At 48.9% G+C, this 126,559-nt stretch overlaps 4 protein-coding genes and 1 long non-coding RNA gene across 12 annotated transcripts; 4 read left to right on the top strand and 1 right to left on the bottom strand.

Annotated features, from left to right (window-relative positions):
• Window positions 1–26,992: 26,992 nt before the first annotated feature.
• Window positions 26,993–42,587, top strand: NCBP3 (nuclear cap binding subunit 3). Its single transcript, XM_083714524.1, has 13 exons — window positions 26,993–27,353; window positions 27,958–28,023; window positions 29,659–29,764; window positions 31,010–31,135; window positions 31,389–31,520; window positions 32,768–32,841; window positions 33,740–33,848; window positions 34,186–34,285; window positions 34,416–34,522; window positions 36,012–36,306; window positions 36,803–36,960; window positions 37,648–37,815; window positions 40,097–42,587. Exons 1-13 carry the CDS (start codon window positions 27,105–27,107, stop codon window positions 40,330–40,332), a joined length of 1,926 nt encoding a protein of 641 aa, XP_083570650.1. The 5' UTR covers window positions 26,993–27,104; the 3' UTR covers window positions 40,333–42,587.
• Window positions 42,588–44,674: 2,087 nt separating this feature from the next.
• TMEM248 (transmembrane protein 248) lies at window positions 44,675–55,222 on the top strand. 8 transcript variants are annotated; one of them, XM_083714800.1, is made up of 8 exons: window positions 44,742–44,929; window positions 48,014–48,123; window positions 48,868–49,044; window positions 50,035–50,320; window positions 50,788–50,938; window positions 51,512–51,695; window positions 51,899–52,042; window positions 53,033–55,222. In XM_083714800.1, the coding sequence occupies exons 3-8, from the start codon at window positions 48,886–48,888 to the stop codon at window positions 53,051–53,053; spliced, it is 945 nt and encodes a 314-aa protein (XP_083570926.1). In that variant the 5' UTR covers window positions 44,742–44,929; window positions 48,014–48,123; window positions 48,868–48,885; the 3' UTR covers window positions 53,054–55,222. The 8 variants fall into 8 exon arrangements, with proteins under 8 accessions (XP_083570925.1, XP_083570926.1, XP_083570931.1 ...); XM_083714804.1 differs by having other exon boundaries at window positions 44,762–44,929; window positions 48,872–49,044; XM_083714803.1 differs by lacking the exon at window positions 44,742–44,929 and adding an exon at window positions 45,277–45,418.
• A 2,918-nt stretch (window positions 55,223–58,140) lies between these two features.
• LRRC75A (leucine rich repeat containing 75A) lies at window positions 58,141–88,911 on the top strand. Its single transcript, XM_083714727.1, has 4 exons — window positions 58,141–58,942; window positions 71,257–71,385; window positions 78,971–79,083; window positions 86,700–88,911. The coding sequence occupies exons 1-4, from the start codon at window positions 58,655–58,657 to the stop codon at window positions 87,316–87,318; spliced, it is 1,149 nt and encodes a 382-aa protein (XP_083570853.1). The 5' UTR covers window positions 58,141–58,654; the 3' UTR covers window positions 87,319–88,911.
• Window positions 88,912–90,646: 1,735 nt separating this feature from the next.
• Window positions 90,647–93,381, bottom strand: LOC310832453. The gene is made up of 5 exons (XR_014558310.1): window positions 93,259–93,381; window positions 92,469–92,560; window positions 92,188–92,250; window positions 91,479–91,590; window positions 90,647–90,924 (listed from the first exon to the last, which is right to left on the bottom strand). It is a non-coding gene; the product is annotated as an uncharacterized lncRNA (long non-coding RNA).
• A 7,521-nt stretch (window positions 93,382–100,902) lies between these two features.
• Window positions 100,903–122,832, top strand: LOC310832550 (relaxin receptor 1-like). Its single transcript, XM_083714522.1, has 18 exons — window positions 100,903–101,589; window positions 105,851–105,997; window positions 106,770–106,877; window positions 107,117–107,222; window positions 108,317–108,388; window positions 108,851–108,922; window positions 110,323–110,394; window positions 110,594–110,665; window positions 111,605–111,679; window positions 112,389–112,460; window positions 115,758–115,829; window positions 117,018–117,089; window positions 117,593–117,664; window positions 117,780–117,851; window positions 119,036–119,265; window positions 119,424–119,834; window positions 120,432–120,647; window positions 121,293–122,832. Exons 1-18 carry the CDS (start codon window positions 101,535–101,537, stop codon window positions 121,478–121,480), a joined length of 2,184 nt encoding a protein of 727 aa, XP_083570648.1. The 5' UTR covers window positions 100,903–101,534; the 3' UTR covers window positions 121,481–122,832.
• Window positions 122,833–126,559: the final 3,727 nt, after the last annotated feature.

The raw sequence follows: 126,559 nt of genomic DNA, 5'->3' as shown, positions 1-126,559 counted from the left end.
TTTCATTGAACTTGTGTATTGTTAATAGATACCTATAAAAAGTAAATGCTGGCTTTTTATTTTTGAATGAGTGGTCCATTGCTCCAATTTTCAAGTCACTGGCTTTCCTTGGGAGGGGGGGCTCTGCTCACCATCACCCAGTGAGGCCCATTTGCCTGGCGTTCTTCTGCAATGTTCAACTGGTAGTGGCTGAGGAGGGGAAAAATGAGGTCACTGCCACTGGATTTGGCTCGCTCCTTCCTCTTGAGCAACACTCTGCTCTGCCTGCCCGTCTTCCTTATCTTGTTCCTGCCAGAGCCTTGCAGAGAGCAGCCAAGAATGGGGAGGAGGACGAGGCACTGTGGGCGCCAAGATAACCACTCTAGGTGCGCTGGACATTCCTCGACAACAGAAAGGAACGACAAGGATGTGTTTTGCGGGAAAGTGAGGGGGAGATTTGTCCCAAGGGAGAAAGCTGCAGCTGCTCCTTTCCTCCTCTGTACTCACCTGCTTTCCTCCCTCCTTTCTTTGCCCTTCCCTCCAACCCAGGGAGGCATCCCGAGAATCATAGAATTGTAAGGTTGGAAGGGACCCCGTGGGTGTATATACACAAAGTACCAAACGTGGTGACAGTAATACTAATACAACAAAACAACACCACCACAAACTGGCTTATACAGTAAATATAAAACCAAATTTACTAGAATAATAACTGGAATACAGTGGTACCTCAGGTTACATACACTTCAGGTTACATATGCTTCAGGTTACAGACTCCGCTAACCCAGAAATAGTGCTTCAGGTTAAGAACTTTGCTTCAGGATGAGAACAGAAATCGTGCTCCGGCGGCACGGCGGCAGCAGGAGGCCCCGTTAGCTAAGTGCTTCAGGTTAAGAACAGTTTCAGGTTAAGAACGGACCTTCGGAACGAATTAAGTTCTTAACCCGAGGTACCACTGTAGAGATAAACTTGTAACCATTCAAGCAACAAACCTACTAAGGTGCCATGTGCAAAACAAAGCCGGGAGATACTGTAAACATGGAGTGGATAATTGTACAACTCTATCTTAACAAGTTACATGTGCAATAAACATTATACAGACTGGATGAATGAACCGTTCAACAAGTAGCGTAAGTCCAATCACGGAACGGCAACCCCATGCTGCCACAATGGCAAGGGGAGCACACTGGAAAATATGAAAAACTTTTTCAAACCTGTTTGAAACTGGATGAGATGTTCTTCAATAGGTCTTGAGTTGGAAACACAAAGCTGTATGCATGGATCAATCACGGGAAGGCAAATCAAAGCCACCACCCTGATGAGAATAACTCAAGTGGGCAAAAGGAGACCTGTTCTCCGGATATATTACAGGTTTCGCTATACGCTTGGGGCCATCAGGCCCACCCCCTGCAGTGCAGGAATCGCAGACAAAGCATCTGTGATCAATGGCCACCCGACCTCTGTTGAAAAACCTCCAATGAGTCAGAGAATGTGAGAGTTGGGGCCCCAAGGGTCATCTAGTCCAACCCCTTGTAATGCTGAAATCACAGTGCAGATGACCATCCAACCTCTCCATACAAACCTCCAATGAAGGAGAGTCCGCCACCTTCTGAGCAAACAGCTCTTCCCATCAGAAATTTGAATGGGAAGCATACAAAGCATATATTCGTGGTCGAATAATTGCATACTCATCACAAACGAAAGAATAAAAGGGGGAAATGGTCGAAAGAAGAACCTAAGGACCTCTGGGCTCAAATGGTCAGGGATCCAACCACTATGATATATAAGGAAGTACAAAAAAGGAAATTTGAATTAAATAATGTACTGTCTCAGCAAACAGAATTTATGCTCACTTGTGTATGACACAGATATTGGGGGAATGGTGAAAGACCAGGGATTTTTTTGGCAATTCGCTTAAAACAAAAGAAGGAAAAGGCACTTATCCCATGTATTAAAGGTGATAAAGGTGAAGTCTACAAAAAGCCAAGGGATATCAATAACCATTTTAAAAAAATTATTCATTAAATTTTATCTATTTTCACATGTTAAACTTACTCTGGGGGGAAACACCACAGTAAAAATTGCAAAAAAGATGGTGATATGGAAAAATTGGATGGAAGCAAGGGGGCCAACTGATAGACGAGGAAGATGAATTTTACACTTTTGCTATTTTAAGACAAAAATATCATCTATCAGACACAGCCCAATGACAATATCTTCCAATTGCAACATCTCCCAACAAGTGTTTTTGGGCCGTCAGTCCTTTCAGCTTCCGAGACACCTGAGATATTGGAGCAATTGGACAACTCATTCAAAAATAAAAAGCCAGCAATTACGGTACTTTTTATAGATATCTATTAACAATACACAAGTTCAATATGCAGATGATAAGAGATAATTGGAATAAAGAACTGGAATGTTCATTATTGCCCAGACAGTGGGAAAATGTATTAGCTTCAATACATAAGGGGTCATTAGATTTAAAATTAAGACTAATACAACAGAAAATAATATTTAGAGTTTATTGGATTCCTTTATGGTTGTATAAAAAGGGGTTAGCTAAGATAGCTCAGTGTTGGAGATGAGGCAAGGACAACACTTCTCTGAAACACATGTTTTTACAGTATTCTTTACTTAAGTTTTGGGAGAAAGTGTTCTGTAACTATGACTGCGGGAAAGGTTAAATCTTTCAGTGGAGAATATTTTACTGAACTATATACCTGCAGTATAGAAATTATCAACGGGACAACAGAAATGGATTTTCCGTGCCCTGATGGTGGCCAAGAGATTGATATTGAGGAATTGGTAAAATAAATATATGATACCCTTCAATCAATGGACTGAGGATATGACATCACTGGCAATTTATGAATGGACTGCTTACAGGCACAGACTCTGTGTGGATAAATACAATAACATTTGGAATGAGTTTATACAAAACGTACAACAGTGGTACCTCAGGTTAAGAACTTAATTCGTTCTGGAGGTCTGTTCTTAACCTGAAACTGATATTAACTTGAGGTACCACTTTAGCTAATGGGGCCTCCCGCTACCGCCGTGGTGCAATTTCTATTCTCATCCTGAAGTAAAGTTCTTAACCTGAGGTATTATTTCTGGGTTAGCGGTGTTTGTAACCTGAAGTGTCTGTAACCTGAGGTACCACTGTAGGCTATTAGCATTTACATAAGCACTAGGACAACAACACTATACCAATTTATACAAGAATGCATGGGACTATCGTATATTGTTGGGGTTTTTTTGCATATTTTTGCTTTTATATGTATCTTTGTTGTTTTTCTCCCTCTCACTTTTCCTGTTTCACTTTAACTGAAATCGCCTTAATAAAATATAAATATCAAAAGAAAGTTCTTCCCTAATCCAAGTTGAGCCCACATCCCCCGGATTATCAGCTGCATGGAAGGCAGTTGCAAAGATCAGCCCCCAGGGATCAGCTCCTTGGCCAATAGTTTTTAAAAAACAAACCCAGGAGGGAGGAGGGAACTCCATGCAGGTTGGGCTGCCTGTTTCCCTGCGCATATTGGCAGGTGGGCTTATTTGTCCAATGGTTGGGCTGGGAAACATGGAAACTGGGGGCTGCCACCAGCCGGCCTGCATTGTTCCATTGTTGCTAAAGGGAAGCCCAGCTTCCCTGGTGGAGGCAGAGAGGGAAGCTCTTCAGCTGGCAGAGGAAACTGAGCCAGCAATCCCCTGCCTGGACCAGCTGGAGGCTGCCTGGCCCGTGGCCTGGATGATGGGCCAGGGCTCATCCAGATATACCTTGTGCTTAACCTAGACAGCAGCCAGAAGGAGGAGGAGGAGGCATGTTCCTGGCTCAAAGAGCTCCTATTTTTAGCCTCCTGGCTGGCAGGACAAGCAAAGACAGTCACGGAAGAAGCGCAAGCAGAAGAAACCATGTTTGCAGTGCTCCCAGCAGACCCTCCAAGTGTCCCTGTTTTCCAGGGACAGTCCCAGATTTACAGAAGCCGTCCCAGTTTCTGATTTAGTCCCGGAATGTCCCGCTTTCCCTGAGGACGTCCCTATTTTCATCGGAGGAATGTTGGAGGGTATGCGGCCTGGCAGACTCTCCTTCAGTGGAAGTTTTTGGACAGAGGTTGGGTGGCCACCTGTCAGGGATCCTTTAGCTGTGATCCCTGCATTGCAAGGGGTTGGACTATTCTGTGGTTCTGATTGTGCCTCCTTAATGCAGGTTCTGTTGCCAGAGAGCAACGCCAAAGAAGCCCAAGTGGTCAAGTGTTGCAAATTGTGCAGTTCATGGCTTCTCGTTCTTCCATGGAATTCATAATTCCGCTGCCTTCTGTCACTCCCACACCCTCCGCTTTCCTCCAGCTTTGGAAAGTGAAAATCACTAAGGGAGAAGGAAAGACCTGCCAGCTGGGAAGCCAAATCCGCATCCTAGGGTCCTGAACAAGGTTCCACAAAAGGGCCCCAAATTAAGGAAAAAATTACATACACACAAATAGATACACGCAGGGACGTGGGTGGCACTGTGGTCTACCACTGAGCCTCTTGGGCTTGCCAATCGGAAGCTAAGCGGTTGCTCTGTCCCAGCTCCTGCCAACCTAACAGTTCGAATGCACGCCAGTGCAAGTAGATAAATAGGTACCGCTGTGGCGGGAAGGCAAATGGCATTTCTGTGAACTCTCTGGTTTTCGTCACGGTGTCCTATTGCGCCAGAAGCGGTTTAGTCATGCTAGCCACATGACCTGGAAAGCTGTCTGTGGACAAACGCCAGCTCCCTTGGCCTGAAAGCAAGATGAGCGGCACAACCCCGTAGTTGCCTTTGACTCGACTTAACCGTCCAGACCCCTTTACCTTTAGCTTTTATATACAGCAGTACCTTGGGTTAAGAACTTAATTCGTTCCGGAGGTCCGTTCTTAACCTGAAACTGTTCTTAACTTGAAACACCACTTTAGCTAATGGGGCCTCCCACTGCCGCTGCGCTGCCGCCGCACGATTTCTGTTCTTATCCTGAAGCAAAGTTCTTAACCCGAGGTACTATTTCTGGGTTAGCGGAGTTTGTAACCTGAAGCGTCTGTAACCCGAGGTACCACTGTATACACACAACACTAATAATATTAGAGATTAACAATGTATGGTTTATTTTTGTTTATATTTTCAATTCGATATATAAGGGGGCACCAAAATCTTTTTAAGTGCTTGCAGTGGCGTAGCGTGGGTTGTCAGCACCCGGGGCAAGGCAAGTAATTTGCGCCCCCTAACCCGTGGATTTGCATCCCCTAACCCGTGGATTTGCGCCCCCTAACCCTAACCCCCAGATGTTGCGTCCGGTGCGGCCGGCCCCCCCTGCACCCCCCACACTACGCCACTGAGTGCTTGGGGCCTCTAAAGGTCTTAATCTGGCCCTGTCCATATCTGAGGTGGGAACCCGGATGATGTCAGTCTGACCCGAGCCAAAGGTCCTTCCTTCTGGTGCTGTCGTGTGAGAGGAGACCCCTGGCTGCTCCTCCTTTGCTCCCCCCCCCTCAAATCATGTGCTCATATCTTCCACCTCTCCCATCGGCTTTCCGGCCTTCCCATGAGTCTTTCCTTGGCAAGATTGCTTCACTGGGAGGACAGGGTCTTATCTTCCATGGGAAGGAGAGATTGGGGAAGCTGCCTCCCAGGTCTAGGCTCCGCTTTGCACGCCTGTCATGGAAACAAACACTTTGCTATCCCCGAGGGAGGGGTTTCCTCCGGAAGGTTGCCAACTTTTTTTTAAAAAAGCCCTGCTCCTGTACCATTAAAAAGAGTTGAGACAGCAGCAGATCTCCTTGCCAGGAGATCAAGTAATGGGAAAAAGCTCCAAATGGGAGGTGGGATTGTGGGGGGGGGGGGGCCTCTGGGCGGGGAATATGAAATCTTACAGTGAATGAATCAAAAATTGGGTAAAGCTTCATCCGTTGAATTTCTGCACAGGAGCAAGGACAGACAAGGAACTGGCAATAACAGAATCACGGAATGGTTGGAGTTGGAAGGGATCCCCAAAGGTCATCTAGCCCAACCCCCTGTCCTGCAGGAATCACAGCTAGTTTATCCTCTGTGTCAGGGTTTTATTTTGAGCCTGGACTGAGTCTCCCTGTCCCCAATCCATTCTGCTGTCATGACTCATCTCTGAAACGTGTGATGCAGCAATCAAGAAAAAGAGGGGTTTTAAGCATGTGCAGAATGCATGGCTGCTGCCGCCAGCCGCTATGCAGCTGGGGAAGGGGAAAGAAGACTATGTTTTCACAGATACGGCCTTGCGGGGTTGGGGGATGATGGCTCAGTGCTGAGAAAACAGAGCAGGGGCCAGAGCACAGCTCAGGCGTCAGCATCACAAAGGGCTGTCCATCTCTCCACCCGAGTCTGTTCGCTCTGTGCTTGTTTCCTGCAGTATGGTCTTGCTCATAGGGCCTTCCTCGCAGGGGCAGTTTGGAGAAAGAAGGAGAATGGCAGAGGACAGGCAGGAAGGGAGTATCGCCTCAAGGCCTTGCTGGGGAAGGGACCCTCTTCAGGGTGGCGTTTTTGGTTTTAACCATTTCAGCATACCCTCCAACATTTATCCAACGAAAACATTCCATAATGATAATTTTACTACTTGTACCCCTCACATCTTACTGGGTTGCCCCAGCCACTCTGGGCAGCTTCAAACATATATAAAAACATAATAAAACTTTAAACATTAAAAAACTTCCCTGTGCAGGATTTCCTTCAGATGGCTAGGGTGTCGGATAACTTCATACCCTCCAACATTTCTCCAGTGGAAATAGGGACTTCCTAAGGAAACGCGGGTGGCGCTGTGGGTTAAACAACAGAGCCTAGGACTTGCCGAATCCCCGCGATGGGGTGAGCTCCCGTTGTTCAGCCCCTGCTCCTGCCAACCTAGCAGTTCGAAAGCACGTCAAAGTGCAAGTAGATAAATAGGTACCACTCCGGCGGGAAGGTAAACGGCATTTCCATGTGCTGCTCTGGTTCGCCAGAAGTGGCTTAGTCATGCTGGCCACATGACCCGGAAGCTGTATGCCGGCTCCCTCAGCCAATAAAGCGAGATGAGCGTGAAAAATAGGGACACTTGGAGGGTCTGTTTCAGGCTATGTGAAATGGGGCCCCCTCGCCCCAAAGTAGCTAAAATAAATTAGAGAAATTCATGGGAGAGAGAGGCTGCTGGAGGCAGCAATGCTTCTGAACACCAGTTGCTGGAAGAAGCAGGAAGGGTTTGTGGCGCGAATCCTTCTTGGGCGTTCCCCTGGGGCATCTGGTTAGCTAATGTGAAAACAGGATGCTGGATCAGATAGGCCCCTTTGGCCTCATCCTGCAGCCAGGCTCTTCTGGTGCTCTTGTGGAACCTCTAGGTACAGCGGCAGTCTATCTAGATTCTTACAAGTATTTGGCCACGGTGATAACAGGGCGCTGGGCTGACTGGCCCACTGGCTTTATCCATCAGGCTTTAAGGGAACTTGAGTTGAGAGAAAGATGTCACACACACACACACACACACACACACACACACACACACCCTGTGACTGTGGGATGGGAGAGACGTTCTCCCTGCAGGAGTGGCGTGCAGGCTGCACCTTCCTTGCACAATGAAGAGCTGAGATTGCATTCTGGAGGAGGAAGTAAGCAGATCCAAGCCTCTCATGCCTGCAGCTGAAGACCTGGCAGGATGCACCCTTTGTTTCCCTCTTGCTCACTGAGTAGTCCTCACTCCAGAGCTAAAAATATCCCCCAGGCCCTGAGCTCCAAAATGTCTTCAGGCTGCAGCTGTGAAGGTCCCCCAGGAAGGGGGGTTGTGAATCATCTTTTCCTTGGAGTAGCGGATCACTTGTGGGAAGAAGCTGACTGGGGGCCCTTACTAAACCCCCTGGCCTGATTCCTGGGAGGAAGAAAGAGGAGTGGGGGGGGGGGGGCTTAGGAGCCAAGACTGAGCAGCAGGAAACTGCCAATGGGTCTGGGGGCTCAAGGATTACTCTGCCTGCCTGCTGCCCTGCCTCTTCTTCCACTGTGTGCTTTGACATCAAGTGCTGGTGATAATCATAAAATTGTAGATTTGGAAGGGTCCCGAGGGTCATCTTGTCCAGGCATAGGCAAACTTGGCCCTCCATATAATTCCCATCATCCCTAGCTAACAGGACCAGTGGTCAGGGATGATGGGAATTGTAGTCCCAAAACATCTGGAGGGCTGCGTTTGCCTATGCCTAATCTAGTCCAGGGACGTGGGTGGCGCTGTGGTCTAAACCACTGAGCCTAGGACTTGCCGATCAGAAGGTCAGCGGTTTGAATCCCCACGACGGGCTTGTTCGGTTCCTGCTCCTGCCCACCTAGCAGTTCGAAAGCACGTCAAAGTGCAAGTAGATAAATAGGTACCGCTCCGGCGGGAAGGTAAACGGCATTTCCGTGCACTGCTCTGGTTTCACCAGAAGCGGCTTTGTCATGCTGGCCACATGACCTGGAAGCTGTCTGCGGACAAATGCTGGCTGCCTCGGCCTATAGAACGAGATGAGCGCCACAACCCAGAGTTGTCCGTGACTGGACCTAACGGTCAGGAGTCCCTTTACCTTTACCTTTAATCTAGTCCAACCCTCTGCATTTTGGGCCCAAGGCGCACAGCAGGAGTCCGCCCAGCATGCCATTTCTCCCTCCTTGCTGTGTCCCTCCCTCTCCTTCCTCTCCCCACAAAACTCCAACAGCCCTTGAAAGGATGCTGTGCCCGGCTCAGTGGCCTCTAGCTCTCCCTCTCCTCTCACAGCAGAGGCCAGCGGTTTGCCTACTACGGGGAAATGAAATGCCAGCCAGTGCCAGGGAACTGGGGCCAGCCCAGTCCCTGCTTGGCAGGGTGCCCCGTTGCCACCCTCTTCATAGGAATCTGAACCGCGGAGGGTGCTTGGCCTTTGGGGGGGTGTCAGCACTGAATTGGGCCTCCGTTCAATAAGGTGACTAGGGCAGGTGGGAGAGCTGGCTGAGGCTGGCTCTCTGTTTCGCCGACCTCTGCCTTCCTGGGCAATTCCAGTTCTTCCATTCCAGAGTTGAACTGAAGTGGAAAAAGCTGCCATGCATGCTCCCTGACCAAGGACTTAGAATTCTCCCTGCTGCAAACACCCAAGGCCCACCCACTGGGTGTGGGAGAAGGGCTCCTCTGGGGCGGGGGTGGAGCTCAGCCCGAGACCCCACTGCAGACCACCTCTCCTCCTCTTCCTCCTCCAGCACCTCCTCCTCTTCTGTAGAGAGGGCTGGATGTTGAAGTCATTAGGGCTAATCTGGGGAGCTTACTGGAAATCAGCTGAGTGAGATATAACACACTGGCTCGCCTCCAGGGTCTTCGGTTGGTGAAAACAGCCGAGAGGCAACTTGTTTTTGAGTCATCTCTACTTGGTGTTGGCTGAGACCCCAAAGGCAGGGGAAGAAGAGGCACCATCGGCGTTGTGCAAGCGAGGAAGCCTCCGGGGAAAACAAGTGTGTGTGTGGCAGGGGTTATTGGGTTGTTGCTTTTATTTTGATTATGTATTTTGTGGGTTTATATTATGATTTTATTCTGTGAACCGCCCTGAGACCTCCGGGCGGTTCACAGAATAGGAGCAGAAGACACAGAGGCCCAAGAGCTAGAAAGGATGGCTGACTGGCCTTAAAAAAGAAAGAGATATAATAATAAATTGTTCTTTCTAGAACAGCATCACCATTCAGCACCGTGCATTGCAGGGGGTTGGGCTGGATGACCTCTGAGGTCCCTTCCAACTCTACAATTCTATACCATCCAACAGTTCTTCGATGAAAAATCATAATTTTACCGTCATCATCATAATTTTACTGTTTACGCCCTGGCCATCTGACTGGGTTGCCCCAGCCACTCTAGGCAGCTTCCAACATATATAAAAATAGAATAAAACATTAAACATTTTTTTAAAAACTTTCCTAGACAGGGCTGCCTTCAGATGGCTCAGGGATTGGATAACTCCATACCCTTCAACATTTCTCCGATGAAAATAGGGACGTCCTAAGGAAAAGCAGGCATTCCAGGATCAAATCAGAAACCAGGATAGCTTCTGTAAATCCGAGGCTGTTCCTGGAAAACAGGGAAACTTGGAGGGTTTGCAACTCAATAATTCTATGGTTTTGTGCACTGAGGCGTTAATAATGATTGTTGTGAGATTTAGGGGGTAAGTCTGCATGATGCCTTCTAATTTCTGAAGTCCTAGATCCATCAAGTGTTAAATGGCGGATTCCATTGTTGAACTAGTTAGGCAAGTTTCTTGGTGAGTTAATGGCCCTAAGAACCTTCCTCAGTAGCACAGAGGAAGTTGCTCTGTGCCAAAGAACAAAAGGTATACCAGCCTCACCTGGCTAGTAGTATTGGAAAACAAAAGCCAGAGCCGGAGTTGTGGGGTGCAGGGACTGAGAAGTAGAAGCAGGAGAAACAGAGCTGTGGTTTATTTCTGACGGAAACCAAGGCCGTGGCTATGGGAGAAGCAATACCTTTTGGGCTGTTTATGCTGTGAGCCCCTCCATCTTAGGCTCAAGTTGTGTTGATATGTGAAAATAAACCATATATCATAAAGACACCACGGTCTCTGTCCCTCATTCCATGGAAACCGAGCCCCAGGTAAGTACCTGGAAGCTCTGGAATCTCTCACTGCTCAGAGATTGGGGTGGTGTGCAACATTATTATCTCATTTGCCCACCCAATCAACCCACCCTACCCCATTTTTGGATTTCCTCCCCAAGGTAATTTCACTGGTGGCACCTGGACCCATCGCGGGGCACTTTCAGAATGTTGCTCAGTTTCCTTGGGCCTCGATAACATATCACAAATTCAGGTTGTACAATTATTTATTACTTATTTATTTCACAAAACGTATACACCGCTTGATTGTAAAGCAAAGCAACCTCAAAGTGGAGTCAGCAGTGTGATGCAGCAGCAAAAAAAGGCAATGCAATTCTAGGCTGCATCAACAGAAGTCTAGATCAAGGGAAGAAGTAATACTACCACTCTATTCTGCCTTGGTCAGACCACACTTGGAGTCCTGTGTCCAGAAGGATGTTGACAAGCTGAAACATGTGCAGAGGAGGGCAACCAAGATGATCAAGGGTCTGGAAACCAAGCCTGATGAGGAATGGTTGAAGGAATTGGGTATGTTTTCTCGTGCTCCGGAGGGCCCAACCTGAATCAATGGCTTCAAGCTACAAGAAAGGGGATTACTACTAAACATCAGGAATAACTTTCTGACAGTAAGGGCTGTTTGATGGCAGAACAGACTCCCATGAGAGGTGGTGGACTCTCCTTCCTTGGCCAACCAGATGCCCATTATGGGAAACCCTCAATCAGGATTTGAGTGCAACAGCAACACTCTCCCTTCCTGCAAGTTTCCAGCAGCTGGTATTCAGAAGCATTGCTGCCTTCAGCCACGAAGGCAGAGTGCAGCCATTGTGGCCAGCAGCCATCCATAGCCCTCCTCCATGAATTGGCCTAATCCTCTTTCAAAGCCATTCAAGATGTTCTAAGTGGGGGGGGGGGCACCAACAGTTGCTTCAGAAGACCCAGAGAGCTCCCCTTGGGCTCCAAGTCTTCTGGTGAAGGAAAGGGATTGAGCTGACCCTTCCATTCTTCATGCCAACACTCCACCATGAATCCAGCTCTTCAGCCAACTAGGTAGCTGGCTCTGCTCTGTGCCCGGATCCTGCCGACAAACACTGGCTCCCTTCCTTGCCTCCCGCCCCGCTGAGGATCCCAAAGGAGGCCTCTTCCCTCCGTCTGCAGAAACCGGAGCCCTGGAGAGCCGGGAGGCAGAATCCCATCTCTGCACCCATTTGCTGCTGCTATGGCTGCAAACTTTGTTTTCTCCCTGTGTGTGTTGACTCCCAGCCAGGGCTGGGCCCGGCTGGACAGCTCCCCACCTCCCTCAGGAGGAGCAGCGGCAGCCGCCCAGCGTTATCTGAGCAGCCCATCTCTTTCATTCCTGGGCTGGCTCCCATTCTTTCCAGAGCAAAGCTCTAGCTGTGTGCAGGGCAAGGCAACATGATATACCCTGGCAGAGAGAGGCAAGATGGGAAGGTGGAGGGGGCGGGGGCGGGGGGGGGGAGGCATGCAACTGGCTCTGGGACTGGTCTTAGGTTCTGCTCCCCCCCCAAATCCTGACTATGCCCATGCCCTAACCAAGGCTGTGATGACCACCAACCTGGATGGCTTAAACCAACCATTAGACAAATTTGCATACCCTCCAATGTTTCTCTGATGAAAATAGGGACCGTCCTATTCAACAACAACAACAACAACAATTTTATTATTTATACCCTGCCCATCTGACTGGATTGCCCCAGCCTCGGGCGGCTTCCAGCATATATAAACACATAATAAAACTTTTTAAAAACAAAAAACTTCCCTGTATAGGCCTGCCTGCCTTCAGATGTCTTCTAAAGCTTGCACTGTATAGTTACTTATCTTCTTGGCTCAGGGGTTGCATAACTTTCCAGGCCGCATACCCTCCAACATTTCTCCGATGAAAATAGGTACGTCCTAAAGAAAAGCGGGATATTCTGGGATTAAATCAGAAACTGAGGTGGCTGCTGTAAATCCAAGACTATCTCTGGAAAAGAGGGACACTTGGAGGGTCTGTCACGGAGAGGGCTAATGATGGCTACTAGACCACATCTTGTTTCCTAAACATATCTCTCTACCTTTCCTCACATAAGGGCTTCCTTCCACAAAATCCCAAAGTAGTAAACACCCCAGTCGCCCAGAACACACAAGTGGGGCTGCCCCATGTTCAGCAGGAGCATGGAGATGAAAAGCTGAGAGCAGCGTCTATGTCCTACTTTCCCTTCCCTTGGGACAGCTCAGTTGCCCCCAAAATAACCCAGCTGTGATGGGTGGACCCAGGAAGGGTTATTCTAAGGCAGGGAGCCCAGGAGGATGAGCAGCAGGAGCAAAGGTCCAGGTGGAAAGCCATGCCTGGCCTGATGTGTCATGGAGACCCACCCCCATCCTCCAGAGGCACCTCCCCCCATCCTCCAGAGGCACCTGAACCTTCCTTTTGCCTCACCAGCCCGACTGCAGGAGTCACACATGCATTCCAACACATACACACAAATGCCACCTCCCACTTTCCCTGACAGCAAATATGTGGGAGTGTGAAGAGGCAGGGCAGGGGGAAGGAGGGGATTCAGAGCTGTTCTTTTAAAAAAGCAAGTGGCTAGTCCTGCTGGCCAGATGGGTCAAGCAGGGCAGGGGAAGGAGGACCTCAGAAGAAGCAGGGGCTGAGCGGAGGGTGGAAGCTCCTTGCCCTGCCCCCTCTGGGCCCAGAAACAGGTGGGCAAAGCTCTGGGGCTCTTTAAGTCCTTGCTCGCTGCTCCTTATACCTGCTAGACTCCCACCCCGGATGTCTCTGGGAGGAGTTGCATCCCTCACTTCCTGGACGTTCCCCATCCAGAACCCTGTTTTCTGCCTCCCAGTCCTTCTGCCATCCTGAGCATCACTATGTGGGACTGAAACGACTAAGCGCTTTTTCCTGTGTCCCCCAATATCTCCCGTGTGAAATTTTAGACTGTACGCTCCTTGGCAGGAAGGGAGCATGAATAGTGCTGGATACCCATGAATGAACGAACACTACATCTAAATGCTCATACAAGAGCCAGGTTTGCATGTAGGGTTAAACCATAGTTAAAAATAAACAATGGTGTATGGGGCTTAACTGTGCTTGCCCCTTCTCTAATAGGCTGTAGCTCAGTGGTTAGAGCATATGCCCTGCATGCGGAAGGCGGCAGGTTCAGTCCCCACTGGCAGCATCTCGGGGCAGGGCTGGGAATGCCCCCTGCCTGAAACCCTGGGCAGCCACTGCTGTCAGTCAGTGTAGGCAATACTGAGTTAGATAGAGCAAAAACCTGACTCATGTTCCTATGACTTCCCAGAGGAAAGAAACCAGAGTCTGGCTTGTGGTGGGAATGTAAGAAAGTAAAGAACTTCTGGGAAATGATATATAATGAGATGAAAAAGATGTTGAAAGGGATTCTTAAAAATGAAATGAAAAAGATTCTTAAAAAAACCAGAAGCACTTTTACTTGGTATTATAGGCCAAGACATTAATAGATAAGATGACAAACTGTTCTTATATGCAACAACAGAGTATTGTTAGCTCAGAAATGGAAGCAAGAAGAAATTCTGACGAAAGAAGAATGGCAGATGAAATTAATGGACTATGCAGAATTGGACAAAATGACAGGAAGGATTCGAAGCCTGCGGGACCAGAGATTTACAGAAAATTGGAAGACGTATATGAATTATTGAAGAGCAACTGTAATCAACAAATTACGCTAGTAGGACTACAAGAAGTTTTGTAAGGAGAAATATAAGTGTTGCAAAGTAGAAAAAGATAGAGATATTGGTTATGAGTCTGAAATGTAATAGGGAAAATAAGAAATGCATACTAAGAGATTAGAATTTTCAGACAGGACTGATAGAAGTCAAAAAAACTTGAATAAGATGTAAAAGTATGTTGAATTACTGTTGAAAATGATATGTTTAAAAAACATATATATATATATGAGAGAATGAATGAAACCAGAGTCTGGCTTGGAGTTTTGCGCATGATCCCAGGCTGGAGGTTTGTTTCCTCCAGAAAACCACAAGCGTTAAACTACAAAGAAGCCTCAATTTCCACTCGTGGTTTATTTGCAGAGAAGAGACAGACCACAAGGACTCTTTTGCACACAGGGCTAAGCCAGCCCCCTGGAGTGTCTCCCCTCCTGGGAGGAGGGCAGGCATGACTGAGCTGGGGACACTTGCACACCTCCCATGTGCCAGAAACCGCCACACACTTTTAATGCGCTTTAACCAAATTAAACGGACAGCCAAATGAGCCTTTTGGAGTCACACTCTGGGTGTTTGCAGAGGTGGAATTCAAGTGCAGTTGTTTCCCCTCCTGAGCAGCCCAAATTGGAGGGGAATTTCTCTTCTTTTGCTTTCCGCTTTTCCCAGAGGCTTTCCTCCCTAACAATGTAAGAAGAAGAGCCTGCTGGATCAGGGCAATGGCCCATCTAGTCCAGTATGCTGCTCTCACAGTGGCTGGCTGGGGGAAACCTGCAAGCAGGATTTGAGTGCAAGAGCAAGTTTCCCCATTTGTGTTTTCCTGCAACGTGTTCACAGGCATCGCTCCCTCCAATTGTGGATGCAGGACGTTTCCACCCTGGCTAGCAGCCACTGGTAGCCCTCTCCGACTCCCTGAATTTGTCCAATCTTCCTTTAAAGCAGGCACAAACTCCAGCCCTCCAGATGTTTGGGACAACAATTCCCATCATCCCTGACCACTGGTCCTGTTAGCTAGGGATGGTGGGAATTGTAGTCCCAAACATCTGGAGGGCTGGAGTTTGCCTATGCCTGCTTTAAAGCCATCCAAGTTGGTGGCCATCACTGCCTCCTGTGGGAGGGAGTTCCACAGTTTAACTCATTTCTGCATGAAGTCCTTCCTTTTATCCACCCCGAATCTTCCAACATTCAGCTTCATTTTATGTCCACCAGTTCTAGTGTTAGGTGAGAAGGAGAAGAACTTTTCTCTATCTACTTTCTCCATGCCATGTATTATTTCATAAACTTTTGTCTGAGATTCCTGCATTGCCGGGGGGTTGAGCTGGATGACCCTTGGGTCCCTTCCAACTCTAAGAATCTATTATTCTATCTCCTCCATTCTCCTCCAGGCATAGGAATCCGGCAGCTGCAGCCGTAAGGACAGGATCAAATGTTTGCACAGCGGCCAACTTGCTCACAGTATCGGAAGGTGGAAGGAATCTCTTGGCTGCATGGAAAACCCCAGGCAGGCAGGCAGGCAGGCAGGCCGGCCGGCATCCTCTGGAGCAGTGGTTCTCAACCTGTGGGTCCCCAGATGTTGTTGGACTACAACACCCATCACCCCTAGCTAGCAAGACCAGAACTCAGGGATGATGGGAGTTGTAGTCCAACAACATCTGGGGACCCACAGGTTGAGAACCGCTGCAGAGCATTTTACTTGCAGGACCCGTGGTGGAGCCACATTGGCATGGCAGTGTCACTCCGCAGAGCAAGGGGACACAGGCGGCTGTCCGGTGGGAAAGACCCAAGAGACTGCCCCCCCTTTCATTGCTACCCATCCACTTGAACACTGTCCTCCCTGCAGTGTGGGATGCATCAGGATGCTGAGGAAATTTGCCTACCGTTGGAAGATTCTCGCAGCAGCGAGTTAACCTGTGGAACTCTGCCCCACAAGAGAGAGCGATGGTCACCAGCTTGGGTGACTTCAGAAGCTCAGACAAACTCGTGGAGGAGAAGCGTATTGACGGCTACTAGCCACAATGGCTAGGCTCTGACATCACAGCCAGAGGTGATAATGCTTCTGAATACCAGTTGCTGAGCACCACAGGAAGGGAGAGGGCTCTTCTGCCTAAATCCTGCTTGTGTGCTCTCCTTCATCTTCTTTGTTCGCCTCCTCACTGGATTCTATATGGCGACCCCCTGGGCGTTCCAGAGCCCCAACAGCTCAGTTGGTAGAGCACGAGGCTCTTAATCTCAGGGTCGTAGGTTTGAGCCCCATGTTGGATGACAATAATAATAATAATAATAATAATAATAATAATAATAATAATAATTTATTATTTATACCCCGCCCATCTGGCTGGGCCTCCCCAGCCACTCTGGGCGGCTTCCATAGAAAGCAAAAATACAATAAAATATCACACGTTAAAAACTTCCCTGAACAGGGCTGCCTTAAGATGTCTTCTGAATGTCAGGTAGTTGTTTATCGCTTTGACATCTGCTGGAAGGGCGTTCCACAGGGCGGGCGCCACTACCGAGAAAGCCCTCTGCCTGGTTCCCTGTAGCTTTACTTCTCGCAATGAGGGAACCTCGGCGCTGGACCTCAGCGTCCAGGCAGAATGATGGGGGTGGAGATGCTCCTTCAGGTATACTGGACCGAGGCCGTTTAGGGCTTTAAAGGTCAGCACCAACACTTTGAATTGTGCTCGGAAACGTACTGGGAGCCAATGTACAATAAATAATAATAATAATAATAATAATAATAATAATAATAATATCATCATCATTGCATTTCAGGGGGTTGGACTAGATGACCCTTAAGTGCCTTCTAACTCTACAATTGTATGATTCTTATTCCCTGCAGCTCCCCTTAAAGGACACTCTTGGGGGCTCTTGAGTTGCCAGGCCAAGGCTGGAGAACCGGTTTCACGCTGACAGCCACACTTCTCCAGGAGTTCTGGCCAATCCTCCCCACACATTCCTGGGGGATGATAACAAATGCTTGGCTGCACCACCCTGGAGGGTCCCTTTACTCCCCCCCCCCTCCACCCGCCTGCTAAGTTTGCTTTGCTCCTTCCCCCAAGCGCTCCTTGCCTTCACTAGCTCTACTCCATGAGTAGGCAAACTAAGGCCCGGGGGCTGGATCCGGCCCAATCGCCTTCTAAATCTGGCCTGCGGATGGTCCAGGAATCAGCATGTTTTTACATGAGCAGAATGTGTCCTTTTATTTAAAATGCATTTCTGGGTTATTTGTGGGCCCTGCCTGGTGTTTATACATGAGTAGAATGTGTGCTTTTATTCGTTCATTATTTTTTTCAAAATACAGTCCGGCCCCCCATAAGGTCTGAGGGACAGTGGACCAGCCCCTTGCTGAAAAAGTTTGCTGTCCCCTGCCTACTCCCAGAGCCCTTTGCCTGTCATTGTATAGAATGGCAGGCTGCTGCTCTCAAGTGCCCCTGCCTCCTGCAGTCAAACAAGAGGCATCCAACCAATAGTTCAGTTGGTTAGAGCTTGGTGCTGATTATGCCAAGGTTGCAGGTTCGATCCCCTTATGGGACAACAGCATATTGCAGCCAGTTGGACTTGATGATCCTCAGGGTCTCTTTCACTTCTATGATTCTATGTTGGCTCACATTTTCTAAGCCCAGGAGGTTTTAAAAAAACAGGGGCTGTGCGGGGACTTGGCAACCTTGCTGAGGAGAAATAGGTTTGTTATTATTCCTTCATATTTGACAGGGATCTGTGATGAGTGAAAGGCATTCTGCACATGCTCAGGGGCAGACTTCTCTGACATTGATTTCCCAAGTGCCAGGGCTGAGCCTTACTTGGGGGCTCTAGGTACAAACCCTGCTTCCAGAAGGGGTTCGTACCAGCTCCTGCAAAGGAGGTGGCCTTGCTCCTTGCCCTGGGGGAGCTGGCCCTTAGTCTCCACTGCATTTGGCTTCCCTTGCCCTGCTCTGGAGGAGAGGCCTATCATGTTCCCTTAATCCAGGCCACCAGTGGGAAGGGGCAGCTGTTCCTGGCGTGGCCCCTTCTCTCTTTCTCAATGTGACTTGGAACCGCCAAGGCAAGCAGGTGTGGAAAGCCAGCCAACATTGTCAGGGGGAGATCTGGGTGCGAAAGAGGCTCCTTGCTTAGGGTCGCTCCTTTGGCAAGGCTTCGATTTAGGCCTGGGGGTTGGGGAGGTCAAGGAAGGCAGCCAGGAGGAGGGAAACTCTGAAATGCTCCTTTTCCTTCTCTTCTAAAGTTGCCCAGTTTAGAAAGGAATTAAGCACAGGTCAAATTCACCTGGCCTAAAACATTCGAGACACTAGGACTTCCGGAGGCGGCGCGAACGGTAATGGCTGCCCTTTCCTAACCGGGAGAGGGAAGCTACGCTGGAAAAGGGTCGTCCGCTACGGCGAAGCGGAGACCCATTCTGGAAAACCGCAGGCAGCGGAAGCCTGCGGTCTCGGGACCCGGCGGGCGCCAGGAGCTACCCCCGAAACGTTGAGGGAACCCCGTAAGGGGCTCCGGATCGCAGAGGGGGTAGCGGCGCTGTGGGTCTATGCGCATTCAGCGGAGCGAAGCCGCGCTGCCGTTGCCGGTGAGCGCCGACCTTTCTTCCTTCAACACAAGATTCTAAAACGCAACAACCCGTGAGTAATTGAGGACTTTACTAAATTTCGGGACTAAAAATATTGAAAATAAGCTGAAAGCGGAGAGACGAGGAAAAGGAAGTCCGTCCTCCGCAGCCATTGACTTTTAAAGCAAAGAGCAGGAGGAGTGGAGGCATAGAGAGAACTTTTGACAGCTCAGATTGAGCACCCGCAGAAATTACTTTTCCCTTTAAAGACTGTAAGCAATTGATTTTTGGACTTTTATTAGGACTTATATACTCCTTTCTTTGTGGATTACAATTCTGTTTAAGAAGCCCAGGTGTCAGAACTGCCTGAGCAGCAGAACTGTCAGACTGCAAATTTGGATACATTCTATTTAAACTTTGAGACAGTCTGAGGGAGCTCAGAATGGTTACGTTCTTGCATTTTGGAACTCCAGTAAGCACAACTTGAAATATTGTGGCAAACCTAAAACCAACTCTGCTAAAACTACTCTTGTGAAGATCCCTAAGTATTGGTTCAGATTTCGTATGTGGAATGGACTCTTCTTCCTAGGACATTTTATGCTCCCCCTAGAGGATTGAGGATTTACAACAAAAACATTGTTTTACTTTCTATTTCCCGGCCCTCTGTTTGATTGCTACCACCTGGGCCGTAGCTTTCCCATGGGAACAACTCAGCTTGACCTTGACTGCTAGATAACTTTGGAATGAGTGGCGCAAAAAGAAAGGGATTAAGAACCAGACAAACAACTCTGACAACCGTAACTGCAGCCTCACAAGCACGCAGATCATCTGTGCCCACTTTGCCCTCGGAGGAAAAAGCTACCTCCCTGTCACAGGCAGGGGAGGAAGAAACTGAGGATTTACAACTAGAGGAGATGGCCTCAGGAGGATCTGGTTCTGTATTAGAGAGAATTCTTGAGAAATTGGAGTCTTTGGAGAGGAAAGTTGACCAACAAACTGCGAAAATTGACCTTAATACAGAAACTTTAAACAAATTATCTGGGCAAGTTGCACAGAATGCACAAGCAATCGGACAACTGAAGGAGGCTGCAGGTGAAAATCAGAAACTGGCCGAAGAGACCAGCCAAAGAGTGGGAGAGTTGGAAAAAGAAGTAAGGCCGCTCAGTAAGCAGGTTGGGGAACACCAGACCTATCTCTCCATGTTGGAACTTCGGAACAGGGAGATTAATTTAAGGATAAGATCGATACCAGAAGTGGAAGAAGGTAATCTAGCTGAGTTCCTGACCAAAGAATTCTCCAAGTTCTGGGGTCTAGAGGAGGAAGACTTTAAAATTGTGTCAGCCTTCAGACTTGGAAGACTTACAAAGAGAGAAAGGCCCAGAGACTGTTTGATTACGTTGAGATCAAAGGAGGAAAGGGACAAGATTTTGGGCCTGCACTACGGAAGCTCCTTGAACATTTCGGACAAAAGAATTGAGATTTTTAAGGACATTCCTAAACAGCTGTTGGATCTTAGATCTGAATATTTGGACTTAGTAAAACTGCTGAGAAGCAACTCAATCATCTTTAGGTGGGATTTTCCCCAAGGACTATCTTTTACCTTTAGAGGGAAGAAGATTAAAATTAGAACTTTGGAAGATAGGGACAAGTTTTTGACTGCCTACGGAGAGGACCTTCATAAAGGACTTGAACTACCCTCAGGGCCTGAACCACCACAGGTGCCTGTACCTCAGAACCCTGAAGACTCACAGAACAAAATACCATCCCAAGGAAACTAAACAGATCTATCCAGGATGTCTCTGCAACTTTTAAGTTGGAATATAAATGGCTGCAACAGTCCGGAAAAAAGGAAGAAAATCTTTCACATATTAAAAAAGGAGCAACTAGACATTACTTGTTTACAAGAAACACATGTGACTAGGCTCCACAGAAAAATATTGGTAAATAAAAGGTTAGGCCAAGAATTTATATCTTCGGACTTAGTTAAGAAGAGAGGAGTGGTGATATATGCAAAGGAGAGCCTCTCACCAAAATTTCTATTTAAAGATGAACATGGAAGAATTTTGGCAATTGAAATACAGCACCAAGGAGAGAAAATTTTGATACTAGGAATCTACGCTCCAAATGAAGGGAAATCAGAATTCTACAAGAAGTTGCATGAGATTATGCTGGATTATCTGGACTATGATAACATCATTATGATGGGAGATATGAACGGGATCGTTTCTACAAACATGGATAGGTCACAAAGCCAAAAGGTTACTAAAGAAGGCAGACTACCAAAGACCTTTTTTGAAATGACAGACAACATGGACTGGATTGATATATGGAGGACAAAGAACCCCTTAGGGAAAGAAGGAACATTTTTCTCTGAAGCCCAACTGACTTGGACAAGAATTGACCAAATATGGATTTCTAGAGGTCTGGCTCCTAAGGTGAAGAAAGTGGAAATCTGCCCAAAGACCTGCTCCGATCATAACGCGTTGAAAATGGACATGACATTATTACCAACCGGCTCCTTTAGATGGAAGATGAATGACAACTTGTTTAGAGATCAGGAGATTATCAAGAAGGCCAAAAAAACAATAAAGGACTATTTTGAGATAAATTTGAACACTGCTGTGGAAAAAAGAACAATCTGGGACGCAAGCAAAGCTGTGATGAGAGGGTTCTTGATACAACAGAACGCCATAAAGAAAAGACTACAAAATGAGAAAAAGGACAAGATTTTGGGGAAAATTAAAGAGTTAGAGAAGAAACTAAGAGTAAACCCGAAGTCACAGCCGATTTTGAGAGAAATTAAACTTCATCAGGCACAATATTCCAAACTGATAAATCAGGAAATAGAATGGAAGATTAAATCAATGAAACAAAAAACATTTGAATCGGCTAATAAATGTGGGAAACTGCTGGCTTGGCAGTTGAAGAAGAGACAAAAGCTGAATATAGTAACAAATTTGGAAATAGAAGGAAGGAATATTCAGAACCCGGCGGAAATTAGAAAATGTTTCCAGAAATATTTTAAGAAATTATACACTCAAGGGCCACAAAAGGAGGAAGAGATTGCAAAATTTTTGGAGAAAAATGGACTTAAAAAACTATCACAAGAAAATAGATCACTCCTGAATAGTAAAATAACACGACTAGAGATAGAACAGGCCATTCAGAATATGAAGTTGGGCAAGTCTCCAGGGCCAGATGGCTTGACCTCCAAGTACTATAAGACATTAAGTGACTATTTGATTCAACCACTGATGGAGGTCAGCAATGAAATTATGGAGGGTAAGAAGGCGCCTGAATCGTGGAAGGAAGCTTTTATCACATTGATACCAAAGTCAGAAACTGAAAAGACACAACTAAAGAACTACCGTCCCATTTCCCTTTTAAATGTGGATTACAAAATATTTGCTGACGTTTTGGCAGGAAGACTCAAAAGAGTTTTAAATGAGATAATTCATAAAGACCAGGCAGGCTTTCTCCCAGGAAGACATTTATTTGCTAATACAAGGAACATTATTGACATTTTGGAACTTTTGCAAACAAATATTAACACTAAAGCAGTTCTAATTTTTATAGACGCGGAGAAGGCCTTCGATAATATTTCTTGGAAATTTATGAAGGGGAATTTAAAAGAAATGGGAGTGGGGCGGGGTTTTGAAAATGGGATTGATGCGATTTATTCAGAACAAAAGGCAAAACTGATAGTCAACAATGTGGTTACAGAAGAGTTTAAGATTGAAAAAGGGACACGACAAGGCTGCCCGATTTCCCCCTTGCTGTTTATTTCTGTCCTGGAGGTGCTCTTGAACTTGATTAGAGGGGACCGGTTGGTGCAAGGGATTCAGATCGGAGCGAAACAATATAAACTTAAAGCTTTTGCAGATGACCTTGTTTTGACATTGCAAGAGCCAGAATCTAGTACAAAAAGAGTGTTACAATTGATTCAGGACTTTGGTCGGGTAGTGGGCTTTAAACTAAACAAACAGAAAACTAAGGTGTTGGGAAAAAACTTGACAGATGCAGAGTCAGAACGGTTTCAGAGAGAAACAGAACTAACTGTGGTTAAAAAAGTAAAGTACCTAGGGGTAAACATAACAGCAAAAAATCTGAGTCTATTTAAGGATAATTATGAAAAATGTTGGTCTGAAATTAAGAGAGACTTGGACAGTTGGTCAAAATTGAAGCTTTCTTTGTTAGGCCGAATTGCTGCTATTAAGATGAATGTATTGCCTAAGATGTTGTTTTTGTTTCAAACATTGCAAATTGTGGATAAGACGGAGTGCTTCAGGAAGTGGCAGAGAGATATTTCTAAATTTGTCTGGCAGGGCAAAAAGCCCAGAATTAAGTTTAAGATATTAACTGATGCGAAAGAAAGAGGGGGCTTTGCCCTGCCAGACTTAAGGTTGTACTACGAAGCCGCAGCTTTCTGCTGGCTAAAAGACTGGCTACTTCTAGAGGACACTGACGTGTTAGATTTAGAAGGTTTTAACAATGCATTTGGCTGGCATGCATACTTATGGTATGACAAAGTTAAGATCAATAAGGCCTTTAAGAACCATATTGTCAGGAAAGCAGTGTTTAATGTCTGGACAAAATACAAAGACCTATTGGAAAATAAAACTCCAAGATGGCTATCACCTCTGGAGGCTAAGGCCCGAAAAAGACCCAATATGGAGGCCAAATGGCCGAAATATTGGGAAATAATAGAGAAAGAGGGCAACAATTGGAAATTGCAGAGTTTGGAAAAAATGAAAGACAAAGTGCGAGACTGGTTACATTACGCTCAGATTCAAGAAATTTTTAAAAAGGATAAAAAGTTAGGATTCCAGGTGGAGAAATCGAAGTTGGAAACAGAATTGTTAGAACCTAAGACTAAAGTACTCTCAAGAATGTATAACTTGCTGTTGAAATGGAATACACAAGATGAAATGGTTAAGTCGGCCATGATAAAGTGGGCACAGGATATTGGGCATAATATTATGTTTGAGGATTGGGAAAGGTTGTGGATCACGGGGATGAACTTCACGGCATGTAATGCTCTGAAGGAAAATGTAATGAAAATGATATATAGGTGGTACATGACCCCGGTTAAACTAGCCAAAATATGCCATGTGCCAGACAACAAATGTTGGAAATGTAAGGAAAATGAAGGAACATTCTTTCACCTCTGGTGGACTTGTCCCAGGGTGAAGGTCTTCTGGGAAATGATATATAATGAGCTGAAAAAGGTATTTAAGTATACCTTCCTTAAGAAACCAGAGGCCTTCCTCCTGGGCATTGTCGGCCAGATGGTACCAAAGAAGGACCGAACATTCTTTTTGTACGCAACAGCAGCAGCAAGGATACTTATCGCCAAGAAGTGGAAAACTCAAGATCTACCCACTCTGGAAGAATGGCAGATGCAGCTGATGGACTATATGCAACTGGCTGAGATGACTGGCAGAATTCGAGACCTGGGAGAAGAGAGGGTTGAAGAAGATTGGAGGAAATTTAAGACTTATTTACAAAAATATTGTGACTTGGTGGAAAGCTAAGTAGGATGTTTGATCATAAATAATTGGCCACCACAAAATCGGATTGAAATGGGATGTAAAGTGAGATTAAGAGAAATTAATTTACAGAGGATTATATTTAAATAAGTGGTTATAAAATTTGTAAATTAGATGATAAATTGCTGGGAAAAATTTATGATGATGAAAATGGCAGCGGGAGATGTGAGGAAGTCCAAAGAAGTTATGAAACTCTGTTGAGATAAAAGAAAGGTTGTTCATCTTTGTACTTTATTTTGTAAAAACCCCTAATAAAAATTTATTAAAAAAAAAAAAAATAATAAAACATTCGAGACACTCAAGACTGAGGAAAACCACAAACCAGGAGCCCCTACTCTCCCTGGCTCCCACATCCTATTTATTATTTATATACCACTTTTATATTCCCAGGATCTCAAGGTGATATGCCTGGTTCTCTTCCTCCTCATTTCTTTCCCACAACCCTGTGAGGGAGCTTAGGCTAAGAGTGAATGATTGGCCCAAGGCCATCCAGTGAGCTTCAGGGCTGAGTGGGGATTCGAACCTTGCTCTCTCAGGTCCTAGTCCAGCACTCTAACCATTACACCATACTGCCTCTATCCTTACCCCTGTCCCCTCTAACCCTGCCAACTTCTCACCACCGCCCAGCTCTGTTGGCTGCCTGTCTCCCTCAGGAGCCAAACTGGGCCCCCCCAAAGCCTCCCTTGCCCTCCCTCTCCTCCAATCCCAACTTCCGCTATCTGTCAGTTTCCTCACAGAATTTCCAGCCCCAACCTCAACCCCACCCCAGGTGGCTCTTCTCCCAAGATGTGTCCGGACTTGGCTTGTTTTATTGCCAGGATGGCTGCAGCCCTTCTGGAATCTTGGCTGTCCAGGAGAGGACGGATTTACAGCCATAGCCCAACTGTAAATCAGTCTCTAAAATATGGGAACGGAACAGCTCCTCCTCGGCAGGGCAGGCTGCTGGAGGGGGCTTCCATCTGCACTTGTCAGCTGGGACCGCCTTGCCAGGCTGGGGGTTCAGTAGTAGGAAGAAAACCAGCCTAGCTGGCCCTGGTTTCATTTTTAAAAATCAGAAATGAAGAGGACTTGTGTCTCCGTGGCAAGGAGGCATTTCACATTCAAGGGTGACAGGCAAGCTGCAGAGACTGGCCTTACACCAGGTTTACTGGTGGGATTGCATCAGTTTTTTGCAGGGCTCAGCCAGGCTGCATCAGACAGACAGGCAGATGTCCATCTGTATATAAGAGAGGCTGTCTCAGTTTCCTTGGCCAGGGAGCTTTCTGTGGTCCTTAAGCTGTTGCCCCTCAATTTTGGGGGGCCTGGGGCCAAGAGCTCCCACTTTGGGCTCGCATTCCAGGGCCAGGATCAAGTAGGACCGAGTGTCTGTTGACTTGGCGGCTTTTTCTGCACCAGATGGGTTTGTTTGGATTCTTCTCTGCTCTTTCTTTCCCTCCTTGAGCTCACAGGAAAGGGCAGGATAGGCTAAAGCATGATAAAAATGTGGAGATGTTTGGCCTTTTAAGAAAAAAGAATGCATTGACTAATCAAGTCTGGACCGATCAAGGCATGCCAGAACTTTTTCTTTTTAAAGTACCTGGCAACAGTTTATTGGCTGACTATGTGAAACAAGAAAATAATGAACGATCACCCACTGAACTCCCATCAAAATTGATGGAATGATTCATCTGGATCAAGCTGGGTTTGTATTGGTGTGTAAAATCACAGTCTCAATTAGGCAATTATTAAACATAATACACCATAGTAAACACTAGCCTGTTTATCATTAAACTTAAATTTAAAGCATTTGGCTGCATGGAACCAAAGTATTTAATCCGTGATGAAAAGAATGCATTTGGCCCTAAAGTTGTCAGAATATTAGAAAATATGCATGATAGTACATCTCCTACAATTAGGATAATATGGATTCACAAATAAATGTCCATTTAGCTGCAGGACAAAACAAGGTTGCCCATTATCATCTTTATTATTTGCTCTAATTCAGGGGTGCCAATTTGAATAAAATATTGGGGAGGCCCAGCTAAGCCCTGCATAATCAATCACAAGATGTGGTGCATGCACACCATCTGAATGGCAATGCCCATCAACTTTGGGGGGCCAGTGCCCTCAAATATTTTACTGGGGGGCCAAAGGGACCTCGGCCCCATGAATTGGGTCCCAGTTGATGGAATAAGAAGAGATGATGCAGAGTTCAGAGCCCCAGTGTTCAAATGGACTGCTCCCTTGAAGCTGAAGGGAAGGCGATTCACAAGCAAAACAGAGAAAGGACCTTCTTTATGCAGCAGCGCAGAATTAAACTGTGGAACTCTCTGCCACAAGAAGAGGCAGTGGTGGCTGCCAACCTGGATGGGTTTAGAGAGGGATTGGACCAATTTATGGAGGGAGGGGACAAGCACACCAGAGATGAAGAAGGTGGCAGCAGCTGCAGTGAGAAGAACGTGCTCCCTGCCCGCCCCGAAGAGGCTGCCGGTCAGAGTCCGCCAGCTTGGCCCGGCCTAAACCCTGCTGCTAGCTGTTGGTACGTTTTGTTCCGAGACGCGCCTGAAGGGGGCGATGACGAGACGGCGTTCGTCCTGGGCCCGTTCTGTGCCTCTTCTCTCTTCTGCACCGGCGCCCCCTGCCGTTTTCCGGCGACGCTCTCTCCGGACATCCGGACACCCTTTCCCTCTGTGGGGCCTTCCTGCTTCCGGTCCCTCCCTCCCTCGGCGGCGGCGGCGGCGGCGGCTTTTTCGTGAGGCGATGGCGGCGGTGCAGGGCCTCCGCATCTCCGTGAAGGCGGCCGAGCCGGAGCCCATGGAGGTGGAGGAGGGCGAGCTGCTGGTGGTGCAGGCCAGGCCGTCCCCGCCGGGCCCAGACGCCGCGCCTCCTCCGCCCGACGCCGCCCCCGCCGGAGGAGAAGAAGAAGACGACGAAGACGAGGAGGACGACGACGGCGAAGAGGAGGAGCTGGAGGTGCCGGTGCGGCGCTCGCTGAGGGAGCTGCTGCCGGTAACGGAGACAGGGGGCTGGGGCGGGAATGCCTCGGGCCTGCAAAGTCGGGAGAGAAGAGAGTTCCCTTGGGCATGGGCAGAGTGCATTTTCACCGCGGATAGAGGGGCCTCGTTGCCCCCATCCCCGCATGGCGATGGGTGGGGCCTCCGACCCCTCCGCACCCGCCTCCTCACTCAGGGCCGGGCTCTGCAGGTCGGCGAGAGCTCGGAAGACAAAGGGTCCCCCGTGGCACTCTCAAGCCCCACGTAACACGGGGGTGGCGGGATCAGCTTTCAAGAAGGCCCCGCTTTTGTTTTTTAAGTGGGCTACTGTCGCTTGGCAGAGGGAGCCGGCTGGCTGCACTTGCGCTTTGCCCTGGCCGAGGGAAAAGCTGCAGCAGGTGGAAGCGGCCTTGTGAATTGGCCCTACGAAGAAGGTCACCTGGTTTGGAGCTCTCGACGGAAGGTGGGCAGCAGTAGTGGGCTCCCCACTTTTATCAGTAAACGGTTTCTCATCTGGTGTCCTTTGGCATTCTGAGGCCTCAAAAGCAGCACCTGTGTATGGCCCATGTAGAATTGTAGCTTGCTTATCAGCTTTACTTATGATTTTGTTTTCATTTCAGGACACCAGCAGAAGATACGAAAACAAAGCCGGGAGCTTCATCACTGGGATTGATGTCACTTCAAAGGTATTCCATGCGTGCTTGGAGGTTTTACACTAAACCTGAAACTATAGCACAGGCATGTCCAACTCCTAAGAGACTGCAGCCTACTCCCACCTTAAAAATCCTGGCAGTGATTTTCCCATTGGATTGACCAAAGGTGTCAAGCTTTTTGGGGGGAGGTTGCACCAAAGTTGTTGAGCTATTTTTTTTGGGGGGGGGGAGCTTTCAGTATCATGCAATCGTCCAGAATTAACAAGGGATGCCCTGCGGTCGAATGGTAAATCGTGATCGACAGGTTGGACATGCCTGCTCTAGCAAATGGCGGGTTTCAGACTCAGTTGGTCTATTTTTCTACAGCTGATATATCATTTGTTATGTTTCTAGTTTTTTACGCATTCAGTTGACAGTGGGCACCTTTATGTTTGTGACACAAGCTGTCTTTGGCTGTTGCACACAGTATTTCTGTGCTGTAACTCTTTATTGAAGAGACGGGGGTTGAGCCAAATGGCTCTTTCTGTGTTTTTGTAGCCTATGTAGGTATTATTTTGAAGGGCTGAGAATGCCACCTCTGGACGTGTAGGAGGCTCGTAAGGTGGCAGCTGCTGGGAATCCACCATCATCATTTTATTTGTATGCCGCCTTTTCTCAGTTAAAACAATGCTCAAGGCGGCTTACAATATGAAAAGATTTACATAATTACAAACATAGCAAATAGTCATAAAAATAACACATTAAAATCTACATAACCAAACTGAACAATTTCCACATAAAAATATACAAAAAGTTAATATCAGTAACAACAGCAAAAACTCCCAACAAAACTTTCCCCAAAATACCCCAGTCCTTGTTGGACAGCAACCGCAGCAGCAGTCCTTATGAGGCCAGCCAGGCCCTGCCCTAGGCCAGGTGGAGAGAGGCAGGCTCTCAGCAGGGGAGACCTCCCTAGGCAGCTGGAAAGCAGTTCTTGGCAGCTGTGGATGGCTGTGTCACAGCTACACAAAGTATCCGAGTGTCATGGCATTGAGGCTGCAAAGCCCCTCTACTGCCCTGTTTTATAAGAGGAGTTTTACTTCAGAAAGGAAACTTCCCTTTTTTGTTGGGGGGGGGGGGTCTGCTGGTACTAGCAGTAGAGCTAGGACTTGCTTCCAAACAGCCTTTTATGCCAGTTGACACCTGTCTTCTGAGAGGAAGGTTCCAGCCATCAAACCCAAAGAGAGTTTGTGTCACCAAACTGTTGTAAGTACCTCAAAAGCCAGCCTCCAGCATTCTCCCACAGATGTTTGCATCCCTGTTTTAAGCCACTCCTTTGGGCACTTTTTGCTGCAACGCTAACTTGGCTCTAGGTTTTACTTCACCCACCATACTTACTTTGGATTTCGTCACCCAATTTGGGAGAGGCAGAAGTGTCCAAACTGCATGGAGGCTTGTTGTAAGGGAACAGGCCTGTCATTCCTGAAGTACCAGACCATAAGTTTTGTTGCTGTTCTGTGTCAGGTAATGAGGCAATTCTTTGTCAGACGAGGGATTTAGCTGTAGGGTTTTGTGATTAGCTTTCTCTGTTCCTCCTGTGTCAGGAGCCATCTGCTCTGTGACTCCTGGTTTGCCTATGATGCCTGACTAGCTGGCTCTTTCTCCTTTTGATGCCTTTGCTTTTTGTAGGAAGCCATCAAGAAGAAGGAGCAAAGAGCAAAGCGTTTTCATTTCCGTGCAGAGGTGAATCTCGCACAAAGAAACGTGGCATTGGACCGAGACATGGTGAAGAAAGGTATTTGGAGCTGTGTGTGGCTTAGAAAGGGGCTTAAGCAACTAAAGATCTTGTTCTTCTGGAGCTTCAGGCTCCTTTCTGTATCAGGGGATTCCAGAGCTGGCCTTTGTGAAGGAGGGGCTTTTCCTCCTCGTGAGTTTTCTTGTTTTATAAAGCTTTATTTACTTGGGAGAAGAGGCTGTTGGTGGAAAACTTCCAGTTTTTCGCAAGCTATCATATCTGTAAGAAATGACTTGTGGTATAAATATGTGGAGCCTTCTGGCTAAGCACTTTGGGTTACAATGTTTAAAGTGTTCATGTGTAACAGGGGCTGTGGGGATATCAATATATAAAATTTCTGGAAATTTTGAAGCATTGGGGAAAATCGGTATTTTCTGGGTTTGTTTTTTTTTTTAAAGGAAATGGAAATATATGCATTATTTCTTACCAGCACTAAACTTAGTTTAATACTAAGAAGCATAATTTGCTATGTTGTTCTAAATGTAATGATCACAGAAATAATACCAATATCCATGTGTTAAGTTATACATAAGCATATAAAATATACTTTTTACTGTTAATAAATTTAGAAATATAAATGTCCCAGTTTATTAAACAAGAATAGCAAATGTTAACGTTAGACAGGCATGCTAACTATACTGTTTCAGTTGGCAACACAGGCATAATCTAGTTATGTATGCCTATTTTGAGGGTGATTTTATTATTGCGAATTAATGTATGTACACTGCTTAGACTTGCTTTTATTAAGTGGTTTGTAATTTTTTCTACATAAATATGCCCCCATGTTGGAGATTGAGCCCAACAGCTTGGCTTTTACCTGTTGAGAATATATAGGAAAAGGGCGAGAGAAATGATACTGAATACAGAAAACATCAGCATTGTAGTAAACTAGAGGATTTTTAAAAATTGGAAAGAAGAGTCAGCTTTATCAATAAACTGGAGCAAGTGCTGCTACAATGCAAATAGTTTCAAACCCTCTCATTAAAACATAACTGACTCAATCTAAAAGAAAATAGTCGCAATAGTTTTTCTCAAACCCTGCCCCTAAAAAATGTCTCATGAGGTGGGTTGTTATTCTCCCCACCATCTTCCTCTCTTGCAGTTCTTTGACTCTCTGCAAATTGCAATGACTTTTTCATTATTGCCACCTAGTGAGGCCTCTCGTGCCCTTCCTTTCCCTTTCCCCATCGTGTGTTTCTCCTTCCTGTTGCTGGCAGCTAAAGGAGATAATGGGTTTCTTTGCAGCCATCCCAAAAGTCCGGCTGGACACCATCTACGTTTGTGGTGTTGATGAAATGAGCACCCAGGACATCTTTGCCTATTTCAAGGAGTATCCTCCTGCTCACATCGAGTGGCTGGATGACACTTCATGTAAGTTGCTTAGGGTGTGTAACCCCCCGGCTCTCTTGGCTGATGTGGGGTGAATTGGGCCCAGTTCTGTCTGTCTGTCTGTCATGTCCCCCCGCTCCCCATTCTGTGTTTAGATGCTAACAGTGCAGGATTGTTCACCTCATGCACAAGGCAAACGGTAACAAAGCTTCATGCTTGCCCTGTGCATTGGGACATTGCAGCACTGTCATTTTATCTGGCTGGGCCACCGACTGGCTCTCTGCTTTGCTTGAAGGCAACGTTGTCTGGCTTGACGAGGTAACAGCCACCCGAGCGCTCATCAACATGAGCTCTATGCCTGAAGAGGAGAAGATGAAACCCCAAGAAAACAGCAAGAAGGTGGCGGTGGTGGAGGCAAGCAAGAAAGGTAGATGCTTCTGGAAGCTGACCTTTCCTTGGTCCCTGGGGAGGGAGCCCCTGAGCTCTGGCATTTGAGGCATGGCTCGCCTGGGCATCTGCACTCAGAGCTGCTCAGTGCATGTCTGGAGTGCCACCCTTGGGACCAACTAGGGTGGCACACTGGTTGGAGTATTGCTTTCGGCTGTGTGAAGTGCTGGTTCAAGGCCTCACTGTTTCTCAGCCTTGCAAAGGACAAATTCCATTGTAAAGTCGCTGCTTCCTGGAGCTCCTTCAAGAAAAGGCAGGCTACAAGCGGGATGGCAGAAGCCCAGGGTTCAAAGTTCAGTGTGCTGTGTCTCTGTCACCAGGGAGAAAAGACTCTGGGGTGGCAGGGCTGGGAAGGACCTCTGAGAGCTGCCATAGCTGCCAGCGGAATCTGGCAGCGTAAGGCAGCTGTGCACAGTCATATATTAAAAATTGATGTTTGTGGTCACATTTTCATCCTGGCACATGGGACCCTCAAGGTGGCTACCTGCAGCCCAGGTTAGATGTGCTTATGAAACTGCTTGCTTGGCACTGAGTTACATCACTGAGACAACGTTGAATGTTTTACAGAAAGGGCCTGAGCTCACTGGCAGAGCAACCCCTTGGTATGCAGATCCTTGGGATCACTGAAAAACCCCAGGGTGGCAACCATTGTTATTGCTGCTCAGAGCAAAGCCATTCAAACTAATAGATGTGACTTCACATGCCCTTAAATTTTGTGAGATTGACATTGGTTACACCCCCTCTGCCCGAAGCCCTGGAGAGCATTACCAGTCAGTGCAGGCAGTACTGAGCTGGAGAGACCAGAGGCCTGTCTCGGTCTCATAGGGCAGCATCCTCTGTTCCTTCAGGGCTCCATGCCTTTCCCAGCCCCACTGCTGCTGCCTGGGGCCATATGCATGCAGAGCAGGTTTCCTGACCTTCAGCTGTGTGCCCTTTCGAATATCATCATCCCTCGCTGTTCAGTGAGAAAGCAAAGCTCTACCTTGAGAACATGCTCAGTTGAGTTCCCTCTTGTAGATGGACTTGTGCTTCTCAGCCCCACATGGCTCAGGGTGCTGGTGTGTTGTTGCACAAGCTGCTTGCTCCTCTCCCCTCCTTCATGTGGAGGGATCCCACTTCATGGGGTGGTTTCTATGGAATTGTGGCAGTTGGAGGTGGTGAAGCAGCACATCATCCAATGGGACACACCACCTTTTGACATTCATTTTTGTGTGAACTTCATTTCAGAGAAACAGGAAGAGAGCTCTGATGACGAGACGGAGGAGGGCGAGGTGGAAGACGACCATCCAAATGAGACCGAGGTCAGTGCAGGAGGCTGGGGCAGGAAATTTTCACTGCTTTATAGTTCCGTGGAAAATTCACTGGTAACAGTGAATGGGTGCTAGCGTCGGATAAACATTAGGTGAACTTGGCAGTTTCAAAAGAATAAAGAATAAAAGTAGAATAAACGTGCTAAATTAGGCATGCTTCACTTGGGCATCCGAACATTTTCTGATGCAGACTTACTCATTTCCCCATTTGCCTAGGAATATTTTCTACTGCTATCTGGGTTTGAGGACTGAAAAAAGGATTGTTTATGGAAAGTAGAAGAGCAAGTATTTTGCATAAGTTTATATAGCTGATAGACAAAGAATCGGAAGTATTTTGCTTTCCCCCCTTCTTTTCTCTCTCTTAGTTTTTATGTTTAAAAAGTGCTTGGTACTTGATGATGTTGTTATTTATTACATTTGTATACCACCCTATACCCCCAGGGTATTCTGTATCATGTTTTCCTTGTTTTTCAAGCTGTAATAAAAAACTGATAATGTTAAGGCTGCCAGGAAGAGCACCTTTCAGCAATCAAATACTTGGCTATTTATCCATATAAGAACACTTCTCTCTTTCTTCTCCCTGCTCCCATGGAATTTCATGAGAAGGCAAGCAGAGTCTTGCTGGAGCACACCAAAGTGGCCTATCTGGTTAAGCCTCCTGCTTCCTTCCCTCAGAGGGCAGCCATATGCTTCCAAGAAGCCCTCCCCCACCCCTTACTGGGATCGTTCTCTGAACCCTGGGCTTCTTTGAACAGACCTCTGGGCTTCTCTGCACCCACAATGTGACTTCAGGCGAAGCTGAAATTGCTGCCCCTTTTTAACAATCCGGCCTTTGCAGTAGTTTCTACCCCTGCAGAGAGATTGAGCCTAACAGGTGTTCTTTCCACAGCTGGACACACTCTCCCAGGCGGAAGAAGACTCCCTCTTGCGGAATGACCTGCGTCCAGCCAGTAAACTGGCGAAAGGCAACAAGCTCTTCATGAGGTTTGCTACCAGAGGTAAAGTGCGTCCCCTGCAGGGATGGTTTATTCTTATATAAAAATAAACAGGACGGGTGGTTCCTCCTCCAGCAGGACTCTCCCACTTCCTCCTGGCTTGGTCTTAGATGCTCTATGAAAACACATTTTCTGAGGTTAGGTGGGTGGAATGGCAATTGAGTCTTCCCTTGGCCTTTTTAGTTGTTAGGGTGTGTGTGTCTTGCCTGTGCTGCTGCCTTGCCGATTAAAATTGCATTCTGTTTTTTGAATTGTTTTCGATTGGGGGTTCTTGATAGGATGGGCACTTTTAAAGCAAGTATCCGACGGTAGGCCTTGAGCTTGTGCTTTGCTCCTGCAGATGACAAAAAGGAGCTTGGGGCTGCCAGGAGGAGCCAGTATTACATGAAATATGGGAATCCCAATTATGGAGGCATGAAAGGCATATTGAGCAACTCCTGGTGAGTGAGGAAGGGAGGCAGCCTATAGCTCTGTGACCCACCCTGCCGGGGAAGGGAACAGACAGGTATTTCCTTCTGTTCTTGGTGGTAGTGTATGTGACAGCTGTGTCTTCTCTTTGTGGCTTTCCAGGAAGCGGAGATACCATTCACGCAGGCTCCACCGCGACGTGATTAAGAAAAGGACTCTCATTGGGGATGATGTTGGCCTCACACCTCCTTACAAACATCGCCACTCAGGTACCTGAGAGCTACAGGTGCAATGTGTCCCCATGTGGTTTGTGGGCTTTGCAAAAGCAGAGAACAGCAAAGCCTTCCTTTAGGGTTCCTTTTCCCAAACAAAGACAGCGGCTGGATTCTGCATGCAGGCAAAACCCTTTGGCAGAAGAATCTATTGGCTTGCAGAGGGGCCTTGTGGAATCGGCATGCTGGGGAAGAGGGTGACCTTGCTTGCCGTCAGGGGCTTGCTTGAGAGGTTCAAGCCAACACCTCTGGTTGCTTGAAGGTGTGTGGCTGCTTGAGGGGTCGTGCAATTTGCTCTGGGAACCCCAAGGACATGTTGGGCAAGGACCTTTTTGTTTTAATTTGCTTTGCTTATTCAAAACATGGTTAGTTTGTTCCCAGAGTGGCTTAAAATCAGTAAAATGCATGACTGTTCCTGCTTTCAAACTTACAGTCTAAGAGATATGGCCTGAAAGGAAAAAATGGAGGCAGGAAGAAAGATGCAAACTCAGGCATCAGTTGTTAAGCTGCAAAGGCAGCCGGTCTCTGAGCACAGCCAAGGGGAAAAGACCCTTTTGCTGCCCGATGTCTGGTCATTAAAAGATGTTGGGCTGGATTTTTCATTGTTGCTGTTCCCTGTTTTAGGTCACGTAGAAAGCCTGCATGTGTCATGCAGCTTTGGCTCTGAAATGTGGCATTAGAATACTGTATACTAACCCAACAGCCTCTAAAGAGAGAGACGCCTGGTAATGAAACACCCTGAAAAGCAGGCAGGGTGCGGGATGAATATTTCAAGGAAGTACAGAAGAGTCTTGTGAGAACAAAAATGGTTCTAGTAAGCTGAGCCAGGCTCATTCCGGCTGACTACCGTTTGAAGGCACAAAAATTACTCCTTATGAAAACCAGAAATGATTTTATTTAATAAAAAAAACAGCCATATAAGACAAGAATACAAGGGAAAAACCATTTTATTCTTATACAGTTAATTTAAAAACCAACATAAGAACTTTCCAACAATATTCTGGAAGTTGTGATCTTGTACTTTAATTAGCAGCTAGCCCATTTATAGGGCTTATTTTAAAAACTGTTAAAATCCATTTCATATTATTGAGTACAATTATTTCATACCATTTCATACTATTGAGTATAATTAGTGATGGTGATTTCAGAGCAGATAGGCTTGTGTTGGGATGCAAACAGGTCCATTTATTTTGCCTTGGCCTTTGCCTACTTTATTTCCCCCATGTGCCCCTTGCTGCACCTTGGTAGGGCGGGTTCTGCCCCAGTATGGACTTTCCAGCCATTGCTGGGATACTTGGGAAGGTGGCAAGTTATCCTTTTGTAGACTTTTTCCAGCAGAGACCAGGAGAGGTCATCTCCCTTCAAGGGTGTTGCTGTGGTGAAGGCTTTCCTTCCCAAGACGGTTGGGCTGGATGACTTTGAGGTCGCTCCCTCCCAACTCTGCAGTTCTGATGCGGTCTCTTAAAATGACTTTCTTGCCCTGCAGGTTTAGTAAATGTTCCTGAGGAACCTATTGAGGAGGAAGAGGAGGAGGAAGATGATGATGATCAGGACATGGATGAAGACGACCGGGTGGTTGTGGAGTACAGGGATGAGCTGCAGGCCTTCAAGCAGTCGCGGGAGCGGAGTGCCTCTCGGCGGTCCAGCGCAGCCAGTGAGTCTGACTCGGATGAAATGGACTATGACCTGGAGCTGAAGATGATCTCCACTCCCTCCCCCAAGAAGAGCATGAAGATGACCATGTATGCCGACGAGGTGGAGTCTCAGCTGAAGAGCATCAGGTATGACCACTAGGCCTCCAATTCTCAGAAAGGCAACCTAGTGAAGCAGCAGTGGCCTGAGCCATCCCATTAGGGCCAGGAGGGAGAGGTGGTGGCCAGAGTGCCAGTGTGTGAGCTCTGCCCTTTCTTGGGTGGCCAGGGCTGGCTGGGCCTTCTGCATTCAAGGCCTTTAGTTTCCCTGGGAAGCACATCCCCATTGGCTCAGTGGGGCAGAGTGTGAGAGGGTCTTCCAGCTACACAGGGGGAATTTGCATCTTTATTTTGGTATAAGGCCTGATCTGCTAGCCTCTCCGCCACTTTTTGGGAGCACACTGAGGGAGAGAGAGGAGAAACAAAAGCAACGTGCCTCAGCTTTTTCTTTCCAGCGTGCAATATTGACCCCACCTCCAACAGGCACACCTGCACCCCAAAAACCCCCTCCCCCATGCAGAAAGGCCTTTTGGACAGCCTTGGGCCAATTAGGGATTGTTTTTCTTTTTTCCCTTAAACATCACAGGAACTCGATGAGAGCAGATAGTGTTGCAGCCAGCAACATCAAGAACCGAATTGGAAGCAAAGGGACTTCAGAGAAAGTGGCTGATGTGCGGCTCCTCTTGGAGGAAAAGCGGCAGGGAAACCCCAGCCCGCGCCAGCCACTGAACTCCGTGAGATCAGGTATGGGGGTCCTCTCTGTCAGGGGGCTGCTCCAGTCTGCTTCTGCTTTAGGGAGATCTAGTTTTTGTAAGCGTTTTTGTATTATTGATATACAAAGCCCTGGAAGCACTTTGAATACACACAGTACAGTGCATTGTACATAAATAAGAAAATTATTTGCCCGAAGAGGAAGGAGTTTCATGTCTTTTGTATGTTCAACAAAGTCACCTCTGAGATCCCCCAACCCTCCAGTTTCCTTCTCGCATTTTCCCGTGCTTTGAAGCAAACATCTGGTGAAGCTGCAAATTGCTGTCTTGCCTTCTGATTGGCCCTTTTGATCCTTAAAAGTTGCCTGCTGGGAGGGTCCTCAGCTTCAGCACCTACCATGCTCCTACATGCCACCCTGGAGCTGGAAAGCCAACGAGGCTCATTGCTACCTCTCAGAATCTATTTCAGAAGGGGATGCTTTGTGATCTCATCCTGGGCCAGCTTTCCCCCTGCCTTCCCAGGATTGTCTTCCTCCTCTGCTCTACCTTTATCCTATCCCACCCTTCTGTCACTGCTACCCTTCCGTCTGACTTCTGGATCAAAGGCTTCTTGCCATACACACAGCTTGGTACGGGTGCTTTGCAGCAAGTAGAGGAATGTGGGGATAAATAGCAAGCAGAATTAAGTCCAGTGGGTGACTGTTCCTTCCATTATTTCCAGATGTTCGGCAGAGGCTTGGCAAGAGGCCGCACTCCCCAGAAGCCCACACCCCACCTGGAAGCCCCTCCACGTCCCACCGTGAGCCTCTCTCCGATGTGCACAGTCGACTGGGCATCCCCAAGCAGGACGGAAAAGGCCTCTACTCTGATACCAGAGAGAAGAAGTCAGGTGAGTCCCTGGGGGAGAAGATGCTACATAATGTCAACCAACCTTGCCTATAGAAACAATGGTGGCCCAGAGAGGACCACAGAATCGCCAAGTACGCTGAGGCTCAACCATTGGGCAGAAATGATAGTGTGGCAAAAGCATATTGAGCAGGGATTTCAGCATAGTGGTGCTGACTGGGTGAATCAGTCTCTTGGCTTAACTTTCACTCCTTGTTGCAAAGCGAGAATTCCGCTTTGTACTTCTTGGAAGATAATAATAATAATAATAATTTTTATTTATACCCCGCCCTCCCCAGCCAAGGCCGGGCTTAGAGCGGCTTACAAGCAATAATAAAAACAAGTTAAATGATTACAACTTAAAAACAAAATTAAAAATACAACATTAAAATATTGAAACATTAAAAATTTAAAATGTAGCCTCCTTGCAGGAGGAGAAGGAAAAGAAAAAAGAGAGGGAGGGAATCAAATTGGCTCCAAGCCAAAGGCCAGGCGGAACAACTCTGTCTTACAGGCCCTGCGGAAAGAAATCAGATCCTGCAGGGCCCTGGTCTCATGAGGCAGAGCGTTCCACCAGACTGGAGCCAGAGTTGAAAAGGCCCTGGCTCTGGTTGAAGCCAATCTAACTTCCTTAGGGCCCGGGACCACTAGGGTGTTGTTATTTATGGACCTTGAGGCTCTCCGTGGGGCATACTGGGAGAGGCGGTCCTGTAGGTGCGAGGGTCCTAGGCCGTGAAGGGCTTTAAAGGTCAAAAGCAGCACCTTAAATCTGACCCTGTACTCCACCGGGAGCCAGTGTAGCTTGAAAAGCACTGGGTGAATATGCTCCCATGGCAGAGACCCCGTGACGAGCCTCGCTGCAGCATTCTGTACCCGCTGGAGTTTCTGAGACAGCCCCGCGTAGAGCGAATTACAGTAGTCAAGCCTGGAGATGACCGCCGCATGGATCACTGTGAGAGATCACTGTGAAGATGAGTATGATGTAGATGAAACTCTTTATTATTATTAAATTTGTGTACTGTCCTTTATCTGTAGATCTCAGGGCAGTTCACAAAATAAAATTACAATATAAAAACAGAAATGACATAATAAGAACAAAAACAAACCAATAATTCCCCCTCCCACAACTCATTTAAAAGGCCACAGAGTATTAATCAGCCAAAGACTTGGTGTATAATGAAGGTGCCAACCGAACCTCCCTGGAGAGAGCACAAATGGGGAACCACTGCTGAAAAGGCCCGTTCTTGTGTTGCCACCTTCTGGATCTCTCCTGGAGGCGGCTTGTGAAGAAGGGCCTCAGATTACGACTGCAGAGTCAGGGTAGGTTCATATGGAGAGAGGCGGCCCTTGAGGTATTGCCGTCCTGAGGTGTTTCAGGCTTTATAGGTCAAAACCAGCACCTTGAATTGCTCCTGGAAACTAATTGGCAGCCAGTGCAGTTGGGCCAGGATTGGTGTAATATACTCAAACAATGCAATGTATTGAATTAGTCTGGCTTCAGAAAGAGCTATTTGAAAATGTTTTGCTTTGTATCAAGAATTGTTTGCATTTGCGCCAGCCCTGAAAAGAGTGGCTTGGTGGAACTACAGTCAAGGAAACACAGGTCCAGGTGGAGCTATTGACAAGATTCAGTCAAAAATATTTCATGTGCCAACATTTGGCTCTTTGTTGTCTCTCCCTCCCCACCCCAAACCAGCTGTTAATATCCACCTGCCCTTCCATATTCAGCATTACCCTCAAGGGAGAGATGTGCTTACCTAGTCAAGGAAAGAGGAACAATGATGCTGGGTTTTTCTTTTTATTTGGTTCCAGTTGCAGAGTGGAATGAGCCATTGTGAGAACAGGATGCTGGACCAGATGGGCCATTGGCCTGATTCAGCAGGCTCTTCTTACACCTCTGGCCTCACAGGTCTCAGCAGAATAACAAAATGAGAAAGAAAGACTGATGCCTTTGTCTAAATGCTGAGGAAGCAAGGCAGCTTGCAGGCTTCTCAGAAGTAGCATGTGGTTGGCTGGTATGAGGACAGAATGCTGGACTCAATGGGCCTCCTTTGGCCTGGTCCAGCTGGGCTGTTCTGAAGTTCTTATGAATGAGGGGGGTGCTTTGATAAAGCAGGACCACACTTTGAGCCTCACCTTCACCCTCGGTGTGCAGAGAATGTCAGGGCCCATTAAAACCCCAGTTTGGGCAATGTGTCACTCAGGAGTTGGTGCTTATCTGGGGTCCCCCCTTTCCTTGCTGCTAGCAGTTCTTCCAATCTCTCTCTCTTTCTGTATATTATTAGCAAACTTATGGACCCGTTTAGGATCCGCAGCAAAGGTGCAGGAGAAGGTCCCCGAGAAAGCAGAGAAGTCGTCGGGCTCTCCCGAAGAAGAGGACTCTGAGCTCCAGCGGGCCTGGGGGGCCCTCATCAAAGAGAAGGAGCAGTCTCGCCAGAAGAAGAGCCGCCTTGACAACTTGCCCTCACTGCAGATCGAAATCAGCCGGGAGAGCAGCTCAGGCTCAGACACAGAATCGTGACGGCCTTTGGGGCGCTGCTGCTGCCGCTCCCAGGTGACAGTTGCCCTCGGCCCCAAAGTGGGAGCCGGGCCCGGCGTGACCCAGGAGCCTCTTGCCCTGCTGAATGTCCGATCCCTGCAGTGCAAGGTGGCCCTGTGGGGCAGAGAGAGGTGACCTTGGCTGAGAGTGCGTGAGTGAATGTCTGTGTGTTCGTTCCCCTAGAAAGCAGTTGGGGGTTTTGTAGGAGACTTGTATGTTCTTTAGGCTTTCCACGTACTGGTTTCTTTTAAGAGGGGGAAATGGTTCGAGCAGTTCCCTCAAAGGATTTGGGACTTTCCTTGATGACCTCCTTGGTCCTTCTGCGGGTTGCCAGCTGGGGCAGGCTCTGAGGGCCAGCTCCAGCGGCCGCTGCTGCCTGCTCTTCCTCCTCCGGAATGATAATGGCTGCAAATCCCAAGTGAAGGCAGCAACAGCCCACGCCAGCAATGCTGGATAGAACCCACCAGAACTGGCTTTCTGTTTCCAGGATCCTTTCCTACTTAAATCGAAGACTGAACAGTTGGAAGCCTCTGAAAAGGGTACACGAAATCCCGAAAGGTGCTTTTTCTTTGTCTTTGAAAGTAACTTTAAAATTATTTCCATCTGTAACGTTCAAAGGAATCCAGCATTGGAAATACTAACTTTTATATATATATATATTTGTGATTTTTTTTTTTTTGCTGTTGGCTACAGTGTGAAAGCTACCATGGTGGTTTCATATGTGTAGTTCAAATTATATATATATATGAAGAATATGGTTGTGTGTGTGCATAGGATTGAATGGAAGCTCCACCCCATAGTGTGCCTGATGAGAGCCTCTCCTGTGCAGGCCCTTTTGAAATTATCATTGTTCTTAGTAATAGTAGTAGTAGCAGCCTTAGAAGTATTTATTGCACTTATTGCCCTGCCCTTCCTCTCACAAGAGCCCAGGGCAGCTTGCAACAATCCACAAAACCGACATCTAAAAACAAAGCAAAATCACAATTGGCAATAAAGTACAGTTGACAATTACATCAATTACGTTACCTAATAGAGGGCTGCAGGAACAAATAAGTTTTAAATTGCTGCTTGAATGCATGCAGAATAAGGGATAGCCAGGTCGCCACAGGTGGAGAGAGGGACAGAGCTTCCGTTTGTAGGCTGCACCTGCACAGCCTCTCCTGATTCTGATGGAACAGAGAGGAGCAACTAAGGTATCATCTGCATATTGATGATGCTGCACCACAAATCCGTACTACACACCCCACTAGGAGAAGCAGCATGTGGGACAAAATCTAGAACCTTGCAGGCTACACAACGAGGCTGCCAGGCGGCTGAGCATTTGTCTGCCAGTGCTGGTGTCTGGTAGTGGCCCTGCAAGTAGCAGTGGAACCACAGCAATAAATGCCAACTCCCAGAGCTGCTCAAAGAGGATACTATGATCAGTGGTATTGAAAGCCTCAGAGGGTTTAAGCAGGGGATAGCACTCTGCCCCCTGCATCTCTCTGCTAAAACACACCATCAGTTAGGGTGACCAAGGCTGGCTGTGTGTGGTACTCGGGCCTGAAGCCAGAGTGGAACTGGTGGGAGCAGCTGCAAGGGCCGGTTTCTGGTGGATCACTGCCCCCAGCATAGGAAGTGTGCCTACATTCTGTCACAATTTCTGTTCTCATGACATGAGTGTCTTTGGTTGATTCATTCTCCCTTGCCACAAATGTCCCCCAATGCCAAAGGTGGTTCCTTCTTCCTTGGGAAGCTCTTCTCTGTGTGGCTCTCCCTCCAACACCCTTCCCCTTTGTTCTGCAGGAAGTTGTGAAGCACCCAGAATATTTTTTGCCTGTAGCAGAAAAAGTTACTGCCTTGCCCTGTTGAAGTTTTCCATGAGTCTTCCATCTTTAGGTTTTCTGCCTCTTCCCCTTGGCAAAGTGGGAGCCCCCCCCCCCTTCCCACTTTTATCCATAGACAAACGTTTTGGGCTTTGGGAAATTGAGGGATCATGAGCTGTGAGCTTTTATTTCAGAGAAGAGCAGCCTGGAGCCTAGGAAGCAGGGAGGATAAACTAACAGCATTTGGTCTCTAAAGCTTCCTTTTAAAAAAATTTAACTGAACCTCATGTGTTTAAATATGGCTTCTCAAGATCATACCTGACAAAAGTAAGTAAATGCAGTGTTTAACATTGTAAAAGACTGTTCAAGTGTGTGTGCCCCCCTAAAGCCTGATATGTAGCTACCTATCAATACAATTAATACTTTATCAAAGATTCATGTTGCAAGTAAAGTTCCTACCCTGGACTTGGCAGATCTCAGCATTTTCACTGTCTGTGGAGCCTGGAGCCTTAGTTCTGACTGCTATGTATTCTGCAGAAGAACTCTGTGACAGCTCAAGCAGAGTAAGCAAGTGGATGGCTTCATAGGCGCAAGAGTGACTGGGCACCAGGAAGTTGTGGCAGGCCTTGGAACAAATAGCTCAGCCTTTTCAAGGGAGCAGAGATACTAGAATGCTGCTTCTTTGCACAGGTTGGATGTTGGTGGCAGGAGTGAAGCTTGTACCTTGGATTTGCTATTTTCACTTGCATGTTTCAGGTGCACATTTCATTGGGTGCTCTTCCCCAGCTTTCAAGATGGAGCAAGCTGTGAGGCCAAATGAACAGACCGCAGGCAGTAGTTGCTTGGTGGTTTTGAGATAGAATAGGGCTTCATTCCTTTGGAGGGAAGCATCTAATGTATACATTCCTTGTATTACTACTTTGGAATGTTGCTGGCAGAGCTGCTGTGTGGCATCTGGAGTTCTTGCTTGCTGGTGGTCTTTAACCTGGCAGGGCTGCAGTCGTTGGTGTCTTCACTCAGAAGAGAGTCCCCTTCCAGCCAGCAGGGCTTCTTTCATACAAACACAGGAACAACAAAAGAGCCTGCCAAATCAGGCCAGCGGTCCATCTAGTCTAGCCTCCTGTTCTCACAGTGGCCCACCAGATGCCCTTAATGGGAAAAACACTAGTGCATGGGTAGGCAAATCACCTTCTAAATCCAACCCGCGGACAGTCCGGGAATCGGCGTGTTTTTACATGAGTAGAATGTGTGCTTTTATTTAAAATGAATCTCTGGGTTATTTGTGGAGCATAGGAATTCATTCATTCCCTCTCCCCCCAAAATATAGTTCAGCCCCTCACAAGGTCTGAGGGACAGTGGACCAGCCCCCTGCTGAAAAGGTTTGCTGACCCCTGCACTAGTGGGACCTGAGCACAAGAGGCCTCCCTCCTCTGGTTTCCAGCAATTGGTATTCAAGAAGAGTGGAGGTAGAGCATAGTCATCATGGCTAGTGGACATGCTCCATGAATTTATCCAATCCTCTTTTAAAGCCATTTTAGATTGGAGGCCACCACTGCCTCCTGTGGGAGCGAGTACCATAGTTTTACTGTGTGCTGTGTGAAAAAGTCCTTTTATCTGTCCGGAGGCTTCCAACTTTCACCTGCTTTGGATGTCCATTAGCTCTGGTGTTAATGGAGGGGAAAGAAACCTGCTGTGGATTGGGGCTGAGGAGGGAGGAGCCAGTGGGAAATTTTAATGCAATGATTACATTTCTAGGCTGCCTTTCCCTCATAGGGAGCCCATCAACTTCTCAAGCATCCCCTGGGCCCTACTATGGCAGAGTTCCAGCATCAGGGACCCCTGGAGGCCACCTTGATTTTCAGGGAGCTGTGCAAAAAAAAAGGGGGGTTCCAAAGGCTTGATTTAGCAGCAGGCTGTTGGGGGCTGCCTTGTTCCATTGTGCAATGGTCCGAGTTGCACATGAGTAGCCCAGTGGTGAGGAAGATGCTGCTTCTGAGGGAAGGATGGGTGTAGTGTGTGCAGGAGGGCTTGAACCAGCACCTCTCAGTTGGAAGTACTGCATAGAAATATTCCAGGCGTGAGGAACCTCGAGTGCAAGCCCCATCGAGGCTGATAATGGGTCATGCATGCTCATTAGTGATGGGAGTTGCAGTGAGATGACCGGGGAGGGGGAGTCGCACTTGCCCTATCCCTCCCGGAGCCCCGTTAGAATAAGGAGGTGGGGGTGGGAGACAGAGAAACCGAGGGAGCTCATCCATCACCACCCTTCCCCCCCCCCCCGCTTGAGTTACACGGCGCATCTTGTCTTTTAAGTGTAACGCACTTCTAAGCCAGTGACGGGTTACCTGAGCTGACGCTGACGAGGTGGAGCCACGAGCCGCCCTTGCTGTGGAAGGGGCCTTTTATGCGACTGCCCCCCCCCCTCCGGCTCAACCTTTGCAGGGCGCAGCCGGGTCGCCCCTTGCCCAGAGCCCCAGCCGGCTCCTTTCCCTCCTTTGCTTCCCTCTCGCCCTCCCCGCATTCTTAGCAGGCGCTTCGGAACTCCGTTTGCACTCGGGAGGGGCGGGGCTTGGCCGACGCTACGCTGACGTCACCCAGAGCTTCCCGTTCGCGGGCGGCGAAGGAAGTCTGTCCCCGCTGCGCCGCCGTCGCGCTGCTTCTCCTCCCGGGCGGGGCAGCCGAGGAGGGTCTTCGCGCGGCGGCCGCGGCCGGGAAGCAGCCGGAGGGAGGAGGAAGAGGAAGATGCTGCAGCCCCGGCGCTGAGCCTGCCGCCGGTAAGCTCTGGGCGGGCCTCTACGCATGTGCAGAGTGCCCCCCGCCGCAGCTAGTGCGTCTCCTTGGGCGGGGAGGGGAGAAGCCCCCCCCTCCAGGTCCCGAGGCCTGTTTGGGCACACCGAGGAAGCGGGAGGCTGCCGCTGCCCTCCGGCAAGGCGGGCGAAGAAACGGGGGGGGGGCTTAAAATGAGGGATGGTCCTCCCCCCCCAGCCAGCACACTTGATCTCCCCTCCATGCCCCTTCGCCCTCCTCGGATTTGGGCCTCCCCCCTCCCTCCCTGCTTGACGGTAGCGTCTGGTCAGGAGGAGGGAAATTTCCGGCAACAGGAGGGGAGGAGCAGCCCTTTGGGTCCGGCCGCCGCCGCCGCCCTGGAGCCTCTCTGGCTTCGCTCCTTGTGCCTTCGCGCGGAAGGGGAGGGGCTAGGGCAGGGCAGGCTTGGGCTTCTACTCCTTCACTAAAGGCTAGAAGCAGGAGCATCTCCATCCCAGGTGAGGGGAGCACCTGTGGCCGGCGGGCGGTGCCCCTCCGGATGCTGCTGGCCTCCAGCTCCCATCCTCCTTATCCTTGCTCTTGAGACTGGAAGGCAACCGCACCTGGGGGACCAGCAGTAGCAGAGAGGCTCCGCCCGCAGGTGACTATTTCCTGTCCCAGGTGGACGGAACTTGGGGGGCCCTTCTGTCTCCCGTCTTCTGCCGTTATGCATGCTTTTTGCACAAGGAAAGCAGGGTGGGTGAAGCAGTTCCAGGTATTGTGAGAGGACGCCTGCCACCCCGCAACCCTTTTTGCACTGCTTTCCTTGCTCCCCACAGTTGCTGTTGGGATTTGGGTCAGCAGCGGGAGCAGAGACTGCTCCTGTGCAATGCCTGTTGCCAGTCTCAAAAGCAGGGAGTGGGAAGGAATTGGCAACTTGCAGCTGAGTCCAGTGCCCTGCAGGGACTCCATGCACTGTGCCTGCGACTGACTGACAGAATGTCTGGGAGCTCTGGAACAGTTGCAGAACCTCTCTGGCATTCACGGCAAATTCCCTGGAGGAAGCCTGGTGGGCAAGGCAGACAGACGTCTTCCAGTCCTCAGGTGGACTTGTTGAAGTGCTTCTGACATAAGACACAGGTGGCAAGCAATTGAAGGGAGAGAGCAGGAAGCCTAATAAGGGCAAGGTAAGTGCTCCCCTTTGCACAGTCTCTCTGCGCTTGCCCTGACCTCAGTCTTCCTGCTTGGTTCACAAGCAAATGCTCGGTCAGCTGAGTCTGTTGCCAGAGTCAGGCCCAGGAGGACAGAATTCTGAGGAGGCTGACAGAGAACTCTCTATTGAGATAATCAACACTGGCCTGCTCCTGTTTTGCCAGGAAAAGGGCCTGTGAGTAATCTCTGCGAGTAATATAGGTTCAAAGGGAGAAAACAAATTTATATATGTATGAAAATTATTATTTCATGAGTAATATATTGAGGCAATAGGTTTATTAGAGTGGAAAAATTGGGAAAGGACAGGAAGTCAAACTTATGTACTAAATATATCGTAGGAGGACTTATATTCTTTCGTTGGATTTTCGTTTTGACAAAACTGACTTATGGGAAGTCAATAGGGAAGATATGTATTTGATGTACAGATGCAAGTATGAACAATAAAGCATATTTTTTAAAAAAGGAAAAGGGCCTATGGCAGCCGTGGTTGAGCTCTGGTGCTCCCACCTGCCCAGGGAGGTCCACCTTCCCCCATGATGGTTTTCGGCCACTGTGCACCTTTCCCATAAAGCCACTGGCCTTTAGTAGCTCTTCAGCTGCTGCACTTAATGTCTTTGTCAGCTGCTACCTTTAGGAATTTTTAATTGCATTTATGCACAGTCATACCTTGTTGAATGCCCTGGAACTCGGACGTTTTGGCTCCCGAACACCACAAACCCAGAACTGATTGTTCCAGTTTGCAAACATTCTTTTGGAACCCGAATGTCCAACGGGGCTTCCGCAGCCAATGAGAAGCCGCAATATGGTTTTCGAACGTTTTGGAAGTTGAACAGACTTCCGGAACGGATTCCAGTGGACTTCCGAGGTACGGCTATTCCTCCTTTGTGAGCATCCTTCAACTTTTGCAGAAAAGTTGGATATTTTTTTTTCTAAAACAAGTTAAGAATCCCCCACTGATGGAGGAAACGTCTGTCTGGGCATCACCTTAAACGCCTGGATGTTTTCCAAGTGGCAGCTGACCCCGCCAAGTTTGCTTCCGTGCTTCAGAGACAGCCGGGCTCCTGAACTGATCTTTCCTGTTCTACAAGACTTGGATCTTCATCCTGTGCTGTTTACCTTTGGGTAATGTTTGACAGTGTGGGGTGGTGGTGTTTTTCTCTCATTTTTCAACCAAAGGACACAAAGTGTTCCCAGCAAGTTAAATTGGTACACCCAGGCAAGTGGCTCTGCTTTTTAACCAGGGACTATCCAGTGTGTGTGTGAAGAGGAAAAGCAGCAGAGAAAGAGACGTAGACTTCTCACCACAAACTCACAAATGCATGTTGCTCATTTACATGCATATATCATTGGTGAGGTTAAGTGTTGCTCTGAGAGCACAAAGATTTTTCAAAGTGGTGTTTGCCTCCTGTCTTTGAATGGTCTACTGAACATAAACACCATTTCTTTCTCTGGTTGGGTTGCTGGTTCACTTGGGGGGCTCCCCCCCTTTTTAATTTAGGCTTGAACTGCAAGTAGCTTGCTGGGGTAGGGGGCTGTTACCTTGGACCATATTGCTATTCATTAGCTATGGAAAACTTCCCTGAAATTACCTTTAATTTTGATGAAGTACATATAGGTAACTGCAGCTCCTGCACCAGAGTCCCAGCCCCAACGGCATGGAGGGACAACTTCTTTCTGCTGTCTGCTTTTGGTTGTGTGTTTTTTTTAAAACAAACTTCCTGAATGTCAGTCTTGATACAGGGGAAGGATTTGTTTATGAGGAAACAGAATTCAAATCCAAGTTTTAGGAGACCTGGCATTTGCGAAGCAAATAATGACAGTTAATAAGATGGCTTTCTTCTGGTTCTGCTTGTTTTGATTCCCACTCTTGCAAACAAGGGGCTCCTTGACATCTCTCCTAGGCCTTCTCATCTATCACCATGAACTGCTGACCTGGTAACAAGACCCTGGGAGGCTGCTGAGTGTCTCTCTCTGGCCACACCCAAGCGCAAGAGGAGGGCATGAGGCAGAGGTGAGGGGGCTGAGCTCTCAAGGCCACCTGGAGAACAAAAGCACCTGACTCAGGCAATGCGGGAGCAGGGAGGCCCAAGGCCTCGCTTGCCTAGGAAGTGCATGAGCTAGCCAGTGCTTGGGCCCAGGGGGTGGTGGGTTCGAGGTGAAGACATGGTGGTATCCAGATGCCACAAAATAATACAACCCAGTGTTTCTCAGCTGAGGTGGAAATGAAACAGGTTGCCCATCCTGTGTTCTTGAAATGGGACTTTTGCTCTTGAAACTAGAGCCCCTGAACTTGAATCTAATGATGGCTTGGGGAACTAGCAAGCCATCCAGCACCTTTCTTGAGGTTGTGTGTGTGTAGGGGGTGTGATCAAAAAGAGCAGGCAGAAGCCTCTTGGAATTCTTCTCCCTAAGGATCTTCCAGAATAATTGCAGCCCCTTTCGGTTTTCTTCATGGTGGGGAAGAATAACCTATCCCTCTATCTGCATAAATGAGATGGGGTGAATGCGAGGGGGACAGGGGTGCTACTTCTCCTTCTGTTTGCTTGCAGACAAGGTACTGACAAAAAGCCTTTGCTCTGGCAGAGTCTCACTGCTTCTCCATTTATCCTGAAGCCTTTGCAATTGTGTGCTTTGATATCATTGGATTAATCTGCAGGACGAGTTCTGGGCCATTCAGAGTAATTAGGCCTTTGGGGTTCCTGGCGGCAGTGAGTGTGGTTCCCTCTCTCCAGTTTGCGGTTTCCCTGTTTTCCAGGTAGGCCTGACCAGAATAATGTTCAACATAAACCCTCTGGAGAACCTCAAGGTCTACATCAGCAGCCGCCCACCCCTGGTGGTGTTCATGATCAGTGTCAGTGCCATGGCCATCGCCTTCCTGACTCTGGGCTATTTCTTCAAAATCAAGGAGATCAAGTCGCCTGAAATGACAGAGGTAGATCACAAAGCAGTGTCTGTATTTGCATACCCCAAGGCTTTGCCTTTTGGGCTGGAGAGAAATACCACCACGAATGAATTTACAGTAAAATGAATTTACTGCCTTATGGGACAGGAGCCTGGTTTCTGGGGGGGATGGAGCCAAAAGATGGCTTGTCTTTGCCCAAAGACTCTGGGCTGCCTGGGTCAGAGGAGTGAGTGGTCCAAAGGCTTAAGGCAGATTTCGTTTTGATAAGACAATTCAGGTGCTTCTGTTCTGCAGCCACCCTCCTAGGACCACAAATGGGCATTGACCATTCAAGTTTGAAATGATAAGAATGGGGAAGGCCCACAAACTTGACAATTGTCATTTCATTGCATGTCTGTCTGCTGTAGAATTGTGGGAGGGAGGTTAGATCTCTTCTGTTTTCTTCTGGGACATTCTGCCTCCTAAAAGATGATAGGATACTTGTGAAATTTGTGCAGTGGGTTAAACCACAGAGCCTAGGACTTGCCAATCAGAAGGTCGATGGTTCGAATGCCCACGACGGGGTGAGCTCCTGTTGCTCGGTCCCTGCTCCTGCCAACCTAGCAGTTCGAAAGCACGTCAAAGTGCAAGTAGATAAATAGGTACCGCTCCGGCGGGAAGGTAAACGGTGTTTCTGTGCGCTGCTCTGGTTCACCAGAAGCAGCTTAGTCATGCTGGCCACATGACCTGGAAGCTGTATGCTGGCTCCCTTGGCCAGTAAAGCGAGATGAGTGCCACAACCCTGGAGTCGTCCGCGACTGGACCTAATGGTCAGGGGTCCCTTTACCTTTACCTTTGATTCCCTAATCAGCTGAATCAGAAATGCAGGATTTCACTGTAATTTAACTGACTTGATCACATTCTGAAGTTAGTTTTGGGTTGGGTTTGGCTCCCCGGAGCTGGTCTTGACACAGAGTGTTTGGCACTGATGTGGTGAGGGCTGAGAGCTGGAGGGGCACTCAAGACCCGTTTGTCTTTAAGGACTGGAATACTTTCCTTCTGCGGTTCAACGACCTCGACTTCTGCATTTCGGAGAATGAAACGCTAAAGCACCTCATAAATGACACCACGACCCCAGAAAGTGCCATGACCAGCAGTCAGGCCCGTCCTTCCACACCATCGCCACAGACACTTGAGGATTCTGGTCCAATCAACACCTCGGTTGCCATCACCCTGACGCTGGATCCCCTCAAGCCCTTTGGGGGCTTCTCGCGGAATGTCACGCACTTGAGCTCCACCATTTTCGGACACCAAATTGGACTCTCAGGTACAACAGGACTCGCAGCTGAATTCATGCTGAGCCCTGTGGGAGATTGCCAAAGGAGCAGAAACATAGTCCCCACACCTCTCTGCAAATACAGCACCATGTGGGTCTGTGGCGCTTTACAAGGGAGTGCCCAGGGTGGGGCATGCATTCCAAAAACAGACACCGGGAAATGTCGGAGAATTAAGCTGGGAGGGAAGGGGGAAGTATTTGCAGTTGTTCCAGTTATATGTACTTCAGCTTAGACATGACTAATTTGGGCCCACTAATTTTAGTGGGTCTACTCTTGAGTATTGCGCTCTGCTTCAAATGAACCCTGAGGTGGCTGGAGCAAAGCTTCTTTGCAGTTCTTTGCAGCTGCAGCTTTCCCCTTGATTATTGCTTATTGAGCATAACCTGCTTCTACTTTGAACCTAATTCAATGTTTTTCTTTTCTCATCCCCCCTCCCCCCTGCCAATCCCCCCAAAAGGCAGAGAAGCACATGAGGAGATCAACATCACCTTCACGCTGCCGGCTGCCTGGAATTCGGATGACTGCATCTTGCACGGCCACTGTGACCAGGCTGTCTTCACAACCTGCATGACCGTCACGGCTGCCGCTGGGGTCTTCCCTGTCACAGTGTAAGCTGCTGCTTAATTCCTTCGGGTTTGCCTCTGAGACCCTGAGACAGTTCAAGAAGTGGCTTTCCTTGAGGGTTATTCATATGCTTCTTCATATTTTAAAAACTTTTAATTGGCTTTTTGATACATATATTTTGAGAAGCAGCAAGCAGAGGTTGTAGTTTATCCACATACAGATTGGGCCCCCTTCCCAAAAATGAATGAGTGGGACTTGAGCTGAGGGGAGCAATCTTGCTAAACAACCCACGGAATATTTTTCTCTTCAATTTTCCCATGGTTGATTGAGTGCCTTTGGGCGCGCACAGCTGCATGGAAGGGCTGCCCCACACCCTTGCATGGTAAATGGGTTGCTGGTGCCGGAGGTGGGGTGGGGTGGAGGCAGAGCCAGTTTACAAAGTGGGGCAGGAGCTCAAAGAGAGGGGCTTGAGAACCGGCAGCATGGGGAATCAATCCATCAAGGTGTTAGAGGGGTGTGGAATGCTTAGCTACCTTAGTGTGGCAGAGTTGCATCTCAGGCCGGCTTTGTGCTGTGCTTTGACCAACCCAGTTCACCCTTGTCTCTTCGCTCCTCAGCCAGCCACCGCACTGTGTGCCAGAGACATACATCAACGCGACCTTCTGGTACAAGATCTTCACCACTGCGAGGGATTCAAACACCAAATATGCCCAAGACTACAACCCTTTCTGGTGTTACAAAGGAGCTGTTGGCAAAGTCTACCACGCATTGAATCCCAAACTGACGGTTATTGTCCCGGATGTAAGTGATGCGGTTACTGTGAATGGATCAATGTGCTCATATTCTGCAACTGTACATGCCGGGGCGGGGGGGAATCCGCTGTGTCCAAAACACAGCTTTGGGGATGCTTCCCTCCCCACCCCCATCCTTGGTGGAAACTGCATGTAGAGTTCCTGCAGCCTCAGAAAAATCTCAGCTCCCCCCCTCTTCTTCCCTCTGTGCAGGACGACCGCTCCCTCATCAACCTGCATTTAATGCACACTAGCTACTTCCTCTTCGTGATGGTCATCACTATGTTCTGCTATGCAGTCATCAAAGGCAGGCCCAGCAAACTGCGGCAAAGCAACTCAGAGTTCTGTCCTGAAAAGGTAGGTGGGCAAGGAGCCCTTGAGTGCCCACGTAATGGGATCTCGTTGCCTCAATTGACTGGGCGGCTTGTGCGCAGCCACCCCAGAGTCAGGCAGGCATGTGGGGGTGTGGCTCCTCTTCTGGTCAATGGCTCAGGCAGGGGGAGGGAGTCTCCGAGACGGTCTCCTTTCTGACATGGGCTGCGAGACAGAACCTTGCTTGAAACCCTGGAGAGCCCATCTGCTTAAGAGACAGCACTGAGCTGGGTAGAATCCTGGTCTGCCAGGCTGCTCCCTCTGCCCCAGCCACTCCACGTTACTCATGCCAGCCTGGTAAATTAGCCCCAAGAATATTAGTGTACATAATGTTCTACCAGCTGCCTCCACCACCTCCTTCATAGAAGGTTCTGGTGGAGGAGGATAGGCAGAGTGCTCCATTTCTCCTTTGCCTTCAGAGTACAAAGGAGGCTGTGGGCTGGCAGAGTGGAAGCCAAGAGCGCTCCCCTCTTTCTGCCCACTTGGTACTGATGTGCAGCCTTCAGGAAGAGGATTTTTAACTCCTGCAAATCCTGTGTGAAAGCCCAGCAGAGGAGGAGAGTGACTTGTCTCTCGACTATCAGCCCACTTACTGTCTTTGCTGGCCTTTACACCCTGCACGTCCAACACCGAAATGCAGTGGGCTGGATTGCTATGACTTCTCCCAGCCCCCACACTCAGGGAATGAAGGAAAGAAAGGGGCTTCTTTTCCTCCACAGCCAGTACAGAAGCCAAGCAGGTTTGTAGAGGCAGGAGCAAAGTGTGACCAGCCCCTGCTGCACCATCCTGCTCACTTTCCTGGGTGGAGCTCAGTGAAGAGCTCAATGCAAGTTGGACTTGTGTGCAGTTTCTAATTCCCACCCAGGCCCCACTTCCTAGTTCTGCCCTGACAGTGACAGGCGGGGGGGGGCACTGTACCAGCTTCCTCAATGGGTAGCTCAACCCCCCCTTCTTTCTTGACTTTTCCTCCTGCAGGTTGCTTTCTCAGAAGCGTGACCCCCTGCCTCCTTTCTCCAAAAGTGACAGTGTCTGCTGCAACCATCGCCTGCCGAACCCAGAACTAGACCCTGGTTCGTTATGAATTAATTATCTTGTGACGTTGGGTTATTCCAACCAAAGACGTTTTAAGTGCCTGTAACGGTTATTTATAGGAGGCGGAGTCTACTTGGAATAAGTTAAGCCGATACAGCCCTGGGCTGTGGGGAGCCTCTTTGCCTGTTCATAGCAGGCTGTTTTGTGAAGGAGCCAGAGACATTTCTGTGTGTGTCTGTCTTGCTGCAGTGGGACAGTCCGGATGCCTTTTGCAAGTGTCTCAGAAAAAAGCACCTTATTTCCCCCCATGGTCTGTCCAGTGTGTTTGAGGCAGGGCACACCTCTCTGCTACTGTACTGCAGCTCTAAAGCCACTGAGTCAATGTGTTTGTTCCTCTTTCTTCCCAATTCCTCCCTGCTTGCAGAAAGATACCAACATTTCTAGATTTCTTTAAAAGCAAGACAAAAAACCCCACCTGGCATATTCATATTTTAATATTGGCTGTAGTTAGGAAAGATGGCATACTTGTAATTTTAGTTTAAGGAAAGCAAGAGAAGCATCTTCCACTTTGCACTCTGGGTTTGTTTGTTTAAGTGTTGCTAATTTTTTAAGCCAACACAGGCAGAACCTCCATTGGTGCCATCCTGGACCTCAAATCAGGCTGCTGCAGTGCACCCCCCTTAATGCAGATAAATGACTTGCTACAGAATTCCTGGGATTGCACCATTCCAGACAGTATGGTCAGGGTGTATGAGAGAAAGATTAGTTTGCTGAACCTGTGTCACCACTTTCCAGTCTGTAGAAAACTAGAATTTTGAGGCAAGATTCAAGGCTGGCTGCCTCTCTGACATGCTTGCTTTTTTTAGGTGCAGGTATTTTTTATCTTCTTAATGTGGGAAGGTATTTGAGCGCCTTGTCTGGAATAATGCAGTTTTATTATCTTCGTGTCTAGGTCAGCTCTTGCTCTTCAGACTGGGAACTTCTGCTGGGCTTTGGGGGGGGGGCAAGTCCCTGATGGTGAAATGAAGTGGCAGCCAACATTGGGGCAAGCTGCCCCCTGGGATCAGGCCTGGTGTTTGCCGTGCCTTTTGCCTACAGTGAGAGATGCTGAGGTCCAGTTTGTGCTGCAAAGGGATGCTGTCCAGGCGGGTACAACTCCGGACTCGCTCGTTGGAGTGGATTCTTAGTTTGCACTTCCAGTTTCACTCTTTAAGAATGTAGAGAGTTCTAGGACATCGCACCCTCCCCCTGCTCTGAAGACATTGCTGGTTGCCTTAACGGCCCCCCCTCCCCTTCAGCTTCCCTCTCCAGGGGCAGCCGCGGCATCTTTCCATATCAAAGCAACCCTGTTTCTTCTCCCACGATAGTTTTGAGAATGGCTTTTTAGCGTTTGCACAGAAGGACGCCATGTGTGGCTTTGCTTTCGTTGGGAAGAGTTCCTTCGTCTGTTCATTTGCTTGCTTGGTGTCTTGTCACATCTCCAAGATATGGGGATGATCTCCAGAGACCTTTGGGGTCTAGGATTGGGCAAGGAGGCTGGTAGTGGATTAAAAGAAATAAAAATGCATCCTCTTCAAATTAAAACCCCAACCAAACAGAAGTTTTAAATGGAAAATAGATGGTGGGCTTCAGAAGAAGAATGTTGTTTCTCTTAACTTTTGCTTTTATGGTCCGTTCTAGACCATTGTAGTTAGTGGTTCAGAGCTGATCTGCAAGGAGGAGGAGGAGGAAGGACTGGTGGTGGGCATGTAGAAGTCAGACACTTCCAGGCAGGAGGGTACAAGTGGAATGTGACAGTGGCTGTTCGGATCATATTGATCTTGCCTCTTTTCTTTTTCATTTTCACTATTACTTGAATCAGTTTTGATTCTGTTTGTTTCCTCGTTAGAAACCTGCCATTCCAATTTGCTTCTCTGGCATGATATGAAGGTTTGTAATTTCCCTATTCTCCCCCCCCCCCACCCACCTACAGCTTCCTCTGCAGGAGATGTTGTAGAGTTAAGGTGGCATTTGACTTACCTTTGGGCTTGGTGGTCAGTAACTGATTTGTTAATGACATTTCTCTCCTAGGTTAATTTTTTGTGTTTGTAAGATGTGGATATTGCTTTGCAAAATAAAAGTTTATTACTATCATTCAGTACCCTTGAGAGTGTTTTGTTTCTGGAAGCACCTTACACCCAGTGTGAGACTTTCCTCCATCTGAAGATGTATCTGAAGGTGTATCTGAAGAAGTGTGCATGCACACGAAAGCTCATACCAAGAACTAACTTAGTTGGTCTTTAAGGTGCTACTGGAAGGAATTTTTTTGTTTTTCCTCCATGAATTTGTCTCGTCCTCTTTTAAAGCCACCACAAACTATCCACAGTTAGGGTTGAGCAGTGAAGGTGGACAACAATACCAAATTGTTCAGGGTCGTTAAACAAAAAGGACCTCTCTAAACCCAGGGAATGTGCAGTAAAATGGCAAATGCAATTCAGTATAAACAAGTTAAAGTGATGCATGTTGGGGCACAAAAATCTCATTTCACATATATTCTCATGGGGTCTGACCTGGCTAAGGAGGAGACTTTGGGTTTGTAGCAGCTAGCTTAATGAAGATATCAACCCCATATGGAGCAACTGGTTTTTTGTTTTTGTTTTTTTAAAAAAGAGGCAGATTCCTTACTTGGCATCATTAGGAATGGAAAGGGAAGTAAAACTGTCAATATCTCAGTGCCATTACAATCGTACCTTGGAAGCCAAACTCCTTGGCTCCTGAACAAACGGGACTCCTGAACACTCAAAACCTGGAAATGAGTATTCCAGTTTTTGGACGATTTTTGGAAGCTGAATGTCTGACGTGGCTTCTGGTTGGCTGCAGGACGCTACTGCAGCCAATCGGAAGCCGCACTTTGGTTTTGGAATGGTTCTGGGAGTCAAACGGATTCTCAGAACGCATTCTGTTTGTAAACCAAGATACCACTGTATTCAAAACTATGGTGTGATAGCGTTTGGAGTGCTGAATACAGTTGTGGTCACCTCACCTCAAAAAGGATATTGTAGAGAGTTGGAAAAGGTTAGCTAGAATGATCACAGGGCAACTCTCCTATGTGGAACTTTTTCTGTCTTCTATGGGGCCAGGATCTGGAGCTGTGTACCAGCATCTGAGCTTCAAATGGACAATAAGAAAAAATCATCAATGAGATCCAAACCATATGGGCATTTCAGTTCCCAGCAGCCAAGAGGCAACAGTCCAGTGGGTGGTACCCAGAGAACCAGGCCAGTGATTCTGGAAGGGAGTTCCTGGTTGAGTCACAAAGCTACCTTGAGGGCTTCCACTGAGGTAGCACCATCTCATCCTGTTTTTACCACCCCAAGTTGCCAATCCAGATGCTGGGGCAATGTGGAAAGAGCCCAAACTGGCTTCTGTGAAATTGACCTTGGACCTCACCATTTATGTGTCAGGAAGCCGTCACTAGATGGCGACAGGATCCCCTTTGAGGTAAGTGGAATGGGTGAGTTTGGTCCAAGAGCAAGCAGGAATATTCATGCCTATGTTTCCTGTGACAACACTTTGGCTTGTCAGTTGATGCAGTTGCAGTTATTGCTGGGTACTCTTACATATCAGGCACCTGAAAATAAGTGGCCCCCCCCCCAAAAAAAGACTTAATACCCAAGGGACAGAAAGCGGAGAGGGCTTCCTACAACCCATCTGGTATTTTTAAAGTTGATATTCAGAGGCCAAAATCTATAATAAATAGCTGTCCATCAGAACCTCTGGGAGTTGCCTGCTTTTATGCTCACTAAAAAGGGCACTATGGCGGCTTTGCAAAACATCTTTCCTGGCAAATAAAAAATAAAAATGGAACCTACTTACTTAAGATGCTCTTGAGTCAGACTTTCTGAAGCCCAAATGTATTCAAGGAGGAAACTTTACTACTGTGGGAGAGTTTTTGTCTGTTTCTGAAGAAGGGCTGCATCTTCCACACCCCACAGGCTGCTGCTGTTCCAGGCTCAACCCCCTGCTTCTTAATGCCACACTTGCCTCTTTCACAGTTATGTTGGAGGAGATGCACAGCTGGGTATATTCTGTGGCAGAAGAGGTGGCGTTGGGTTGGAGCCATACTTAAATGCTAGCCTGTGGAGAACCCCTGCTGCCAGCCAGTGTAGACCCAATGGCCTGAGGCAGCTTCCTGTGTTCCTCCGATGTATGAATCCATCCACTGCACCAACTTAGCAAATGAATTGCGAATGAATTTCCACACAGAACGATCCAGCTGGCTTGTGGTGTCTGGTTTTTTTTGGGGGGGGGGCGTGTCAAGCTGTTCAGAAGTGGATCCACTGCCCGCTGGCAAAAGCCCCCGTTTAATTCTGCTTTCCAGGCTTGGATGGGTTGAGCATTTCGAAGGCGGCTCTGCAGTGCAGCTTTGCGGACGGCTCCAGATCCCATGAGCGCTAGCCAGCACAGCGGCATGGGAACTGTAGTTTTAACAGCGCCCCGAGGTCGCCAGGTCGCAGTCCGGGGCTGAGCCGCCCGCCCAGACCTCCGCTCCTCAGTCCCAAACGCTTCGCGGGAAGCAATCCACCCCGGCGCGGGAAACCACACGCGGGATGTGGGGAGACGGGAGGTGGCTCCTTCTCGTCTCTGAGGTGCTCCGGGCAGGAGAGGAGAGGCGCTCGGGACCCCGGGCCTCACAGCGGCCCCGTCCCCCGGGCCAGGTGTCGCGAAGGCGGGCTCCTTGGCCAGCTCCGGTCCCGCGGCTTTTCGGGGGCCAGTGTCAAGGGGGAGCCCCGGGAGGCGCCGCCTCACCTGAGTTGGGGCGTGCCTGGGTCTTGCACGGGGAGGCGTCTTCCACGCCCGTGTGTGTGTGTGTTGCCACTGAAGCACCCGGCTCCAGTCGTGGCGAGGCCTCCCTTGAGCTGCTCGTGAAGAGGACGGGCGGGGGAGCCCGAGGAGCTGCTTCTCCGTGGCGCGCGCGCTCTGCACGTCCTCAGATGCGCGCTCGTCACGTGCAGCCCGGTCGAGCAGGGCGAGGCGGCGGCGCCTGTGCCTCTCCCCCCCCCCCCCCGCCGTCGGCAGGAGGAGCCAGGAGGAGGCCGGGCGGTCCCTCTCTCTCTCTCAGGCAGACACAAGGCCGCCGCCGGTCGGGGAGAGGCGGGCTCCGCCCCGCCTGAGCAGCTCCAGACGGAGGGAGGCGGCGGCGGCAACAGCAGCAGCAGCCAGAGCCTCGCTCGCTCGCCGGGGACACTCGGCGGGCACGTCTCGGTCTCCTCCTCCGTCGCTGGCGGCTCCTCCTTCCCTCCCTCCCTCTTCGGTCTGCCGTGCAACAGTTTTCCCGAAGTTGCTAGAGGGCGGGGAAGGGAGGCAGTTGCGGGAGCCGGAGGGGGCACTTGCTGGGCGCGCAGGAGATGCCCGGAGAAGGCGCTGCCGTCGTAGCTGCTGCTTCCCCCTCCTCCTCTTCGCCTCCGCGGTGTTTCCTGGGCCGGCGGCTGCCCCGCGCTTCGACAGCAGCGTCTGCTCCTCGTGGGCCGGAGCCTGCCATGTCCCGCTGAAGGCCGGCCGACCGGCGGCTGGGCACCATCCAGCATGGGCGCCAAGCAGACCAAGGGCTGCCCACTGCCCGGCAGCCCCCAGGCCGCCGCCTCGGCTGCCCGCCGGAGGATGCTGCCGTCGCCCCGGGAGCGCGGCGACTTCCTGGCCTCCCTCGTCGTGCGATCCGGAGAAAAGTTTGGCAAGGGGGGCGGCGGCGGAGGGGGTGGCGGCGGCGGTCTCCCCCCGTATCACCGCCGGATCGGCCTTATCCAGGACATGCTGGGGATGGTCAAGCAAGGCAAGCAGGAGGAGGCCACCGACCTGCTCAAGCACCTGCGCCAGGTAAGAGGGATGGGGGTCGGGCGACCGAAGCGCCCTCCACCGGGAAGCTTCGGCTTCGCAGCCCCCACGTGCCCGGGGAGGCGGGACTGGGGGGCACCTAGAAGCTCCGCTTCTCCCTCTCCCTGTCCCTTAATGGAATGGAAGCCAACCTCCCTCCACCTCCCACCCCACTTGTCTGTCCAGGAGGATCGCGATCAGAGCCGAGGGCAAGCGGGCGAGTTTCGCCTGGTTCGTGGAAGGTTCGCTGGTCTTGGAAGGGAAATTGTTAGTCTGATGGGTTTGGTGATTCCTCTGGAGCCTCCTCAGGGCAGAGCCTTCCTGGGGGGGGGGGGGTTGCCCGACCACGAATGAGGAAGAAGGGGGTTACCCCAGGAGGAACGTCTTGGCTCTCCTTGGGGGCCTTTCCAAGACCCACGGATGCTTTTAAGCATAGTATATCCTAACGCTTAGCATATGATCTGATCTGGACAAAAGGGGCGATGCTGCTCCTGGCAGGTGTCATGCAACAGAGGGTTGGGGTTGGCTTGTGTCTTGGCCCCAATTACCAACCTTTCTTGGGCTTGTGGACTCTTGGACTCTCTTCTTGGGCTTGTGGACTCCTGCACTTCTGGTTAAGGGCTTTGGTGCTCCCTTGAATTGTGCCTTGGAAGCCTCCATCTCCCTCAAATGAGCTCTGGGATGGGAGGCTCCTCCTATAGGCTCTGCTTTAGCAAGGGGGAAATTTATGGCTGTCAGGCCACTTCAGCCAACTCATTTCTCACATGCCCCGCATCTGACATCTTGTAGGACACGCAGGTAAGAACCTGGCTCAGCTGAAAAGGTGTTTGGAGGTAGCTTCCAGATGGAAACCCTTTGCAAAGCACTCTGCAAGACTCCTATAGACAAAAAGGTCACCTGACATCATTGTGCTGTCACATGAGCAACTCCACCCACCTGTCAAATTTGGTCCCTGAATATAATGATTTGGCCTGCGTTTTTCTCCCTCCCCCCAACACAAAGCATGTTGTAAACAAGGAGAATTTGTGCGCCAGGGCCGTCTGTGCCTGACACCTGACTTGGAGGGTGGCCTTGAGCTTGTTTAATGACTTCCTGTTTAGTGATTTCCACTTCTGCAAATTGTGGACAGAGGTGGCTTTCCCACTCTCTCCTGAATTGGACTTGTTTACGTTTCCTTCCTGGTTTGAGGAAATAAAACTGCCAAGTGGTGTGAAAACCGGTGTGAGACTGAAAGTGGGCGAAGTGCCATGGCAAGCGAGTCCGCACCAGGCCCTTGTTGACAGGCTCTGCCAAGGGAAACTGCTGCTGCTGCAGCCTCAGATTCACAGCCAGGCTCCAGTTTCTGCTGCGTGAGATTTCATCTTCTCCACAGAGAGATCTGAGTGGGATTCTCCTCTTCTCTCTTCCTCTCTGAGGAGCCATTTCACAGAAGCTGAAGCCCGAGCAGAACCATGCTGAATCCCGAAGTGGAGAGTCTTTCGCCAGCCACTGTCTCCTTCCTCTTGCTGGGAATGGGGGCTCCAAGGGGGGATTATCTGAATGAAGTTGGGAGCTTCCCTTCTGGCTCTTCCGTTGAGATAGGGGCAGGATGTAGAGTTTTGATAGGCAGCAGAGGAGGCTTCTTAATTCAAGAATATACCGTATTTTTCGCTCTATAAGACGCACCAGACCACAAGACGCACCTAGTTTTTGGAGGAGGAAAACAAGAAAAAAAATATTCTGAATCTCAGAAGCCAGAACAGCAAGAGGGATCGTTGTGGAGTGAAAGCAGCAATCCCTCTTGCTGTTCTGGCTTCTGGGATAGCTGCGCAGCCTGCATTCGCTCCATAAGACGCACTCACATTTCCCCTTACTTTTCAGGAGGTAAAAAGTGAGTCTTATAGAGCAAAAAATACGCTAAGTGTGGCCTGACTGACACAACTGTAGCCTGAGCCAGTTCTGCTACTCAAACTTCCTTCCTTCAGTTGACTTCTCCAGTCTTAAAAGACCAAGGACGAAGCCTTGCAAGATCATAGAGTCATAGAAAATCATAGAGTTGGAAGGGACCCTGAAGATCCTCTAGTCCAGTGTTTCCCAACCTTGGGCCTCCAGCTGTTTTTGGACTACAACTCCCATCATCCCTAGCTAGCAAGACCAGTGGTCAGGGATGATGGGAATTGTTCAAAAACAGCTGGAGGCCCAAGGTTGGGAAACACTGCTCTAGTCCAACCCCCTCCAGTGCAGGAATATGCAGCTATCCCTTACATGGATTGAACCTGCAACCTTGGCAGACCATCCTGGTGGCCAAAGCGGGGAGGGAGCCTCATGTTCCTTGCCATGAGGACCATGAAGAGTTTGGGCCTCTGTGGGCTTGGGTGACACTACTATGGAGGAGATGGGCTCTTTGAACTTATGACCGTGGTGCTTGAAATGGGCTTGTGGAACACGTGAGCATCTTTCTGGCCCTGTTAGAGCCAGAGAAAGAGCAACAGACTCTCTCCCACCAAAGAGGCAGGTAGGCAGCACAGCTGTGCCAGTGGCTTATGATGAACAGGTGTCTTCCTGTGGCTGCTTGTGGGCTGGATGGTGGTGAGCATCTAGCAACCCCCCCGGCCCACATCTGACCCACTCTTTTAAAGAAATGGAGATGTGTGTGGCTGTGGCTGTGGCAGTGGAACTGGCCACTTGTGGGAGATGTGGTCCCTTCTGGCTAGGGGCACAGAGCCCTCTCCCTCCCAATGGCCACTGCACCTTCTCAGTCTGTGATCCATGCATGCAAGATGCGGATTCCAGAGAGGCTGGATGGACAGTGTGTGCTTGGGCTGCAGGGTTGGGGAAGGGAACTCCCTATTGGCTGAGTTTGCTGAGGTCGGAGGCAAGCTGCCTGCATGTTTGGTTGCAAAGGCTGGCCAGCCAGCGCATTTCAGTGGTGGTGCGCAAAGGCTTTCTAGTAATTGAGTTACATTTGTTGAAAATTAATTAAAGGCAGGGAGGGAGACTGGGCCGGCCTCGGGAGCCTTGCGGAGGACTTGGCGTGTTTCGTTGCCAAAAGAAGAAAGGCACGTGTGCGCAGGAGGGGGAAGGGGAACAGCCTCCAGCTTTGTGCACAGCTATCGTGCAAGTTGCCTTATGGGAACGCAGCCTGTTTATGCTAATTTTATGCTAGTTAACTTGCATGGCTCCTTGTCCCTGAAAGAATCCTGGGAACGGCAGAGTCTGATCCCCCCTGCCCCCCCTGTTTTCTCCAGGAGGGGGAATAGCTCTTAAGCGGCTTTGCTTCCTGGGTGTCATCACGCACCCAGAGGGAGATTGCTCAGCTCTGAAGGAAACTCAGCCAGAAAGTGAATGGGGACAGTTGGAGTGTGTGTGTGGGGGGGGTGCCCCATTGTGGTGAGAAGGTGACAGCGGGTGGATGAGGGGAGGCAAGGGGGTCATCTACATTTCCTGGTTGCTGCACCACCAAAGTCTTCCTTTTCCAGAAGTGAGCTCAGCTCAGAAATGGCTGGCATGGGCTGCCGCCTCCTGGTCGCTCCTTCGGAGGACCAGACTCTGCCTTGTTCCTTTCTGTTGTGGGTTTCTATCCTGACCTTCATTAAACCTTTCCGCATAAACACATGCAGAGCTACGGCAAGGAAATAATAAAACCCCAACCAATAAAACAGTATTAAAGTCCCTTTGGCAGGAGACACCCCAGTGGCTTCCTTGCCAAGCAGAGTCTTCCACCACCAGCCTCCCAGAAGGGTGTTGCTGGGCCTGTTGGCTGCTATATTCTTCCTTTCGTATTCAGGGCACGATTTCCCCCACCTGCAAACAGTCCATATATTGATCCTTCTGTGTGACGGCCTAAGCTCTCTTAGGCTTAGCTGGTGGACCCGATGGAAATCTTTTCCCAAGGACAGCCTCAGGAATGGGTAGCCCAGTCCTTGGGGTGCTTTAAGGCAGCAGCAGCTGCCGCCTGGATTGTGCAAAAAAGAGATTTTATGGGGAGTGGGAAGCTGTCTCTTAAAGTTTCTTTCTGTTTTCCAAGCTCCCAGTAGCAGGCAAGTCCTCCCCCCCACCCCACCCCGCCTTGCACAATTGCCTTCTCCATGGCCAACATGCCAGCCTTTTGCCAGGGCAGAGGACAGAGCGCACCTCTTCCTGGGTCTGTCCATGGAGCTGCCTTGTGGCTGCTTGAGAGGTGAGTTTGGTGCGAGAGGCTGTCATTAACTCCGAGCTGTTCCATACCTGCTGCGCTTGTATTCTATCATTGCTGATTTCTGGGCGTTGTGTGTGACAACCCCCACTTCTAAGTCAATTGACTGAAAAGCCTTGCCTCACCATTTGCTTTGGGCTTGGAAGCTTTCTCTCTGTGTGGGGGAGTGTACGTGTGTCCACGTGCATCTAGCCAGGGAGAAGGGATAGTGCCCTGGAGTTGTAAGCAGGTCTGGGAGCATATTCCAGATTCCTGGCTCTAGCAGGAATCTCCAGTTCTGGCTGAGTTCAGCAGCTCTGCTGGCACCTGGGGAGAGAGGCTTAACCGAGAGCAGGTGGGAAAACTGCCTTTCCAGGGCATTTCGTGGGGTCTTGATGCACCTTTCCCCCTCTCAGCTAGGCACTGTGTGTGTGTGCACACTTGTTCATGCATACATGATATGTGTGTAGTACATACCTTCATGCCAGTATGTAAACCGGCTTATCCCTCTTTGGCAAGGAATAAAAACAAGCTCACTAAGAATCTGGGCTTATTGAACCTAGAGGAAGAGGAGGAGATCTTTCATTTGGCTTTCTCCATAGTGTGAGGTGCAGGGGGACGGGGGGGGGGGGGGACAGGCTCCTCACATTGCCTGTGCTCTTGCAAATAATACCTTGCAAATATATTTGTCCGTTTTGGAGAAGCAAGCTTTTGGGGAGGGCAGGGAGTGTAGGAGAGGCCCCGCCTGCCTCTTTGCCTGCACTTGGGCAGACTGCCTCCCCCACCCCGCCCGTAATCCATCTTGGCTTAAATGATGCGAAATTGCATTTGGAGCAGGGGGCTGCGTGGGAGAGAAGAGGCGATGAGGGAAGGGCGAAAGCCAAGGGCAGCCATGTGTGAGCAGCGAGGATAATGGAAAGCTCAGGGACAGGGAGGTCTGGTGCACATCCAATGGTGGAGACGGAAGGTCAAATCCTGCCAGGGGAAGCAGGAGGAAAGGCTTGTGCCCAGAGAGTCAGCTGATGCTCTCCAGACAGGGGAAGCTTGCTGCTGATGGGCCAGGAAGCAGCTAACCCTTTGGCTCTGTGTGTCAGCTGCTCAAGGAGGGGGAGTTGTGCCACCTGGGCATGGTGGGGGGGGGGCTTGGGCTTTCTGCCAGCCAGCCATGGCTGAGCTCCAGAACTGCTTTTCCCCATACTGGGGCTCATCCAGCGAGGGAAGCCCAGCGAGCTGGCCTGGGCAGGTGTGAGGATTCTGGTCTTCCTCTCTTGTGGGGGGTTCTCATTTGTATAATTTCACACAAGCACACCCCGCACACTTCAACGGTTGGGCTTCCTTTTAGATGGGAAAGCGCAGCATGGCCAGTAGCAACAGTAATCGCAAGAGGAGAAAAAGAGGAAGTGTGGGAAAGGTGCTTTGCTTTGCATTTGGTGGACAAGAGGCCTTGAGGCATGTGCAGAGCACCTTCCCACATTTGAACATGTCAGGGTAGGTGTGGTAGCTTCCTAGCAGGAGGCATTGGGCACAAGCAGACCTGTCCTCACCCCTGCCGCCCAACACAACTCAAAACGCTCTTGGCTTGGACAGTGGCGTAGCGTGGGGGGTGCAGGGGGGGCCGGCCGCACCGGGCGCAACATCTGGGGGTTAGGGTTAGGGGGCGCAAATCCACAGGTTAGGGGGTGCAAATTACTTGCCTTGCCCCGGGTGCTGACAACCCACGATACGCCACTGGGCTTGGATAGGAGACCAGGCTACCGATCCCAGCAACCAGCCACGCACCTCCCCTGGCTGGGTCCAGCTTGTACAGTGGTACCTCAGGTTACAGACGCTTCAGGTTACAGACTCCGCTAACCCAGAAATATCACCTCAGGTTAAGAACTTTGCTTCAGGATGAGAACAGAAATTGCGCGGCGGCAGTGGGAGGCCCCATTAGCTAAAGTGGTGCTTCGGGTTAAGAACAGTTTCAGGTTAAGAACGGACCTCCAGAACGAATTAAGTTCTTAACCCGAGGTACCACTGTATTTCTAGGGGCAAATGCCCCCCCTCCCCCGGTGAGAAGAGAACTCCCCAGCAAATGCAGAGTGGCTTTTTCTAGATGGTGGGTTGGAGGGGGGAAGGTTGGTGGCAGCAGCAGCAGCAGCCTCAGAGGAAAGGAGAACTTTGCTGCTGCCTCTGCCACAGCACAGAGTCCCATCTTGCTCCCTCTACACACACACACACACACCCCTGGCCGGAAGCGGCACAGCTGCCTCTGTTGCCCTCCCACCCGCTGTGCTGCTGGATGGAGGGATCCTCTTGGCAGTCTTCTGCTTCCTGCTCCGGCTTCCCAGCCAGTTTCTCTCCGCTGATGCTGGGGGAGGGGCAGCGCTGAGTCTCCCCCCTGCTTTGTTTTCCCTCTGATGAGCCTGTGTGAACCATTGGGCGGGAGCCCCTCTGCATCTTCTTCCCTGTGCCTCTTCCTTGGCTGTGGGAGGAACAGAATAATGACCCCGGGAGCTGTTTCTGCAGAGAGAGGAGGAAGATTTCAGGGGGTGTGGTGTGAGAAATAAAAGGATCTGAATAATACGAGCATTGAAAGCAGCGAACCTTGTCCTCCCTGCTCTTAGGAGAAAGAGTGAGACAGCTCTTCTCCCTGACCTTCCCTCACTGACTTCCACTTTCCATGTACAGTGGTACCTCAGGTTACAGATGCTTCAGGTTACAGACTCAGAAATAGTACCTTGGGTTAAGAACTTTGCTTCAGGATGAGAACAGAAATCGTGCGGCGGCAGCAGGAGGCCCCATTAGCTAAAGTGGTGCCTCAGGTTAAGAACAGTTTCAGGTTAAGAACAGACCTCCAGAACGAATTAAGTTCTTAACCCGAGGTACCACTGTAGATCTCTTTCTGACCTCCCCACCTGGACCCAGGAGGGGGCTGTACCATGTGCCGGCTGCGAGTGTGACTGTAGCTCACTCCCAAATCTGCTATTGTGGAAGCTTTTTTCTGCTTTATCCTCCAGCTTCTCCCAAAGGGAGAGATTTCTAAACTGGGTTGGCACTGACAATGAGCGAGTGGCTGCGATGCGTGGATCTTTTGGAGGCTGAGTTTGGGGGGGCAGAGACGGGCCCATCTACCGCACTCTGTGATCCAGTAGTCCCAGTAGGGGATGGGTACAAGGAGCAGCAGTGGCGTAGCGTGGGGGGGGTGAAGGGGGGCCCAGCCGCACCGGGCGCAACATCTGGGGGTTAGGGTTACGGGGCGCAAATCCATGGGTTAGGGGGCGCAAATCCACGGGTTAGGGGGTGCAAATCCACGGGTTAGGGGGTGCAAATCCACGGGTTAGGGGGTGCAAATTACTTGCCTTGCCCCGGGTGCTGACAACCCACGCTACGCCGCTGAGGAGCAGGCATGCAGCCCCTGGAGAGACCTCCTGTAGCAGCATTTAATAGAATTATCTTCTGCTGCTGCTGCTGCTGCTGCTGCTGTTGCTGGGGACAATTTCCATCATGGGGCAGGTGGGAGTTGGGTGCCTTAAGCAAAAGAGGGGTCGGGCAGTGTGTGTTTCCAGCTGCCTCGGAGCCCTGGACTGGAAGGTTGCTGCTGCCTCACATAAGGAGCCCCAAAGGAGTTCAAGATGCTCTGGTTCGTCTTCCAAGGAAAGGGCTGCCCTAGGAGCCAGAGGGCAAGGACTCAGGGCCTGGGAACCGGCAGGCAGCTACTAGCTCACCCTTCCTGAGTCCCAAGTTGTGCTGGATGGGCCCAGAGAACAGCTGGGAGTTTGGAAAAGGGGGTATAGGAGTGGGGAGTCTGTTAAAGTGGGCAAATGTTGGGGAGGCAAGGGATTCACTGTTTGAGCATGGCACTTCTAGAGGGAACAGCAGCTGCCCATTTGGAGAAACAGACTTGGCTACAGTATGAGGAGGAGGAAGAGGAAGTAAAGTAGTTAAAAGAGACAGAAAAGAATAGAGTTTCAGTGGTGGCTGGAGGTGGGGAGACAGAAGGAAGTTTGATAGCTGTTATAATTCCTAGGGTTGCCACATAATTGAAGTTTTTGAACTATTTTTAAGGAAATTCACCAAAAAATCAACACTTCTGATATGGGTTGCTATATGTCCAGGTTTTCCTGGACATTTTCTACCAATTTTCAGAAATTTCACCCAGATGCTATTTTCAGTGGACGAATCCCATATACATTTGGGAAATCCCAGTTGTATGACAGTCCCATATTTGCATACTGAGTATGTTAATGGGAAAAAAGTGGGAGGCCAATTGGAAAAGTTTAGGGGGACGATATGGAGTGAAATAACATTCTTCCTGTAATCAGGTTGTGGTAGCCCCACGAGTGGTCATTTGGGCATGGGGAAAGGTGGAAGAAGTGGAGAACTGGGAGGGCTGGGCTGTTAAAAGGATGTGGGAGTATAAATTCCTTGCCTCTAGCTCTCCAAAATAGTGGGTGCTGCTCCCAGGATGTCTTTACAAGCTAAAGAGTCTCTAGAACAGGAATCCTTAAAATCCTGCCCGTCATGACTCAAGGTCATCTGACCCCATGACTGCCACCAACTTTAATCATGGTCCCACCATGATCGCCTCGCTTCGAGGTCAGGTGCTCCGACCTTAAAATGTGAATCCCTTGAGAGACAGGCAAGGGTTATTTTAATGTCTGAGATAATGGGGAAAGTGTCCAGGTCAGTATCTTAGTGAGCCCAATGTTTCTTAAGGTAGGACTTTCTTGTCCTATGGGACAGGAGAACTGCTAGGATCCATATCTTTGAGTCCTGCTGCTCTTGCTCCCTCTCTATTCAGGCCCAGAGGTACCAAGGACTCATGGCCACTTGAGTCACATGCCCAGACAGTCAGTGTGGGAGCCCTTGGCAGCCATCTGCTGGGATGATACGGGCTCTTTTATTCAAAAACATTCATCTCTGAGGGCTGTGGGGATCCTTGATGTGACAGCTCAGAAGAAGTTGACACTATTTTGCAAAGGCTTGCAGTTTGGCCTCAAGAGAATTACCGTATTTTTTGCTCTATAAAACTCACTTTTCCCCTCCTAAAAAGTAAGGGGAAATGTGTGTGCGTCTTATGGAGCGAATGCAGGCTGCGCAGCTATCCCAGAAGCCAGAACAGCAAGAGGAATTGCTGCTTTCACTGCGCAGTGATCCCTCTTGCTGTTCTGCCTTCTGAGATTCAGAATATTTTTTTTCTTGTTTTCCTCCTCCAAAAACTAGGTGCGTCTTGTGGTCTGGTGCGTCTTATAGAGCAAAAAATACGGTACCTGCAGCTCTGTTTTCACTGGGGTAAAATGCTCTTCTCCCAAATTCTGCCCAGACTGGCGTCAGTCATCAGTGCTGTCTTCTGGGTGATGGCTTTGGCAAGGCTTGGCACTCACTTGGTGTCATCTATCCTTCCTGATGGGCATTTTTATTTTGGATGGGGATGAGAAAGGCCTTGCATTCTGTCCCCACCCCGAGGTCTATTGACTTGTAGAGAAACCCGGGTTTCTGGAGCCCTTACCCAAGTTGTCAGGTCACTTAAAGATTTGCTTCCTGTTCGTGGAACAAAGGCAGTGTGTCAGCTCTGTTGCTACATTATTTGCTGTTGCCAAATTTGACAGAAACGGTCAGTCGCCGTTGCTCAACTAATGTCTGTGTCTGGCAGTTCCTTCTCTTTCTTTGCATATTCTGCCCAAGAGATGCTTTGTGTGTTGCACGTTTCATCTCTGCCTTGGAACAAGAGTGTCCTCGTTTTTCTCTCTTCTTGTTGTGACTTTCTGTTGTGGTTGCAAATGACTTGCTTGAAGCTGCCCCTATGGCCTTGGTCCCTCGTGCAGCTGAAGGTGGTTCAGGTGAAGTGGTCCCAGCTTCCCAGCCACTGAGGCCAATTCCAGTGACAAATTCTGTGGTGGGGTGGTAGACTGATGCAGTGGCGTAGCGTGGGTTGTCAGCACCCGGGGCAAGGCAAGTAATTTGCACCCCCTAACCCGTGGATTTGCGCCCCCTAACCCTAACCCCCAGATGTTGCGCCCGGTGCGGCCGGCCCCCCCTGCACCCCCCACGCTATGCCACTGGACTGATGATACCTGTGGACTAGCCCACGAAAGGGCCCAACCACCAAGCAAACTAGCATCTCTTATGCTATTTAAAATGGCTTGTTGAGTCTTTTTGCTGAAGAGCAAAAAGGGGGGGGCATGTGATCACCCCCACCAGCATTTAACAAGTTGATGATCTCAGGAATGGGAAGAGACCCCTCTGCATTTCAAGCGCTGCTCTCTCTCTCTCTCTCTTTCTCTCTCTCTCTTTCTCCACCTCAGGAACTCCCTGAATTCCTCTTGCACACAGAGTGGGTATTTCTGCAAATCGCAAGGTGGAGTTTACTTCATGCACAGAGAAGCTGTGCGGGTGCATGGTGCTCTTGCTATGGGGGTATTTGCACAAAATTCCTTGCAATAAAAGGGGGCTGCTGAAAGTCCTTGCACAGAAGGGGGTTTCACTCCTCAGAACAGATACAGGAGCCCATTGGCACAGGCCCTAAACCTACCTTCCTTCCTCCCCTACTTCCCCCTGTTTACTGGGGAGGTTTGTTAACAGCCGTCTTGGTTGATAGATAGCCCAGTGTGCTCAGCTGGGAGGCAATTTGCCCAGTCAAGTCAGACTCTCAGTGACAGACTGTGCCAGGGATGAGCTCATCTGGCTTGGATGCTGCTCTCACTTGGGGAGGTTTCAACTATAGGGTGGGGAGGGGAAGCATCACTGTGCTGCAGGAATTTGGGGCTTGTGTGTGCGTGTGCTGAATGCTCATTTCAAGATGGGAGAGGGGCAGAATTTTATGGGCTTTGTGTTTCAGAACATCCCTTACAGGATCCAGAAGTGCTCGCAGAGACGTGATGCAATTGCTCCCCCAGCAACCTCCACTTGACCCTGGCTGGTTTTCAAATGTCAATGGGTGGCTTTGCCAGACTTGATGGCTCACCTTCCTTCTCCAGCTGACAGGGCTGGCAGGAGTTCAGTTTCTGTCACCCTGTTCCATCCAACCACTGCTCAGGTCACACTTTGGAATGAATGAAAATTGGGGGAGCAGCAGGTTCCCCAGAGCAGCATAAGGGATCCCAGGCAGAAAGAAACCTTTTGGATTGCGCTGATGAGGTTTCATATTGCTGTCTCCCACCCACCCACCAAGACCCCTTCTGTGGGAAGGAGCAGCCACCCACCCTCCTCCCCCTGTTTTCAAAAGTTAGAGTGGAGATGCAGTTGAGCAATTGGCCTGGATCTGTGTGGGGCTGCTCCCCATTGCTGCCTGTGCCTGGGGTTCTGCCCACCTAGGGACCTTTCCCTTTCAGAGGGGCCTGATCAAATCTCCTCTTGCAAGGGGAGCTGCCAAGGAGTGAGGGAGCAGAAGTTTGTCCAGGGCCATGGGGACATCAATGTGACCCATCTGGCTGGTTGAGCAATGTGGATGAGTGGGAGGGAAAACTCACCCTTCCCTTCTTGACCCACACAGCTCTACAAGTCCACTCGACCCATCAGGTGCCTCAGCAAACAGTTGGCGTGTGAGGAAGTGTGCCAAATGACCTCTGCTCCTTCTCCCACTTCAGGGGTGCTCTTACACCAGGGGTAGGCAACCTAAGGGCCGGGGGCTGAATGTGGCCCAATCACTTTCTCAATTTGGCCCGTGGACAGTCCAGGAATCAGCATGTTTTTACATGAGTAGAATGTGTGCTTTTATTTAAAATGCATCTCTGGGTTATTTGTGGGGCATAGGAATTCTTTCATCCCCCCCCCCCCCAAAAAAAAATAGTCCGGGCCACCACATGCTCTGAGGGACAGTGAACCAGCCCATGGCTGAAAAGGGTTGCTGACCCCTGTCTTACACTCATGCGCAGAATGCAGCCTTCTCATTGGGGGCATCTGGGTGGCCACTGAAGACAGGCCTTTGGCCTGATCCAGCTGGCACCTCTTACCTACTTACTGGTGCCCGTCCAGACTTATGGTGCTTCTTGGGTCCCAACCCTAAAATCCTCAAATATTGGGGTATTGGCATTGTAGTGCAGCCTTCCTGAATGTTTGGGTGTAGGCTCTGGATATGATTGCAGGGCTGTGGCTGCTGGCATCGCCCAGTTGCTGAAGTTTGCCTGGTTTGCACGGGCACTCCAAGGTGCCCGCCCACCTGACTGGCTTTGCTCCTTTGCAGGACCTGGGCATGGAGTCAACTTCGTTGGATGACGTCCTGTATCGCTACGCCAGCTTCAGGAACCTGGTTGATCCAATTACCCATGACCTGATCATCAGCCTGGCCAGGTACATCCACTGCCCCAAACCGGTGAGTGCTTGGTGGGGTTTGCTTTGGGCTGTTGAAAGGAAGAGTGAGAAGCTGGGGGTGGGGGGCTATAGCTGCTGCTTCCTCCTTCTCAAGAGGAGTCATATTGTGGGTGTGTTCATAAGCTCTGGACTTTGATATTCCAAAGTCTGGCCATGTTGGCTGGGGTGTTTACATGCCCAGCCCAGAGTCAGGCATTGCTGACCCCTCTCCTTCTCTTGCAGTCATTCCTACATTTTGTTACCGTTTAAAAGAGCGAAACATGCAGAAGAGGCAGCCTGTTTGGGGCTGAGGAACTGACACCCAACTACACCCTTCCACATCCCTCAAAGTCCAAGTCTCCTCTGCAGCAGAGTGCGGCATGTTAACATGATTGGAAGAAGCAGACAATTTTCTTCCATGATAAACTTCATTAGCGGTATTGCACTAAGCTTTGCTCAGACTAGCCCTACTGAAACGAAGGAGCATGACTAAATGAGGTCCATTCATTTCCGTGAACTTGGCCCAATGTCCCCCATGCACTCCTCAAGGTGACGACGCACCTGCCTCCCGGCTGCCCCCTCCTCCTTGTCTCGCCTTCCTCTCCCTCCAGGCAGCCTTTGCTTATCGCTCCCTATAATGGGATTAGATTTCTCCTGGGAGATTTTCACAGACAAGTCTTCAGCTGACGATGGCAGTCTCTTGAGATTTCTGGGTTACTCTCTGCAGCTGCATCTGATGGGAGGGGAGATGCTTTTTTGCTCTTCTGATGTGGGGGAGGGAAGTTCGGAAGACTTTCTTCTCCTTGGCTTTGCTCTTCCTGCTTGCTCAGGGCTGGTATCATTCTTGGCTTGGCTCCTCTCCTGGGGGAGACATGCCTCCATTTCTTGCCTGTCCATAAGCCACAGCCTTCCACACCTCCCTTTGTTACTGTAGCCACTCAGCGCCGACCGACATACATCCAACACCCATGCTAATACCATTTCTGGGTTTCCCCCCAAAAGGTTTTGGCCCTGACCATTGGTCAGCCTTCCCCAGCCTTGGCTTCCACCTTCCACCATCCCTGACCATTGGATTGGCCATGCTGGCTGGGGAAGATGGGAGGTCCAGGTTGGGGAAAGCTGCTGCAGATGGACTGGAATTTCCAAGGGTTGATCCCTCTGACTCCAGCCTCTAAAGGTTGTGGGTCAACCAGCCGCTGCCCTTGGGAGCCAACCTTGCAGGGTTGGTTGTGTGTTCCAGGGCAAGCTCCCTGCCAGTGAGACATCTTTCTACACAGGCACCCACAGCCTTCCAGATAAGCTGATGCAGTCTACATCACCCTTAACCCCTCCCCCCAACAATAATGTTTTCAGGGTTTAAACCAAGCCAATGCTTCCTATCCGAGCAAAGATCCTGGACTAGCAATCCCATCCCTGGAAAATGGTGCTTCTCCAGAAAGAGGCGATGGGCCAGCTCTGAGCGACTGGTGCTGCAATGTTTTATTGATGCTTTGCGAGAGTAATTGCCGTTTGAGTTCAGTTCATTTAATAATGTAATTGAGGGATGTAAGTTACTAAACAGGTAGGAAGTGTATTGATTCTTTCCCCCCTCAGGCAAATCTTGTTTTTCTACAGGTGAGGAACTGCGATGAGAATCTTCCCTTTAATTGAGAGTGGGGGGCTGGGATATGCAGAGTGAAGGCTCAGGATATTTTTCTTCTCTCCCCCCACCAACCCCCCCCTGCTGTGCAGCAAGTGGGTCGAACAGACTTAATGTGGGTGAGATGAACGACTTAATCAAGGAGATGGGCGGCAGCAGAGGAAGAAAGACTTGCAGGGGGAACAGGCATACATGCAGAGGGCGTGTTGTTTGGAAAGCAGGGGCACATTGGTGGCTGCAGCCAAATGATGCAGCTTTGACCGCTAATAAACCCTTATTTCCTTGAAACAGGCTCCTCCCTCACTGTCGTCATTAAAACATGCTTGTTGACAACTGAATAAACAACAAATAGAATTCCTTAAAGTTAACAGTATTTTTGTTTTTTATAAAATGGTGTATGATGCGTTGTTTACTCCAGCTGCATTTGGATAGTCGCTAGGAGCGAAAAGGAACACTCTGTTTTTCATTTCAGCATTTGGGCTCCTGTGTGAATGCAGTTGCCCTGAGCAAGGCTGCTTAACCTGCAGGCTGAGTTAGTGAGGTTTCAGAGGTCTCTGGGGCAAGGTTTACAGAATAGAGGCTTGCTGGAGTTAGGCATTTTATTTTATTTTATTTTAAAGGAATGGATTCATGGAGCTGGGTGTGGGTGTATCTTTGTGTGCAAAGAGGGGGCCATCTTAGGTGGCACCTACTCCCCCCCCCCCTACCTGGGGTTTGGGGATGGACCTGGTGGCCGTGGGGGTGGGGGGCAGGTGGAGCAACCATGTTTCTGAATGTTACTCATTTGTTTTTTGTTTTTCCTTTCTAAACAAAGTGCCTCTCTGTTATGATGGTTAAAGCAAGCCTGGAAATGTGTGAGCAAGGAAAAGGAAGTCTCAGTCCCTGGGTTCCCATTGCCATTGTAAATTCTTCCAGTTGCTCTTTCCTTCTCTTTTGTTGCACAGAATGACACTCATGTTTTTACTGGGGCTGTGGCCAATGCAGCTCCAGCACTTCTTAGAACACCACCCCTTCTGCTGGTACTTCTCCTGCGACCCTCTGTTTGGTCTCCAGGACAGCAAATCCAGAAACCTGCTTGCTATACACCCTCTCCGTCTGCTCCTGCGTACGTACACACACACACACACACACACACACACACACACACACCCTGCATCATCTCTCAGCTCTCCATTGCCAGTTAGCACTTCTCTGGCTTAGTGTCTCTCCTTCGGCCTCCTTGGCTGCAAGATGTTCGTGCCGGTACTTTTGCTGTTGGACGTGATGGCGGCCCGGCGTCTGCTGGTGACAAACTGGGCCAGCACATCCTCTGTGTCCCCAAAAGGATGTTGCAGGGAAGGGAACACGGAGTCTCTCCCCACAGGTTCTCCGAGTCGGATTGCAGCCAGTTGCCAATCCTGGAATTAGTCTGGAGCAGATTGCTACTTCCCCCGACAGGAGTCTTTGGCATTCTGGTCTTCTCTGGGAAGGTGTTTGGCCTCTGGGAAGGGCTGGGAGCGTCACCACTGTGAAGTCACAAGGGCGCAGAGCGACACAACTGAGCAAAGGTGCTTTCGCCTTATGCTGGAGGACTTTGAATAAAAGGTTTGTTCTCCTGGTAGAACAAAAACCCGCTTTCAGTTAGCAGTCCGCTGTCTTTGCTTTTGCTGCACAAATATATTTCTCTCTCTCTTTGCCTGTCTACAAAGACTCACAGTCTTCCCAAATGTCACCATCCAGCCTGTGTCCACCCACGGAGCAGGGCTGCTGCACATGGCCTTGTTTTTGCACATGGTGACATGGCCTCTGGGTGGTTGCCTAACTGATAGGACCAGTTAGATCGCCACTTCAAGGAATGCCCTGCCCGTCCCATGCCAAGGCCTCCCAAAGCTCTCCTTCCTTCCTCCAACCCCTCCGAAGCAGGAGGAATGATCCACAGTGCGCTGCTACCTGCCCTCCGTGGTCCATATCTTGCTTTGTAAAATAGGTCGCCATGAATATTTCACACGGCTTGATAAAGAATTCATGCAGTAATTCAGCAGGGGGCTGGCTTGGATGGAGCAATTAGTTGCTTTCCTGTTGTGGGGAGGGGTGTGGGGGGGGCACAGGGCACCTGGCTGAGTCACCAGTCCTTGCTAGGAGCTCCACCCCCACCCAACCCTGCCTGCTGACCTGAGAATCCTTCCCTGAGAATCCAAGTTTTGCTTCTGCACAGAGTCCCACAAACGCAACACACAACCCAACCAGCAAAGGGAGCTCTCGTCCCTCTGCAACCTGTGAGAATAGGGAGCCCTTATGGCCTAGCCTAGGGCGAATCCCAGAGACCAGCAAACTCTGCGGCAGGGGATGCAGAACAGGGGTGGCAGTTTGCCTTTTCTGCCCCCAAGAACGGCAGCCAGCCAGATCAGAGCAGCTGTCTTTAGTTCTGGCACCCACAGAGGAAGGTGCTCAGTTGTGGGGGGGGGGGGGAGGAGGCGGGCAGCGACCTGGATCATACTCATGCATGACTGACACTATGTCTTAATTCTCTCGGAGCAAGGATGGGGACAGGGAAGTGGCTTTTTGTTTTGTTTCAAGAAAAAGAAAGATGCAGTGTTTCAAAATAGTCATAAATATAGTTTGCAAAATATTAAAGGCACTTAGTTTAAAAGATATATATTACAGAATTATGCAATAAGCAACAAAAAGGTCAGGATGGGGAGGGGATCAGTATCCATTAGGAGCTTATTTGTACATTTCTTAACAGTAACATGAGCATATAGGGAGAGGGAAAGTTGCGGCCTATATTTTCTTAAAGCAACCATAGACTTCTGAATGCTGGATGCAGGTTCAAATTGTGCAAGCCATCCTTTACATGCTTAATAAAAGCATGTCGTATTGCAGAGAATTCATTAGTTTTATTTTGCCCTCTTGCTACTTTTAATTTGCAAGTAAGTTTTTCCAACAGTGCCATCTCACCCACTTTGTTGTACTATTCTAAGAGGGCAGCCCCATTTAAGTCTTTCCAGCGCCTGGTAAGAATAGCCCTGGTGGCCAATAATAAATGCAACACCATCTCTCTGCAGTGTGTAGGGACATTTCCAGTTTCAAATAGATTTAGGAGTGCTATCTGCAGGGAGGCAACGATCTCACGGTCAACAATTTTACCTATTTCTTGAAAAAGCGAGTTCTAGAAGAGCTATACTTTGGCACAGGACCACCACACATGTATATACAGTGGTACCTTGGGTTACATACGCTTCAAGTTACATACGCTTCAGGTTACATATGTTTCGGGTTACAGGCTCTGCTAACCCAGAAATAGTACCTCGGGTTAAGAACTTTGCTTCAGGATGAGAACAGAAATTGTGCTCTGGCAGCGCGGCAGCAGTGGGAGGCCCCATTAGCTAAAGTGGTGCTTCAGGTTAAGAACGGACCTTCAGAACGAATTAAGTACTTAACCCAAGGTACCACTGTACGTGTAGCAGTTTCTTGGCAACCACTCCAGCATCTCGGCAAGGAAGAAGGAGCTGCGTAAGCCAGTCTGCAAGTGGTTAAAGACCACCTATGGATTATTTCCAATGTTAGCTCTCTGTTTCTTGCTGGGATGTGTGTTGTTTGTGGGAGAGGACGGATTGTTGCCGTTGGTTTCTCGCATCTTTATTTTAGATTTTGTTGCGATTTACAAACGCCTCAGGTTACAAACACTTCAGGTTACAAACTCCGCTAACCTGGAAGAGTTAACTCGAGTTGAGAACTTTGCCCCAGGATGAGAACGGAAATCGTGTGCTGGTGGCGCAGCGGCAGCAAGAGGCCCCATTAGCGAAAGCACACCTCTAGTTAAGAACAGTTTCAGGTTAAGAACGGACCTCCGGAACGAATTAAGTTCATAACTAGAGGTACCACTGTATTTGGCAATTGTTCAGTTTTGTTTTGTATTTTTAAAAAATGTTTCCTTTATAGTTTATGACCACTTTTGTCAGAGGTTTGTATTGTTTTCATGTTGTAAGCCACCTTTGAATCTCCAAGTACAGTATGTGGCAATTGTTCGGTCTGGTTTTGTATTTTTAAAAAATGGTTCCTGTATTGTTTATGACCACTTTTGTCGTAGGTTTCTATTGTTTTCATGTCGTAAGCCACCTTTTAATCTCCAAGTATGTGCGTTGGTGCTGAGAGCCCATTGGCCTCCTCTCTGCCCTCCTTTCAATGACTGTAGAAGGAGACAAGCGTGCTCCGCTCCCCTATTTGCCCTTGGGAAGCAGTGGAGTTTGGCCCCACATGGCTGACAAGGGGACAAGAACCAGAGCAGGTGCTCAAAGAGCTGTAAATTTGGTGGGTGAGAGCAGGCTTCTTGCTTTGGGCTGGTCAGCGAGCTGCCTTTGCCAGCACAAAAGGCCAAGCCATAGCTCTGCTCTACTCATTTAGCAGGCTGTTCTCAACTCCATCCCATGTGTTTTCTTTGTCCTGTTGGGAGCGATGCTCTCAGGGAAGCTGACCAGGGTGTCTTCCTGGACTTTGCCTCCTCCCTCTGGCTGCCTTTGTGCTAGGAACACGAGTGTTTGCAGTGCAGCAGGAGGGTCGCCTCCTGCAGCCAGAGGCAGGTGGATCTGCTGAGCTCCCTGTCCGCATCATCTTCTGAACCGAGGCTCATCCATCTTGGTTTGGCTTGGTGAAGGCTGAGCAGGGAACCCTCAGTTGACTCAAACAAACATACTTTTATGGCCCTGGGAGTCAGATGGGGCTCCACCTGCCATCTCTTCCTCCCTTGCCATGGTTCTGATTTGGGGCTTTCTCTGTGGGTTAAGCCACAGAGCCTAGGACTTGCCGATCAGAAGTTCGGTGGTTCGAATCCCCGTGACAGTGTGAGCTCCTGTTGCTCGGTCCCTGCTCCTGTCAATCTAGCAGTTTGAAAGCACGTCAAAGTGCAAGCAGATAAATAGGTACCGCTCCGGCGGGAAGGTAAACAGTTTTTCTGTGCGCTGCTCTGGTTTACCAGAAGCGGCTTAGTCATGCTGGCCACATGACCCGGAAACTGTACGCCGGCTCCCTCGGCCAATAAAGCAAGATGAGCGTCGCAACCCCAGAGTTGGCCACGACTGGACCTAATGGTCAGGGGTCCCTTTACCTTTACTGCCATTGTCATATGAAGATGCCAAATGGACCATGTGAAGCTGGCAACATCAACTGCCCTGCCTGCTTAAGCCAGCAAATGCTTGGGAGGCAGGGGTGGAGGTTGGTCTTCCAATAAGGTTTGGAGTGGTGGGATTGAGCTGGAAAAGCATGCATGGGCCCTTTTTAATTAGATGCACTATTTGAAGTTGCCTTAGGATGCCTCATGCTCTAGATGGGATGGCAAAGAGCTTATTGAGTAATGGAACCATAGGCTTTGAAGGGACCCCAAGGGTAAACAGCCCAGGTCCCTCCAATATGGGAATCTCAGCTGAAGGATCCCTGAGAGGCGGCCACCCAACCAGGCCTAGCTTAGCTGAACCTCCCAGTGATGTTGCATCGTAAGGAGAAATGTCCTGCTGATATTTTGTTTTCTAGCTGGCCTGGGTAAGGTGAATGGGGGTGGGAGTTTCAAAGCCTCCCCCCACCCCAGGAACTGGCAGAGGCACAGAGGCTGTTCTGCCTGCTCTTCCTCCTTGTTATGTACTAAGCTTGGATCCTGGAACAATAGGCAGGTAGGATCCTAGAATGCAACAACTGATTGGCTTGCAGGAGAAGACCAATCAGACTCCAGGAGGAAGTTAATCAGCCTATTAGGCTGGTAGGGTTGTAGATTGCAACAACTGATTGGCCTGCAGGAGAAGACCAATCAGACTCCAGGAGGGAAGCAGAATCAGCCAATCAGGCGGGACACATTGTGTAAATAATGTATATAAAGGCCTGAGGTTTGGGGGGAAATTCAATCACTGTTTTACCAGCTGCAATAAAGAGTATGAAATCACTGCGAGTATATGTTGACTGGTGCCTGGGCAACTGACCCCCTTCCCAATTCCTCTTGCAGGAAGGCGACTCTCTGGGAACCATGGAGAAGCTCTGCAGGCAGCTGACTTATCACCTGAGCCCCCACTCTCAGTGGCGACGCCAGGGCATTGTGAAAAGGAAGCCGCAGGCCTGGTGAGTGGGGCGGGGCTGTGGGCTGGCAGAGGGGCGTTCTTGGGGGAGCTGAGGGTGGGCTTGGGGCAGAGGTGGAGCCGCCAGCAGTGCAAAGGAGCCTCCATCCCAGTCACTGCAAAATGACTTGTGTCTCCTCCTGACCATAGAGTTGGAAGGACCCTAAGGGTCACATCTAGTCGTCCCCCCCCCCCCCGCAATGCAGGAATCTTCTGCCCATTGTGGGGCTCGAACCCTGAGATGAAAAGTCTCCTGCTCTACCAGCAGAGCTGTCCCAGTCATTTAACATCTGTCTGTTCAGCCAAGGAAGAAAAAAAAGACAGGAAATCTCGCCTTCAGTGGGTGGCAGCATTTGGTGAAAAGACACTGGGCTCTGTGAACTAATGAACTCTTTCTTCTGGCCTTTTCTGTGATGTTGGAGCACATGGGGTGAGCCAAGCCCTGCGTGGCTTGAATGGCAAAATGGCAAAATGTCAGGAGGGCTGTTGGATCGGGGCCTGGTACTTGGAAAGCAGATGAGGCTGGTGGAGTGCCCAGTTCAGCTGCCCAGCTAGCGCTTTCTGTGGGCTGCCACCCTCACACTGTGGTCCTTTTCTCTCTTCTCCATTCTCACTGAAGCCTCTCTTCCTGCTGTCACCTGTCCTGCCCTCTCCAGGCTGGGGGTTTTCTGCTGGGGGCTGCAACCAGCTGGTTGGGGCATCCTTCAGACCCTTTATGTCCCCCACCAAAACAGAAAGAGGCTTGGAGTGGCTTTGAAGCATGGCCTGAATAAGCAACTACTTCTTTGTATGCCCAGCAAAGCCTGGTCTGTCTTGGAGATGATGGGGGCGGGGAGGGGGGGGATATGGCCTGCAGCCCACCCCCTGCGCTGATGTCCACTTAAGTCGGATATAATCCTGGTTACTCTTGATGTGGCCGTGAGGACCCTTTGGGAAGACAAGGGACCCAAGGAACTCTCTGAAGCAGAAATTAAAGGATTTGGTTGGATGTTTCTAATTACCAGCCCCATTTTTAATTAGCAGTTTGCTCAGTGTGTGTGTTCCTGACTTCTAACAGACTTGATTGCATTATTTCCTGTCAAGAGATGCAAGTCGGTGGCTGGAGTGCAAAAGGCCTATTCTGGGGCAGAGAAAAACTCTCAGGCATCGCCGTCTCTCTGGGACTAGTTTGTGTGTGCAAAGACCATTGTGGGTGGGAGAGGGTTTTTTTTTTTGCAGGGGAGGGGGGAACGTGGAGGCCAGCAGGCCCCAGGGAGAGCTCTACCTTTGCCACCCACTTGGAGCTTTGGAGAGAGATAGCAGAAGCCTTCCACATAAATTCCTAGCAGTGGCATTTTTGCTTCTTGAGTCTGTGGCTTGGTGGGGCTGGCCCTGAAGCCAGAGGAGCCTTCTCAGGCCAGCACGGGGTTTGATTTGGGCAGAAGCCATATAAGCCAAGTTCGTGCCCCCATGCGATCTGCATACGAATGAGTCCTTTTGGCAGAAGTGGGGCTTTTCTTATCAGATACAGCAGTACCTTGGGTTAAGAACTTAATTCATTCCAGAGGCCCGTACTTAACCTGAAACTGTTCTTAACCTGAAGCACCACTTTAGCTAATGGGGCCTCCCGCTGCCGCCGCGCCGCTGGAGCACGATTTCTGTTCTAATCTTGAAGCAAAGTTCTTAACCTGAGATACTATTTCTGGGTTAGCGGAGTCTGTAACCTGAAGCGTCTGTAACCTGAAGCGTATGTAATCCGAGGTATGGGAGAAGACATTACAGGCGGTAGATAAAAGTACTTTGGGGCAGGAAAATATAAAAGAACAAGCCTTCTCCATTTAGGGTGGCCTTTCCCCATCTCGTGCCCTCCAGACGGCAGCCCGCAGTTTTCTTGAGCCTGTGGAACTCTGTGCCACAAGGCAACTGCTATGGCAAACCATTTAGTAGTTTAGAAAGATGGATTAGATAGCAGGCCGAAAGTGATTTTGCCAGTTGCCAGCTGATTATGCTATCCCTTAGGACTGGCTCTGCCCCTGCACCACCACCCATTTTCAGCCGCCTCAAGTAGGCCCAATGGGTAGAAACTTCAAGAAAAACCTTCTCTAATGCTATAGATTTTGTCTGGCCTGAAAGAAAACTTCACATTGCAGTGTGTCACTGAGCAGAACCTTTTCTTTATAAGAATTGTCAATCCTTCGAAAACAGAATATTTCATAGGCAGCTGTTGTTTTTCAGCCGTTTCCAACATTCCCATTCTTCCTGTTGGAAAAATTGTTAAAATAGGAAGAAACTGAGGGTGCAGAGCTCCTGGCATTTCCCCATCCTCTCCCCTCCCCCCCCCCACCTTCCCATCTTTGCATCTTAAGACTGGCCAAGTCTCTCATCTTTCCCAGAAGTAACTGTGGGCCCCTTCCTCCCCCAACACCCCACCAATTAGCAGCTAGGGCTGGCAGGGGCGGGATTTGGGGAGTATTGGGGAGCAAAGGCTTAAACAGACAAAATGGTACAGACAGAAATGCCCAATTTTTAAAACAAAAGAGATGTTGCATTCCACATTGTGTGGAATTGAGTCAGGTGGGCAAAGGCGGCTGTCAGAATCTGCCAAGAAAAACAGAGAACCTCCACCTTTCCAAATGTAATTACGAGCCAACAAGGACGATGATACTATTACAGTGGTACCTCAGGTTACATACGCTTCAGGTTAAAGACTCTGCTAACCCAGAAATAGTACCTCGGGTTAAGAACTTTGCTTCAGGATGAGAACAGAAATCGTGCTCTGGCGGTGCGGCAGCAGCAGGAGGCCCCATTACTAAAAGTGGTGCTTCAGATTAAGAACAGTTTCAGGTTAAGTACGGACCTCCGGAACGAATTAAGTACTTAACCTGAGGTACCACTGTATTAAAAGACGAATAGCGGTTGAGCCCCTGTCTTTCCTGGGAGGAGAAGGGAGCCTTTTGCTGCCACCAGTTTCCCAGCAAGAACAGTCTCTGGAGACCGAGCAGATTTGGCTGACCTAAGTGAGTGACCTCCTTTGCTCTCTCTTTTCTGCAAGCACAACACACACACACACAGCTCAAAGAGTTTGCAAAGCAAATGAGCTCAGCTCTGGTTAGGGATGTTCCCATTTCTGTAGGATCTGGCCAGGCTCCATGGGAGCTTCTTCCTATCTCTTCCAACCCCCTCTTTCTCCGCTGCGCCAATCCCTTCCTGCCATTGCAGAGGCCTCGCTGGGCATGCAGATAAGCTGGAGCATGTAAAGGAGGAGGAGGCGGCGGCGGCCTGGCGCAGTAGGGCTGTTATTGTCTCTCTTGTGTGGAGGGATTCCCCCCACCCCCTCCAGGGTTGGCTTCATAAGCACCTGGAGACCCATAAATCTCCACTCTTGCAGAAAGAACAGTGCAGAGTGCCAGCCTTTCCGTGCAAAATGTGGCTGGGTTTGGCTGTTTGTTGCTTCTCTGTGCTGACGTTGCTGATTTGTAAAAAATATTTGTATGCCGCCCACTCACACAGGATATCAAGGTGCCTTAAAATATGATGTACAAATACAATAAAGCAAGTTTCCTATCCACACCCTGCCCTCCGAGAAGTGCTTGACAATTTCAGAGGGCCTTGGGGGGGTGCACGTAATGGTTTTTCTGCCTGCTGTAGTGCTTGCAATACACGGTGCTATATTACATTTAAGCGTATTGTTATTGCCTATTTTATTTTGTACCTACTGTGCACTGCTCATAAAGGCGGGGCTTCCCCTCCCTCTGACAGAGGAAATGCGGACTGAAGCCTCTTGTGAGCTCAGGAGCCAGAGGAGAGAGTGAGCTTGCAGGTTGTAGGATGTGCCTAGGGTGGAGATGCTCTGTTGCTGGGTAAAGTAAGACAAGGATTGGTAGGGGTTCTTTCCTGGCTTCCTTACTCCACCCACCCCCCACCCCGCTTAAAAAAAACAACCATCTCACCCTGAGTGATTCTGGCTGGGCACCAGCCTTCCTTCTAATCTTTGTTCAGATTAATTGGAGATTAATTTCTGTTTGGCTTCATCTGCCAACCTGCTGTCAGAGAAATTGGAAGCACTTTGAAGTTTCCCTCCAGGGGGAAATCCCTGCTGATCTTGGAGGGGCAAGAAGATGCCTCCTGCCTTCCTGTGTTCTTGTCTTCAGGCAGAAGGTTAATTTATTTAGGAGCTATTTCTTTAACGGTGAGCCTCTTTTTCATCGTGACACACAGTGACCTGGATCCCCTCCGCTTCCCCTTTGTGATTTTCATCCTACGAATTGAAGTGGGTTTTGTAGCAGCAGATGATGTGATTAAGCCATGAACCCTCTTGGAAAGAACTATTTTGTGGGGTTATTATTGAAGGCAGTAAAAGCGAGAGAATAAAAATGTTTGCTTTTTGTTGCATTGTTAAAATTTAATACTCTGCCCTTGTCTTTTAGATAATTCTGGCTAAAATTTCAGAAGAAAATACTTGCATCTCTACATAGATTACTTTTAGCTGTTAATGGTTGGTTAACATCTAGTTATATGGTCCCTTGACCCCTTTGCATGTGGCCCCTGATGCCTCTTGCAGCTACCCTATTCTCCCATTCCATTAGAGTCCTTCCTTCCTTCCTTCCTTCCTTCCTTCCTTCCTTCCTTCCTTCCTTCCTTCCTTCCTTCCTTCTTTCTCCTCTTCACTGGCTTTTAAGTTCCCTCACCCTACTTTTTATATAGTTTCAGAACAATTGGAAGCAGAAATATTTTATTTGATAAAAAGTAAAACATTTTCCAACAGAATAAACACACTTTTTTTACTGGCTGTGTGACTCTGGCAGGAGGAGACATATCCCCCTCAGCTGCCTCTAACAAATTGGTAGGCTCTCTGTCTGTGTATCATGCTAAAGTCAGAAAGGGAATACTTGCATTCACTTCCCAGAGCAACGCCTGCATTTTAATGCCCCAGACAGAGGCTGTAGGTAGCGAAGCACAAGGGCTGCCCAAGAGGAAAAGGGTCTGTTCCCAGCAGCTGCCACCTTGATATCTACCCTCTGCTCAGCAGGCCCTTGAAAAGTCTTCGACACCTGCACCTGCAAGTCTCCACGCCACCCAAAATGAGAGAGGGTTCTTGTCCCATCTGCCACTGTTTTCTGACAGTTTCTTTTTACATGCGGACGTAACTACAGCCAGCCTGTAGAGCCAGCAAGGCAGCGGATTCCATTTTGCAAGGAAGGAATGTGCAACGGGATTGTTTACGGAGCAGTTCTCTCTCTAAATGCAGTAATTTGCAGTTTCGATGCAACGCAGGCTGGCCGGACCTGCGATGGGAGGCAGGCGAGCTCCCAGGTGGGTGGAATCGCTCCTCTGGAAAAAGCAGAGACAGCACTTGTCTCTCGCAGGAGTTGCCTCCGTCCTCTGTTTCTCGGTGGTGGGGAACAACTTTAGGACGGAAATTTGATAAGCCCGTCCTCCCCACATGGGCGAATGTTTTAGAGGGTGACTCTTCAAAGGGAGCCCCCTCCTCTTCCCTGATTGAACCGTTCTGGGTAGCAGCTGGACTGGAACGGTTCCTGGGGTCTTGAGCGGGGCTCCAGATCCTGCGGACATCTTGAGCCTCATCCTTAAGTTGTGTTCTCAGCCACCGAGCACCAGGGGGTGGCCTTCCCCCCCACCGCACCCCAGCCTCCCTGGCAAACTCCTTCACCTCCTACTGCTTCCTCGGCTGTGTCCCTCCAGGCTGCAGCTCCCAGCCAGCTGCTGCCTTCGCTTTAGCGGCACAAACGGCACTTGTCACTTCAGATTCTCTGCTGCCCTCTCTGGCAAGGCTGACTCCTGGCCAGCCAGCGGGAAGGTCAGAGCAGGCAGGCAAGCATCTGAATTGGCTTCCCTTCCTTCCTGCTTAGCATCACAGGGGACAAATTATTTACGTCTTAAAGCGGATGCTTCTCTCATGTTCACCAGAAGGGCTCCGCACCCGGCAGGAGAACCCTCTCCTGGCTGCAGCTGCCCCTCCGTTGGGGTGGAGTGTGGGGCATGGACTGGCTGGGGTTACAGCAGGAGCAGGCAGGAATACCCCTCCCTTGTAGGGCTTGGCTCTGGCACAGACCCTCTCTGGTTTTCTATGTGGCCAACTCTTCATTTGAGGGTCTTCCATTAAGGGAGAGAAAAGCCACCACAATGCCCAATAATCTGTTTTATTCCCTCCCCCACGAATCTCAGACGGACAGTAGCTCAGTCGGGAGCAGAAGGGCTGGGCTGGATGGGAGAAACACCGGATTAAAAAACAGCAAACCAGCGATGCATGTGCCTCTGAGCAAGAGCAGAGGGCCCCGTGGTGCAAGGTGACGGTGTACAGGGTGTACAGCTGCCCGCTGCCTTGCTTTTCAGCAGTGCTGCGTCGTACAATTGGATTTGGAGCAGGAGAAGTCAGCCCAGCAGCGGCTGGTGGAGTCTGGCTGTGCCTGTGCTTCTGCCCCCCTCACTTGATTCAGGGAGCGACGTGACTTGTTCTGCTTTTGAGTGGTCAAAGCATGGCTGGATGCTCTCCAGGCGCCAGGGTGGCTGTGACTCTGCATCCGTGTCGAGGCCACTGACTTCAGCGCTCCCCCCCCCCCCCCTGCATCTGAGGCCCCAGAAGGAGGCTTCTTGAGGCGTCTGTGTGGGCTGCCGACAACAGTGCATCTGGGCTGCCTTCTGCTCCAGCCACGAGCCGTGTGATGAATGCCTTGCTTTTGGCCAGCTTCCGCCTGCAGGTCTGTGCCTGCCTGCTCTTGTGTTCAGAAGGGTCCTCGTGTGAGTCAGTGAGCCCTTTCCCCCAAGCAGGGAAGGCGGGTGCTCAGTGGCCACCCACAGGTGGCTCTGCAGGGTGAGGAAGAGCAGCTGGCCCTGGCAGCCGACTCTGAGCTTGGCAGAGACTCTCCGCTGCAACGTCAGGCTCTGCAGCATGGTGGGGTAAGGCGGTGCTTACAAAGCCAGAGGAAGGGATTTCGTAGGCAGCAGATTTGCACCTCGAAAGCATCTGGCAGCCACAACCTCTGCAGCCCTTTTGCTGGACGGCAGATTATGTTTGAGGGGGAGATGCTGCCGCTGCCTGAGCCGCTTACCATGCTCTTGAAGAGCATTTTAGAGTTGAGGGGCTCCCAGGTTCTTGTCCTGTGGGGTGGATTCCCCCCCCCAACTTAAAAAATAAAATGTGTTTCTGTAGGATTGAATCCTAGTTGACAGGGATCCTAAGGGTCATCTAGTCAAGGATTAACTATTTTATTTGGTTAACTAATTCCCCCCTCCCAGAAAAATAGCACTGTCTGTGCCTTTTGTCCAAACATATATGGAAGCTGAGATGAACCTGTATTCTCTCTCTCTCTGTCACTTGCTGACCTTACAGGACAGCTTTCTCGCCTAAAAATGTAGGTAGGTGGACTGCTTTAGCCATTTGGGGAACCCTAGGCTGAATTCTGAGCACACATGGGAATTTCGTAGCCACGATCAAAACCGATGGCTGCTTGAGCCTCTCTTACACCTGGCCCTGAAATGTCTGCCTGGTTTCTTTCCGTTTCCTCCTCTTTGTGTCCTTAACGGGAGGTTCTCCATGGTGCCTCCACCTTCCAGCAGTGTGGGTTAGGGACTGGCCAGAGACAATTCACGAAGCCCCTTCCTCTTCCTCTTCTCTTGCAGCTTGAAAATGATCCTGGTGGGGAATCCCCGGGACAACACCGTCGACCTGTCGGGCATCCCCCTGACCCTGAAGGAACTGGACCGGGTCATCCCCTACCTCCAGCAGACCTCAGAGTACATCGAGAACGTGGAGCTCTGCTTCACGGACCTGACGGACGAGGTGTTCCTGCAGCTGCTGCCCGTCCTGAGCACCCTGCCCCACCTGTCCACCCTCTCCCTCAACGGCAACAGGCTGACCAAGGCTATCCTGCGGGACCTGACAGAGGCGCTGAAGGACCCCAGGAACTTCCCCAGCATGACGTGGATCGACCTGGGCAACAACGTCGACATCTTTTCCCTGCCGCAGCCTTTCCTGGTCAGCCTCAAGAAACGCTGCCCCACCCAGGGGAACCTCCCCACCATCCTGGAGTTTGGGGAGGGCCAGGTGAGTGACTTGGAGAGTCAGGAGGGTCTGCCTTCCGTGGATGAGGACGCAAGTGGCGCTGGCGGCAGCAGCAGCAGCAGCGTGGGCACTGCCAGTCCCGGAGAGCTGCAGACAGGCGAGGCGATTGAGGTCAGACTGCTGGAGAGTCAGGTGGCGGACGAGGAGGCGGATCCCCCGGGGCTGCTTCAGACATGAGGTGCAGGCACCTCTCACTTGGCCAGAATGGTCTCGGCAGACACCCACCCATTTCCCACCCCGATGACAGCAGCATTAGCAGCAAGAATCTTGGCCCCAGACTCCATGGATACTGAGGAGGGTCCTCTTGTGAGGATAATAAACGAGAGGACAGAAAGAAGTGATGCCGGGGAGGCAGGTTGTACCCTTCAGCATATTAGTGATGCTCTCGGCCCTTCAACTCCCAAGATCTTGTGACAAACACAGAGGGAAGATCTCTAGTGCTGCAGCCTCTTTTAATTCCAGAGAACGAAAGCCAGACTGAGAAGGCAACATCACTACTGAGCCAGTCTTTGTCCGGTGTAGGTTCCCAGTTACGCAGAACTCTTCACCAGGACTTTAAAGTTTGCTCATTTTCTGTTCCTTATAGTGGTTACAGATTGATTGCTTTTAAAAAAAAGTTCCCAAGTATTTCTGTGGTAGAAGTTTCAGAAAAGGATTTTCATCCTTGCATCAAAGGCAGGGGGCCAGTTATCCCACAGAACTGAGGGAGATGCTGATTTTTCAAATGTTAGGAGTGCATATCATCAGCCTGATCCAGAAGAACTGGGAAATTGCCTTTCTCTCCCCCTTCCCACATGCAGCAGAGGAACAGACACTGTTCACTAGCACCAACAATGCAAGAAATAAGTGGATTTTGCCTCTCCCCTCCCCTGCCGCCAAGTCTCACAATTTAACACACTGAGTTTCAGTGCAGTGAAGGCAGGTGCAAAAGTTGCAGCCCTAAGCCTCAGATTCTAGGTAGGTTGACTCAGCAAAGCAGGAAAAGCCAAACTCCCTTTGCTTCACTCTCCCCTCCAAAGCTGCTGGGGCTTAAGTGTGGCCTGCTTTGCTTCAGGGGTCACCAACATGTGGCTTCTGGTGACAATACCAGAGGGAATCAAGCCAATGCTTCCAGATGTTCATGTCGCAATTGTGGTGTGAAATAGCTGTCGTGTGTCAACAGTCTCTCCATGTGGTGTCTTCGGTTTTTGGATTTCCCATCACTGTGACAGAGGAGGAGACCGTAGAGGGGAGTTACTAGTTTACAAAACGCAGCCCTGGGGCCTCCACTAGTGGACCGTTTGCCAGCTAAGGCCTTGCTGAACTTCAGCTCCATGCGAGCGTATTAGCTCTTGTCGTTTTCCAGTCTGCCTGTGGACACGGTAAGCCACCACTCCCCACTCCACCCACCCCAGGATTAAGTCAGTAACCCCATATGCATTAAGTGCTTTAATTTGGGTAAAAACCCAATTTGAAACAGGCCCTGCACAACTGCCAGGATCTTCATAGAGGAAAGCCTATTTCAGCTTCCAACACCTCTCTTCTCCACAGGGGGGGGGGGGGAGACACTGGACCAGGCTTATTTCAGCTGTTTTCCCCATGGCACAAATGCAACTCCACATTTTCAGTTGACCAGAGTGCCCACTTTTACACTCCAGAGGGACCAACCTAACCCTGCCCCCTACCCCCATCGGTGGCTCCAAATGTTGTCATAGTTTGCATGTAGCTGAAACTGTTTTTATATGCTTTGTCAAGCAGGCGTAACAATAAAAGTATTTTATTTAAATAGAAGGGTTTCTCAGCTGTCAGCTTAAGCGACAGCCTCCGTCTCGTGTGTTGGGAGCTAATCCTGCAATAGTGCTCTTAAGAGGCAAGGCTGCAGCTGAAGCTGAAGCAAAGAGACACTGAACCAAAGAATGTGCTCTTTCCTCTGCCTACTAGCCAGGGTGGCTAGCACAGGGGGAGGGGGAGTGACAGGAGGTGCTGCGGCAGAGTGGGGGTGTAACTGCATTACCAATGGCCTCTGTTAAGAGCCCAGGAGGCAGCAGCAGGGCCACAAGGCTCTTCTCCCACTACCTGAAGTTGGTTGGAAGAGCAAAGACAGGATTTTGAGAGCCCAAGAGCGAGACTTTGTGTTGATCACCTTTATGTGTTCAAACAGCAGTCCAAGCTCTGCTCCAGTTTGAGATTTTGCCCTTGTGCATCTGGGCTTATCTGCGACACCTTCAGAATGAGTGTTGCCGTGACAAAAAGGCTGAATGCTCTGCATGCTGGATTGTGAGCCAGATACTCCCAGGCACGTGAACAGAATGAGCAAATCCACTGGCTGTTGCTCACCACAAGCTCTGGCTGTTTCAAAAGAGCGCCCCACAGTACTGCTTACATGCCAGCAGCTCAGATTTAGCCATCTATTGGGCTTCTCCTCTTGGATGGAATCAGTTGGGGGAGGCAGAAAGGGAAAGCTGCATGGCACAAGCATGCTCGGGAGATGTGACATTATCCCTTCCATTTTCGCTTCCTGTGCAGCTTCAGCCTTCAATTTGTAATCATCCATGCACCTGTCTGCTTGGGAAATGCAGGCAGGCGCATTAATGGTGACATCCTGCTGCCTGCGAGATAAAGTGTTTACTGCCTCACAGCCTGCAGTGCTTAAGACTATTATTACTAACCATGCCAGTCTCAGGGAGGGCCAAGTCTGTGATAGACTCACCAAGGGTCTCAGAACAATCAGCTACCCACCATTCACCGTACAGGGAATGAGCCCACTGCCCCTTTTGAGAGTGGACAAGGGGTATATGAAATGAAAACCTAATAAAAAGCATATTTTTAAAAAACAAAGGAGGGCCTGAGTGCCAAAACTATGCATACCTTGTGCATGATGCTTCTACAGCAAATAGAATAAGCCTCTCTAAATTGCTGTTGCCAAATCTCTCTGGCTAACTGAACTTCCATCAGGGAATCTTAAAAGTGTTTTTAAAGTATCTGCCAAGGCATCAATTCACACAAAAGCACATTTTTCAATTTTCTCTCCCGTGAGCTACTACACTTACAGGTGCCTGAGCAAATAAGCAAGCTCAATAGAGGTGGCTTTGGTGCAACACAAAGGACAGCAATGTTTAAATAAGTTGCCCCTCCCACTTAAAACTCACAGGAAAGGATAAATCCCTGTAGCCTCACTCTTTGTTAATGGGCAAAATGTCACCATGTGGCAACACTCCCTGAAAAAAACAAGCCCCAAGACAATGGCTACACCACAGGGCCTGGTGCCTTACAGATGGTATTTAACTCCCACTAGCCCTGTGAGGGTGTTATAGCTGACAGCTACCATGTTGCCTGGTGCTATACCTCAGAGGAAAGGCAAAAGCCATTTAAAGTTCTGAAAGAGCCTTCCACACTACAACTCCTGGAATTTTACACTACTGGCTGGCAGAGGGTGATAATTGAAACCCACCAACACCTGCAGACTAGCCTGTTTGCATGCTTTCCCTCAGGCACACGTAAAAAACCAGTGCAGTGCAGTTGTACATCAAAAATAAGTTTTATTCACTTTCACAGCTTATAAATATTTGTGGCCACATACAGACAGAAGAGACATTTCAAAACAGGTTTCTGTCTTCTGCCCTGTTCCCAAAACTTTGCAAAGATGAAGTTGGGATTGGAATGAGCTTCTACTTGTTTTCTAGGAGTCACAGCCACACTGCCAGGTATGCCATATGCAAAGAGAGAGGTGGTGGGGTGCACCTGGGAAGGTCTTGAAGAAAATGCTGGGGAGGCCGCTTTTGAGCTGTGTCATCAGCCACTAACCTGAAAGACATCATGACAATTTACATGTAAATACAGTAACTGGCACTCCTTCCAACAAACTCATTTCATTAGAAATACCATGACCAGCACTGCTTAAGTTAACTGCAACATCTACCAGACTAGGGCTGGGCAATATATCGCCCCAAACCAGTCCATATCATATTAGTTTCTCGTATGTCCGTGCTATGCAAAAATCACGATGTGGGAAAAACCTGAAGCCAGTCGATGCTTCTACATAGTTCCACCCTTATTTCAGACATTGTGATATATTGGTATATTGTGATGTTCAAAACCAGGTATCGCCCAGCCCTACCATAGGCCCTTATGATTTAATCTTCACCCCTCTCCACTCTACTGTGAAGAAGCAGGCACAAGGAATCTACAGCAGAGATTGCCTAAGGGCCAAGTGGTACCACACTTAATTACACCCAGTCACAGCAATTCAGGAGATGCTACGAAACCAGAGTGCAGTGCTTTGAAGGCAGTCATTACGTATTTGCCCTGCTAATGTGCCAGGCCTCAGTGACCAAGTGTAGGCAAGGGAGCACACATACCTCTTGGTTGGGAAGCATTTGGCTTTTCCAGGCTCTTGGAAATCCCTTGCCCTCTGTTCTTGACCCTACTGCCACCCAGAGGAGAAAACAAACAGTTGCTTCTTCTCACCCTCTATGAACGAGAAAGTACAAATGGTTTTCAGCAGAGGATTGCAGGTCCAATTTGTTTCCCCTTCAACATTTGCTACTTAACAGACTGCTCAACATATAATAACACTAAGACAAGGGTGAGAGAACTCCCCTGGCAACCTATTGTGGCTCTCGGATGGAAAAAATGTTCCCCAAGCCAGTTTTAGTTCCCAGACTGAAGGCTGCAGCTGCTCCAACCCAAGTCCTGGTGCTAAATCCATTTGGACAAATGAGCCCTGATCCAGGTGGATTATAGAGGTATTATTAAACATCAATGATATATAAAATCATAGTTGGAAGGGATCACAAGGGCCATCTAGAAATTCAACCTGGGGCTCGATCCCATGACACTGAGATGAGGAGTCTCATGCTCTACTGTGCTACCTTAATCCAAACTGGCTTGGCCCAGGTGGTTTGCAATCTTCTGGCTGCAACATTTTCATTCACAGGAAGCATTAACCTAGTTTTAGATGTGAAGTGAGCTATCCTCAAGCAGTAAAACTAATGATCTTGCTCTCACCAGCCAGGACACAGAAGGACCTCCCCTCCCATTTCTGAAATCAAAAAAGCCTCATCATACCTTTGAAGCCAGGGCTACAGGAATCAGGAATGGTCCACTTGGGAAGAGGACAGCTTCAGCTCCCTGCAGAGAAAAAGGACAACCCCGTTAACCAGAGGTATTTTTTTGTGGGGGGAGCAGAAGCAGCTTAACTTCCTCCCCACTGGGGTGTGGATTGCTCAGAAAGAACCTTCTCAACAGCAAAAGTCTGACGGTAATTCCAGCTTAGTTGAGGTTTTGTTTCATCACTGTGAGGCTTTCCCTAGGGAATACTACTCTGTATCAGAAACTTGTAGGCTTACCTTTAGGGCAGCTAGCTTCTAAGCAGGCGGGTCAGGATTCATCCTCCCTCCTGCCACTTCAGGTCTGGCCCCACGTGGCAAGTGAAACAAACCTGCAACAAGAGAGCGAATGTCAGGGAGGAAGTAAAGTGAAGGTCTCCCTCCGCCTCAAAAGTAAGTGGCTCAAGGAAGAGGCTGGAAGAATCCAGTTCTGCAAGAGCCCAGCTGTGATATCAATTGACTGCGGAACCCAGTCAAATGGGCGGGGTACCAAAAAACTATTATTCCATGAGCCTATGGTGTATGAAGGCTGTAAAGCAACAACCCTGCACTTCGGAAGACCACTGGCCCCCCTCGTGACCTTAATTTCAGATGGGGAGCGGGTAGACAAAATAACTTCTGATATGGTCCCCCCTGCTAACCTCGTGGGCAGAGATCCTCCGTTTGGATCCGCAGATCCAGCCTCTCCACGAGCGCCCAACCCGCGCCTCGCAGCCAAGGCCAGATCTCGCCAACACGTGCTTTCAAGGGGGGACTCAAAACGCACCCACGGCCTCCTCCATCCCCACGCGGGGGTTATGAGGGGCAGCTTCTTCTTCACGGGCCTCTAGGGGGCGGGGGTGAAAGGCGGCCCGCGTGGCTCTGCTCCGAGGTCAGCCGGTGGGAATCTCTCGTCAGTTCTCGCATCTGACGGCACTTCCTATCACGGCATCATCATCCCGCGGAGAGGGAAGCCCCCCCCCCCAAAGAAAAAGGCCCAGTGCTGAAGGAAACCCGAGGCTCGGCCTCGCTCCCCGCCCCGCGGACAAACCTCGGCGCCTGCAAGGCCTCATCGTCTCCTTCCTCCCTTTGTAGAACAAAACACAAGAAGGGCAGCGGCGCGAGCGAAAGAAAGAACGAACCGCGTGCGGCTCCCTTTAAGCGCTCGGGACGTACCATGTAGACGGGCGGGAGGTGGCGGCAAAAGGGAACTGGCGGCTGATTGGCTGGAACGTACCATCTCGGAATCTTGGGGGAGGTGGAGGGCGGCGGCTTCTGGGAGGAGCCGAGGACTCCATTTCGTGCGCGGCGGGAAGCCCGTCCCCGGCTTCCCTTGCAAGGCAGGAAAGCGAGGGAGGAGTACAGCTCCCAGCAAGCACCGCGGCAGCCCGCGAAAATCGCTCGGCTCGTCATTCAGCAGGCGGGCGAAGAGGGAGGAAGAGACCATTGCGGCCGGGGGGAGGGCGTTGCATTTCTGAGCTGGATCTAGTCCGTATTTCAGAGAGGGCGTATCCAGATGTTGGGGGCGGGCTGCAACTCCGCCTTCCTTAAGCGCCGCTGCCTATATGGGAATGCAGCCCCACCAACATCTGGAGGGCATCTCGTTAGGTGTCTCTGCTTGACTTATTCACTGATTCATTCCTCTTTTGGCATTTTAGCCCCTGAATCCTAATTTGGCACTTTTCACGATTTTCCACCTCATTTTGGAATAAATGGACCCTGATTTGAGTCAATTTCTGTATCTGCATCGCTGATTTGGGCAAATCTCTCTGTTTTGGTTTCTCTCAAGTTTCATCTTTCCAAGTTTCAATTCAGTTCTCCACATTTCCCAAAAATATACAGTATAATGAAAATTAATCAGTATTCTACTGCAAATGTCTTCTGATATACACATTTTTGCATGTAATTTTGCCCAGTAAGGCACAATAAACTCTTGGGGGGGTTATTGTTTTTGTTTATGGCTGTTATGTATTTTTGAGTATTTATATTGTAAGCTGCCCTGTGATCCTCTGAGGAAGGGTGGTAGAGAAATGTAATAAATAATAAATTAAAAAATAACTACTATATTAATAAAAGGATGGGTGCTGTTTTTCAGTTCTGGGAATTGCAAATTAGGGAGGTTGGCCTGCAACTGAATGGAATCAAATTTCTCAACCATCCAATAAGTCTTTGTATGCCAGTTTACAGATCATATAATTCCAACTGAAAATGATCATATGCCAATTTACAAACCCTGACTTGGAAATAACTGGGTGTAGGTGTATATATGATGCAATGAAATTAAATTTGCGCCTTGAAAATTCTTCAGCTTTCTGAAGATCAAACAATACAATACAGTTTTGCCTTTCTAATATTAGAAGTCACAATCTTGTTCTTATTACATTATGTGGTGCTGCCAGAAATGTGATGATGTCTGTTTATCAAGCAGCCATTGGGGAGATGTGGGCCCATTTCCCCACTTACGGCAGAATACAGTGGTACCTTAGTTCTCGAATTTAATCCTTTCCGGGAGTCCATTTGACCCCCGAAATGGTTCGAAAACCAAGGTGCAGCTTCTGAATAGCTGCAGGAGAATCCTGCACTTAACCAGAAGTTGCAAAAGGCGCATCAGATGTTCAGCTTCTGAAAAACATTCGCAAACTGGATCACTTCTGGGGTTGTGGCGCTCGGGAGCCAATTTGTTTGGGAGCCAAGCCATTTGACTACCAAGGCACCACTGTACCTGTGTCAGGAGTTGAAGTGTACAATAAGGCAAAATGCAAAGTACAAAATGCAAATTCACAGCTTCAATAAAGTGATAAAAAAGGCAATATGATGCCATTATACAAATCTATGATGCAATTGCATATGGCATATTCTGTATAGTTCTGTTCTGTTCACCTGACCTCAGAGAGAATAGCATAGCAGAGATTGTTGCATTTCAGGAGGTTAGGCTAAATGAATCTTAGGCTCCCCTGGAGAAGGGCAACACCCCTATTTGCAGCATCTGGTTTTTAGTTTAGCAAATAGTTGAGTAAGAGGAGACATGATAAAGGCCTATAAAGCTATGCATGGCATGGAGAAAGCAGACAGAGAAAAGTTTTTCTCCCTCTCTCATAACCTATAGACATCCAATGGAGCTGAATGTTGGAAGATAGATAAAACAAAGGACTTATTTGTGCAGCAAGGACTTGAACTATGGAACTCATGCCTGCAGGAGACCGTGATGGTTGCCAACTTATAAGGAAGTTGTTTAATCTTTTATTATGTTCTTATATGTGTTGGAAGCTGCTCAGAATGGCTGGGGAAACCCAGTTATAAGATGATGATGAAACAGGACATCCCTATTTTCATTGGAGAAATGTTGGAGGGTATTCCCTGGAGTCTCCCACCTCTTGGAGATTGAACCCTAGAACTGTAGAATTGGAAGGGAACCCAAGAGTCATCTAGCCCTTGCAGGAATCACAGCTAAATAATCCCTGACAGATGGCCACCCAGCAATACATTATTCCGTGGGTGGCCTCATCCATTTGCAACAGGGGATTACCAGACTGGCAGAGTTTTATTTTCTACCCCTTTCCTGGAGACGGACAGAGAGAACTTTGTACCAGATGGCTGCTGGGATGGCGTAATAAGGCTGATTCAGGGGGCTTCTCCCTTAAGTGATACCACCTGCCCACTACCATAGGCTCTCGACCATAAAGAAACTGATAAGATCTCTGTTTCTACAGTTATCCAAAGAGGAGAGCGATGGGCAAATATTTACCTTGAAAGCTACTTCCCTTGTATCAAACAGACCCATAAAAGGTGTACCTAATGGCTGAAGGGAGTCTAGCATCACACCCAGCTGTGATTTCTGCATTGCAGGGGGCTGGACTAGATGACCCTTGGGGTGCTCTCCCTCATTTAAGCCCCACAACAAACCTGTGAGGTAGCTCAGGCTGAGAGGCAGTGGCTGGCCCCACAGGTCACCCAGTGAACTTCATGGTCCAGTTGGGGGGATATATAAATCCTGGACTCTCTATTGGGAATAGTACCAGGAAGTCTAAAGGAAGAAGACAAGACATTATATTTATACGCAACAGTAGCCGCAAAGCTATTGATTATACCAACAAAAACAGTATTATACCAACAAAAACAGACTGGCTTGCCAAATTATTGCAGTATTACAATATATCCAAAACAATGGGAGAAATTGGAAGGATCTCAAAAGAGAAGAGGACTGGAAGATGTTTAAAGGATACAGTGGTACCTCAGGTTACATACGCTTCAGGTTACATATGCTTCAGGTTACAGACTCTGCTAACCCAGAAATAGTACCTCGGGTTAAGAACTTTGCTTCAGGATGAGAACAGAAATCGTGCTCCGGCAGCAGCGGGAGGCCCCATTAGCTAAAGTGGTGCTTCAGGTTAAGAACAGTTTCAGGTTAAGTACGGACCTCCGGAACGAATTAAGTACTTAACCTGAGGTACCACTGTACTTGCAAAATTATATTGAAAAATCAGAGCTCCTATTAGAATAAACAAGTTCTGTTATAAACACTGAAATACTAAATAAGATGGATAACAATGTGTAACAGAAAAAGAAGCAGAAAATTGGTTTAAAAGTACGTGAAAGAAAGTAATAGAAGTGGAGAGAAATTGCAGCTGAATAGATTGGAAGTTTATCAGAAGGGTGGGGTGAGGGGTGAGGTGGTGGGAAAATGAAGTATTTGTGGGATTGAGTGTGGGTATGTATGAATATTTGTAAGGATTGTATGAAATGTCTGTATGTTTGTATATTTGTAACATGTATGTATTAATGTTGAATTATTTTAAGAATAAAAAATTAATATTTTAATAAAATAAAATAAAAATAAACCTTGGGCTCTCGAAGGTCCTTAGTCTGACACTCTAACCACTACAACACACTAGCTGGGGGGAAATAGACTTGCAGGGTTGCAGAGTTCGAAGGGACCCCAGGCGTGTTCCTGGGCACACCCAGCAGCACATTCTATATAGTAAGACATTAGGTACTTTAAAAATAAAATAAAAATGAAAGGGTTCCCTTCACCTCTTTGCAACAAAGCGGTAGTATCTGGATTATTTGGGCCGACTCCCTCAGACCCATTTATTGCTCCCTGCCAGCTGCAATAAAGGGCATCCAGCTATTTGCTGTAGGTGACCTTGGCAAATTTATCAGAACCTCTTGCATTAATGTCTCCAGCACAGCAGTAAAAATTGTGGGAGGGAGGAAGTGGAGCTTGGAAACCTGACATGGACTAAAGGCTAGAAATTAACAGGAATGTTTATGTTTCGGTTTGATTTGTAGCTTGCAACACTTTTCCATTGGTAAGAACCCAGGATCAGCTGGGATTCCTGTATTGCAGAGGGTTGGACTAGATGACGCTTCGGGTCCCTTCCAGCTCTACTGTTCTATGATTTTATCTCAAATTTGATTCTGGACAAAACCAAGGGTTCAAGTACAGCTACCAGACTGTAATTCACCTGGGAGAATTTTCAGTTTTCTGTGGAACGCTTCTCTCCAGTTTAGGAGAGGAATAGCTTAGTTTCTTCTGAGAAATAAGAAGAAAAACGCTTTGTGCTGTGGAAAAATACCCTCAGCAGATAATCAGCATTTCCCCCCTCCCCTGTGTGTGTGTGTGTGTGTGTGTGTGTGCAATGCATTTGTCTCAACAAAGAATCCTCCTTATAATTTGAATTAGGAACTATTAGCAGGACATGGGATCTCATCCCTTGAGTAATGTAAGTCATTGGCTTTTCTCCCTGCAAATGAGCAAGTTGGGATGGGGGGGGGGGAGGATGGGCTTGAGATGGAGGGAGATGCCCAGTCTACAATTATAGGATTCTATGAAAAGTGAACATTAGAGTCAGTTGCAGGGGCAGAGAAACAGATAAAAGAAGGTCAGTGGTTCGAATCCCTGTGATGGGGTGAGCTCCCATTGCTCGGTCCCTGCTCCTGCCAACCTAGCAGTTTGAAAGCATACCAGCGCAAGTAGATGAATAGGTACCACTGCGGCGGGAAGATAAACGGTGCCATACCCCATAGTCGCCTTTGACTGGACTTAACCATCCAGGGGTCCTTTGCCTTATTACCTTACTGTGTGACCTTGAGGGTCCCTTCCAGCTCTACAGTTCAATGGTTCCAGAGGTTGGAGGGAAGGCTGCACATCTGCTTGCTTCCTGCTTTATTTGCCCCAGGCTCACAAGGAACAACACTTTCATTAAGGCCAGTAGGAAAGAAATTAACTTCAGCAAGAGTACATATGCTTTTCCAGACATGGATTCTAAAAAATAGTTTTACAACAGACACTGATTGTGTAAAGGGCAATAAAGCTTTCAGTTTGTTTTATTATTACTGAATCAAGAAGTACTTTGCACTGTTTATCAAATGCCTAACAAATTCCCTCTGAGTTGTTAAAATGTTTGGGGCATCTTGTCCTATTGCAGAGAAGACCCTCCACCTCCTCTTTAAATGGCTCAGATTTGTTCCTCAAGTCCCAGAAGTGCAGCTAAGCACTTAAACAGTGTTTGACTAAATCAGTTAGATGCTTGCAGGCAGAAAACATCCTGCAGGAACAACAACAACAACAATTTATTATTTGTACCCCGCCCATCTGGCTGGGTTTCCCCAGCCACTCTGGGCGGCTTCCAACAAAGATGAAAAATACATTAAAATGTCACACATTTAAAACTTCCCTGAACAGGGCTGCCTTCAGATGTCTTCTGAATGTCAGGTAGTTGTTTATCTCTTTGACACCTGATGGGAGGGCATTCCACAGGACGGGCGCCACTATCGAGAAGGCCCTCTGCCTGGTTCCCTGTAGCTTTGCTTGTCGTAATGAGGGAACCGCCAGAAGGTCCTTGGCGCTGGACCTCAGCGTCTGGGCAGAACGATGGGGGTGGAGACGCTCCTTCAGGAAGAGATCAATGTTCTTCAAAGACTCCATGGAATGAGTTGTGAATCCTGCATTGCAGGGGGTTGGACTAGATGACCCTTGGGGTCCCTTCCAACTCTACAGTACTATGATTCTGTGATTCAAATGGGCTCCTGGTATCCCTCTCCCTGTTTTTTGGTTTGGGGGGGCAGGGCTGTTTGCAACCCCAGAGTGCCCTCCATTCTGAAGTAGCACCTGTCTCAGTAAGAAAATACACCTCCAACAGCCAGGTGCTGAAAACATCAGAGCACTTATTTCAAAGGGACCAGCTCTGTTTGTGGCTGCAGAGACTGGAGCTGCTCTCCTGTTGCAGTTCTTATGCACAGTGCTGTGAGGAGGCTGGACTAGATGGGCCTCTTTTGGCCTGATCCAGCAGGCTCCAATTTCAGGTGTGAATTGATACCTTAAAACTATTTCTTCCAAGCAGTTACCAATCTATCCACCCTTAATGGTGGCTGGTGGCTGGTGGCATTTCCTGCTGCAAGCTAAAACTGATATTTTTATTTTTTTATTTGGCTGGCATTAGAGTAAGGCCTGTGAGATTTTTCTGTCCACTTGAGATAAGCTCTCTGGGGAAGCAAGCTTTGCCGGATGCAATTTCAGTCACTCCATGTGAACATCCTTTGCAGAAGATTTTATGGTAATTCCTCTCTGAGTCAGGGTAGCTTTTATTGCACCCCTAATAGCCAGCTGCCTGAGAATTGCTAAGGACCAGAAGGAACATGATCAGCTCTGAATACAGAGCATGAATTTCCTCCCTGGAGCTTCGGTTGATAATGATACGTGTCACTTTTGCTGGCTGCTGAAGTCCTGTTGAGAACTGTCGCTTTATGTGAGCTGTTCATGTTGTTTCAGAAGCTGATGATGCTTCTGAATACCAGTTTCTGGAGACCACAAGAGGGGAGAGTGCTTCTGCACTTGAATCCTGATTGTGGGTTTCCCTTTGGAGCATATCGTCAGCCACTGTGAGAACCCAGAAGGTAGACTCTCTTTTCTTGGAGGTTTTCAAAGAGAGGTTGGGTGGCCATCCATCAGGGATTCCTTAGCTATGATTCCTACATTGCAGGGGGTGGAATTAAATGACCCTCAGGGTCTCTTCCAGTTCTCCAATTCTAGGATTCTAGGATGCTGGAGTAGATGGGCCACTTGCCTGATCCAGAAGGCTCTTATGTTCCTAGTGCCATTCCAAGAATTTACTTCTGATGTCCCTGTGATCAACTTATGAGCCAGGCTTTCAAATCTCTCCCCCCTGCCAATCATGCATCGCTGTTAGTCTGTTTCCTTCTTTCATCTTCCTGGGCTCCCACATGCAAACAGCCTGGCTTCTCCTTTGAAAATTAAACCACTACAGCCGATCTGGATGTTCTGCAGTATTTCCCTTCAAGCTGTTTTTGAACCTTAAATAAGCAGCATGTCTTAAAAATACAAGCTGTTTAAAATTTCCCAGGAGCTGGTTTCATTAGACTTTTGAGAAAGTTATGCTGAAAAGACTGGTCCAGTAAAAAAAAACCACAAACCAGGGTGAAAAAAGGACCCTTTGCCTTGGAGAGTGTATTTAACTTGGAAGTAAAGACAGAGTAAGATCTGCTTTGCCTCGTTAGGAAAACGACAGCAGCCCAGAGTTGTTCCAAAGTGGGCATCTCAGACTCCCTCTGAAGATGGTGGACTCTCCTTCCTTGGAGGTTTTCAAGCAGAGGTTGACTGGCCACCTGTCAGGTATTCTTGAGCTGTGATTCCCACATTGCAGGGGGTTGGACTAGATGCCTCTGGGGGGTCTCTTCTGACTGCACAAGTCTTTGATTCTATGTAGCAAGTTTTCATTCAGTGGCTATTCCAGCAGAGGGCCCTTCTGTCAAGTATTACAGAGAGAGCCACCAGGGTTGGTGGTGGGGAAGAACTGTGGACTCTCCTCCTCTTCTCTATATCTTATAGTCCCCATCTGGACAGTCTGAAGAGAAACCTTCCATCAGGCTCCCTATTCAACAGAGAAAAAGTTAGACACACACACAAAGGAAAGGCATTTATTTATTCCGTTTCAAAATGACCTGCAGCAGGAGAAGCAGAAAGAAGTAACCATCAAGCTGCCTGTATTTTATTCCTTTTCCACTTTTTATTACATCACAAGGGGAGCCAGGAGCTTGTGGATGTCAGCCTTCGAAACAGCCTTGAAAGGGGATCTGGGGCTCCCCAGCAGAAGCTGTTGACAGCACCAGAGTGGTTGGCGGCTGTGGATATTCTTTGACTCAAGGATTCAGTTCCTGTCCAACAGACCTCATTGGGATTGTTCGGCAAGCGACAAAACATTTGCACAGAAGGCAGCTGTCACCTTGTGCGGGATCCTAGCAGAGTAGAGGCAGAAGCATCTTTACGGGGGAGGGGGCGCCTCTAAAGATTCCTCCTTTCCTGAAGTGATGATTTCCAAGTTCACCATGAAGCTGTTTCTGGTGATCCTCCAGATGGTTACAAGTAAGTGGCTGTCTCTTTTTTTTTTTTTTTAAAAAAACACCCTTTTCTCCTCTTGCACAGAACCCAACAGATCAGTCATGGGAGAGGAAATGTTAAGTGCTGGGTTGCCCCGATGGGTTGGCGCTGATGGGTTGGCGAAAGGCAGAATATTTATTTATTTATTTATTTATTTATTTATTTATTTATTTATTTATTTATTTATTTTCTAGCCCATCTTTTCCTCCAAGAAAGGCTTGGTTCCTCAAGGTGGCTTGGTTCTCCTCCCCCTCCTCATTTCATCCCCACAATGACCCTGTGAGGCTGGTTAGGCTGAGAAGCAGTGATTGCTGGCCCAGGGTCACCCGGTGAGCTTCATGGCTGCGTGGGGATTTGAACCCCCGTCTCTCCCAAGTCCTGGTCTGACACTCGAACCACTACGCCACACTGGTTCTCAACCCTCTTTGGACCACAACTCTAGATCAGTTTGCATCATCAAATGGCTACCCTGGCTGGAAACGATGGGAGTTTGGAGGGCATCAGGTAGGGGAATGGCAGCATCTGGTCAGTTTCATGCAAACTGGTCATTGACTCTCAATTTCAATTTCTCTCAGGACATCTCCTCCCCTCCCCCATCATGCATTTTTGCACATTTCCCCCATATTTTTTGCATCATAACATTCAGCAGGTGGGTGAGGGCAAGCAGAGATTAGGAGGTGGGAGGAGGGGCTAAGGACAGCGGGCTCGCACTGCCTTAAATCTCCCCTCCTCCCATGATCTCCTCAACCAGAAGCATTGTGTGAACCCATTCCTTCAAGTATCTTCACCCCCAAAAGAATGTAATCCCGAGCATTTCTTTATTCGTTTGGTATTTGTGGCAGCTGACCCCTCCCCTTTCCTTCAGCTCTGCGGATGTCGTGTCCCTCTTTTGCATGAGCGAGTCTGTTTATGTGTGATGTCCAACGCTCGGAAATGCTTGAGTGAACCAGCCATTCAGCATGGATCCTGCGAAGTCTGCTTGCGTCAACATTTACGGCAAATGTTGGTCCACTGCTAATGGATTAAATGATCTTCTGCTCCTTCTGTTAGGAGTTTAGAAACAGCAATGACGATTCCATGCTGTGATCGTCTTCTACAATATTCCACTATTGCATCCACACATTTTGTTCAATGAGTGTACGACGCTTGCCTGTGCGTGCAAACTGTTGAGATGTACACTCATACAATCATGGAGAGGCAACTTTCCTGTTGAGTCACCCTCTGGCTTCTGAGATTTCACCGGGCAGCCAGTATGGTATTGTGGTCAGAATGTTGGCCTAGGACTTAGGAGAGTCCAGGGTTCAAATCCCCATCCAGTCACGAAGCTCATTGGGCAACCTTGGGCCAGTCAGTCTCTCTTAGCCTAACCTACCTCACAGGGTTGTTGTGGGGAGAAAATGAAATGGGAGGAGGAATTTCACGTGAGCTCCATGGAGGAAAGGTGAGATGGAAATCTAATAAACAAATGGCACTAGCCCATTAAATCGGCCTGGCCCTAGCATTGGGCAAAGTGGGCTGCCTGCCTCAGGTAGCAGATGCTGGGGGAAGTGGGAGGGCAGTGGTGGCAGATCCCTGGCTGTTTACTTCTGTGTAAACTGAAGTATAGGTGGGTTCCCATGGGGCAAGGCACAGTGATAACAGCAAGAACCTTTATTGAACCACATAACTGGGAAACAGAGGCAAAGCAACTGCTTATACCTCGGGTTACAGATGCTTCAGGCGACAGACACTTCAGGTTACACTCGGCTAACGTAGAAATAGTACCTCAGGTTAAGAACTTTGCTTCAGGATGAGAACAGAAATCGTGCCACTGTAGCGTGGTGGCAGCGGAAGGCCCCATTAGCTAAAGTGGTACCTCAAGTTAAGAACAGTTTCAGGTTAAGAACGGACCTCCAGAACAAATTAAGTTCTTAACCTGAGGTACCACTGTACAGTCATACCTTAGGATGAATACATTCAGCTTAAAAAATTTTGGGTTGCGCTTTGCGACGACCTGGAAGTAATGGAGCGTGTTCCTTCTGGGTTTTGCTGCTTGCGCATGCGCAGACGCTCAAAATGATGTCACGCACATGCGTGGAAGCGGCGAAATGCGACCCGCACATGCGCAAACGTGCAGTTGCGTCTTACGTTCGCTTCAGGATGCGAACGGGGCTCCGGAATGGATCCCATTCACATCCAGAGGTACCACTGTATACATTTCTGAAAGCCTGGGCCACTCCCACTCCCAACATGATTGGCTGTCTAAACTTCCAAACTGCGAATCATGACTCAGAGTTCAACGGTCAATGGCAGAGGCCCAAATCCTGAAATATTCTGTGATTAGACAACATGTATCGAATCAGAACACAGGAGCTCAGAATCCTTAGTCCAGACTCAAGCTCAGGCAAACACAGACCAATGAATACATAATATGTATCCTGTGGCCAGCTAAGCTAGGAGGCTGCCCTCAGATGCCATGAAGAGTGTGGACCATTTGCTGAGCTTGCCGTGAATTTCAGCTGCCTGTCTGGTCAAGGTCTGTAGGTGGAAAAGGAAGATCCCCCATTTTGCCCTGCAGGAAGCAAAATGCAGTTACATTTTAAAATCATAGAATTGCACTGTTGAAAGGGATCCCTAAGGGTCCTTTAGTCCAACCCACTGCATCGCAGGAATTGTATGCTAAAGGATCCCAGGCAGATGGCCATCCAACCTCTGTTTGAAAAGCTCCAGTGATGGAGCGAGCACCACCTTCTGACAGAGTCCAAACGTTGCTGACAATCACCAAAAACGGTCTCACTTGGGCCATGCATTGGAACCCCCCCCCCCCGCTTTAGAAGGTGCTCAGATGTTGACAGCTGGACTCATACTTCTGGTATTCTTTATGGTCCAGACTCCCAACAACGCCTGGACCAGCTCTCATGTTTGGAGAGCGATTAATCAAAGCTGCAGGGAGACTTTTGCTCCAGGCCCAGGACTTTTGAGTAGTTTGCAGAAGGTTGATTTAACTCCTGCAGGTTTTGTTGGGATTTAGGATCCTCCCCCTGTCCCCGAATCATCCCCAAGAGCAAACATTTCAGATACAAACAATAGTAAATTTGGGTAAGCTGCTGTTGGGCCTCAAAGGGACAGGGTCTTTTTTGCAGAGCTTCAGGCCTTCCCAAATATTTGCCGTCTATTTCTAACTTTGGCGAGGAGTAGTCAACAAGGCAGTTGAAATGTGGGCCATAATTCAGAGCTGATGTGGAAAAAATGCCTTGCCTGTAAGCGAACAATAGCTCATGGGATGTCAACTTTGGGAATTTTTTCAGGTCCTCTCGCCCCTCCCTTGCCCACTGTGATGATCTTTCTTGCACGTAGACCTGGCCTGGAATCCTCAAGATGACTCTGGCCCAGTAGAGCAAACCTCTAGCTTCTTGCTGCCTGCCCAGGGGCATCTAATGGACTGAAGTCGGTCATCGTTTGAGCAAGCTAGATTACAATCACAGGATCATAGAACTAGAGCTGGAAGGGAGCCCAGGGGTCATCTAGTCCAGCCCCCCACAATGCAGAAATCACTTCTCAAGAATCCGGTGAATCATAGACTCAAAGAAGTGTAGAGTCCAACGCCCTGCAATGCAGTTGACACAGTCCAATTGGGGACAGTGAGTCCCACCTGCAAATCCCAGGTCCTAATGTGACACTCTAACCACTACACAACACAGCCCCTGTGACAGAATAGACTTTGGTTTTAATTGTCTGTCAAGACACCTCCTAGATCAAAACCAACATTTCTGAAGGGCGGAACACAAGCCCCTTGAGAGTGGTGTAGTGGTTAAGGTATTGGACCAGGATGTGGAAGACCCGGGTTCAAATCCCCCACTCTGCTATGAAGCTTACTGAGTGTGACGTTGGGAGTCAGTCGCTGCTGCTCAGCCTAACCTGCCTCACAGGGTTGTTGTGAATACAGTATGAGAGGGGGGAGAGCCATGTATGTCACCTGGAGCTCCTTGGATGAAAGGTGGGCTGTCAAGGCATAAATAAACATAAACAAACAAGCAAAATGACTGTGAAGCCCCCATGGCTAGTGGACATCAACATTTTGAACAGGGCCAGCCTGCTCCCCCAGGAGTTAGTCTTCCTGGCTCCTGGTTCTCCCTCCTAGGGACATACTCTATACTTTTTATATGCTGGCACTCTTTATATGCTCAGGGAAAGCATGTCAATATTACTGAATGAAGAAGCGGGATATAATATTTCTGGTGTTTTGTCTCAAATTCCCCTTTGACAGAGGCTTTTCTGGCTGACTCTCATCCAGATCATGGCGGCTGTTCTTCCGGAATGTTCCCATGTGAAAACATGACCGTTTGCTTACCTCAACTTCTCCATTGCAATGGGGTGATCAACTGCGACGACGGAGCCGACGAAGAGAACTGTGGTAATTTCTTCTTAGACTCTGTGAGGCTTTCCCCTCTCAAGAGGTGGCCAAAGAAAGCATTCTAACCTTTGGTGGCTCAGGGAGCCTTCAGAGATTCCTTCAGGATCATAGAGTTGGAAGGAATCCTCAAGTCATCAAATTCAACCCCTGTAGTGCAGGAATCACAGGCCGAGAATCTCTGACGGACAGTCATCCAACCTCTGATTATAAACCTCCAATCAAAGAATTGTAGCATTATGAAGATAAAGCTCAGCTATGAGATTCAGGTTTTTGGTGGCCCCAGAGTTCAGGTATTCTGAAGTCCAAAGTTGGTGGCAACGGTTAAGGAGAAACTTTAGGGTAACTTCTCAAGTTGGGAATGCAGGTATATGTATGGGAAGAAGGGAGCTTGGTGGTCTTGGTACACGAGCCAAGGCTACCTGAGAAAGAGTGCCAGTGTGGTGTAGTGGTTAGAGCACCAGAGAAAGACCTAGGAGAGACTAGGGTTCAAATCCCTGCTTGGCCATGCAGCTCACTGGATGACCCTGGAGGCCAGTCACTACCTCTTAGCCTAACCTACCACACAGGGATGTTGTTGTAAGGCTAAAATAGGGAGGGGAAGTACATAGGTCACCTTGAGCTCCCTGGAGGAAAAGTGGGCTCTATAACTAACTAACTAACTAACTAACTAACTAACTAACTAACTAACTAACTATGCTAAGTACTGAGGGAGAGGATGAAGCTCAGGTGCCTGAACTTCCATCCATAACAGAATCTAAATCCTTCCTTGCAGTGAATGATGTTGGGTGGCCCAAGATTTTCAATGAACTTCTCAGCAACAACGGCAGCAGCAGCAGCAGCAGCAGCAGGACGAGTGATGGATCAAGAGTGGCCAACTGCAGTGAGTATATTTTTGTGTGCGGCCACATTCACACCATCCACAACATGGGGTTGGGCTAGATGACCTTTGGGGGAGTCCCTGCAATTCTATGATTCTGCGATTGTTTCCATCCATAGCCGTCTTCACCCTGCCATCCTTTTTCCTGCCTAATCTGCCCCCCCCCCCATCTTGTTCCTTGTGCAAAATCATCATTATTCCATTTCTGGACTCTTAGCCGGCCTTCCGCTCTGTTCCCTCAGCCCTAAATCAGTACCCAGCTGGATGCGGGTGTTCGGGGACCGCCGTGAACTGTCAGGATCGGGGCCTGCGTGCCGTACCCCAGGTCTCACCCAGCGTGACGGAGCTGTGAGTAATGGCGGGTGAGATGTCCCTGCCATCCTAGTCTTTGAGCAGCCGACACAGGGGTGGAGGAGGAATACCATGGGGGCATAGCTGTCAACTTTTCCCTTTTCTTGCGAGGAATCCTATTCAGAATAAGGGAAGTTCTCTTTAAAATGGGAAATGTTGACAGCTATGCATGGGGTGGGGGTGGGGGTGGGGCTTCATTCAACAGCAAGGAGCTAAGGCTACTCAGGCCAAAGCCACTCTCCGCACCCCAAGGCAGGTGGAAATATGTAGGGCAGAGGAAATGGCACTCCTGCATTGCAAACGGTTGCACTAGACCAGCCTTGGGGTCCCTTCCAAGACTCTATGATTCTGTACACAGGTGTGATGCTGGCACCTGACAGGTGGGCTCACAAGTGGGGTGGTGATTTTAAATTCAGGCATAGAGCAATGGGGTTAAACTGCAGGGAGAAAGGTTGATACCGCGAGGTAGGGGAGTTGTAGAGTTGGAAGGGGCCACAAGGGTTATCTAGTCCAACCCTTTGCAATAATGCAGGAATCACGGCTAACTACTTATCTTTTTAAAAAGAGCAGTTAAGAATCTGACCAGCAGCCATTTAAGCATTGAAATCAGTGGGGATGGAAAGTGCTCAACTTTGACTGGATTTTGCCCTGAGGTTTCTGTATGTCATTTTGTTAATCTCAACAGTATCTTTAACTGGGAGTGCTGGGAAAGGTAATTTAAAAATATATAAATTTGATTATTTTTTTTGCAGTCACATCTGATTTTTGTCCAAAGATTAATTCCTTCCCCCCACCCCGTCCACCAATGGCACTCCAGCCCTCCATTCTGGGTCATTCAATTGTTAGGGCGACTCTGGGCATTCAGCAAAATCTCCTGATTATGCTGTCTCTAGGTCTACACCTAAAGTGTGAATGTATCCAACAGGTGTTTATAGACACCTATTTCATACAGGTGCCCTCATCAGAGGGCCAGGATTGACTGTGCCTCTGTGGTGCACATACATTCATTTGCAAACCTGGGTTTGTTGCTGTATAATGTGTGAAACCGCCCTCGCAGCTGCTGGAGTCACTTTTTGTTCTACTTTTCCTAGAGATCTGAAGAATAATGAGATCGTTTCCCTGCTGGACTATCAGTTCATTGCCTATGAGCAACTGGAGCTACTGTAAGTATGATACCCAATCCCTACATTTCTGCAACTTGCAGGGGGGGGGTTGGACTAGATGACCCTTGGGACCCTTCCAACTCTGCAGTCTGATGATTGTATGAACTGCATGGCCTATGCAGGTGATTTGATACCAGCCTTAAGAAATCTGCATTTTAGAACCCTCTGTTTTCATAGTGTTCTTTAAAAACACACACAATAAATTGCTCCAGCCTGGAATTAAATGTTCCTGAGCCAATGTGGAACCCTCAGGTGTAAAATGCAACTAATCCAACAATGAACGCTGGTCTTTGCGATCATTGCATCACAGGGGGTTGGACTACAAAACTCTTGGGGTGCCTTCCAATGCCACAATTCTACGATTCCATGATTGATTTCCCAGGTTCTGGTGGGAGGGGATACCATGGATACAATATTAATCCTGAGGGTATCTCTCTTTTGTATGATTTTCTTCCCAAACAGCTTCCTACAAGATAACAGGATCCAGTCAATATCCACCTCTGCATTTGCTGGACTTGTCAAGCTCAAGAAGCTGTGAGTGACAAGCTTTGGTTTTGCTGCATGGGATCAGGCAGGTCATGCAAAAAGGAAAGAAAGACTTCTGCAGGGGGGCGGGGCAGGGAATCACCTTGCCAACCCCAGCTTTACACATTCCAGTAGGTTAACAGGGTGTCAGGGACTGGCTGGATACTGAGGAGTGGTGGCTGGAAGAAGTGGCATTGGGGACTGATGTGGAAGACGCAATCAGTGATCTGGGGGATCCAGTAACAGCCAGGAGACAAGAGGCAGAGGCAGGAGAAGCTGCAGGCTTGGAGAGGGAAGAACAAGTCAGGAGGACAGAGAGAGAGAGAGAAATGATTCTCGCTGCTTCTATAATAATAATAATAATAATTTATTATTTATACCCTGCCCATCTGGCTGAGTTTCCCCAGCTACTCTGGGCTGCTCCCAAGGTAAAGGTAAAGGGACCCCTGACCATTAGATCCAGTCATGACCAACTCTGGGGTTGCGGCGCTCATCTCGCTTTATTGGCCAAGGGACCCGGTGTACAGCTTCCGGGTCATGGGGCCAGCATGACTAAGCCGCATCTGGTGAACCAGAGCAGTGCATGGAAACATTGTTTACCTTCCCGCTGGAGTGGTACCTATTTATCTACTTGCATTTTGACATGCTTTGGAACTGCTAGGTTGGCGGGAGCTGGGACCGAGCAGTGGTGTAGCGTGGGGGGTGCAGGGGGGGGGCGGCCGCACCGGGCACAACATCTGGGGGGTAGGGTTAGGGGGCGCAAATCCACGGGTTAGGGGGCACAAATTACTTGCCTTGCCCCGGGTGCTGACAACCCACGCTATGCCACTGGGACCGAGCAATGGGAGCTCACCCCGTCGCGGGGATTCGAACTGCCGACCTTCTGATCGGCAAGCCCTAGGCTCTGTGGTTTAACCCACAGAGCCACCCACATCCCAGGGCAGCTCCCAATCAAGTGTTAAAAACAATACAGCATTAAATATTAAAAACTTCCCTAAACAGGGCTGCCTATGACTTCGTATTGTCTATGCATGGCTTGGAGGCAGGAGGCTCTACACATGCTTTGTCTGGGGCAAAGAGAGCTTTGCCTTCGTGTGGCCCCTTCCTTGCTGAATGCAGAGCTCTGCTTCTTTACCCCCCACCCCACTGGGAGCCCAGCCCCACACCTCAGCGGACCCTGCCCCTTTCCCCACCTGCTCCTCCCACCAGGCTCCTTCCAGGTACCAGGTATGGTTGTTTTCCAGCTTTCTAGGTAGAAATAATGACACCCCCCACCCAGACCAGGCATAGACCTGTAAAACCAGAATGCCGGAAGGAGACCTCCATTGTCTATTCCCCATAGGAGTTAGGAAGCCTGAACCTTGACTGTATTATCCAGAACAAACCCAACCCCTCTGTTGTCATTCCAGGTATCTCAATTCCAACAACATCACTCATCTGAAGCCTCACATCTTCCACAGCTTGTTTTGTCTCAAATGGCTGTAAGTACATAGAATCATAGAACTGTGGAGCTGGAAGGGACCACGAGAGTCATCTAGTCCAACCCCCCGCCATGCAGGAATCTTTTGCCCCATGTGGGGTTCAAACCCTCGACCCTGAGGTTAAATATCTCATGCTGGATCGAGCTATATCAGTAAGCTCACTGACTGATACCATGATCTCCATTTCGCCCCACCCTAGAATCCTGGAGAACAACAGCATAACCGAAATCCTCGCGACGGCTTTTGAGGGGCTGAAATCGCTTCTATTTCTGTAAGTATGGATTTTATGGGGTGGGAAAGGGGGCACTGGAGTCTTGCTTCCACATCCTCTGCTCCAGATTCTGTCCTGGGAATGATGTCATGCTTAAATGAAATCTGCATGTCAGGGGCACTCACAGTCTTTAATTCACAGCAAGCAAATACAGGCGGAATATTAAGTTACACTTGGACTATAGAGCCATGGAACTGTGGTGCTGAAAGCTTGGTTTTGGCTGGGCTTCCTCCTCCAACCCCCCTGCAATGAATCCCTGACAGGTGGCCATCTGGACCTACACTGGCTCCCAGTATGTTTCCGAGCACAATTAAAAGTGTTGGTGCTGACCTTTGAAGCCCTAAACGGCCTCGGCCCAGTATACCTGAAGGAGCGTCTCCACCCCCATCGTTCTGCACGGACACTGAGGTCCAGTGCTGAGGGCCTTCTGGCAGTTCCCTCGCTGTGAGAAGCCAAGTTACAGGGAAGCAGGCAGAGGGCCTTCTCGGTTGTGGCACCCGCCCTGTGGAACGCCCTCCCACCAGATGTCAAAGAGAAAAACAGCTACCAGAATTTTAGAAGACATCTGAAGGCAGCCCTGTTTAGGGAAGCTTTTAATGTTTGATGGATTACTGTATTTTAATATTTTGTTGGATGCCACCCAGAGTGACTGGGGAAACCCAGCCAGATGGGCGGAGTATAAATATTATTATTATTATTATTATTATTATTATTATTATTATTATTATTATGCCTTGGTTTAAAAGCCTCCATAGAAGGAGAGCTCACCACCTCCTGAAAGAGTCTGTTTCACTGCTGAACACCCTAACCCTAGCTGCATTACGGCCTTGGCAATTCTGTTTTCAGTTCCTCTCCTTATGATCCCTGGCATGGACTTCTTTTCATTTTCATGGGTGCACATTGTCCATCACCATTGATCCCTTTGTCCTTCCATTCCAGGGACCTGCACAACAACCTCCTGAGAGGCCTCCCCAACACGTCGATTTGTTCAGAAATGCCGAAGCTGAACTGGCTGTGAGTTCCTCCTGCCTTTGGATTTTGGGAACAGAAAGCCCGGGAGGGACCCATCTGACTTGGGCGAGGTTCAGCCATCCTCTGCATTCAGCTCTGCTCTGGAGAGCTGCTTTGGCTAGAGGGTGGGTGGGATTGGAGAAGGGTCCAGCAGGCCCTGTTTAAGGAGAGACGGCAGGCAGAGGGACGTGCTGCTGTTGTCTGCCTGCACCCACGTAGAGGAGGGTCACCTGTCTCTGCCTCCTTTTTGAAGACTGTGGAGGGTTTGGCTGGTTGTGTATGGAGGGGTCAGGCCTTGGCACGCCGGCTGGGCGCCAAGAAAGACTGGGATATACAATGACAAATAGAAAGCCTTGGAATTGTTCAAGTCCTTTTACAAAGGCAAGGCTGGCTTTTTGGTGGTGCCCCCATCTACATTATATATTTAAAGCACTCTGAGGTCATGGATTCCCTCAAAGAATCCTGGGAAGTGTAGTTTGTTAATGTTGCTGAGAGTCATTAAGAGATCCCTCTTCCCCTTGTGGAGCTACAATTCCCAGAAGGTGAAAGGGATTGATATGTTTCCTGCATTGCAGGGGGTTGGACTAGATCAGTTCTATGATTCTATGATGGGTAAACCACCCGCAGCTCTCTGAGGGGTCTCCTAATGCCCTTAACAAACTACAGTTCCCAGGATTAAAAAAATCCACTGCTTGCTTTCTCCACCACCCAGGGATCTTGAGGGGAACCAGCTTCACACTCTGCAAAGTTCCAGCTTCCGAGGATGCAATGAAGTCACTGTTCTGTGAGTGTAACAGTCTTCCTTCCTTCCCCTCGTAATTCTCTTTGATTTTCATGCACACAGCCTTAGCTGCACAAATCGCAATCTGTTGGGATCCCAAACAATTAGAATAATAGAATCAAGGAATGGTAAAGCTGGAAGGGGTCACATAACTCAGTCATACCCTCCAGTATTTCTTTGATGAGAATAGAGGCATCCTAAAGAAAAGCAGGACATTCCAGGATGAAATATAATCGGAGTCGAGTGTGAATTTCATGCTCCTTATTCAGCTCATAGTAGTGAGGAATGGAAGTTCCCCCAGAATGTCTGCTTTATATACATTATTTACACAATGGGCCCCACGTGATTGGCTAATTCCAGGATTCTCCTGTAGGCCAATCAGGTTGCGGATTCACTTCCACCTGGAGCTGGATTGGGTGGCTCCTGTGGACCAATCAGACTGCTGCATTCTGGATCCTATTGTTCTAGGACCAATCAGACTGCTGCATTCTGAATCCTATTGTTCCAGGACCAATCAGACTGCTGTAATTTGGATCCTATTCAACTCAGTACATAACATGGGATCAAATCAGAAACAAGGACGACTTCTGTAAATCTGGGACTGTCCCTGGAAAATAGGGACAGTTGGAGGGTCTGCTACCTGAGCCTCCCGTGACAGAGTTGGATACAGAAGCACCCCCAAACTGCGAGCCTGCTCCTTCAGGGGGAGTGCCACTGAATTCAGGGCAGGCAACTTAGCAATTTCTCAGACATGGGAACAGCTCATCCACAGGGTCTCCATCTTGCCAGGATTCAAGCTCAGCTCGTTTTTCCTCATCCATGACGAAGCCAAGAGTTTCTTCTGTAGAACGTGCAGGGCTGACCCACATTCCACTTTTCTGAAGTGTGACAGTTTTGTTGCCTCCCTTGGAGAGGGTTCAATCCACTTGCCTTGCATTGTGTATATCATCCCTGTACACATGACAAATTCCCTGCAAGACGGGGGAACGAAAGGCAGCCTTGGAATGTCTAGTTCCGCATGTCCAGCTCTTAAGAGTCAAAAGGAACACAGCTCTTGACTTGCTTCTATGGATATTCAAGGAGGGTGAGCCAGCCTTAGCAAGTCGTTGGCCACACCTGAACCAGTCTCTTTTTGCTCCGTGCAGAGAACAGGAAATCCATGTAGGCAGGGACAGGATTAGGCCTTCTGGCTCTGAATCTGAGCTCTGTCCATTTTCGTGTGGGATATCAACAAAATGAGGAGGGCGATTGAGGGGATCAGGGGTCTGGGAACCAAGCCTTATGAGGAATGGTTGATGGAATTGCATATGCTTAGCTTGGAGAAGAGTTGATGGAGAGGTGACATGAGAGCCACCTTCAAATACCAAAAAAGGCTGTCACATGGAAGATGGAGCAAGCCTGTTTTCTGCAGCTGCAGAGTGTAGAACCCAAACTGACAGATTAATACAGTGGTTCTCAAACTTTTTCTTTCATGGCCACACTTTCAGAATAAAAAATTGCTCATGCCCCACCAACTTTTTTTTTTATTGACAAAAAATACACTGGAAAACAAAAACAGAACAAATATAATATGATCGTGGGACATCCAAGAAGTATAAAACAATGCAGCTACATAAGAACATGAATCATTCCCAAAATATAATATTGATTGTCCTTGAATCTTCCTGCCACACTTACCATCTTCTCCTGCCACACCGGTATGGTGCACCACATCCTTTGAGAACCACTGGATTAACAGAATCATAGAACTGTAGAGTTGGAAGGCACCCCCAGGGTCATCTAGTCCAACCCCTTGCAATGTGGGAATTGTGGCTGAAGAATCTCTGATGGGTGGCCATTCAACCTCTGTTTAAAACCCTCCAAGGAAGGAGAGTCTACCACCTTCAGAGGGAATCTGTCCCACTGTCAAGCTGCTCTTGCTGTCAGAGAGCCCTTCCTAAGGCTTAGTCAGACTCTCCTTTCTTGTCATTTCAATCCATTGGCTCGGTGCCTCCTCTCTGGAACAGCAGAAAACAAGCTTGCTCCAGATCTCTTACAAAGCACCGTTCCCCCCCCTCCGCCTCAGGTGAGGGTTTCAACAAGAGCTCCCCAAGGTATAACTGGTTTCATGGAACCCAGAGTCTCTGTGCCATCAGCCTTCCCACCAGCGTGACGTCTCCATCATCTGTGGCTTTGCCCAGGAATGTGATCCCCAAGACCTTCTCATGTCAACATCACAGAAAGATAAACACAGGGAAGATGGGAGGCATAAACACCCCCTGCCATTGACCCGGCCCCAGTGACAGTTTTATAGGGGAGATGAAGCAGACGAAGACCTTCTGTGTGAACCAGGGAATGATGGAGCTCTTGCTCCCTCCATCTCCTCATTGTCTTTACTGCTGAAGGCTAAATCCCAAAGGAGCCAGGATGTAAGAGAGAGGCTTTCCTCCCTGTGAGAGGCTCCTCTGAGCCACACATTCGAAGAGTTCTGCTGGGTCAGGCAAGTGGCCCAACGTACCCAACATCCTGTTCTCAAGGTGGCCAAATGCTCCTAACATTCTAAGAATCCAGATAGACTGCCTCTGGGTCTGGAGGTTCCATGCAAGCACCAGAAGAGCCCTGACGGATCAGGTCTATGGTCCATCTAGCCCAGCATCCTTTTCTCTCACAGAGGCCAGCCAAATGACCCAATGGGGATACTCCACAAGCAGGACCTGAGCACAAGATCACTCTTTGCCTCACGTGGCTGTTGTGGGGATTAAATGAGGAGGCCAAGAACCATGTGTGCCAGTTGTCCTTGTGAGGGTGGCGAGACTGAGAGAGGCAGTGTGGTGTAGTGGTTAGAATGTTGGGCTAGGAGAACTCCACTTGGCCACTGCATCTCACCTTAGCCTACCTCACAGGGTTGTTGTGGGGGTTAACTGAGGAGAAGGAGAGAACAACACTTTGAGTGACTTGAAGGAAAGGTGGTATACAGTGGTACCTCGGGTTAAGTACTTAATTCGTTCCAGAGGTCCGTTCTTAACCTGAAACTGTTCTTAACCTGAAGCACCACTTTAGCTAATGGGGCCTCCCGCTGCTGCCACGCCGCCGGAGCCCGATTTCTGTTCTCATCCTGAAGCAAAGTTCTTAACCCAAGGTACTATTTCTGGGTTAGCGGAGTCTGTAACCTGAAGCGTATGTAACCCGAGGTACCACTGTATAAATGAGAATGGATGGATGGATGGATGGATAATATAAACTTTTTTTAAAAAAAGGAAAGTGGGGGGAGAATAACGCATGATGAACCGATCCTCATCTTTGCTTGCCTTTGTCTTCCAGAGTGCTGAACAGGAATAAGATTGAGTGGATCCAGGCAGGGACTTTTTCCAACCTCAACAGCCTGGTGGAACTGTAAGTGTATCTGGCAAGCCTTCACGATAACTGGCCAGGCCTGCCTGGCTAGGATGGTTTGTCGCTGGAGGGAGAAAATCCAAGTGGTGCCCCCCACTGGCACCTGCTCCACATTACCTAACCTGAAAAGGTTGATTTGGATTCATTTATTTTGACATTTCTACATTGCCCTCTCTCTGCTGCCCACTTACATCTTCTGGCTGAGAGTTGTTAGGAGATTCCCTAGTCCCATCACAGAATTACAGTTCCCAGAGTTCCCTGGGAAGAGAGGCAGGACAGTGTAGTGCTTAGAGTGTCAGACTAGGACCTGGGAGATCAGGGTTCAAATACCTGCTTGGCCATGAAGCTCATGGGGTGTGACTTTGTGGGCTGCTTTTTGCTGATATTCACCTGACCTACGCAAGGTTTTTGTGGAGAATAAATGAGGGACAGGACAACCAAGGCCACCACCTGAGCTCCTTGGAGAGAAAAAAAACTGGGATACAAATGCAATCCATCCATGGGATTGCTAAACCTCTCTAGAAGGGGAATTGGGTGGGACTCTTTACAACTCCCAGCACCCTTAACAAACTACAGCTCCCAGAATTCTTTGAGGGGGGGAAGCCATAACTGCTTAAAGTGGTATTACAGCACTTTAAATGGATGGTGTAAACATGGCCTTTGTCTCCAGCCCTGCTGCCCTCAATGAGTGGGAAACCTGCCCTTCCTGCAACGGTCAGCCTCTGCTGAGCTGCTTTTTCCAAAACCGAAATGACAGCAACCAAAGTCTCCATCCTTTCAAATCCGGAACCTCCAGGCCTTTCCACTTCTCAGGAAATAAAGTACTGAATGCAACAGACCTTACCTCCAAGATGGTTTCCCTGGAGCCACCACCAACAGGCCCCAGTATGACTAGCCCACAGCTGTCAACTTTTCCCTTTTCTTGTGAGGAATCCTATTTGGAATAAGGGAATTTCCCTTAAAAAAGGGAAACGTTTACAGCTATGGACTGGCCCCAGGTCAACCAGTGAGCTTCATGTCTGAGTGGAGATTTGAACTTGCGTCTCCCTAGCTGTAGCCCTGCTCTCTAGCCACTACACCATACTAACCTATATATTAGTATCAGGTGCAGCAGTAAAAAATGTGGTACGCTGACCGGCTTTCCATGAACCAGCTCTTCTCAAACTTTCCTTTCTTCTCTTCCAACAGTGACTTGTCCTCCAACAGGCTGAAGGATCTCCTGCCATCGTCTTTCAAGGGTCTGCATGAATTGCAGCAGCTGTATGTATCTTGAAGATTTTTAAGTAGAGGTTGTGCAGCTGCTCCCAGGGATCCTTTAGCTGCGATTCCTGCATTGCAACGGGTTGGACTAGATGACCCTTGAGGTCCCTTCCAGCTCTGCAGCGCGATCCTTCTATAGGAAAACAATGTAAAAAAACAAAGGTTTTGATGACAGACAGGGCAGTAGCATCACAGAACAGTAGAGCTGGAAGGGTCATCTAGCCGAACTCCTTGGAATGTATGAATCATTGACTGTAATAAAACTTCAAAGCAGTTTGCAGAACCATCTGTCTGTAAGGCATCAGATGCTTAAAGTTACAGCCTTCAAAATCATTAGCAAGAGTAACTTAAAGGTGCACAGAAATGAAACGTCAAAGTTTTCAAAATGTCAAATGCAACTTCTGAAATTTGTGTTTTTAGAAATCATGTTTATTAAGCAGATGATAACTGAGATTCCTTTCAAAGGCATCACCCACCAACCTATGCCCTTCCCCTCCTTGCAGGAATATTTCGAATAACCCTCTGCACCAGATCTATCCAGATGAATTTGACGATGTCCCTCTCCTGCGCTCTCTGTAAGTGTCCCAAGCAGCAAAACCCTGATTGGTTGGTTTTCCTGCTGATGCAAACCTCCTTAAATCCTTCCTTGCAAGAGCCAGCTCACATTCGTTGTTGCTGTTCATTTTGTAGGAGCTTGGAAGGACTGGAGATCCCCAACATTCACAGCCGCATGTTTGAGAAGCTCACCAATCTGCATCACATGTAAGTCACCCTTTCAGAGCTTCAAAACACAGTATGGGGCAGCCCCCTGACACAGGGCAGGTGCTCCCCAAAAAACAAGCTAGTAGTAGCTGCAATTTTCTGAGTGGGGCATGGGGAGAGCAGACCACAGGGCTTACCCAATTTCACTTCACTTCAGAGTAGGGGAGCCCTCCACATCACCCCCATTTTGCTCGTTATTTATTGCTGGCACCGTCCCTAACAGGGGTGAAAATGTAAACTTTGGGGCCCAGTGACGTACAAGTAAGCTAAAAAATAAAACATACAGTGACTCCATGACAATTCCCTGTGAAGTTCCATGACAATCTTCCTATATGCATAGAAATACAAGGTGTCATCAAGGGCTTCAGTTCACGGTGGCCATGCCACCTGCAACATAGGGAACAGCAAGCATTCCTAGTGGGAGGAGCTTAGGCAAGAGGGGTTTTTTTGCCACTTATTTTTTATGCAAACCTAAGCCTAAATCCCCATGATGGGGTGAGGTCCCATTGCTCGGTCCCTGCTCCTGCCAACCTAGCAGTTCGAAAGCACGTCAAAGTGCAAGTAGATAAATAGGTACCGCTCTCGCGGGAAGGTAAACGGCATTTCCATGCGCTGCTCTGGTTTGCCAGAAGCGGCTTAGTCATGCTGGCCACATGATGCGCTAGCACCCTCGGCCAGTAAAGCGAGATGAGTGCTGCAACCCTAGAGCCGTCTGCAACTGGACCTAATGGTCAGTGGCCCCTTTACCTTTTTAAGCCTAGGATTTAGGGAGAGGGTGTGTGTGTGTGCCTTCTTCCATTGTGCACCAAGAGATATAAGAAACTTGAGTCATGCAATACTTTGCTCCACCCCTCATATCATTTGGAGAAGGAAAGAAATGTGTATAAGGAGGAATGAGTCAGGGGTTAGTTACCCCAAACTTCATCAGAAACCAGGAAGATTTCTCATAGAATCGTGTTTGGAAGGCACCCCCAGGGAATCACAGCTTCTCATCATTAAGTGCTGATCAGCAAGGGAATTCTCACAAAAGTGTTTCTTGCATGGTTGAGGCCAGGTGAATTCAGTCTTCTAGCTACAATTAATAAATACAATTAGTAACACCACCACCACCAATAATAATATTTGCATTGGGTGAGAGGACTACCTCCCACCCCCTCGACTCTAAATCTCCTCCTCCGCGGCAGCTACTTCAAGAAGTTCCAGTATTGCAGTTTTGCACCCCACGTCCGCAGCTGCAAGCCCAACACCGACGGCATCTCCTCCTTTGAGAACCTCCTGGCCAGCGGCATCCTCCGAGTCTTCGTCTGGGTCGTCGCCTTCATCACCTGCTTGGGGAACCTCTTCGTCATCCTCACCAGGTCCTTCATCACCACGGAAAACAGCAACCACGCCTTGGCCATCAAATCTCTCTGCTGTAAGCTTGGGAGGGAGGGAGAGGGAAAGTCAAGTTGGGAAGCGTCATCTAGTCCAGCTGGCTGCAACTCTGTGAGCTAAGATCAGGCTGAAGAAGAGCAGGGCAGGGCAGGGGTATTTCATAGGCACCTGACCATCTCCTCCTTGCCTCTCCCGCAGGTGCCGACTGCCTGATGGGCATCTACCTCTTCTTCCTCGGAGCTTTTGACCTCAGGTTCTCGGGAGAGTACAACCAGCACGCCCAAGCCTGGATGGCGAGCACAGCGTGCCAGCTGGTGGGCAGCCTGGCCATGCTCTCCTCCGAAGTCTCTGTTTTCCAGCTGACTTACATGACCCTGGAGAAATCCATCTCCATCGTCTTTCCCTTCAGCCACCACAGGACCAGCAAGAAGCGGACTCTCTCCACCCTGGCGGTCATCTGGCTCCTGGGCTTCTCCCTGACTCTGGTGCCCTTTCTGTGCAAGGAGTCCTTCGGGACGTATTATGGGAGGAACGGCGTGTGCTTTCCGCTCCAGTCTGACGGGACAGAGCGCCACGGGGCTCGGGTTTATTCCACAGGGATATTCCTGGGTAAGCACCCCTCACTCAGCTGGAGAGCTTTACAGATTTGGAGGGGTGGGGGGTACCTATGCTGCTGTGTTGGATGCCACTTTTGTTAAGGATAATGGTTGAATTTCCTGAAATGGGGATGTTTACTTATGTCAAATTTCCTTTGGCAGTAGCTCTCATGTGATTGGCGGGCTGTGAGTCATGTGAGAGAGCTATTCCATTCTGTTGTGACTGTTATTCAAGTAACTTTCATTTTTAACTGTCTTCTCTCTCTCCGTGTGTGAGGGAGAATGGTTGCTGAGAGAAGTTTCTCTGGATACTGCTGAGGACAGTGTGATCTGTCTGATGTGAAACAGACAGAGGAAGATCCCTAAACGTTAATAGGGAAAAACCTGTGTAGGAGCTCTCTATAAGGAACAAAGTGAATAAGAACGAGAATATTGTAAATATATTCTTCACAGTTACTTCTTTATGAAAGCAAAGGGTTGTTTTTTTGACAAGTCAGATGTCAGTCAACGTGCTCCCAGATTTAAAACATGTTTCAACTTTAGTAGCCCTGAGTGGCGTCTGCAGAATTCAGAGCCTATTAAGGCTTCTCTTATCCCTTCCGCCCAACAGGTCTGAACCTGGTTGCCTTTGCCATCATTGTGCTGGCCTACGCGAGCATGTTCTATTCCATCCACACCACAGCAGCCAGGACAGGCGAGCGCAGCGCTGTCTCTGTGGAGGTGGCCCTAGCCAAGAGATTCTTCTTCATTGTTTTCACCAATGCTCTTTGCTGGATCCCCATCTTCCTCCTCAAGCTGCTTTCGTTGCTGGGCCTGGACATTCCAGGTAGATGCCTTGACCTTACTCATCTTAGAAGCATAGAGTTGTAAGTGGGAAGGGACCCCATGGGTCATCTAGTCCAGCCCCCTGCAATTCAAGAACTGCAGCTATAGAATCCCCGGAAGAGGGCCACCCAGCCTCTGCTTAAAAACTTCCAATGAAAGAGTCCATCACCTTCCAATGGAGTCTGTTCCACATCACTGTCTGGAAGGTCTTCCTAATGTTTAGTCGGAGGACAGTTAAGTGTTCAAAGCCCTAAATGACTCAAGCCCCAAATACCTGAAAGGCCACATCCTTCCCTACAGATCCTCTTGGGTGCTGAGATCAGCAGAGGAGGCTCTCTTGCTAGCTCCTCCACCCTTAAAGGCTCAGAAGGTGGCAGTCCAGGAGAGAGTCTTCTCTGTGGCAGCCCCTAAGCTGTGCAATTCCCTCCTCCCAGAGGTGTACCTGGCACCTTCATCATACAGCTTTTGGAGGATGCTGAAAACACACCTCTTTACCCTGGACTTTGACATTTGAGGCGCACATTTTAAGACCCACCTTCTGTTTGTAAGCTGTTTTTAATGTTGTGTTGTAATGTTGTGAGACTCCCTGGGACCACAGGGCGCAAGGCGGGTGATTATATTAATACAAACTCCTCTTTCTGGACAGGCACTGTGACCTCTTGGGTGGTCATCTTCATCCTCCCCATCAACAGCGCTCTGAACCCGATCCTCTACACCATCACCACCACCTCCTTCCAGGAGAAGCTCAAGCAGTGTCTTCAGAAGAACAAGCCACCTCTGCAGGATACGCAAGGGAAGAGCTTTGTCTTGTTAACCGTCCACAGCAGCACCTGACATTTAGGCTTTGGGGGGTGCTTAAAAGGTGTACAAGGACACTTGAGCAGGCTCCCCGTTTGACCAAAGTGACAGGGACTAGAAACTTTGACTGCAAGCAAAAGGGTCCACGTTCATGCTCTCTTGTACCCCCTTCTTTTTTGCCCCAGAACAATTTGGAGGCCTTCCTTGATTTCGCCAGGGGGTTTGCAGTCAAGATTGCCAGTGGTGATATGCAGAAGAAAGTGCTCCAGGAGTCAGATGAATGGAACAGCATCTGCCCAGTTTCTTGAAGAGATCAGATTCTGTGCGAATTCCTTTGCCCTCCAGGGTGGAAAGCACATTTGTCATATGACAAAATGGTGGTGGGTGGACTCTCCTCCGTTGGAGGTTTTTTAAAGAGGCCGAATGATAATCTGTCAGGGATTCTTTAGCAGTGATCCCTGCATTGCAGGGGATTGGACTAGATGACCCTCGGGTCCCTTCCAACTTTACGATTCTGTGAAAGGGGAGGTATTTGCCCTTAAGGAAAAAGAAAAATTAGGAATCTGCTTTAGGCCTGTAACTTCCTGTTCACCATTCAATGTCAGGACAGGGCAAATTGATGGAGCACCTCTGGATTTAATTCCACATATGGAGGGGGGAAATTCAAATTACTTTGGACTTTGTGTGTGTAGGTTTCAGGACTCTTTGATTGTGAGAGACCTTTGGCTGGTACTATAGCCTTCCTCTCATCTCCTGCAAGCACCACTTCCTGCTGCTTAGAAAGCACCATCACTGCAAAAAAGGCAATTGTCCATCATTTGTCAGCTCACATCCATCTTCCATGTGACAACCCTTTGGATATTTGAATATGGCTATCAACTCTCTTCTGAGTCTCCTCTTTGCCAGGGTAGACATACCCAATTCTCTCAACCATACCTCAAAAGGGTTGGTTTCCAGACCCCTGATCATCTTGGTCTCCCTCCTCTGCACACATTCCATCTTGTCAGCATTCTTCTAAAATGGTGGTGTTAATAAGGTAATTCTCATTGTCTGTATTATTGTTTTATGCATTTCATTTCCACCTGACCTCACTTGACAATTCCATCCCACCGTGACTCATAACTGCGCTTCACACACCCAACAGAGTGATTCCTGCACTGCAAGGGGGTTGGACTAGATGACTTTTTGGACTTATTCCAACTCTATAATTCTATGAAGTGGACTATGATCCGCAAACGCTTATTGCAAAATATGTTTCTTAAGACTTTAAGGCAACATAATACTCTTATTTGGTTTTGCAGATTATTATTTATTACATTTATATTTACGTAGATACGCATCTTTACGTAAATATGTAAAGATTATATACCACCGTTATCTTCCCAGGACCTCAAAGTTCTTCTTCACGCAGCATAGTTAAAACCATGGCACTCACTCCACCAGGAGGCAATGATGGCCTAGATGGCTTTAAAAGCGGATTAGACAAATTTATGGAGGAGAGGGCTATTGATGGCTAATAGCCACTATTTTGGAGGCAACAATGCTTCATTATACCAGTTCTGGGAAGCCTTGTGTGCTTCCCATTGGGGAATCTGGTTGGCCACTATGAGAACAGGATACAGGACTACATGGGCAGCTTTGGGCTTCATATACTAGCGCTATTTTTATGTTCTTAAAACACGGAGGGGCAGAGAAGAGAGCAAGACAGGAACTGGATACAAGTACATTTATTCCAAAAACTGCAAAAGTCACGATGTGAGCAGCCTGGGGAAGTGGGGGTGGGGGTGCGTGAAGACAAGGCATGGCTGGACTTTTCCTTCTGCTCTGAGCTCCTTGTGAGCTTCCCGGTGTGTGTGTGGCGCCTTCTGCACGTGCTCTACGGTACCCGAGGAGCTAGAGTTCGCCTCGTCCGCAGCTGCCACTTGGGGAGAGCTTCTGCGGGGCGAAAGGCAGATAGGGGAGATGTAAGGGCGGAGGCAGCGCCATCTGGATGAAGTGCCACTCGTGAGGGGCTTCTTCGGAGAGACAATGTGGGCGGAAGTGGAAGGGCAGGAGCGGGTCGGAGCAGCGCCATCTTGACGCTGAAGGCGTGAGCGCCATCTTCGGAGAGGCTCTACGACCGGAAGCGGGGAGCAGAAAGGGCGGAAGTAGCGCTATCTGCATGCCGAAGTCGGCGCCGACATCCTAAATGAGGGTTGGCCGACTGCCCACGCCCGCCATCTTGTTTGGGGCCTTCTTCCTCGACAATCTCCCACACTTCAGGACGGGGGGAGGTGGGAGGGAAATAGCCTAAAATCTGACCAGCAAAGTTGTCTAAAACCAGCCCCCCTGGGACTGAGGTCCCTGCCCTGGAGGCAGGCCGATGTCCCCATCTTCAGAAAGGGGAAAAGGAGGATCTTCCATTCAGCTTGAAGTTGATACCAGGAAAGGTCATAAAACAGATAATTAAACAGTGATCTTATGAACACCTAGAAAAGGATGCTGAGATTACTAAGAGCCTTCATGGGTTTCCCAAAAACAAGTCATACTAGACCAATTTCTTCTTCTTCTTCTTCTTCTTCTTCTTCTTCTTCTTCTTCTTCTTCTTCTTCTTCTTCTTAAATATAGAGTTACAAGGTTGGTGGATCCGGGGAATGCTGTGGGTGTACTGTTTCTTGATTTCAGTAAGGATGTCAAAAAAAGCCCCCCATTAAATTCTTGCTTGGGACGCAGGTGGCGCTGTGGGTTAAAGCCTCAGCGCCTAGGACTTGCCGATCGAAAGGTCGGCGGTTCGAATCCCTGCAGCGGGGTGCGCTCCCGCTGCTCGGTCCCAGCGCCTGCCAACCTAGCAGTTCGAAAGCACCTCCGGGTGCAAGTAGATAAATAGGGACCGCTTACCAGCGGGAAGGTAAACGGCGTTTCCGTGTGCGGCTCTGGCTCGCCAGAGCAGCGATGTCACGCTGGCCACGTGACCCGGAAGTGTCTCCGGACAGCGCTGGCCCCTGGCCTCTTGAGTGAGATGGGCGCACAACCCCAGAGTCTGTCAAGACTGGCCCGTACGGGCAGGGGTACCTTTACCTTTACCTTTAAATTCTTGCAGACAAGCTGGTAAAATGTGGGCTGCACAAAATTATTGTTAGGTGATTTTTATGTACAGTAGTTGGCTGACCAAACCCAAAGAGTTCCTCATCATCCTGGAAAAAAAGTGGCAAGTGGGGTGCCACAGGTTTCTGTCCTTGGTCCATGGTTGTTCAATGTCTTTATAAATGACTTGGATGAAGGTATTGAGGGGATGCTCATCAAATTTGCAGATGACACCAAACGAGGAGGGGTAGCTATTGCCGCAGAACACAGAATTCAAGATGACCTTAACAGGTTGGAAAACTGGGGCCAAACTAACAAAATGAATTTCAATAGGGACAAAGGTAAGGTTCAACGCTTAGGAAGGAAGAACCAGATGCACCAATATTGGATGGGGGACATCTGGCTTGACAAGTAGTATTTAGGGTTCTTAGTAGACCACAAGTGTAACATAAGTCAGCAGTAGCAAAAGCAAAAAAGCAGAAAAAAGCAAAAGCAAAAGCTAAATCAATTTGAAGCTGCATCAACAGAAGTCTAGTGTTCACTACAAGAGAAGTAATAGTACTGTGCTATTCTGCCTTAGTCAGACCCCACCTGGAGTACTGTGTCCATTTCTGGGCACCACAGTTTAGGAAGGATATTGACAAGCTGGAAGGGGTGTTGCACCTTGGAGAATTGTAGGAGAGTTCTGTTTGGCTCACCAGGCTGTATGGTAAAGGTCTACATTGGTTTTTGCCAGGATCTAACCTTCAGCAACTGGGGATAATTTTAATTAGAAAGATTGCCATAATTAGCATTTTGCTGTATATGTCCTCTAAATCATTCATTACTACTATTTCAGGATTTCTCTCCTTGGAGTCAATGTAGCTGGTGAAACAGGCAGTCTGGTCCCACCTGTAAGGTTTTTACAATGGGTAGAGTCCAGGAAAAACCATTAAACACTCACAGCCATCACATCAGTTACACTTGTAGTTTGAAAAGTTTGCAGTCTCCACTCTGATCGGTGCCTAGTTGTGCATGGTTAGAGTTTGGTTCATTAAAGGTAAAGGGACCCCTGACTGTTAGGTCCAGTCGTGGACAACTCAGGGGTTGCAGCACTCATCTCACTTTATTGGCCGAGGGAGCCAGTGTACAGCTTCCGGGTCATGTGGCCAGCAGGACTAAGCCGCTTCTGACAAACCAGAGCAGCACACGGAAACTCTGTTTATATTCCTGCCGGAGCTGTACCTATTTATCTACTTGCACTTTTTGCTTTCGAACTGCTAGGTTGGCAGGAGCAGGGACTAAGCAACGGGAGCTCACCCCGTTGTGGCGATTCAAACCTCAGCGCCATTAAGACTCCATTTAAAAAACACATGCGTTGAACACTGTTGCATTGCATTGATATTCCACTAGATGGCAGCTAAGCTTTTCTAAAGAATATCCCCAGGAAAAGTAAAAGCTTTCAAGTTTTGAGGGTGGAGGAAAAACCTTCATTTTCTACTGGCTAGACAATTTATGCCTGTGGATATTAAGGCATTGACTATGTGGATATTAAGGCATTGTAAGATTTCAAGGCCTGTTTTCCCTCCTTTAGAAATTATAGCTCCCTGAGGGTTGGTCATACAAATGACTGTTCTAGCACAAAACCCCAAGTTGCAGATACGTTACCCTTCAGGCAGATTGCACCAATGGAAATTTGTAAGGTTATCAGGCTGTTGGTGGCCTAAGTATTGCAGAGTCTCATCGCACAAGGTCAAAGTCAACAGGAGAGACGTTTGGATTGCAGGCAGAGCAATTGACCCACAATAAGCCAGATCGTCCTCTTCTGTAAAATATTATGCCAATGGGGCAGAAAGAAAACCATTGCACATATGCAATGTCCACATGTGTGCTTATGACACAGAATTTATTGCCACACCTGTGTTCTCCTCTCTCCAGCTTGCTTCTCTTTCTCCCCCTTACCATTTCTCTGCTTTTGTTCTTCTGGATCTCATTTGCACCTTCTCTTTTCTTTCCCGATGCATCAATCATGGGCAGATTACAATGTGGAAAAGCAGATGGGAACCTGGGTGA

Source organism: Podarcis gaigeae, assembly GCF_964106915.1.
Source record: "Podarcis gaigeae genome assembly, chromosome: 15".
Classification (NCBI taxonomy): Eukaryota; Metazoa; Chordata; class Lepidosauria; order Squamata; family Lacertidae; genus Podarcis; species Podarcis gaigeae.
The sequence above is the reverse complement of the archived record's forward strand: the minus strand, read 5'-3'. Positions and strand labels throughout refer to the sequence as shown.

What these genes read in the sequence shown, in the direction of transcription:
- TMEM248 (XM_083714799.1), top strand. Translation starts at nt 48,886, where the DNA reads ATGTTCAACATAAACCCTCTGGAGAACCTCAAGGTCTACATCAGCAGC. An exon ending in AGTCGCCTGAAATGACAGAG is followed by an intron (nt 49,045 to 50,034) that starts GTAGATCACAAA and finishes TTTGTCTTTAAG; the next exon opens with GACTGGAATACTTTCCTTCT. An exon ending in TGACGGTTATTGTCCCGGAT is followed by an intron (nt 51,696 to 51,898) that starts GTAAGTGATGCG and finishes CCCTCTGTGCAG; the next exon opens with GACGACCGCTCCCTCATCAA.
- LRRC75A (XM_083714727.1), top strand. Translation starts at nt 58,655, where the DNA reads ATGGGCGCCAAGCAGACCAAGGGCTGCCCACTGCCCGGCAGCCCCCAG. An exon ending in ACATCCACTGCCCCAAACCG is followed by an intron (nt 71,386 to 78,970) that starts GTGAGTGCTTGG and finishes TTCCTCTTGCAG; the next exon opens with GAAGGCGACTCTCTGGGAAC. An exon ending in AAAAGGAAGCCGCAGGCCTG is followed by an intron (nt 79,084 to 86,699) that starts GTGAGTGGGGCG and finishes CTTCTCTTGCAG; the next exon opens with CTTGAAAATGATCCTGGTGG.
- LOC310832550 (XM_083714522.1), top strand. Translation starts at nt 101,535, where the DNA reads ATGATTTCCAAGTTCACCATGAAGCTGTTTCTGGTGATCCTCCAGATG. An exon ending in TATGAGCAACTGGAGCTACT is followed by an intron (nt 108,389 to 108,850) that starts GTAAGTATGATA and finishes CTTCCCAAACAG; the next exon opens with CTTCCTACAAGATAACAGGA. An exon ending in CTTGTCAAGCTCAAGAAGCT is followed by an intron (nt 108,923 to 110,322) that starts GTGAGTGACAAG and finishes TTGTCATTCCAG; the next exon opens with GTATCTCAATTCCAACAACA.
- NCBP3 (XM_083714524.1), top strand. Translation starts at nt 27,105, where the DNA reads ATGGCGGCGGTGCAGGGCCTCCGCATCTCCGTGAAGGCGGCCGAGCCG. An exon ending in CGCTGAGGGAGCTGCTGCCG is followed by an intron (nt 27,354 to 27,957) that starts GTAACGGAGACA and finishes TTTTCATTTCAG; the next exon opens with GACACCAGCAGAAGATACGA. An exon ending in TTACAAACATCGCCACTCAG is followed by an intron (nt 34,523 to 36,011) that starts GTACCTGAGAGC and finishes CTTGCCCTGCAG; the next exon opens with GTTTAGTAAATGTTCCTGAG.